The sequence below is a fragment of the Haliotis asinina genome, chromosome 13 (assembly GCF_037392515.1).
Source record: "Haliotis asinina isolate JCU_RB_2024 chromosome 13, JCU_Hal_asi_v2, whole genome shotgun sequence".
In the NCBI taxonomy this organism is placed as follows: domain Eukaryota; kingdom Metazoa; phylum Mollusca; class Gastropoda; order Lepetellida; family Haliotidae; genus Haliotis; species Haliotis asinina.
The window spans coordinates 53,493,884-53,638,062 of record NC_090292.1 but is presented as its reverse complement, the minus strand read 5'-3'; the positions used below and the strand labels follow the sequence as shown (position 1 = coordinate 53,638,062).

At 40.4% G+C, this 144,179-nt stretch overlaps 3 protein-coding genes and 1 long non-coding RNA gene across 7 annotated transcripts in view; 2 read left to right on the top strand and 2 right to left on the bottom strand.

The window, feature by feature from the left end:
* Positions 1 to 56,219: 56,219 nt before the first annotated feature.
* LOC137259989 (serine/threonine-protein phosphatase 6 regulatory ankyrin repeat subunit B-like) lies at positions 56,220 to 81,067 on the bottom strand. Of its 2 annotated transcripts, none has more exons than XM_067797667.1 (10): positions 80,993 to 81,067; positions 70,945 to 71,000; positions 69,767 to 70,048; positions 68,441 to 68,579; positions 67,703 to 67,756; positions 67,447 to 67,460; positions 65,758 to 65,781; positions 65,176 to 65,244; positions 64,622 to 64,681; positions 56,220 to 64,066 (listed from the first exon to the last, which is right to left on the bottom strand). In XM_067797667.1, the coding sequence occupies exons 2-10, from the start codon at positions 70,988 to 70,990 to the stop codon at positions 59,568 to 59,570; spliced, it is 5,187 nt and encodes a 1,728-aa protein (XP_067653768.1). In that variant the 5' UTR covers positions 70,991 to 71,000; positions 80,993 to 81,067; the 3' UTR covers positions 56,220 to 59,567. The 2 variants fall into 2 exon arrangements, with proteins under 2 accessions (XP_067653768.1, XP_067653767.1); XM_067797666.1 differs by lacking the exon at positions 80,993 to 81,067 and adding an exon at positions 77,777 to 77,889.
* A 6,342-nt stretch (positions 81,068 to 87,409) lies between these two features.
* Positions 87,410 to 89,638, top strand: LOC137259911 (uncharacterized). The gene is made up of 3 exons (XR_010954716.1): positions 87,410 to 87,541; positions 87,915 to 87,974; positions 89,627 to 89,638. It is a non-coding gene; the product is annotated as an uncharacterized lncRNA (long non-coding RNA).
* A 10,931-nt stretch (positions 89,639 to 100,569) lies between these two features.
* Positions 100,570 to 118,870, top strand: LOC137259901 (serine/threonine-protein phosphatase 6 regulatory ankyrin repeat subunit B-like). Of its 3 annotated transcripts, none has more exons than XM_067797547.1 (9): positions 100,576 to 100,630; positions 103,011 to 103,087; positions 106,656 to 106,940; positions 107,998 to 108,133; positions 108,666 to 108,707; positions 109,096 to 109,109; positions 110,106 to 110,141; positions 110,451 to 110,483; positions 110,905 to 118,870. In XM_067797547.1, exons 2-9 carry the CDS (start codon positions 103,015 to 103,017, stop codon positions 114,795 to 114,797), a joined length of 4,512 nt encoding a protein of 1,503 aa, XP_067653648.1. In that variant the 5' UTR covers positions 100,576 to 100,630; positions 103,011 to 103,014; the 3' UTR covers positions 114,798 to 118,870. The 3 variants fall into 3 exon arrangements, with proteins under 3 accessions (XP_067653649.1, XP_067653648.1, XP_067653647.1); XM_067797546.1 differs by having other exon boundaries at positions 107,992 to 108,133; XM_067797548.1 differs by lacking the exons at positions 109,096 to 109,109; positions 110,106 to 110,141 and having other exon boundaries at positions 100,570 to 100,630; positions 107,992 to 108,133; positions 108,666 to 108,761.
* Positions 118,871 to 125,539: 6,669 nt separating this feature from the next.
* The window catches only part of LOC137259698 (serine/threonine-protein phosphatase 6 regulatory ankyrin repeat subunit B-like), a 19,095-nt gene continuing 455 nt past the window's right edge, over positions 125,540 to 144,179 (bottom strand). The window contains exons 2-9 of the mRNA XM_067797290.1: positions 141,381 to 141,442; positions 133,180 to 133,464; positions 132,705 to 132,829; positions 132,460 to 132,524; positions 131,857 to 131,870; positions 130,607 to 130,645; positions 130,410 to 130,457; positions 125,540 to 130,122 (exon numbers count right to left, since the gene is read on the bottom strand). Of these exons, the coding sequence (XP_067653391.1) occupies positions 125,540 to 130,122; positions 130,410 to 130,457; positions 130,607 to 130,645; positions 131,857 to 131,870; positions 132,460 to 132,524; positions 132,705 to 132,829; positions 133,180 to 133,464; positions 141,381 to 141,432 (5,211 nt within the window). The 5' untranslated portion in view covers positions 141,433 to 141,442. The remainder of the gene's footprint in view (positions 130,123 to 130,409; positions 130,458 to 130,606; positions 130,646 to 131,856; positions 131,871 to 132,459; positions 132,525 to 132,704; positions 132,830 to 133,179; positions 133,465 to 141,380; positions 141,443 to 144,179) is intronic.

Below are 144,179 nucleotides of genomic sequence, written 5' to 3'. Positions count from 1 at the left end.
AGTCCTGGGTTCGCCTTAGTGTCATGGGTATTCACATTTTAGGATCATCCAATCCTGTCGCAGTTCCATACCTGGGCAGGGACGCTTTCACCACTCTATACGTACTCGCAATTTTATAAGTGCACGCACCATTCTCTGCATTTACAAATTCCTTACTATGATTTACTGTCACATGCTCGTATCCCATCTCATTCAAGTTGTGGCATTCCTAGTAACCCACTACCTTATTTGGAACATTCGACACGTGCGTCTGCATTTGACCAATCAGAGAAAAGGAACGCCATGAGGATATCCCTTTGATTACTAACGATTGGATAGATGTTTTGCAGCATTACTAAAATTCGCGTTGAAAACTCTCGTCTTTTTTACACGAAGCTGTAAATTAAACTTTTGCCAGTAAACACGAAAATGACCTAAAGTCGTCTAAAATGCCTCCTAACGGAGATCAGCCCGCTCTCGCGTGCTTTTCTTTCATATATGCTTTTCTTTCATTTGGGACAGGGACCCGTAAACTGCAGGTGTCTTGCTAGGCCAAGAATCAAATGTACAGTACGTCCCCAGTGGAGTGATCTACCTTCAATTGTTGGCAGTCTAGAGCCTGTTGTATAATTGTAGTCTCATGTATGGTTAAAATGTTTTAAATTCAATTCATTGTGTTAAATGTCAATGTGCGATTATCTTGTTGTTTTATTGTCATTCGTTGACAGTTCTTTTTAAATATAATTTACTTTTAATAATTATTGATCTACACTTAGTCACGGTTCAGTCACGATATGGCACCCGTGGCGAGCCACCTCCTCGTGGTGGGTGCTGGGTAACGCAAAGAGCTCGCCGACACCCCCGTTGTGGACCCGGGGGGATATTTGGTCCACCAACCCGTTTGCCGTGGGTTGCGTCCCGTGTCGGTGGAGGACGGTAGTCTGGTGGTTGAGGGCAGCAGGAGTCTGGAACCGCGCTCCTATTGCTCAACACACCACTTCGGCCCTTACTTCACCTAGACGGGTGGTAGAATGGGCCCGATTCTATCAATCGGCTGGTCACGCCAAGCCCTGTGCATGGTGACTGCATTTTGCACATTTTAACTATTATTGGGTATTGGCCGTTTCTATGTCAAATATATACACTATTTATTGATTGAACTGCCTAGAGTCCTATGCCAGAAGGCGGTGGCTCATGGGCCAACCTGGCACTATTGACCTCCAGGTTCAAATTGTCATCAAATAAATGTAGGGTCTGAACCAACCTGACTTTTATTCTGTTTGGCAATATTTGCTACCTGTGTTGATATTGCTTGAGTATAACATCCTTGTAGCCCTAGTGTTTGTCGTTGGTTTCCACTACAGCACTGTCCTCGTTGACACTCGATGGCGGGTGGGGAGCAGGGATGTCGAATGTTTACCTTCAACATGGCTTCCCCACAAATCACTGGTTCTCGGTACTCAACTAAAAGACGTCAATATAGACAATATTTCGTCTGATGATGATGAAAGTTCTGTTATAAAGGTAGAGTCATGGCCACGATTTCTGGTTGTGGAAGGTGCTAAGGGTCTCCCGCTTAAGATAAACCCTTTTGTTGTCTCTAAGGCTGTGGAAGGAATATGTGGCACTGTGCAAAATATTACTCGTCTCCGTTCTGGCTCTTTGTTGATTGAATGTGCTAAAAGGCAGCAGTCTCTAAATTTGCTCAAAGCAACCCATTTAGCTGATACTGAGATTGTTGTATCTGTCCACGAGACATTAAATTCGTGTCGAGGCATTGTTCGAGATCGTTCAAAATGTTTATCTGACATGTCAGAAGAGGAGATTGTGGCAGAACTCAAGACTCAAGGGGTGACATCCGTGAAACGTTTCACTAGAAAGGTTAATGACAGGGTTGTCCCTACTACCACCTATCTGTTTACTTTTGCGCTATCCAAACTACCCAAATCCATCAAAGCTGGATATCTTAACATCGGTGTGGATACATATATCCCAAATCCACTCCGTTGTTTTAAATGTCAGCATTTTGGTCATGGGGCAAGTTCTTGTAACAACTCCCCAATTTGTTCCCGCTGCAGTGGAAATCACGAGAACACTGATTGTACAAATGCCATGAAATGTGCAAACTGTAGTGGTGAGCATATGTCTTACTCTAAGCAATGTCCAGTGTTTGAAAAAGAATCTAGGATTATTAAAATCAAATATTCAAACAACATTTCTTTCTCTGAGGCCAAAAAATTAGTTGCCGACCAGACACAAAACAACAATTTAACAAAACCATATTCTGCCGCAGTTTCTTCTTCTATCCAAAAAGTGGATAGTATGTGCCAGACAGCCATTAGCTGGGTCACCGATCAGCAAACACTCCTCTACTCGGTCAGTGCAGTAACTTCAACAACTGACACGCAGACTGATGTACCATCTACCCCCCAGTCTCAAACAGTTGATCGTAGACCAGAATCTGTGCCAGAACCCCATACTGGGGAAAAAACTGAACCAAACAAAACTGTCTTTTCCAAAGCAGAAAGAAAACAACATAAAAGAAAAGAAGCAAAAGCTCTTAACCACCTTGACGTATCTTTGAACGATTCTGTCTCTGGATATGGAAACCTCTCCATTACAGTGCAGAGGACCTTCCCCTCATTCACGATCTCCTGTTAAACCACCATGACTTCCTCCACCTGTTTATTACAATGGAATGTTAGAGGACTTCGGAACAATTATAATGACCTCCAGCTATTAATCCAGGATTACAAACCATCAGCTTTTTGTTTACAAGAAACCTTCCTCAAGACAACTGATACATTAAATTTAAGACAGTACGACTCGTACCATTACTTTTCACCTGCAGGTGACAAAGCAACCGGAGGTGCTTCTGTTCTGGTACGACAGGGGGTAATTCACAGTCCAGTCTCTCTGAACACCCCTCTCCAAGCTGTTGCAGTACGTTTGACACTGAATATTGTTTTCACCTTGTGTTCTTTGTATATCCCACCGTCCTATTCTCTTCACCAGTCTGATCTTCAGGCACTTTACGACCAACTTCCCAAACCCTGTGTAATAATGGGTGATTTGAACGGTCATAACCCACTTTGGGGCGGTAATGACACTAATGCAAAAGGAAAATTACTTGAAGATTTTTTCTCAAATAACAATTTATGCCTTTTTAATGATGGTACTAAAACCTATCTACACCCTGGAACTGGCTCGTATTCCTGCTTGGACCTATCAGCTGTTGATTCCAATTTACTAAATGAATTCGAATGGTCAGTTCATGATGACCTCTGTGGTAGCGATCATTTTCCTACTGTATTAAAGTCAATTACACCATCTGATGTTCCTCCGTCTTCGAGATGGAATTTTGCTAAAGCAGACTGGGCTCGCTATGAAACTCTTTGTTCAGAAAAGCTAACACCAGATGTTTTCATTGATGTTCCCGACTCTATACAGCTCTTTTCCGATAGGCTTCACAAAATAGCTGATGAATGTATTCCGAAATCCTCTATCATTCCCCACATACGTAAACCTTGGTTTACTGCAGACTGCAAACAAGCTAGGAAGGCACGGAAGAAGGCTAAGCAATATTTCCGTCGTCATCCAGTGGTCCATAATTTGAATAAATTTAAAATACTCAATGCAAAAGCCCGGCGTACTTTTAAGCAAAACAAGCGCCAATCATGGCGAAATTATGTCTCGAAGATAAATTCACGAACGCCAATGTCAAAGGTATGGAACATGATCCAGAAAATTAAAGGTAAGGGTAGCAAATCAAGCATACACCATCTCAAATGCGGAGATGAACTGCTGACGGATAAATCTGATATCGCAAATAAACTGGGTGAAACACTTGCGAAACATTCTTCCTCAGCTAACTATATTCCTCAATTTCAAACATACCAGAAACAGCAGGAAAAGAGAATTCTCAATTTTCATTCAGATAATGGGGAAGATTATAACGAAATATTTTCTATTCATGAGCTTCATACTGCTCTTGACCAATCCCATAATACTGCTACAGGAACTGATGGTATACATTATCAACTCCTAAAACACTTACCAGAATCCTGTTTAGAGACACTATTGAATATTTTCGATGACATTTGGACATCAGGTAAATTTCCTCCATCCTGGCGTGATGCCATAGTTATACCTATTCCCAAACCTGGACGTGACCATACCGATCCATCAAATTATAGGCCCATTTCTTTGACTAGCTGTGTTTGCAAAACCATGGAACGCATGGTCAATAACAGATTAACTTGGTACCTGGAATCTAATAATTTAGTCACAAATATCCAATGTGGATTTCGTAAAAATCGCAGTACCGTTGACCATTTAGTTCGACTGGAGTCATTTGTCAAGAATGCCTTTATCAGCAAGCAGCATGCAGTGTCGATCTTTTTCGATTTAGAAAAGGCTTATGATACCACCTGGAAGCACGGCATCTTAAAAGACTTACATGACTTTGGTTTACGGGGCCGTATGCCTCAGTTTATATCACAGTTTTTAACTGACAGGCAGTTTCAAGTCCGTGTGGATTCTACACTATCTGATCATTACCATCAGGATCAGGGTGTCCCACAAGGTAGTATTTTGTCTGTCACTTTATTTAGTATCAAGATCAATAGTTTAGCTAAAGTTTTAAATGATTCAGTTGATGGTTCACTTTTTGTGGATGATTTTAATATTTCTTGTCGTGGGAAAAATATGCATACTATTGAACGGCAATTGCAACTGTGCTTAAACAAAATAAACAAATGGTGTCTTGAAAACGGCTTTAAATTTTCTCAGTCAAAAACCAATTGTATACATTTCTGTCGCAAATATAAACCACACAAGGACCCAGAACTCTTCTTAAATGGCACTCCCATCAAAGTTGTCAAGGAGGCCAAGTTCTTAGGTCTGATTTTCGACTCACATTTAACTTTTCTGCCGCATATCAAATCCCTCAAAACTAAATGCCTGAAGGCACTCGATTTATTGAAGGTCGTGTCCAATTCAAAGTGGGGAGGTGATCAAGCTACCCTTCTACATCTATATAGATCACTTATCCGCTCGAAGCTTGATTATGGCTCAATTGTATATGGTGGAGCCTGCAAGAGCAACTTAAAATTATTAGATTCCGTCCATCATCAAGGTCTAAGACTTTGTCTTGGCTCCTTTCGTACATCACCCGTTGACAGCCTGTATGTCGAGGCTCATGAACCATCTCTTGAGCAGCGCCGTATAAAATTAGCCTTACAGTATATAACAAAACTACATTCCAATGAGTCAAACCCTGCATATAACTGTGTTTTCAATCCTCTGTATGAGGATTTATACAATAAGAAATCTCTTGTTCCACCTCTTGGTTTAAGAATAAAACCGTTTATTTCTGCTGCCGGCATTGACCTGGCTACTATAGCTCCTTCCCACCTTCTTTCTTCTCCTCCTTGGCAGTTGGTTAGGCCACAAGTGGACCTAACATTGACCACCTTTAAAAAATCAGACACTAATGAACTACAATATAAACAGGAATTTAATCAATTACATACTAAATATAAGGCATATAAATCCTTGTTTACAGATGGGTCCAAGGACGGTGGCGCAGTGGCTTGTGCCACTGTCACTGGATCCAGAACAATATCTTCTAGATTGCCAGATAACAGCTCTATTTTTACTGCTGAAGCTAACGCCATCTTAATGGCTCTTAAGTATATTAAAAGACACTATAAACATAATTAGTATATAATCTATTCAGATTCTCTTTCTTGCCTTCAGGCTCTTCAAAATATTTGTTGCAAACATCCACTTTTAATTGAAATTATTGAATTGCATAATGATCTTGCTACTGGCCAATACGACATCGTCTTTTGTTGGTTACCCAGCCATGTAGGCATTTTCGGGAACACAATGGCTGATCGTGCTGCCAAGGCAGCTCTCAACAAATCCGTGACACCACTTCTTATTCCATACACTGATTATAAAGCTTCCATTAGATGTTATATCCATGATCTGCTGCAGAAGAAGTGGGACACCCAAGTGGGCATTAATAAATTACATGCAATAAAACCTTCTATTGGTTATACCTATTTGGGTTGCCAGTCACGATTTGAAGAGGTCATCATGCGGCGATGTCGTATTGGCCATACGAGATATACACATGAATATTTATTGAAAGGTGAGGATCCTCCATTTTGTATCCCTTGTGATGAAATAATCACAGTCAAGCATGTCTTGCTTGACTGTGTCGAATATTCCATCACAAGGGATAAATATTTCAAATCACCAACTATGAAAGATCTTTTTAGTAACATAAGTTCTCGTTTAATTTTTGCATTTTTAAAAGAATTGGATTTGCTAACGGATTTGTAAATAGATAAATATTTTATGATCGGAAGTGTAAATTGATAACAAAGATTGTTAGTGGCTGTATCCTCGAGGGGTAGTGTAAAATTATTGTCCTCCTGAGAGGGTACGTAAGCCCACAAACATTCCAAGTAAATTCAAACTCTCTGCTATTTTAATCTTAATATATGTGTCCTTTTAAATGCATGGCTAGACGTGCCTAAATTGCTAACAACTGAGGGGATGGTGTAAATCCAGCTAGGAACCATGCAGGTAGCTAAAGTAATGTAAGTCCCCATGGCCTCTAGAGTGGTGATCTATAGTCCATTTTTATGTTGTATTGTCCTCTATAATTAAACTGTTTTATAACTCCTTACTAGTCTTAGATGGATATCTGTGATATATACTAGTGGTTTTACTGTTCTTCGTTAACAGGGTTTTAGTTTCTTATATTCTTTCATTCCACAATGTCATTCTTACTTGTTCCCGTCACGGTATGGCTGCAATATTGCCGATGTGACGATAAAATTTAACTCACTCACTCACTCAGTCACGATATGGCGGAAATACTGCTACAGTGACTTTAAATTTTACATTTTAAGTCACTTCATTAAAAAGGTCGCACGTTATGCGATATAAATAAGTGGTAAGTTCAAATGTGACTGGTATCCTACAACCTGCAACTGTGTGTGCTCACGTCACAGTTTGAGTATTTCATATTGCACAGCACCCATCACTAATTCTCAATTTTGTTCATAACAGCTTGCCACACAGTTGAGCTGCCTGCTGGCAGTTATATCCAGGGTTCTGACACATGGTGCTCCTACAGGCTGTGCACTGAAGTCACTTTAAAGCTGCATGTGCTATGAGCCTGGCACACACCATGCAGTCAGTGGCAGCTGTCTGACTAATTTCACTAAGGACAGGTTAGTTAGTTGTGGCACGCAAAGACTTTCTAGCAAATGGCGGAATAAAATCATTGAATAGCATCCCAATGGTCGTGTTATAGACCTGCAATACTTCTTTATGGCGTTTGAGTGACTTGACTGGCTTGGCGTCTTCGCGTCTCAAGAATTACAAAAACTCAGATTTCAGATCCTGTTGGGCACAGAGGTTTCAGGACCATGCGTCTTATCTATGTTGTGTACACATATCCCAATTTGATTTATTTCATTATTTGTCATTCTCATTTGAACACACACGGACTATAAACTGTATGTGATATTTAGAAAAATTGACTAAAAAAAGTGATTACATTTTCCCTTGCGCGACTAAACACTTCATGGGTAATAAAGATGTGTGAGAAATCAATGGTCAGTTACCAGGTCGAGGGTCAGGTAATCCAGACACTGATTTGTTTCTAGGTTAGACGACAACACTACAATCTCTGAGGATGATAAGATCGTATATATATATATGTGTGTGTGTGTGTATGTGTATCTCTATATACACACACACACACACACACACACACACACACACACACACACACACACACACACACACACACACACATATATATATATATGCCTGTAATGTCTAGGTGACAACAAACCGTCTGGATTGTTGTGCAGTCAGAATTTTCAAATCCGAGCCTTTTGTTCCAATACATGTTATTACTGTCCTTTTGTGTTGTGTCACCTTTGACTTGACTGGAGGACTTACCGCAGTAGGGACACTTGCCCATCCCTTTTCATCGTGAGACGTAATTGTTACGTAATCGGAGCAATTCACCAGGTCTTACGGGTATAACCGGAAAGACATGGCGACTATTACGCAAGGCCTACTCATCAGTGAAAGCATATGAGACATTTACACGTTGTGAACTGAACAGCTTTCCAAACAAACAAGAAGTAGGTCAGGGACGCGTTCCCTCAGCCTGGCTGTTTACTGCGTAACTGGATAGCTGTGGGTAGGGTCTGAAACTACCATGGGTTCATTATTCAGGACAACACGATTGTTAGTGGCGCCACCTGCACTTGTCTAAAATGAGAGTAAGAGCTATATATTAGTGTTCTCATAATCTCAAGGTGATATTGTGTGTCCTAAAGTATTGTGTGGTGAAATTAAACTACCTCACCAAACATCGGTTACCTATGCGGGCGTGCGTGTAGTGGTACATCCATGGAGTGGACCCAACGTGTTTCTGAGAAGCTGAGGAAAACGTAAACAATAACCATGGACTTTACTTTTAGGAGATAAACATCATGTGTTGGCCAATTTCCGGGTGTTATTGAGTATTTGAAGCACGGGAATGCATTTGGAACCGACGGTGTCATGTGTTGGCCAATTTCCGGGTGATATTGAGTATTTGAAGCACGGGAATGCATTTGGAACCGACGGCGTCAGCCGGAAATTGGCCAACACATGATGTTTATCTCCTAATTAGACACTTTTTTGCTGCTTATAAATCTTATGTTTGTTATACAATGTTAAGAATTTCAGTGACAACTATACGATATGATAAATCTGAAATATGGGTCTAATGTTATTCTTTGGGTCCTGTGGATTTCAGTGGGTTAAACAGAAATCTGAAACTTACAGGTCCCAATGTCCCGTTACTTTGAAACACCGTTCATGAACACTGGGTGTCTATCATGGTAATGTTGGGGTATTGTCATGTATGTATCACAGGGTAGGGTGTAGTCATACAAGGGTTGAAATATCTTTAAAATTGTTAATGTACTCCAGTACAATGACAAATATAAAATCACTTGCCATAATTCAAATGAAATATTCCCGTGCTTCAAATACTCAATAATACCCGGAAATTGGTCAACACATGATGTTTATCGACATTGTAAACACAAAAGTAAACCAAAGGGGTTTTAGTGTCTGCACTCGTTTACATCGAATACGGACATAGCAGTGAAGTGTCATCAGCTGGCCGTTTCAGCTGGTTCCCATGGTAGCATCTGGAGTTGCTCATTTGTGACGTCATTCTAACTTTACGTCACAATATGATTTGAATGACGTCACCGCTGTTGATGACAAAACAAAACAATTTTTTACGTGTCAATGCGCGGTGAATAGTCTTTCAGTTTCCGGGAATCTAATACCATTTAATCATGTTTTTCAACCAATCAGATTACAGAACACAGTAACTTTTGGTTTACAATGGAGGGTTAAATCCGAAGTCTGCTGTACGTGTATTGCGACGCGCAAAATTGCCCTACACACTATACTGCTGCAACACCTGGGTTCAACTATCACCAAAAGAGCATGAAATGCTGGAAATACCCAAAAGGTCCAAGGTCTAACCAAGAAAACCCCAAATGAACTTGTGCTGGACAGCCTAAACCTTATCAGTTTAAAATCCCATATTGACTTTCAATCTCTACTTCTTATGGGCAAACTCTGTGGAATAAGTTACTGCTATTATTATTAACATGTATTTATCGGCAGACTTGCTCAATTTAAATGTGAGCCTGCGAGTGCTAAAGGATTTTTCTATTCACCGGGCTTAAAAAAAGATCAGACTGGTTGCAAAAATGCAATTTATTCAGTGACGTTTCTGAATATGTTGTTAATGACAATAAACAGTAAATCTACTCAGTAAATCTACGTGGAAAAGCACTGTGATGGAGAAAGTGCACTACACGGATCTGTCCCTCCATACCAGCTGTATGATGAGGCGAATGGACCTATCAAGATGTGTCTCTATCAGATTTCCCGAACATAATAAACTGTGACTGTTATATCAACTTTAATCACGTAAATTTAAACAGCTCCCTCGTATTGTCTCACTTACATCAAAAAGGCTTCAATCGAACGAATGCTGTTGTGGTACTGTTGCTTATGACATCATTAAGCATGTATTCATGTCTTGCCGTATGAATATCTATCTGCTTAAGGTTAGTGTGTAAGTCATATTGCTCTGTGTTCATCCAAGCGTGTAAGGTATTTAAAGTGTAAGTTGATCTAGTTTCCATGTCAGTATCGCATGTGGTTATCGTCAGACGGGTTGTTGACTTTTACATTTGGATCCTGATCATGGTGATCTGGACTGTGGTTCGTGGGTAAAGGTTGGTATTTTCTAGTCTTGTATATATTTATTGTGGTTTGCAATTTGTGTTCCATAGTTGGAGGTTACATTGGCTATTGTTTATAATATTGTTAATATCTCAGCATTCAGTTTTTTATGTGTAGATAGTTAATGTTTGTAATGTTAGCTCAAATTATAGTGAGGTATGCTATTGCATTGTAACTCGCATTAGAGAGTTATCATACAGTTGTTTAGTTTGTGTGTATAGATCAGGTTAGATTTAGGTTTGATTCACAGTACAGTGAGTTGTGTAATTGTTATGTTACATACTTACCTATATCATAGTATCACACATAGTGATTAGTTTCTATTTCACTTAAGTATAATATGTAGCATTAATCTTACTTTTCATATACCTGGTATGTTAAAACATAGTAAAATTGCCGTTAGTATCCTCGTCCTTACAATACATGAGTGCTTGAGTGGATGAATGTGCGCATGGGTGTGGTTAGATGTGGTTGTTTGTATTTTTACTGTAGTTGCTAGTTTAAGTTTTTGCTATGCATATTATTACCTGCACATGGCATTTATTCACCCTACAGATAACGTGGACAGGATGATGTAGATTTGTCACGTAGGCAGTAGTACAGGTGTCACCAACCTGGTATGTTTTCATTGTTTAAATAACTTATTTCTGTGCATTAATATGTCTTCCATAAGTGTAATGTTTACATTATTCGAGTCGTGTGACCTAATTAATGTATTATAACGGTACTAATCACATAATGTTTTAACTTACCTTACCATAGGTCTCTCTTCGCTAGAAGAGATCAGACAGTAGTTGATCCCTAGATGGCTACCTCATGTAATCCACGAATGTAGTCACGGAAGTGACATAATATCCCCGCTTGCGCAAGCGCGACCAATCCCAAAATCAATTTTACTTCTAGCGTTCGTCTGTTCGGACGTGTTTTGATTTGCTTTGTTACCTACTTTTGTGGTTTCAATAAAGCTGTTTCCAGATAGTGTAACTGGGATGAATTCTGACATTTTATATTGTGTACATAATTTATAACTAATCATTTTAATTACATTTCAGTGTTTTGTGGTCTGACAGACGACCTCTTTGTACATTATATTCAATAAAATTAGTTGTCAGTTCAGCTTTATCATGTTGAAGACTTATCTGTTCAGTTCTGTGTCACTGGGCTGGTTCATTGTGTTTTCAAGGGTTTATAGGTCAGTCTACTTTTATGTCATTGTCTTTGGTTGTTTCAACAATAGTCCAAGCTCAGCTTCTCAGCTGATTGGTTTAATTCAAATATACTTCTCAACGCCATGTTCTTACTAACCAGTTGCACACCACTGTTATGCACATGAGGACATGGACTTTAGAAATTGAATAATAATTTAATAATAATTTCACATTTGTAATTGTTATGCACATGACAAAGTAAACTGTAATATAAATAAATAAATAAATAAATATGAATAATATAGACATACATATGTTCAAGACAAATCCAATGTAAATACTTACACAGTGTGCTGTTTTACCTGTATGAATGAATGTATGGTTGGTTTACCTGTATGTTTTCTCAATGTACTGGCTTATGGTTCTTGATTCTAAATGCTTTGTTTGGTGTAAGATTGATATATTTCATCATTTCTTTATCTTGTTTGTAATCTCTTAATGGTGGTTTCAAGTATGTATATATGTGTTGGCACAATGATGTTATATTTTATGCATTGTCTCATGGACAATACATCTGATCGGTGTGTGTTATTTTATGTAGGGCCTTACATGTGTTGGCTGGCTGTTCGGCTGTTGGGTGCTTTAACACGCTTCTGTGTCACCCACAGGGTAGGTTTCTTTATCTATAGTCTGTGTCACGATATGTCGCATGAAATGTCACTTGTGGCAGTAATGATTGTAAATAGGTAATTTTGTTGCGAGAGATTATACATTGTACTTTATTTACTTCAGTCTTTATAACGTCATATGCTATTTAGACATGACTATGCCTTACCAGATCAGATGTATATAGCTGTATGTAGGGGGTCACGTGTTTTAATGTATATATTGTATATATACATTGCGTAATTATTGTATTTACAGAGTGTCTTCTTCTTCCCCTACCTCTTCTATAACAAAATAAATCACAATGGTAGACCTCATCCCCAGCAGCCTGTGGTTTGTGATCGTGAGGGATAACACCACTGTTTAATGGCTGCAGTAGTAGGTATGGTTTGTATCCCTGAGGCAGAGCTCTCTCGTAGTCGTCTTCGGTGCTCACGGTCCCCACGACGCCCTTTGGTTGAGGACTCTCGCTCTACTACCACGGGTGGCACGGCGCATGTGTGTGTTTACATTACGTTTTTGTGAATATGTAGTAAATGTGTAGTAAATATGTAGTAAACATGTTTTACCATGTTTGAGGCTAAATCATCTTTATTACATTTATGTAATAAATACATCCACCTCCTCACACCCCAGTGGCTTTGTGGTCTTGTCCGCATCCTAACGCTACTACAGGAGCATGAGATGCATATGAAGCAAGCAAAGCATTTCAGTATCTTAAAACGCCCATTATGAGCAGAATGAAAGGTGATTTGAGTTTCAGTGAGTGAGTGAGTGAGTTAACATTTGACGTCACATCGGCAGTATCTCAGCCATATCGTGACGAGAACATTTAATTCTGAAACGAAATATATGCCTATTATAAAACCTGTCAACGAAGGGCAGTAAAACAACTAGAATATCACAGAGTAGACAATAAAACTAGTAACTATACCTAAAACAATTTATCTACAGACGACAATACAACATAAAAATGGGCTATAGATTGCTAACAACTGAAGGTAGATCACCATACTAGGGACCATGGGGACTTACAGTACCTTTGCTACCTGCATGGACCCTAGCTGGATTTACATCATCCCCTCAGGAGTCAGCAATTCGGGAAATCTAGCCATTCAGTAAAAAGACACTTATTCTACAATTAAAAACATGAAAAGTTTGAATTTACTTGAATGTTTGTGGACTTACGTACCCTCTCAGGAGGACAACAGTTTTACAATACTTCAACCCCCTTTGAGGCTACAGCCATTTGAGTTTCAAACCACATTGCAAACAAACATTATATGGTTATACTGAGCTATATAATAGGACCACAACAAGTATCTGAAGCTAAAGGATGGCAGATTATGGGAATGAGGGATGCCGGCCTGTCACACCGTAACATTGCACGGAGATTGGACACCATTTTAGCTCTGTAAGCAGCACTGTCAAGATGCATCAACATAGGAGTGAGTGAGTGAGTGAGTATTTAACGTCACATCGGCAGTATTGCAGCCATATCGTGACGAGAACATTTTTGAAAAAGGGAATTGATGTATATGGTTAAAAACCTGTCGAGAAAGGGCACTAAAACAACTAGAATATCACAATAAGAAAAACAACTAGCGTGAAGAGTTAAAACTATTTTCACTATTCATACAATACAATAAAAAAAAAGGCTATAGATCATCAACAACTGAAGGTAGGTCACCATACTAGGGGCCATGGGGACTTGCTACCTGCATGGTCCCTAGGTGGATTTACACCATCCCCTCAGCTGCTGGCGATTGTATGCAAGATTAGAAATGCAAGTTAAAATGACAGAAATAGTACGGCTACGAAAAATGGAAGTTTCAATTTGACTTCAAATGTTTTGGGACTTAAGTACCCTTTAAGGAGGACAATAATTTTATGGTACTTCAACCCCCTTCGAGGATGCAGCCACTAACACTCTAAGTTACTAATTGAACTTCCAATCATAAAATACTTATTTATTTACAAGTTAGACACCAAATCTAATTCTTTTAAAACTGCAAAAATTACATGAGAGCTTACGTTACTAAAAAGCTCCTTCATAGTTCTTGATTTGAAATAATTGTCCCTTGTCATGGAATATTGAACACAGTCAAGTAAGACATGCTTGACCGTGATTATTTCATCACAAGGGGTGCAGAACAGAGGATCCTCGCCTTTCAAAAGATATTCATGCGTATAACAATACGACACCATCGTATAATGACCTCTTCATATCTGGACTGACAACCCAAGGAGGTGTAACCGACATATGGTTTTATTGCATGTAATTTATTAATACCTACTTGGGAGTCCCACTTCTTTTGCATCAGATCACGGTTGTAAGATTGAATGGTAGCTTTGTAATCAGTGGAGGGAATAAGAAGTGGTCTCACAGATTTGTTGAGTGCTGCTTCAGCAGCAAGATCAGCCAAAGTGTTACCAACATGACTGGGTAACCAACAGAAGGCGATGTCGTATTGGTCAGTCGCAAGATCATTATAAAGTTCAATAACTTCTATTAAAAATGGATGTTTACACGATATGTTTTTAATAGAAAAGAGAAAGAAAGAGAGTCAGAAAAGATTATGTATTGTTTATGCTTAGGGTGTCTTAATATGCATTTGCTTCTGTAGTAAAAATAGAACTGTTGTCTGGTATTCTAGAAGATATTGTTCTCGATCCAGTGACAGTGGCACTAGCTACTGCACCACCGTCCTTGGAACCATCTGTAAATACGGGTTTGTAATTGTTATATTTAGTTTTTAATTGATTATATTCTTGTTTATACTGTAATTCATTCGTTTCTGACTTTATAAATGAGGTTAATGATAAGTCGACTTGTGGCCTAACCAATTGCCAAGGAGGAGAAGAACGAAGACGGGAAGGAGCTATGTTTTCCAGCTCATGCCAGCCGAAGAAAGAAAGGGTTTAATTCTGTTCCCTAGAGGTGGAACCGGAAAAGAATTCCTGTTGTAGAAATCTTCATAAAGGGGACTGAAGACACAATTAAATGCTGGTTTAGTTTCATTAGAATATAATTTGGTAATATATTGTGAAGACAACTTTAAACGTCGTTGTGAAAGTGATGGTTCATCGGCCTCAACATATAGACTGCCAACAGGAGAAGTTCTGAAGGACCCTAGACAAGGTCTTAGACCTTGGTGATGGACTGAATCTAACAGTTTGAGGTTGCTTTTGCAGGTTCCACCATACACAATAGAACCGTAATCAAGTTTCGAGCAAACCAGTGATTGATAGAGGTGTAGTAGGGTAGCTTGACCCCCTCCTCACTTAAAATTGGAAACAACTTTAATAGATCCAGTGCCTTCAAGCATTTATTCTTTCCGTATTTAATGTCTGCAAGAAAAATTAAATGGGAGTCAAATATTATACCCAAGAACTTGGCCTCCTTGACAACTTCGGTGGGAGTGCCATTTAAAAACAGTTCTGGGTCCTTATGTTCCTTATATTTTCTACAGAAGTGTAGACAATTAGTTTTGAATGGAGAAAGTTTAAATCCATTTTCGAGACACCGTTGATTTATTTTGTTTAAACACAAAATGCATTTGTCGTTCGATAGTGTGCATATTTTTACCCCGACATGAAAGTAGTGCCATACGCTTTTCGAGACATCTAGAAGAGAATATGCAAACCTTTTAAGGTACGTACGGTGATCCTCATTGAAAAACAGTGCTCAACTGCGGCATAATATCGATGTTACCAAGTCAACTTATATGCACCAAAACTGTTCGCACTTGCACATAAGGCACCTCGTTTGGCTTGATGTCACAATCGTCTGAATTGAAACTTGGCATCATGGATACGGATCCATTGGTCTGATGAGAGCCGCTTTTTTTGCACGTCACAGATGGTCGGTCAAGGGTTTTAATACTTCTTCTGATTAACACAGAAGGTAAACTATCTTGTAGGAAAAGCTAATCTTTGATCAGTACAACTAAAGTGATTGAAATAATAGGTATAGCACGAATTTAAAATGTAAAACGCACATGTGAGTCGCTCGCTGAATGAGAGGGGCTCTATTATTCCCACCTATATGCGGCTCTTGTTGTGACAAGCTAATTAATTTGCCGTATATATGCATCTCTCGGCCTTAATGAGTTAATGGCATCAGGAATGTCACTAAAACACCCAGGTTTAAGTTTTGTAGCACACAGTGTTTCACATAAATCCCAGTTAACCTGTATTTTTAATATTCCGCCTTGGTGATGGATGAACATCAGATGGAGTCACAGATATAGTATAGTAGGAAAATGGTCACTTCCACAGAGGTCATCGTGGACTGACCATTCGAATTCATTTAGTAGTTCTGAATTTGTGACTGACAAGTCGAGAGCAGAATAGATTCCTGTACCAGGATTATGTACTTGATTATGGGTCCAACATGTATGGTGGAGCCAGTAAAACCTAAACCTATTAGATTCAGTTAATCATCAAGGTCTGCGAATTTGTGTTCGGTCCCTCAGAATTTCTCCTGTTGACAGTCTGTATGCCGTGGCCAATAAGCTTTCATTCACCAACGCCGAATAAAACTATCTTTACAATAAAATACAAAATTATCCTCTAAAGAGACTAATCCTCTATTTACCTGTGGCTTTAATCCTCTTTAAGAAGACATGTATAACAAATTTCACATTCTCGTCTTCGACCTCAATGTAGTGAATTCAATGCGCACAAAGGTGAAAGATTTATACCGCCAGCATCATCTTGCTGTTGTGGCCCTAACTATGAAGACCTAATCTTAACGATGTATGTGTGTGTGTGTGTGTGTGTGTGCGCGCGCACACGCCAGTGAGTTTTATTTGGAAACCAAAACTGTTCCACAGTTGCGAGCAAAGAAGAACTTTTAATTCCATTGCACTCATTTATGAATTGAACAGTTAGATTTGATACCAAATAATATGTCTGTATGGCTAAGGTCTTTTGACAATGAAGGACGTTATTTCTCGTGTTTGCAATATATTCCCGTTGTACATTCATCATGGCATGTCTACTCTTCCTTCCACTTTATTCCGCAGAGGAATGTGTATAAACTTATGCATTTTTATCAGTACGGTTCCTTTCATTGGAAATATTTTTGTTTAAATCAAATAATGCACAGAATTTTCGACCGTATGTCCACACGAACACGAGGGACTGTCAATGATGCGTCTATCAAACCTATCAGCATTCAGATCACAACGGAGCCTGAGATGAGAATGGATAATTTGGCATATTCTTAATCCATAGTCTTTTTAAAGAAAAAAGTTGTTTTGTTTCACCTTAATATTGTGTTTTTGAATCTGGATAAAGTATGAATATTTTTTTTTAATTTCAGAACTTAGGAAATGCCATAATGTTATTGTATCAGGTAGACATTATGTGGCAGATATCGTCGTTCTACATTCAAAAGATCGTGCTGGTAACCTCCCAAAACTTGGACAACCGTATCTTAGATGGCTTAAGACAACAGCATGTCTGGTTCAGAGCACATCCTCAAGCTGATACCTGTTTCCTTCATAATGGATCTGTTCAGTAGTCTCAGTTATGCAAGGCTATGTTCTTTGAGCATATTTATTATAAGTTCGCCAGAGATAAAAATAACCCAAATAGTTAATGCCATGTATATCAAGCACTGCGTTTCCACAAAATTTCCTTTAAATATAATATTTGTTTCTTTACATCAGCATTTATCACGGACATAACGTGCCATACTTAAGGGTCATTGTCTTGACCACTGGCCATGTACATCCTTAGCACATCCTTAGCACATTAAGGATGCAGCACCAAGGATACCCGGATGATATACTCCAGCAGAAAAATTAAAAGCTTAATTCCACCAGACTGGCCCATGAGCCACAGCCTTCTGGCATACGACTCTAAGGAAATTTCAGAACAACATATTTCAAAATCAAGGTGTTTTAAAAAATAAAGCCAAGACCAAAGTTACACCATGATTGATTGCACGATGCCATTTTGCAACATATGTCATATATGGGATTTCACTTCCTCGGTGAAGTACAACTTCTAGTACTTTTTTGGTTGAGTCCCATCCGGGATTCGAACCCGCACCCTCAGAGTCAGGCACCTAATCACCAGCACACAGAGTCAGCCGCCTAACCCACTCAGCCACCGCGACTTCCACAAAAAATGAAAGTCGGACAACTGGTAGTTTAGCCTTTGTGTACCCCTCTGATAAGTGTGAAGTGGCACGGCTCCCACGGCCGAAAGCTATGATTGATTACACAGGGCCTCAACGCAGGACAAACGGGTTGGTGTGCAGCCTGCCCTCCCTCTCTCAGCCAGGATCCAGCATGTGTAGCCTGCCCTCCCTCTCTCAGCCAGGATCCAGCATGTCCTCCCTGTCTGAAGCAAGGTCCAGCATGTGTAGCCCGTCCCCTGTCAGCCAGGATCCATCATGTGTAGCTCGCCCTCCCTGTCTGAACCAGGGTTCAGAATGTGTAGCCCACCCTCCTTGTCTGAACCACTGCCCAACATGTGTAGCACCCCCCTTCCCCCTCCCCTGCCTGAACCATGGTCCATGGTCCTCCCTATATGTAGTCCGCCCTCCCTGTCTTAACAAGGATCCCGCATGTGTAGCTCGCCCTTCCTGTCTGAGCCAGGATCCAGCACGTGCTGTCCGCCCTCCCTCTCTGGACCAAGGTCCAGCATGTGTAGTTCGCCCTCCCTGTCTGGACCAAGGTCCAGCATGTGTAGTCCGCCCTCCCTGTCTGGACCAGGGTCAAGGATGTATAGCCCGCTCTCCCAGTCTCAGCCAGGATCCAGCATGTGTCTCCCGTCCCAGCAGCAGTATCATAAGGGTCGCCAGACACCAGTTTCGGTTGATTCAGGCGATGTTGATTGGCTGAACCAAGTCACGTGATCACCGCCAGGTGCGCTCGTCAAAAGCGAGGAGGGATTGAAAAGTGTTTGTCTTTTTTTTAATGCAGAAAACCGTTTCATCTGAAAACATATAATGGACGGTGATGAATTCATGAATGCATAGAGTGCTACCCTGAATAGACAAGCAGCCCGCGTTGAATTGAGCACGTTTGATAACTCACATGTTTTCCAGCCCTTTCAAACATCCAGCGCTCGTCAGAGCGAACGTCTTTTTTACCCACCCTTTACAGAGAATTTTTCAGCTCTGTCCTGACTCGGAAAGTAGATGTTTAAACGCGATGACATGCAAGTTTTTCCTGTTAAATGTATCCAGGTTCAGTTTTACTTCAGGACTGCAGTCAGAATATGATGTTTTAAAAACAAATGGTTCGAAATACACATGGATGAAGCAAATCTACAAATCTGATGAAAATAACACCATTAAAAGTCACATCATTTGGGAAGAGAGAGCACCGAAAGTAACGTGGACGCCGGGAATCTGCTTTTTTAAACAATTCTGCCGTGCCCTGTTGCGACAGAGAACCGATTTAGGAAATTTAGGACTTCCACCTCTTCATTTCAAAATGCATGTCCTATATACCCCAGTCCAAACGTACATTTTGAAAATAACTAAATCCAGCTGTACAGTTGTAGACAGTATCACATTTTGGAAAGCGTGATCACACTGAAAACCATAGTTTACAATGTACATTCAGTTCTCTATGCAAAACACGGGCGTCTTTGTGTGTATTGTGTGCAACCCTGTATAGACAGACAGTATCCGTCGGCTCAGTATGAATTGAGTGCGCTTGACTCAAGAGCCTTCAATGTCGTTATTCCGTACCGCAAAGGCTCAAGGTAAACGCGCGTCCTCGGTCGTTGATAAACTTTATGTAGATGGAAAATTACCAAACCCGCCTGTGCTTCCCCCCTATCGTGCCCCTCCATGTTCAAACCGGATGTTTACTTGCGGTGTAGCGATGGCAAGGTAGAAACGACACGTGCCAGGACGGGCGAACTCACACGGGGTAGCTTTCGAATCACCCAGGGATATCAACGGAACAACTGATAAAGCGGTATGTCATAACCACGTTTCATCTCATGTTTTTAGCTATGAACTCTCGTTCGAGAACAGTCCAAGTGAACTTGATAGCGGCGACTCAAGTACTATGAATCCGGGCACCCGTGGCGAGCCACCTCCTCGTGGTGGGTGCTGGGTAACGCCAAGAGCTCGCCGACACCCCCGTAGTGGACCCGGGGGGATATTTGGTCCACCAACCCGTTTGCCGTGGGTTGCGTCCCTGTGTCGGCGGAGGAGGGGATCCTGGTGGTTGAGGGCAATAGGGGCTTGCAACCATGTTCCTGTTGCTCAATACACCACTTTGGCCCTTACTTCGCCTAGACGGGTGGTTGAATTGGCCCGGTTCAACCAATCGGCTGGTCATGCCAAGCCCTGTGCATCGACTTTATGGTTAAATTTGCACACTGTGATTTAGAATTGTTTCAAATTTGATCTTGGCGCCCTTGGTTTAAATAATATTATTTAACTATAATTTTGTTACATGAACTTTGCCTAGAGTCTTATGCCCAGAGGGCGGTGGCTCATGGGCCAATCTTGTGGTGCATATGGTATCCTTGGTGCCGCCTGTTGGAGGCCCACAGGCATTAGGCATCGTCCTTGTTGACACTCCGTGGTGAGTGGGGAGTCAGGAGGATGAAACACAAATCTATTACCATGGTAAATCAAAACCCCCAAAAGCAAAAACGTTATCACATTGATGATACTGATGATGAGGATGATATCATTACCAGACTCTGTTACTCTGAACTTAAAACATGGCCTCGATTCATTGTGGGTGAAACAAGTGAGAAACAGTTAACATCTTGTTCTCCCTTTCTGCTAGAGAAAGCAATTCAAGGAATTGCTGGGACTGTCAAGAATGTTACCAAAACTCGATCTGGTTCAATTCTCATAGAATGTCTAAAGAGAGAGCAAGCGGCCAATCTTCTGGAAGCAAAATCATTCGCAAATATCTCTGTAAAATGCTATGCTCACAAATCTTTAAATTTTAGCAAGGGAATCATCCGAGGCAGAGATAAGAGTCTTGCTGATCTGTCAACCGATCACATTGTTAGTCAGTTGCGTATGCAAGGAGTGGTCGAGGCTAAGCGATTCAGCTTTAAAAAGGATGGAATATATGTACCCACAAATACTTACTTGCTTACGTTTGATGTACCCAGTTTACCTCAATCAATTAAAGTGGGATGCTTCTCTATGAAAATTGACTTGTATGTTCCAAATCCACTGAGATGTTTTCACTGTCAGAAGTTTGGCCATGGGCAGAACACTTGTAAGAATCAACCTTCTTGTTCACGCTGTGCTGGTAAAGATCACGACAGCAGCACATGTTCGTCTGAAATCAAATGTGTAAATTGTTCTGGATCTCACATGTCGTCTTCTAAAGAATATCCGGTATATCAGTTTGAAATGAGTGTCCAACGTATTAAAACTGAAATGAAAATAAGCTTTTCAGAAGCAAGGAAGTTGGCAACTTCAGCTACACCATCTAATAACACTGTGTACTGACAGGTAAGTCAACATATGCAGAGGTGATGAGACCTTCCACTAAATCTATTGATTGCCAAACAGACCTGACTTGACTGACAGCTCAGACACCTATGAGTATTCTTCCTCATGACAAACGTCACAATCCTCGGAAACTCAAACTACACCGGTTAACAAAAAGAAGAAAATGTAGATTACATTAAGAAGCAAAATACAAGTGACCGTCTTCCTAAAGGACAAAGAGGCCCTGTGTCACTTTTAAACAGATTTGATCTTTTAGATGACGTGGAGGTGTCACCTCCTATGACAACCCGCTCTCGGAGCCATTCTCCTAAGAAAAAGGGTCGTGAACTTTCACCGATAACACATCCTAAATGACGGATACACTAAAACAATGGAATTGCAGAGGACTTAGGAAGAATTATAATGAGATTCTTCTATTGTTACAGGACTTTAAACCTTCAGCATTGTGTCTCCAGGAGACGTATCTTAAACATACTGATGTTTTTAACTTAAGACAATATAGTTGTTATCATTCATTTTCTCCCCATGGGGACAAAGCTACTGGAGGATCTATTATCCTGGTCAGACAGGACATGATTCATAGTGCCGTTCCACTGAATACTAATCTTCAAGCTGTTGCTATTCGGCTGACCTTGCATATATTGCTCTTACTTTGTGCTCATTGTATGTACCACCTTCATCAGTTCTTCGTCAAACTGACTTTCAAAGTTTGTATGATCAGCTCCCAAAGCCCTGCATCATTATGGGCGACTTAAATGGGCACAACCCTCTATGGGGTAGTACAACTACAAACAACAAAGGGAAGGTAACTGAAGATTTTATTTCCGATAGTAATTTATGTGTTTTTAATGATTATTCCAACACTTACTTGCATCCAGCCACTGGAACGTATTCTGCACTTGATCTAACCCTCGCAGAGTCGAACATTCTCCATGAATTTGAATGGTCTGTACATGATGACCTTTGCGGAAGCAATCACTTCCCTACGCTCCTGAAATCTATAACACCAGGTGACAATCCACCTTCATCCCGGTGGAATTTCACTAAGGCAAATTGGCCTCTAAATGAACAATTATGTTCCTGATCACTTCAGTAATGTACCAGATCCCATCTTGATGTTCTCAACACAACTGAATGAAATTGCTGATCAAACCATTCCTAAGTCCTCTGCAACTCCTCATATTCGTAAACCATGGTTTACTGACGAATGCAAACAGGCAAGGAAACATAGGAAGAAAGCAGAAAAATATTTTCGCAGACATCCTACTGTTCATAACTTCAACAATGTTAAAATTACTAGTGCTAAGGCACGACGTACGTATAAGCAAAACAAGCGCCAAACTATGTTTCAAAAATTAATTCACGTACACCCATGTCTAAGGTGTGGAACATGGTTCAGCGAATAAAAGGCAAAGGTTCAAAATCTGCAGTTCATCATCTTAAAGATGGTGACAAATTAGTAACAAATAAAGCTGACATTGCAAATAAAATTGGCGAAACTCTTGCCAAAAACTCAGCATCAGCAAATTATGTTCCTGAGTTTAAGAGGTATCAGAAACACCAGGAAAAGGCAAAAGTTAATTTCGATTCCAATAATGGTGAAGACTATAATGAAGTGTTTTCGTTACATGAGCTCCACACGGCTCTTGATCAAGCTCATGATACTGCAGCAGGTGATGACAATATTCGTTACCAGCTATTGAAACACTTGCCTGAACCATGTCTGGTCACACTTTTGGATATATTTGACAAAATATGGACGTCTGGAATTTTTCCTCCTTCGTGGCGTAATGCCATTGTAGTGCCAACACCAAAACCTGGCCAGGATCACACGGATCCATCCAATTACAGACCGATATCTTTAACCAGCTGCGTCTGTAAAACATGGACGTAATGGTAAATAACAGATTATTTTGGTATTTGGAAACTAATAACCTCATTACAAATATTCAATGTGGTTTTCGGAAGAATAGAAGTACTACTGATCATTTAGTACGTGTAGAATCATTTTCAAAAGTGCTATTATCACCAAACAACACGCAGTATCTATATTTTATTATCTTGAGAAAGCATACGATACTACGTGGAAGCATGGCATTTTAAAGGCTTTATATGATTTTGGTTTGCGAGGTCGTTTGCCTCTCTTTATATCACAGTTTTTAACCGACAGGCAATTTCAATTCCAAGTGGGTTCAACCCTGACTGCTCATTATAAACAGGATCAGGGTGTCCCACAAGGCAGCATTTTGTCGGTCACGCTATTAAGTATTAAAATAAATAGTCTTTCAAAGGTTTTAAGTGATTCAATTGATGCATCATTATTTGTGAATGATTTTAATATTTCTTGCCGTGGAAAACATATGCGAACTATTGAGAGACAGATACAAATTTGTCTAAACAAAATTCATAAAAGGCGTCTGGAAAACGGGTTTACATTCTCTAAAACTAAAACCAATTGTATACATTTTTGAACCATCTTTAAAACTTCGCCGTATCAAATTGTCTTTACAATATATCACAAAGTTATATTCTAATGAATCCAATCCTGCTCGTAACTGCGTTTTTAATCCTCTGTATGAGGATTTGTATAATAACAAACCTTCACTTGTTCCACCTCTTGGGATAGGAATTCAGCAAGTCATTACTGCTGCTGGCATTGAGCTGAAGAATATTTCTCCTTCCCGGCTTTTTTCGTCTCCCCCTTAGCAATTGGTGAGGCCTCACGTTGACCTAACACTGACAATGTGTAAAGAATCAGATACTAATGAATTACAATATAATCAAGAATTTATTCAGTTAAAACATAAATATAATACATACAAATCTTTATTTACAAATGGGTCCAAGGATGGTGGCGCAGTAGCTTGTGCCACGGTCATTGGATCAAGCACAATCTCTTCTAGAATACCCAATGATAGCTCTATTTTTACAGCAGAAGCAAACGCAATACTAACAGCCCCTAGATATATTCAAAGACATCCTAAATATAAAAACTATATAATCTTTTCTGACTCTCTTTCTTGCCTCCAGGCAATTAAAAACATATCTTGTAAACATCCAATTTTAATAGAAATTATGGAGTTATATAATGATCTTGCTACTGGCCAATACGACATCGTCTTTTGTTGGTTACCCAGCCACGTTGGTATTTCTGGCAACACAATGGCTGACCTTGCTGCTAAGGCAGCACTCAACAAATCTTTGACACCACTACTGATTCCATACTCAGATTATAAAGCTACAATTAGATCTTATATACGCGATCTGATGCAGAAGACGTGGGACACTCAAGTGGGTATTAATAAATTACATGAAATAAAACCCTATATTGGTTAGACCTACTTACGTTGTCCGTCCAGATTTGAAGAGGTTGTTATGCGACGATGTCGTATTGGCCATACTAGATACACTCACGAATATATACTTGAAGGTGAGGATCCTCCGTTTTGAATCCCTTGTGATGAAGGTCAAGCATATCTTGCATGACTGTATTGATTTTGCCATCACAAGGGAGAAATACTGTAATGTCAAAACAATGAAGGATCTTTTTAATGTTAATTATCATTTAATCATTGAATTTTTAAAGGAGTGAGTGAGTGAGTTAATATTTAACGTCACATCGGCAATATCTCAGCCATATCGTGACGAAAACATTTAAAACTAAAATGAAATGTATGTCTATTATAAAATCTGTCAGCAAAGGACAGTAAAACAACTAGGATATCACAGATTAGAATATAAAACTAGTAACTATACCTCAAACAATTTATCTATACAGGATAATACAATGTAAAAATAGGCTATAGATTGCTAACAACTGAAGGTAGATCACCATACTAGGGACCATGGGGACTTACAGTACTTTTGCTACCTGCATGGACCCTACCATGATTTACATCATTCCCTCAGCCGTCAGCAATTTGTGAAATCTAGCCATACAATAAAAAGACACTTATTCTACGATTAAAAAGATGGAAATTTAGAATTTACTTTCACTGTTCGTGGACTTACGTACCCTATCAGGAGGACAATAATTTTACAATACTTCAACCCCCTTTGAGGGTGCAACCACTAACAATTCTAGTTACAAATCTAAACAACCAATAATTAAAATACATCTATTTATAGAACATGTTATTCAAACTTCAACCAAAAAATCAATTTCTTTTAAAAAACCTACAATTAAATGAGAATTAAGGTTTGTAAAAAGATCCTTTACAGTTTTGACATTGAAATATTTATCCCTTGTGATGGAGAATTCAACACAGTCCAGCAGAATATGCTTGACCGTGACTTTCTCATCACAAGGGATACAAAATGGAGGATCCTCATCTTTTAAAAGATATGAATGAGTATATCTAGTATGGCCAATACGATATCGTCTTAAAATACCCTCTTCAAATCTGGACTGACAACCCAAGTAGGTGTAACCAATATACGGTTTTATTTCGTGTAATTTATTTATACCTACTTGGGTGTTCCACTTCTTCTGCATCAGATCACGGATGTAACTTCTAATGCTAGCTTTGTACTCAGTGTATGGAATAAGAAGTGGTGTCACAGATTTGTTGAGTGCTGCCTTAGCAACAAGATCAGCCGATGTGTTACCGGAAATAGCTACGTTGCTGGGTAACCAACAGAATACGATGTCGTATTGGCCAGTAGCAAGATTATTATACAATTCAATAATTTCAATTAAAAGTGGATGTTTACAAGAACTATTTTTAATCGCCTGAAGGCAAAAAAGAGAGTCTGAATAGATTATATATTGTTTACGTTTAGGGTGTCTTTGCATATATTTAAAAGCTGTTAATATGGCGTTAGCTTCTGCAGTAAAAATAGAGCTGTTATCTGGAATTTTAGAAGATATTGTTCTGGTTCCAATGACAGTGGCACTAGCTACTGCACCACCGTCCTTGGATCCATCTGTAAACAAGGGTTTGTAATTGCTATATTTATGTTTCAATTGATGATATTCTTGTTTATATTGTAAATCATTTTGTTGATTTTTTAAATGATGTTAATGTTAGGTCAACTTGTGGCCTAACCAACTGCCAAGGAGGAGGAGAAAGAAGACGGGAAGGCGATATACTTTCCAGCTCTATACCAGCTGAAGAAATAAATGGTTTAATTCTGTGCCCTAGAGGTGGTACAAGAGAAGCCTTTTTGTTATACAAATCCTCATAAAGCGGATTGAACACACAGTTATAGGCAGGGTTAGATTCATTAGAATATAATTTAGTAATGTATTGTAAAGACAATTTTATACGACGTTGAGTAAGAGATGGTTCATTGGCCTCAACGTAGAGACTATCAATAGGTGAAGTTCTGAAAGACCCAAGACAAAGTCTTAAGCCTTGATGGTGGAGAGAGTCAAGAAGTTTAAGGTTGCTTTTGCAGGCTCCACCATATACGATGGAGCCATAATCGAGTTTCAAACGCATGAGTGATCGATATAGATGTAAGGGGGTTGCTTGATCCCCTCCCCACTTTGAGTTAGAAACAACTTTCAACAAGTCAAGAGCCTTCAGGCATTTAGTTTTAAGGGACTTAATATGAGGCAGAAATGTTAAGTGGGAGTCAAAGATTAGGCCCAAGAACTTGGCATCCTTTACAACTTTGATGGGAGTGCCATCTAGAGATAGTTCAGGGTCTTTATGTGGCTTATATTTTCTGCAAAAATGTAGACAATTAGTTTTGGATTTAGAAAATTTAAAGCCGTTTTCAAGACACCATTTATTTATTTTGTTTAAACACAACTGCAGTTGCCGTTCAATAGTATGCATGTTTTTCCCACGACAAGAAATATTAAAATCATCCACAAATAACGATCCATCAATTCAATTTAAAACTTTTCATACACTATTTATTTTTATGCTAAAAAGTGTGACCGACAAAATACTGCCTTGTGGAACACCCTGATCCTGATTGTAATGATCAGACAGAGTAGAACCCACTCGAACTTGAAACTGTCTATCATTTATAAAGTTGGCTATAAATTGAGGTAAACGACCTCGCAAGCCAAAGTCATGTAAATCTCTTAAAATGCCATATTTCCAGGTTGTGTCATATGCTTTTTCGAGATCAAAAAAGATAGACACAGCATGTTGTTTATTAATTAGTGCATTTTAAAAAATGATTCTAAACGCACTAAGTGATCGACAGTACTTCTGTTTTTGCGGAAACCACACTGTATATCAGTTATAAGGTTATTTGTTTCCAAGTATCAAACTAGTCGATTATTTATCATGCGTTCCATGGTCTTGCAAACACAGCTTGTTAATGAAATCGGACGATAATTGGATGGATCCGTATGATCACGTCCAGGTTTAGGTATTGGTACTACTATGGCGTCACGCCATGAAGGAGGAAAGTTACCCGATGTCCGAATACCATCAAAAATATTTAGGAGAGTTTCCAAACAGGATTCTGGTAAATGTTTCAGGAGTTGATAATGTATGTTGTCAGCTCCTGTAGCAGTGTCATGAGCTTGATCAAGTGCAGTATGGAGTTCAGGAATAGAAAACGTTTCATTATAATTTTCCCCATTCTCGGAATTGAAATTAATAATTTTATTTTCTTGTTGTCTTTGATATTGCTGGAATTTTGGTACATAATTTGAAGAGGACGAATGTTTAGCAAGGGTTTCACCCAGTTTATTAGCAATATCTGATTTATCAGTAAGCAATTGATCTCCGTGTTTAAGATGATGGACAGTAGATTTAGTACCTTTATCTTTGATTTTCTGGATCATGTTCCATACCTTGGACATGGGTGTCCCAGAATTTACTTTGGATACATAATTTGGCCAAGATTGGCGTTTGTTCTGTTTAAAAGTGCGCCGTGCTTTAGCATTTAAAATCTTAAATTTATTTAAATTATGCACCATGGGATGGCGACGGAAATAATGTTCTGCTTTTTTCCTTGCCTTCCTAGCTTGTTTGCAGTCATCGTAGAAACCATGGTTTTCTTGTGTGTGGAACTACAGAGGACTTTGGTATACACTCATCAGCTATGGAATTGAGTTCATCAGAAAAGCATTTAATAGCATCGGGAACGTCAACAAAACGTTCAGGTGTAAGTTTTTCAGCAGACAGTGTTTCATATAAAGCCCAGTTAGCCTTTTTAAAATTTCGTCTTGATGATGGAGGAACATCGGATGGAGTTACAGCTTTTAGTACAGTAGGAAAATGGTCGCTTCCACATAGGTCATCGTGGACTGACCATTCAAATTCATTTAGTAGTTCTGAATTTGTCAATGACAAGTCAAGAGCAGAATAGGTCCCTGTCCCAGGGTGTAAATATGTGTTGGAACCATCATTATAAATACATAAATCATTGTCAGAAAAAGTCCTCCAACAACTTACCTTTAGTGTTTATATTTACACTACCCCAGAGTGGGTTGTGCCCATTTAAAACTCCCATTATAATACAGGGCTTCGGGAGTTGGTCATAGAGAGCTTGAAGATCAGTTTTGGCAAACGTCGAAGACGGCGAAATATAGAGCGAGCATAGCGTAAACGCTACATGTAAAGTAATTCTCACAGCAACAGTCTGCATATTAGTATTAAGTGATACAGGGCTTTGAATAACGTTTTGTCTGACTAGAACGGATGACCCGCCAGTGGCTCTATCACCCGGAGGTGAAAAACAATGATATGCATTAAAATGACGAAGGTCAAATGTATCTGTTTGTTTTAAATAGTATTACGTCTCTTGGAGACATATCACTGAAGGTGTAAAATCTTGGACTAATAGCTGTAATTCATGTAAATTAGTCCTCAATCTTCTGCAGTTCCACTGTACAATATTATTTGAATAAACTATCTTTTGGGGGTATTTATTGGGGATCTACCCCGCACTCTTTTGGAGGGTGACAAGATATGTGCCCTGGGATGGATGTGATCCGATACATCCACTTCCTCAAGTGATCCATACTTTGTTAAACAATTTGATTTTATTATCTGACCCCTGTGGTGCTCGATTTGATTTTGAAGGTCCTGGCCTTGTCTTCAATTTCGATTTTACAGTTTGTATATGATTTCTATCAGACTGTGAAGGAGTTGTAGTCGAAGGAGATATAGTCTTTTGCATAGACTGAGCTGTATCTGTCTGAGTAGACTGTTCCGAGATAGGCTGTGAAAGATCAGGTGAGACAGACTGAGGAATATCTGAATGTACCCATGTTAGGTCAGTCTGACATGAGCTTGACGAAATTAGTACTGGCGTAATTGTTCCTTTTGATAAAGTTTCAGATGTTTTTGTGACAGAGGCGTAAGTTTCATTGTGTTCAGTAGATTGTACAATCTTTCTTGCTTCAGCAAAATTGACGTTCCTGGAGAATTTGACTTTGTTAATTTCCTTTTGCCTTTTCCAGATGGGACATTCTTTCGAAAAGGATGAATGATTTCCTGAACAGTTTGCACATTTTTTGTGAATACTGTCACAATCTTCGGTTACATGTGTATTCTCAGCACAGTGATCACATGTAACAGACAATGTGCAAGTATTAACACCATGTCCATACTTTTGACACTTAAAGCAGCGCCGCACCCATGGCGAGCCACCTCCTCGTGGTGGGTGCTGGGTAACGCCAAGGGCTCGCCGACAACCCCGTAGTGGACCCGGGGGGATATTTGAATAGTTGTAGCTCAGGGCTTGGTGTGACCAGCCGATTGATAGAACTGGGCCAGTTCTACCACCCGTCTCAAAATTTATGAAACTGGTAATTTGATTTTTCATGCTTGGCTCTTTGGAGATTGTAATTTGAAATTCATCATTTTATATATGTTTTTGCCTAGAGTCGTATGCCCAGAAGGCGGTGGCTCATGGGCCAATCTGGGGGAAATATTAATCCTTTGATTTTTCTACTGGAATATATCATCCGGGTATCCTTGGTGCTGCAAGCTGGAGGCCCGCTTGTTTTTAGCATTGTCCTTGTGATACTCCGTGGTGGGTGGGGAGCTCGGATGATGAACCGTTTAAAACCAACTATGGCTTACGAAACCCCCATTAAAAAAGCATAACGTCCACTAGACCCCGATGAAGATGATAATGAACACAGACCGACCCAATCAATTGACTACTGGCCACGCTTTATAGTGGTCGAGACTCATGATAAGACACCACTAAAGTTGAACCCATTTGCAGTATCGAAGGCTATTCAAGGCATTGCGAGTGATGTCAAAAATGTTAGACGCTTGCGTTCAGGAGCTCTTCTCATTGAATGTAGTAAACGACAGCAAGCTACAAACCTGATGACAACTGAAATGTTGGTAGGAATTCCCGTATCAGTCTCAGCTCACAGGACGCTCAACACTAGAAAAGGCATAATTCGAGATCGTGATCAGTTGTTTGCAGACATGACGGAATTAGATATTGGGACAGAGATGAAAGATCAAGGTGTCATGCATGTCAAAAGGTTTACAACCCGGAAAAATAAAGAAACTGTTCCAACAAACACATATTTGTTTTCTTTTTCCTCGCCAACTGCTACAAAATCTGTGAAAGCTGGATACTGTAACATCGCTGTTGATACCTATGTTCCTAACCCATTAAGGTGTTTTAAATGCCAACAATTTGGACATGGAGAGAATAGTTGTACATTGTCTGTCATGTGTGCTCACTGTGGTGAGCAGACACATACAACAGAAGATTGTACCAACAACTTTAAGAAATGCGTTAACTGCGCCGGAAGTCACTCGTCTTTCTCAAAAGACTGTCCAGTTTGGAAGCGGAACATCGGAATCACCAAAATCAAATATACTCAAAACATTAGCTTTGCAGATGCAAAAAAACTTGTCCAAAGATCAGACTTATCAGAAACTTATGCTTCTGTTACCAGAACATCGCCTTCGCCAACCGTGAATGTAATCAAGTCTTCTGTTTGCTGTCAAACCAACTTAACATGGATTAATACTGACACTCCTCAGACTCTGCTACCTGAATCATCCACTCAAACGGCAGACGTACTTCCTGAGCCATGGGTGTTCAGGATGTACCTTGTACACAGGAGAAATTATCTCAGACAAATGCAAAACGGACGTCTCAATCCAATGTGAAAGAAACTGAAAAAAACAAGCTTAAATCTAGATGTGAATCTTCACAAAAGGGTAAAAGTGGAAGAGCCTCAAAAGGGTCTAGTAACAAAATCCATCTTTTTAATAAGTTCAGATCCTTAGAAGATATGGATGTTTCCGAAAACGTCCATTCTAGGGCACATAGCTTGTCGCCCTCCAAAAGAGTGCGGGGTAGATCCCCAATAAATCCCCCCAAAAGATAGTTTATTCAAATGATATTGTACAGTGGAACTGCAGAGGAGTGAGGACTAACTTACATGAATTACAGCTATAAGCCCAGGATTTTACACCTTCAGCGATATGTCTCCAAGAGACATATTTAAAACAAACAGATACATTTGACCTTCGTCATTTTAATGCATATCATTCTTTTTCACCTCCGGGTGATAGGGCCACTGGCGGATCATCCATTCTAGTCAGACAAAACGTTATTCAAAGCCCTGTTTCACTTAATACTAATATGCAGACTGTTGCTGTGAGAATTACTTTACATGTAGCGTTTACGCTATGCTCTCTTTATATTTCGCCGTCTTCGACGTTTGCCAAAACTGATCTTGAAGCTCTATATGATCAGCTCCCGAAGCACTGTATTATAATGGGAGACTTAAATGGGCACAATCCACTCTGGGGTAGTGTAACTACAAACACTAAAGGTAAATTGTTGGAGGAGTTTTGTTCTGACAATGATTTATGTATTTATAATGATGGTTCCAAGACATATTTACACCCCGGTACAGGGACTTATTCTGCTCTTGACTTGTCACTCACAAATTCAGAACTACTAAATGAATTTGAATGGTCAGTCCACGATGACCTCTGTGGAAGTGACCATTTTCCTACTGTACTAAAAATCTGTAACTCCAACTGATGTTCCTTCATCATCAAGGCGAAATTTTAAAAAGGCTAACTGGGCTTTATATGAAACACTGTGTGCTGAAAAACTTAAACCTGAACGTTTTATTGACGTTCCCGATGCTATTAAATGCTTTTCGGATGAACTGAATTCCATAGCTGATGAGTGTATACCAAATTCCTCTGCAGTTCCCCATATTCGAAAACCATGGTTCAACGATGAGTGTAAACAAGCTAGGAAGGCAAGGAAAAAAGCAGAACATTATTTCCGTCGCCATCCTATGGTGCATAATTTAAATAGATTTAAGATTTTAAATGCTAAAGCACGGCGTACTTATAAACACAACAAACGCCAATCTTGGCAAAATTATGTATCTAAAATAAATTCTGGGACACCCATGTCCAAGGTACGGAACATGGTCCAGAAAATAAAAGGTAAAGGTACTAAATCTACAGTCCATCATCTTAAACATGGAGATCAATTGCTTACTGATAAATCAGATATTGCTAATAAACTGGGTGAAACCCTCGCTAAACATTCGTCCTCTTCAAATTATGTACCAAAATTCCAGCAATATCTAAAACAAGAAGAAAAGAAAACTATTAATTTAAATTCCGATAATGGGGAAGATTATAATGAAACGTTTTCTATTCCTGAACTCCATACTGCACTTGATCAAGCTCATGATACTGCTACAGGAACTGATAAAATACATTATCAACTCCTGAAACATTTACCAGAATCCTGTCAAGAAACTCTCCTAAATATTTTTGATGGTATTTGGACATCGGGTAACTTTCCTCCTTCATGGCGTGACGCCATAGTAGTACCAATACCTAAACCTGGACGTGATCATACGGATCCATCCAATTATCGTCCGATTTCATTAACAAGCTGTGTTTGCAAGACCATGGAACGCATGATAAATAATCGACTAGTTTGGTACTTGGAAACTAATAACCTTATAACTGATATACAGTGTGGTTTCCGCAAAAACAGAAGTACTGTCGATCACTTAGTGCGTTTAGAATCATTTGTTAGAAATGCACTAATTAATAAACAACATGCTGTGTCTATCTTTTTTGATCTCGAAAAAGCATATGACACAACCTGGAAATATGGTATTTTAAGAGATTTACATGACTTTGGCTTGCGAGGTCGTTTACCTCAATTTATAGCCACCTTTTTAAATGATAGACAGTTTCAAGTTCGAGTGGGTTCTACCCTGTCTGATCATTACAATCAGGATCAGGGTGTTCCACAAGGCAGTATTCTGTCTGTCACACTTTTTAGCATAAAGATAAATAGTTTATCAAAAGTTTTAAATGATTCAATAGATGGATCGTTATTTGTGGATGATTTTAATATTTCTTGTCGTGGGAAAAACATGCATACTATTGAACGGCAACTGCAGTTGTGTTTAAACAAAATAAATAAATGGTGTCTTGAAAACGGCTTTAAATTTTCTAAATCCAAAACTAATTGTCTACATTTTTGCAGAAAATATAAGCCACATAAAGACCCTGAACTATCTCTAGATGGCACTCCCATCAAAGTTGTAAAGGATGCCAAGTTCCTGGGCCTAATCTTTGACTCCCACTTAACATTTCTACCTCATATTAAATCCCTTAAAACTAAATGCCTGAAGGCTCTTGACTTGTTGAAAGTTATTTCTAACTCAAAGTGGGGAGGGGATCAAGCAACCCCCTTACATCTATATCGATCACTCGTGCGTTCAAAACTTGATTATGGCTCCATCGTATATGGTGGAGCCTGCAAAAGCAATCTTAAACTTCTTGACTCCGTCCACCATCAAGGCTTAAGACTTTGTCTTGGGTCTTTCAGAACGTCACCCATTGATAATCTCTACGTTGAGGCCGATGAACCATCTCTTACTCAACGTCGTATAAAACTGTCTTTACAATATATTACTAAATTATATTCTAATGAATCTAACCCTGCCTTTAACTGTGTGTTCAATCCCCTTTATGAGGATTTGTATAACAAAAAATCTTCTCTTGTTCCACCTCTTGGGCACAGAATTAAACCATTTATTTCTTCTGCCGGTATTGAGCTGGAAGGTATATCACCTTCCCGTCTTCTTTCTTCTCCTCCTTGGCAATTGGTTAGGCCACAAGTTGACCTAACATTAACTACATTTAAAAAATCAGAAACTAATGACTTACGATATAAACAAGAATATCATCAATTAAAACATAAATATAGCAATTACAAACCTTTATTTACAGATGGATCCAAGGACGGTGGCACAGTGACTTGTGCCACTGTCATTGGATCCAGAACAATATCTTCTAGATTACCCGATAATAGTTCTATTTTTACAGCTGAAGCTAACGCCACATTAACAGCTCTTAAATATATTCAAAGACACCCTAAACGTAAACAATATATAATCTATTCAGACTCTCTTTTTTGCCTTCAGGCGATTAAAAATATTTCTTGTAAACATCCACTTTTAATAGAAATTATTGAATTGTATAATACTTTTGCTACTGGCCAATACGACATCGTCTTCTGTTGGTTACCCAGCCACGTGGGCATTTCTGGTAACGCAATGGCCGATCTTGCTGCCAAGGCGGCACTCAACAAATCTGTGACACCGCTTCTTATTCCCTACAGTGATTACAAAGCCACCATTAGATCTTATATCCGTGATCTGATGCAGAACAAGTGGGACACCCAAGTGGGTATAAATAAATTACATGAGATAAAGCGTTACATTGGTTATACCCACTTGGGTTGTCAGTCCAGATTTGAAGAGGTTGTTTTAAGACGATGTCGTATTGGCCACACTAGATATACTCATTCATACCTATTGAAAGGTGAGGATCCTCCGTTTTGCATCCCTTGTGATGAGAGAACCACGGTCAAGCATATCCTGCTTGGCTGTGTTGAATTCTCCATCATAAGGGACAAATATTTCAATGTAAAAACAATTAAGGACCTTTTTAGCACCGTATGTTCTCATTTAATTCTTGGCTTTTTAAAAGAAATTGATTTCATCACTGAATTTTGATGATTATATTCTGTACATAGCTGCATTTTAATTCATGGTAGTTTAGATTAGTAACTTGAATTGTTAGTGGCTGTACCCTCAAAGGGGGTTGAAGTACCGTAAAATTATTGTCCTCCTGAGAGGGTACGTAAGTCCCTACACATTTCCTGTACGTTTAGACTTCCAGTGTTTTTAATCGTAGCATATGTGTATTTTTAATATTTGGCTAGATGGGACTAAATTGCTAACAGCTGACGGGATGATGTAAATCCAACTAGGGTCAATGCAGGTAGCAAAGGTACTGTAAGTCCCCATGGCCCCTAGTATGGTGATCTACCTTCAGTTGTTGGCAATCTATAGCCGGATTTTATGTTGTATTGTCCGAATAGTGATATTAGTTTTATCTTTCCACGCTAGTTTTAATTTAAATTGTGATATTCTAGTTGTTTTACTGTCCTTCGCCGACAGATTTTATAATATACATATAATCCTTTTCTTTGTTAAATGTTCTCGTCACAATATGGCTGAAATATTGCCGATTTGACGTTAAATATTAACTCACTCACTCACTTAAAGCAGCGCAGAGGATTTGGAATATATATGTCAACATTGAGATTGCAGTAACCTGCTTTTATTGACTTTGGAGGTGTTGGAGCTGAAAATGAAAACAGATATGTGTTGGTTTGGACAGTCTGATTATTTCTCCGTGTTGTGAAACGTTTGACGAAAGATATTCCTTGATCTTTCATCTCGGACATTATATCGAGTTCAGTCATGTCTGCTAGAAGACGCTCACGGTCTCGAACTATACCTTTGCTTGTATTCAGTGTTCTGTGGGCAGAAACTACTACCGGGACTCCGACAAACATATCAGTTGATAACAGGTTGGTAGCTTGTTGTTTTCTGCTACATTGAATCAGCAGTGAACCTGATCGCAAACGTTTGATATATTTCACCTCACCTGCAATGCGAGAGATGCCTTTTGAAATGGTAAAGGGATTTAATTTCAAAGGAGTCTTGTCAAGTGTCTCAATAATCAAAAAACGTGGCCAGTGATTAATTTGTACAGAGGGTCGATGCTGTTCGTCATTTTCCAATTGACGTTTGGTTTTTTTTGTTAGGATTTTGGTAATCCATGATTAGTGGTATATTGGTTGGTCATCCGAGCTCCCCACCCACCACGGAGCATCACAAGAACAGTGTTAAAGCAAGCGGGCCTCCAGCTTGCAGCACCAAGGATACCCGGATGATAATTAAATTATACTCCAGCAGAAGAATCAAAAAAATAATAATTCCACCAGATTGGCCCATGAGCCACCGCCTTCTGGCATAGGACTCTAGGCAAAGTTCAGAACAACATATTTCAAATTACAAATATTTTACACAATAAAGCCAAGACCAAAGTACACCAATTCCAAATGATATTTGTGCAATGATAAATACAAGTATAATCCATGCACAGGGCTTGGCATGACCAGCCGATTGGTCGAACCGGGCCCATTCGACCACCCCTCTAGGCGAAGTCAGGGCCAAAGTGGTGTATTGAGCAACAGGAACACGGTTGCAAGCTCCTATTGCCCTCAACCACCAGGATCCCTTCCTCCACCGACACAGGGCTGCAACCCACGGCAAACGGGTTGGTGGACCAAATATCCCCCCGGGTCCACTACGGGGGTGTCGGCGAACTCTTAGCGTTACCAGCACCCACCACGAGGAGGTGGCTCGCCACGGGTGCCATTTTCAAAGGAAACAGAATTATTAGATAAATTTTGAATAATATGTTTTGTTAATAGAAACTTGATATTTTAGCCATGGTGGTAAGAGTTGTCAACTGCGATTGTTAGTGGCTGTGTCCTCAAAGGGGGTTAAAGTAGCGTAAAATTATTGTCCCCCTGAGAGGACACGTAAGTCCCCAAACTTTCAAAGTGAAATCTAAACTGACCAATTGTATAAACGTAATATTTTTTGTCATTTTAAATTTTGGCTACATTTTCTTACAGTCACCAACGGCTGAGGGGACGGTGTAAATCCAGCTAGGGTCCATGCAGGTAGCAAAAGTAACGTAAGTCCCCATGGTCCCTAGTATGGTGATGTACCTTCAGTTGTTTGCGATCTACAGCCCGTATTTTATACTGTATTGTCCAAATAGTGGTATTTGTTTTAACTCTCCACACTAGTTTTAAGTGTAGCTGTGATATTCTAGTTGTTTTACTGTCCTTTGACGACAGCTGTTTATAATGTATACATATTTCATTTCATTATCAAAATGTTCTCGTCACGATATGGCTGAAATGTTGCCGATGTGACGTTAAATATTAACTCACTCACTCACTCACTCACTCACTCACTCACTCACTCACTCACTCACTCACTCACTCACTCACTCACTCACTCACTCACTCACTCACTCACTCACTCACTCACTCACTCACTCACTCACTCACTCACTCACTCACTCACTCACTCACTCACTCACTCACTCACTCACTCACTCACTCACTCACTATGAATCCGACCCGTCGCACCCTAGAACTACCACGTTGGTGGCATGATGGAGAGTCTTGTCCACTGGGTACACAAACTAATATTTCTTGCGAAACTGTTCCATCTGAAAATGAGCACTCACAATTATTGATTAATAAACCAGGTCAAATTAGCGTTCTAAGTGTAAACGTTTGTGGACTGAGAAATAGACTTAATGTTCCAGAATTTTTGGAATTTGTAAATAATTTTAACTTCGTTGCTCTTCAAGAAACTAAAACATATGTACTTGATGATATTGAAATTGATGGCTACAAACTATTTTTGAAGCACAGAGCCCTGGGTGAGAAACGCTCAGGGGGTATTGGTCTAGCAGTTAAAGACTGTTTCTCCAAATATGTCTCTTTAGCGGATTTTGATTCAGAATATATTCTATGTTTTAACATATCCAAGGTAGCTTTTAACAGACGATATTATGATTGGCGTCGTGTACCTCCCCCCTGAAGGATCCAAGTACGCCACTACTGACATGTTCGATCAGTTAGAACGTGCACTGTTATACATGTATTCTCAATCTGAAATTGCCATTCTTACTGGCGACTCTAATACCCATACTGGAACATTGTGTGATTCTTTAAGTTTAGATAAACATTTGTTAGAAGAGTTAAATATAGACACTGATGAAATGTCACATGACTTAGATCCTGAAATTGTTTTAGAAGAGCTTCGCATCCCGCTAAAGCGATACTCGTACGACAGAAATAAAATTAATAATTACGGACATAAATTGATTGATATCTGCAAAAATTTCAATTTGTTCATATGTAACGGTACAATGGAGAAAGATGCAAAGTTAGGGAAAGTTACTTGTAAAATCACAAGCACTGTTGATTATGCCATATGTTCTAATAGATGTTTACCATATATTAGGAGCTTTGAAACTGTTGATTTTTCCCCTCTCTAATCAGATGTACACTGTCCTATAGCATTCTCGTTATCAAACATGAATAGGAGATTGCATACTAAGGCATCTAAATCATTTAATGATAAACCTGTAATTATATCGATGAAACCAAAAGGATATGACTCTTCAAAAAAGGACCAATACAGGAGCAATATTGATATTACCCAAATAGACGAGATAAGCATATTATTAAGTGAAGTGGCTGCTGACAATACGAAGGTAAATGAATTAGTAAACAAAGCAACCGTGGTTTTCTCAGATGTTTTCACAAACGCAGCGAGGAATACTTCTCGTCCACCTAATTATACTTGTAATTATAGGAAATGTAACAAAAAGAATGTATTCAGAAACGTAAACACTACCGTAAAGCTAGAAAGAAATATCGAAAACATAGGAATGATGCAAATCATATCTACTACCGCCATGCAGCTAAGGAATATTAAAAAAAATGAACAAACATATGAATAGATACAAGTGTAAACTAGCCACCGAAAATCGAAATAAACAGAAGAAGCACCCAAGGGAATACTGGAAATTACTGCATAAACGGAAACAGACTCATAATCATTCTTCCCCTAGTATCAAGGAATCATATGAATACTTGAAGAACATTAACGCACAAGGGTGTAATGATATAGTCTCTGAACATATTACTGTTACGGATGTACACATAAACTGCTCAACTCTTAACGTTGCCATAACACAGAAGGAAATCTCCGATGTAGTCTCACAACTAAAATGAAACAAAGCATCAGACGAAGATCTTATAGAAAATGATTTCATGATTGACTCCATAGACTTATTTCTCCCATTCCTGGAAAATCTTTGTCATGTTGTATTGGACGCAGGAGAAGTTCCAGAATCATGGTTAGTTGGAGTCATCAAACCCATCTACAAAGGTAAAGGTGACTCACGTGATCCGAGTTCATATAGACCGATTACTATCTTAAGTTGTCTTAGAAAGCGTTTTACTAGCATACGTAACGGTAGATTATCCTGATTCTTAGATACAAATTCTTTATTATCACTTTGTCAAGCCGGATTTCGTAAAGGCTACTCTACGGTCGAAAATATGTTTGTTCTAAACTCAGTCATTGAATTTCTAAAGCATAATAAAGTACAAGCTGCACTGTGCTTTCATTGACTTTTCTGAAGCATTCGATAATGTCTGGAGAGTTGGTCTTTGGTCGAAAATGGTTTCTTATGGTATTCAGGGAAAGTTATTTTACATTAGTTCAAAATATGTAGTCTAACATCAAATCAAGTATGGAATTTAACTAGAAAAAATCGGCATCTTTTCCAAGTTTCTCGGGGGTCCGACAGGGAGAAAATCTCTCTCCTTTATTGTTCCCTATTTTGATAAATGACCTAAAATTATGGTTAAAAACATTTGATTGTAATGGCGTTGATATATCCATTAATAACTATTATATGAATATAATCTACATACAGCTTCTGGTACTTTTATATGCAGATGACACCGTACTATTTGCTACCTCAGCAGCGTCCCTGCAAAGGTCCCTGGACCAGTTTGATGGGTATTTCCTGATGTGGAGACTGACTATAGATAGTGATAAAACTAAAGTTGTTATTTTTAGAAGTGGGAAGTGTGCAGTAAATAAGCTATCGTTTCATTATGGCACAAATGAAATTGAAACAGTAGATAATTATAACTACCTGGGGTTTAATTTTTACAAAAGTAGAAAGGTCTCCTTCGGTATTAATGTACTAGCTACACAGGCAAAAATATGTATGTTTTTGTTGTTGAAAATGGCAAGAAATAATGACTTACCCCTTGACTGTGTACTTAAATCGTTTGACATAATGATTTTACCTATCATGTTGTATGGCTCTGAATTTTGGGGCCATGGTAAAATTGATATACTTGAAACCGTACATATAAAATTTTTAAAACTGGCCTCGGGTCTCAGAATGTCTACACGAAATTACTTTTTATATGGTGAATTCGGAAGATGTCCTATCAGTATCCGTGTATCAAAAAGAATTATTGGTTATTGGCATAAACTTGCTACGACCATGTCCCAATCCAAATTATCGCAGGTAATCTATAACACTAGATAGTGTAGTAACTAATCATTCCCATCCTTGGCTTAAATTTGTTGAAAATAGCTTATAAAGGAAATGAGCTCTAAGGGACAATATTATACATATGTTAAAACTCTACCCTCATTTGAAGCCTTTCTATTTTTACCCAAACATATTTATTTTCCATTATTAAACTTCAGAACTTCCAATCATAGGCTACCAATTGAAACCGGGCGCTGGAGTAAAATTCCAAGAGAAAATAGAACCTGTAAATTATATGACTCTCCAGCAATTGCAGATGAGTTTCACTACATTTTTCGCTGTCCTGCCTTTAACGAATCTAGAAAAAAAAATAATACCAACCAAATTATTGAAACACTCAAGGAATGCACTCATCCCTGTAAAGGTAAATCCATGTAAAATAACGTAATAATAAAACATAATAAAACACAATTTACAAGATGACAGTACTGTTTAGATGTATTGGCATGAACGGAATGTTCTGTGTGGTGTGTGTCGATATCTAAGAATCATAGTGTCTATATACTATGCCAAAAAACTGACAAAGCAAGCAATTCATTCAAATCATTTATTGATTCCAGTCAATCGGTTCAATACAAAGCTGTGATATACGAATAGACCGAAGGGTTCACACTGGAACATGAAAGTCAACAGTACAGTCATTCTATATACACTGGGTGCTGTTTCAAGGCGTGAGTGTTTAAACAGCAAGTCCATGTTTTGAAACACATTTGAATATTCCCTATTCTGTTATAAGGTTGAATGGTTATCTATAGTCTACGCTTTATCCATTGTCTTTAACGATTTCCGCCCTGGGGGTCCCAGTCTCACAACTCCTCTCACGTACAGGGAAATTCGGCTTTTCTCATCGTTAAAATGCCTCAGTTCATTAGGTGTGTTTACAATCTGAATTAAACTAGACGTGCGGCGATGACTCGGCATTCTCTTCTGACTGTTAGACTGATATAATAATAACAGGTATTTATATCCTCTAACATTCTCCTCCGCGTCACCCTCCACATCATCACCGTCTGATTCAATGTCACGTTCTACTACCGGTATATGTATCAAAGGCAGGATCGCTTTCAGGAGGAGTTTGAATATATTTTTGAGAACGGATTGCTCCCTGGAAGGATTCATATCTCCTAGGCTGTATAGCGTGTTTTCAAAGAGAGGTGCCTCTATAAAGTACTTGGTATATCCCACCGCAAAGATGAGAGCATTACGCAGTAGATCTTCCCATCTCAGTTTCATTCGTGTCTCTTGCTTTCGTGCCTGTCGCTTGGACTGTTTCCTCTGCAGTTTCATCTTGTCCTGAAACATGTCGCACACCTGGTTCAAGATGCGCTGTAAGCCTACAATTTGCCACTCCTCGGCTTCCATATCAGTGAATTCTGGTTTGACGGCAAGAAGAGAAGAGGCTAGGTCATCATAGTCACTATCATTGTCATCACTCTCGAGTTTAGTGTGCTTTCTCTTGGGTTGAAGGCTATTGTTTGATATGTGGCTGTAGATCGGGCAAAATCTTCGAGTAAAAAGTTTGATTCGCTGTTTATCTTTGGAGGAATGAAACAATAATGAATGACATAATGTGCGTTCAAAGCAATGTCTTTCGATTCTCTACCTGTAGGAAAGAGGTTTTGTACCAAGAGAAAGATCAACACATTCTTGTGATGGGAGTTTGAGTAAACAGCCGCGAAATACGCTTGCCGTGATTTACTTCGGCCAGGAAATCGTCCAATACTAATACATTCCGCTGGCCAACATCAAAGTAGTCCTCGTCCAAGATATAGTAAGGAATTCCTTTTACAAAGGTCACCTGAGGCGGCTGTTCGTTGATATAAGAACTGCCATTGAGCATAACACCAAATAATGCGGGCAGGTTGGGGTTAGATCTCGCCATGTTGGAACACGTGAGAGGTGAACAAAGACTTCCCACAGCCACTGGGTCCGACTACGAGAAAATTGGAGGGAATAAGGAACCTGAACTGTTCATGCTGCTTGTCCTCTTCGCGAGGAGGAGGAGGGCTACTCTCTTGAGGACAATGTGGGTGTCTCTCTTGAGGAGGGTGTGTCTCTTGTGGGGGAGGAGGGGAAGGAGGAATCTGTCTGTCTTCAGGAGGGTCACTACCTACAGCAGTAGTGTCGTCGGTATCTACAGGAGGAGGAGATGGAGGAATGTGTCTGTCTTCAGGAGGGTCACTACCTACAGGAGTGGTGTCGCCGGTATGTACAGGAGGTGGTACGTTTGGCGCTTGCATCTGCTTCCAGTTCCTCCGCAGATTATTGTTTCGTGTGAACCTCTTCCCACAGTTCAGACAGGTAGTCACTCCCATCATGACAAGTGTTCACATTACAGGGGTTCAAGCTTTCTTTTATATGGCTGACGTTTCAAGTCAACTTCCGCTCATTTCAAAGCAGCTTTGACATATCTCTGACATATACCGTATTTTCAGGGGTTAGAGTGTTTTCTTCTGTCTCTTCTGGGTTGTCAATGTTTTTATTTTAGATGTTACCTGTCTTCTGCATCGACTTCGTGGGTGCTTCTGGTTTCTTTCTCTTCTGTAATTTTCTTAACGTGGTCCTCCTGAATATGTCTCTAGGGTCAAGTGTAATCTCTGACGCTTTCACATGACGTTATTCACATTAAATCCGTTTGCTGGTGGGAGTTAAACTGTTTGTCAGGCTACACTACTGTAGAGTTTCTACTGTCTTACAGGTGCATTAGGGGAACGTGGAAGACACTCTTTTCTTCACAGCACACTTGTGGCTGATATATGTGTATCATGTAAGTGTATGATATGTCTATTTTAATTTGGCCTTAAATACACATATGTACATAATCCGACGGGCAGCAGGCCAGAACATACATCACACAGGTAAGACATCTTAAACTGAACAGTAAGAAGTCTCAAAAGACGTTAGCGCAACGGATCACTGAAGCCTAAGGAGAGAGAGTTGGAGGGTATGCTGACATTTATGGGATAAACATCATGTGTTGGCCAATTTCCGGGTGTTATTGAGTATTTGAAGCACGGGAATGCATTTGGAACCGATTGCGTCAGCCCTGTTGATGACTCAACAAAACAATTGTTTGCGAGGTCAATACGCAGTGAATAGTCTTGCAGTTTCCGGGAATGTAATACCATTTGATCATGTTTCTCAACCAATCAGATTACAGAACACAGTGACTTTTGGCTTACAATCATGGATACTTGAAAAGGAGTTCAGAGAAATGGTTTATTCACAAACACTTGTTTATTTCCAAGGAGGCTTTTGGGTGGCCGGCTGGGTTGAGAGGATGAGGAGACAATTGTAAACATGAAACACGTTCCTTACCACTAAGATGTCTTATAGATTGCTTCCAACTCTTTCCTAACAAACCTACATTCGTGGTGTTGCAGTAATCTGTTTTCTAAGTGATACAGTTATGTTCCAAACCATCTATACTGAAAACACCACGCCCTGAAGTAAAACAGTATACTTATTTTAGCTGACACGCTTAAAGTCAAACCTTGCAGTCTATTTGACATAAGGTTACATGTAAAAGGAAAAGCTAGCTTGAAATATCACATAAACATCGGGTTCTTTCGGTTACGAGCTTCCGGTGACAAGTTTAATACAGCTCCAGCACATCAATGCGCCGCGAGCTATGCGACTCATAAAATACTATAGACGACTTCCTAGTCTCTCGATGTGACAGCCGTTTTACGATTGCCAAACATGGTAAATGTGTTTTTTTATTATGGCTGCAACCACCGAAGTGGTCGCAAATCTTGTAGTTTTTTACAGATTTCCGAAGGAAAAGAGAAGTTTATGTGGATGTTTGTCAAGGTAATTTACCTAAGAGTTTACCTAAGTAAGTGACATGTATCGATATGTGTTCAAAATACGTCCATCACTATCTGGTCGTTGTTGTTAGTGTATAAATTATACCCTCCCTCTCACAATATAGCTAGGCCAAATACTAGTGAAGTCCTTGTCTTTTAGGATATCTCAGGAGGAGTAAAAGTGTTATCCAGTTATTACTGGTGTCAACGTGTTAAAATTCATTTTTCAAATTATTTCAATCGTCAATTTTTTTACTATAAAATGGCACTTTTGTAAATACAGCTAGAAAGTCACCGGCCTGTAACAGCAAATACGCTCAACATCAGCCGAAGCCGGAAAGCTTACGTAATAAATTACTTCATAGGCCAGTGACGCTACTTTCGACACCTGTCACGCAGGTAGTCTCACAACGGCTCTTGTCGAGAAGCTAAGTCAACCATCACATTATGTAACCTCAAACAATTTGCGGCAGACCACAATAATTCAGAACTATCGTCCCGCAACGAAGTGTGGTGAGAATCACGCTGGATAAAACGCAATGTTAAGTAAAGGCCGGACTAAGAGTGCCCAAACTAGTTTGCAACATTGATTAGTCTCTCCAAATTGTAAACACGTAGCTATCCTCAAAAGAAAGCAATAGTTTCCCATTGTTGCTAGACACCTTTGTCGGCAAAAGTCAGGATCCTTTAAAACGAGACACGTTCAGGTAGAGGACACTTCCATCTCTGCTTCAACTGAATATGTTGTTCTCGTTTTGAAGGTAAGTCTACTTTACATTTCTATATTTTAGTTAACTGCAGCTTTGTAACTTTAAGTTGAAGCGTTTAAGACCATAAGATTCACCATATAACGTACTCCTGCCTAATTATAAGTACCTAGTATAATGTCTACCGGGTTGCTGCACACTCGCCGTAATTCAGTAGCTACAGTCAAGTGAGATTGTGGGATAGTAATCAACACGACCAACTAAACGTTTACAATCTGTAGACTAGACGGTAGACTAGTCAGTAGCATAGTTAATCCTTGCGCTTCCGTTCAGCTAAATCAGTAGTTTCCAAGTAAAATGTAATTTGGTATTCTAGCGAAATCTACACTTATTGTGATTGTAAACATTATGCAATAACAACCTAATGTCTCAAATGTTCAGCTAAATCAGTAGTTTCCAAGTAAAATGTAATTTGGTATTCTAGCGAAATCTACACTTATTGTGATTGTAAACATTATGCAATAACAACCTAATGTCTCAAATGTTCAGCTAAGCCAGTAGTTTCCAAGTAAAATGTAAGTTGGTATTCTAGCGAAATCTACACTTATTGTGATTGTAAACATTATGCAATAACAACCTAATGTCTCAAATGTTCAGCTAAGTCAGTAGTTTCCAAGTAAAATGTAAGTTGGTATTCTAGCGAAATCTACACTTATTGTGATTGTAAACAGTATGTAATAACAACCTAATGTCTCAAGTGTTCAGCAAGCTAGCAGCCGAACAAGTGAAACGTTACGTTGTGATTGAACTCTTCTAACCGTAAAAATCAATCATTCATGTCACCTAATTATTTAAGTTGGAATGTATTGTTTTCTATAGAATAACCTTGTGGTCTAGTATATTCCATTATGTAATATTATGTATAACTTTCACATACAAATTATGTATTGAGTTAGGAATCAAGTGAACTGAATGGTAGCGCCACTTGAAATACAGAAGCAGTCAAGTTCATACCATATTCAACCAAATATAAGTAACGTTCACCAGTATCTCAAATACGTCCACTATTATAAAAGCTTTATCCTTACATTCTACCATAGGCTGTGGAAGTCTAATATTTATTGAGTGATTGGAAAGTGAATTAGACATTTGTCATGTTTAATTACCAACCGTGGCTCATGTCTGCTACTTTGAATTGTCATATATGTGTGTCCAGCCGTGTATACTATTGTAATGTTTGTATAGAAGGTTATAAGAGCGCATGAATAACAAATGTATTAGTATAAGTTCATTAACTGGATACCTACAAGTACCATGTACCTTATATGCAGTGCAAGCGTTATGATGTTTATAACTGATAGTAGATTGTTATGAATAAAGTTCCATCTCTGCTTCAAGTGAATGTTTTGAAGGCTAACTCCCTCGACATCCAATATTCCCAGGGGTCAACTAACGGGTAATAAGTACGCCGTTAGTATGACACCTCGCAGTAATTCTTGATGGTATGGAACTAGCAACAGAATGAATCAGGATGCTAAAAACAAGCAAGGTTTACCCCACTGTTGAAACAGTGTTCACATGCACATAGGACCACTGCATGATTTAACCACATGGACGGTGACAAGCACAGTGTATGAATTTTTGTGCGTGTGTGTGACAGTGAGTGTGTGTGTGTAATGAAATGACATCATTCGCCATTTATTGGTGTTTATAAATAAAACCCAACACTATCAAAAGTGTCTCAAGTCTTGGGTCTGTTTGTAATGTCTATTAAATATAAGTATTGCTGCAAAGCTATACACTGAGTCCATTTAATGTTTCAGAATGGTGATAAAAGTAACAACCCTACCCTCTTTCCATGAGGGCAAGGTTTTCCAGTATGAGGACCTGATACCCAAAAGGTGTGTGCTTACTGGGAAACAAAAGAAAAGAGTTCCTTTTCTTCAGCTGTGTTCAGTACAGATTCCTCATTTCATGCTGCTTTTACAACATATCGTTTACTTCAAACACATAATTGTAGAAACAAATAGTGGATAAAATAACGGATGACCAACATTTTTTTTATTTACAATGAGCAACTGCTTCTATATAGCAATATACACTATAACAAAATTAAAGTAGCTTCTTCACTACACAGCAGAGAAGCCTGTTATGTTTTGCAAAGACATGGTTTAAATTAGATCCGTGTGTACTTAATTATGTTAATATCTGTACACCGCTTAACAACAGTGTTAGAATCTATACTAAAATGTTATGCATGTTTATAAATTACCATATAGTTTAGTACTTCAACTTCTATATGACTCTCGGTGAAATTGAACTTAGTAGGAAGCATATAATACACATTCTGTGAAAAATGGTAGAGGCTTATCAATGTCTTCTGGTGACTGAGTTACTTCAAGAATTAGAAAAGGGCCACAAAATAGAAAACAGGGTAGCTTTGTGTTCTATGTAAAATAGTCACTTTTGTAAAGGTTAATCTATAAACAAACCTGTACCAAAAACCTTAATAAATATGAATATTAAAACAAACTAAAATCAATCTGTTACAGATGCTGGTGTATACCACTATTCCTTGTGACATCTTTGTCATTCTGTTTGACACCATGGACAGATTTGGTATAAACTACTATGCCAACTGAAAGCCAAGTCACATTACTTGAATCAGCTCCTGCTCACGCTCATGAATTTGACACTTAACAGCAAAGACTTAGACCTTGCACAGCGGTTTAATGTTGGCAGAGCCAATATGTTCATCATCAGTTTCAGGTGTAGCAAATAGTTAGGTATAGTCTCCTTGCCAACAGATTTGAAGCTGACGATTTAATAGTTGCAGACAAGGGTTTTACAATACATGGCATGCTGCCGAGGGGAGTTGATGGAAATACACCACCATTCATTTCAGGAAAATCCCAATTTACCAAGGAGGAGGGACAAATTGGTCACAAGGTGGCAAGACCCGTATACACGTAGAAAGAGCAAATGAACGCATCAAAAACTTTGATATATTAAACCATGTGCCAGCAACATAGAGGCAAATCTCAACCAATTTATTTCAGTGTGCTTTGCACTCATAAATCTTCATGTTCCTCTACTGAAGCAAGTAGCTAAAATCATGTGAAAGCAGACAAAGTTTTGAACAGTAGAATGTGAATATATGTGTACCTTTATCTCCAAGCTACTAATGCAATTATATGTGGCACCTCTTCTCACGTCTTCTATAAAGATAACCCAAGTTTCTTTCAGAAACAATGTGAACAGACACGTGAAAACAGTTGTACACATCCCGGTTGTCACAGTGCTGATCTAAGATCTGCTATGTTTGAGATAACCGAATCTTGACATTAATTCCAACAACATAAGAACCACGATCCTTACCTTACACGAAAGTCTTAAGTCTAAATGTAGCACTATGCACCTTGTGATCATGATCATTTCTCAATGTGTTGACCATAAATAGCTACAACTTACTAACATCCAGTCTCAGGACTGTACAGTGTGAGTCACCAGTAATAAAAATGATGAAAGTATATTTAGCAGTAACCTGGCATACGCTTGCCAGAATGACAGAAGTAGCTATGGATGTAGCTGCACACACACCACACACCACACACCACACACCACACACCACACACCACCACACACACACACACACACACACACACACACACACACACACACACACACACACACACACACACACACAACCCATCAAACCTTTTAACTCACTTGTGTAAATTAAACACTTACTTCACTTTTTGCCTAATAAAACATACTGTTTAAAAGTACGTGAACAACCACCTTCCATTCCCTTCTCGCCTTGGCGAGCACACCTGGCGGTGAACAGGTGACTTGGTGTAGCCAGTCAACATCAAATCCGCCTGGATCAACTGGATCAAACCAAAACTGGTGTCTGGCGACTCTTGTAATAGTACTCTCAGCCAGCATGTGTAACCCGCCCTCACTGTCTCAGCCAGGGTTAAGCATGTGTAGCCCGCCCTCCCTGTCTCAGCCAGGGTCAAGCATGTGTAGCCCGCCCTCCCTGTCTCAGCCAGGGTCAAGCATGTGTAGCCCGCCCTCCCTGTCTCAGCCAGGGTCAAGCATGTGTAGCCCGCCCTCCCTGTCTCAGCCAGGGTCAAGCATGTGTAGCCCGCCCTCCCTGTCTCAGCCAGGGTCGGCACCCATGAAGAGCCACCTCCTCGTGGTGGGTGCTGGGTAACGCTAAGTGCTCTTCTCCCGTGTGGACCCGGGACAGAATGTGTCCACAGCACCCCATTGCTTGTCGTAAGAGGCGACTAAATTGGGCAACCTGTTTGCCGTAGGTTGCGTCCCGTGTCGGTGGAGGACGGGATCCTGGTGGTTGAGGGCAGATGGGCTTTTAACTGCGTTTCATTTGCCCAACACACCACTTCGGCCCTTACTTCACCTAGACGGGTGGTTGAATGGGCCCGATTCAACCAATCGGCTGGTCATGCCAAGCCCTGTGCATGGATTATACACAAAAGCACAGAATTTTTATTTGGAATTGTTGAACTTATGGTCTTGGCACCCTTATTCTTGGAACAATATTTGACTTGACTTTGATATGTTTATCGTGAACTTTGCCTAGAGTCCTATGCCAGAAGGCGGTGGCTCATGGGCCAATCTGGTAGAATCATTAATCTCTTAATTTTTCTGCTGGAGTATATCACCTGGGTATCCTTGGTGCTGCAAGCTGGAGATCCGCTTGTTTTTAGCATTGTCCTTGTGATACTCCGTGGAGGGTGGGGAGCTCGGGTGATGAACAAATATGTCTTAAACATGGAATACCAAACACCCCCCAAAAAAACCAAAACGTCCACTCGATGATGTTGGAGAACAGCGACAAGGTTCTACTGATCATTGGCCACGATTTTTGATAATGGAAACTCCGGATAAGACTCCCTTAAAACTTAATCCTTTTGCGGTTTCTAAAGGTATCAACGGAATAGCTGGAGAGGTACAAAACACCAAACACTTGCGTTCAGGATCCATTCTAATTGAATGTAGCAGAAAACAGCAGGCTATCAACCTTTTATCTACGGATATGTTCGTTGGAGTTCCTGTTATAGTCTCTGCCCATAGAACACTAAATACCAGCAAGGGTATAATCAGAGACAGGGATCGACTGTTGGCTGCTATGTCTGAGTTAGACATTGCTTCTGAAATGAAAGATCAGGGAGTAATATTTGTCAAGCGTTTTACTACCCGCAGAAACAATGAAACCATTCAGACAAATACCTACCTCTTTGCTTTCTCTTCACCGAATCCTCCAAAGTCAGTCAAGGTTGGTTACAGCAATATGTCCGTTGACATCTATATCCCAAATCCTTTGAGATGTTTTAGATGTCAAAAATATGGACACGGTGTTAACAACTGTACAAAACCAATAACATGTGGTCACTGCAGTGAAACTAGCCATGTTACAGAAGACTGTACTAGTAACATAAAGAAGTGCACAAACTGTACAGGAAATCATTCTTCCTTTTCAAAAGACTGCCCAATTTGGAAAAAACAAATGGAAATTACTAAAATCAAATTTACCCAAAATATTAGCTTTGTAGATGCCAAAAAGATCGTTGAATCAACAGCACCAAGTGGTTCATATGCATCAGTTGCCAGGACATCTTCGGACACAAACCCACAGGTAAACACCTTATCAGTACCCACCTCTTCAATACATTGTCAGACCGACTTGACATGGGTTAAAACCAACACACCTCAGCCACTCACACCTGAACAGTCTACTCAGACTGAGAACTCTGGCAATAACTTGGTTATCCAGCCAGACATTCCATCACAGTCTTCTAATCAAGATTCTTCATCCGGGGAACACTCATTATCTCAGTCCAACCAACAAACTCGAACTAAAGTCAATTCTAAAAACACTGTTCAAAGTATTCATAAACCAAGAACAGAATCATTGAAAAATAGTGGCAGACCTCAAAAGGGTTCAGAAAATCCAATCAAGATATATAACAAATACGGTTCACTAGAGGACATGGAAGTGTCCGAAAACTCCTGTCCCAGGACACATAGCTTGTCGCCCTCGAAGAAAGTGAGGGGCAGATCCCCCATCATTCCACCTAAAAGATAAGTCAACCTGCTACTATCGTACAGTGGAAATGTAGAGGTCTTAGGACTAATTTTAATGAATTACAGCTATTAGTCCAGGATCTAACACCATCAGTTTTTTGTCTACAAGAAACGTATCTGAAACAGACGGACATTTTTACTTTGCGCCAGTTTACAGCCTATCATTGTTTTTCCCCTCTAGGTGACAGGGCCACTGGAGGATCTTCTATACTTGTACGGAGGGATGTTATTCACAGTCCCGTTATACTAACAACTTCGCTCCAAGCTGTGGCAGTACGACTTACATCGGTGTTGCATTTACATTATGCTCTCTCTATATTCCACCTTCATCTGCACTTCAACAGACTGATCTTCAATCACTCTATGATCAACTCCCGAAGCCATGCGTTATTATGGGTGATCTCAATGGTCACACCCCACTTTGGGGCAGCACTAACACTAGCACTAAAGGCAAAATACTTGAAGATTTTATTTCCAGTAATGATCTGTGCATATTTAATAATGACTCAAGTACATATCTGCATCCTGCAAGTGGCACTTATTCTTCTCTGGATCTGTCTCTTGCAGATTCTATTTTACTGAATGAATTTGATTGGTCTGTTCATAATGACCTTTGTGGACTATTCTCTCAGAACTAACTCCATCTGCTTCTCCATCACATACAAGATGGAACTTTTCGAAGGCTGACTGGCCTTTATTCCAAACTATTTGTAAATCGAAACTGCGACCTGGCTGTTTCAGTGATATAACCGATCCCATTCAAACCTTTGCTGACATTTTAAATGAAATAGCTGATAAGTGTATACCTAAGTCCTCTACGACTCCACATGTACGAAAGCCATGGTTTAATACAGATTGTAGACAAGCTAGAAAAGAAAAGCGAGAAAAAAGGCAGAACATTATTTCCGTCGTCACCCAACTGTCCACAACTTGAATAAATTTAAAATACTCAATGCGAAGGCACGTCGCACCTTCAAACAAAATAAAAGACAATCTTGGAGGAACTATGTGTCCAAACTTAATTCACGTACACCAATATCAAAGGTATGGAACATGGTTCAAAGAATTAAAGGTAAAGGTTCAAAAGCTGCTGTTCACCATCTTAAAGATGGGGATAATTTAATTACTGGCACATCTGAAATTGCAAATAAAATTGGCGAAACTCTTGCCAAGAATTCATCGTCGGCGAATTATGTCCCTGAGTTTCAGAGATATCAGAAACCACAGGAAAAGATAAAGCTTAATTTCGATTCACATAACGGCGAAGATTACAATGAAGTGTTTTCTTTACATGAGCTCCATACGGCTCTTGAGCCAGCTCATGACACTGCAACAGGTGATGATAATATACATTACCAGCTACTAAAACACTTACCTGAATCATGTTTGATGACACTTTTGGATCTATTTGACCAAATATGGACGTCTGGAAAATTTCCTCCTTCATGGAGAAATGCCATTGTAGTTCCAATACCAAAACCTGGTAAGCATCATACAGATCCGTCGAATTATAGACCAATATCGTTAACTAGCTGTGTTTGCAAAACCATGGAACGTATGGTGAATAATAGACTTGTTTGGTATCTTGAAACCAATAACCTTATCACAAATATTCAATGTGGTTTCAGAAAAAATCATAGTACCATTGATCATCTGGTACGTTTAGAATCCTTCGTTAAAAATGATATAGTCAACAAACAACATGCTGTATCAATTTTCTTTGATCTTGAAAAGGCTTATGATACAACCTGGAAGCATGGCATTTTGAAGGATCTGCATGATTTTGGTTTGAGAGGCCGTTTGCCTCTTTTTATATCACAATTTTTAAAAGACAGGCAATTTCAAGTCCGTGTGGGTTCAACACTGTCTGATCATTATAATCAGGACCAGGGTGTTCCCCAGGACAGTATTTTGTCGGTAACCTTATTTAGCATTAAGATCAATAGTTTATCCAAGGTTTTAAATGATTCAATTGATGGATCGCTTTTTGTGGATGATTTTAATATTTCCTGCTGTGGTAAAAATATGCATACTATTGAACGGCAATTACAGTTGTGTTTAAATAAAATAAATAAATGGTGTCTTGAAAACGGTTTCAAATTCTCAAAGTCGAAAACTAACTGTCTACACTTTTGTAGGAAATATAAACCGCATAAAGACCCTGAACTATATTTAAGTGGCACTCCCATTAAAGTTGTAAAGGAGGCCAAGTTCTTGGGCCTAGTTTTCGATTCCCATTTAACCTTTTTGCCGCATATTAAATCCCTAAAAGCCAAATGCCTGAAAGCACTCGATCTGTTGAAAGTTGTTTGCAACTCAAAGTGGGGAGGGGATCAAGCTACCCTCCTACAACTATATCGATCACTGGTCCGTTCAAAACTTGATTATGGCTCCATCGTATATGGTGGAGCCTGCAAAAGCAACCTGCAACTATTAGATTCTGTCCACCATCAAGGTCTAAGACTTTGCCTTGGGTCTTTCCGAACTTCACCTATTGAAAGTCTTTACGTTGAGGCTGATGAACCATCTCTAATACAACGTCGTATAAAATTATCCTTACAATACATGACTAAATTATATTTTAATGAATCTGACCCTGCATATACCTGTGTGTTCAATCCACTTTATGAGGATTTGTACGACAAGAAGTCTTCTCTTGTTCCACCTCTAGGGCACAGAATTAAACCCTTTCTTTCTTCGGCCGGCATTGGGCTGGAAAACATAGCTCCCTCCCGTCTTCTTTCTTCCCTCCTTGGCAATTGGTTAGGCCACAAGTTGACCTAACATTGACTTCATTTAAAAAATCAGAAACTAATGAACTACAATATAAACAAGAATATAATCAATTAAAAACTAAATATAGCAATTACAAACCCTTATATACAGATGGTTCCATGGACGGTGGTGCAGTGGCTTGTGCCACTGTCATTGGATCCAGAACAATATCTTCTAGACTACCAGATAACAGCTCTATTTTTACAGCTGAAGCAAACGCCATACTAACGGCTCTTAAATATATTCAAAGACACCCTAAACGTAAACAATATATAATCTATTCCGACTCTATTTCTTGCCTTCAGGCTATTAAAAATTTGTCGTGCAAACATCCACTTTTAATTGAAATTATTGAAATGTATAATGATCTTGCAACTGGCCAATACGACATCGTCTGTGACTCCACTTCTTATTCCATACAGTGATTATAAAAGTGCAATTAGATCTTATGTCCGTGATTTGATGCAGAAGAAGTGGGACACCCAAGTGGGTATCAATAAATTACATGAAATAAAACCTTACATTGGTTATACCCACTTGGGTTGTCAGTCCAGATTTGAAGAGGTCATTTTGCGACGATGTCGTATTGGTCATACAAGGTTTACCCATGCATACCTGTTGAAGGGTGAAGATCCACCATTTTGCATCCCTTGTGATGAGAGAACCACGGTCAAGCATATCCTGCTTGACTGTGTTGAATTCTCCATCATAAGGGATAAATATTTCAATGTAAAAACACTTTCGGATCTTTTTAACACAGTCAATACTCATTTAATTATTGGATTTTTAAGGGAAATTGATTTCCTTGTTGAATTATAATTGATATGTTCTGTAGATAGTTGTATTTTAATGGTTGGTAGTATATATAAGGGACATTGATCATTAGTGGCTGTACCCTCAACGGGGGTTGAAGTATTGTAAAATAATTGTCCTCCTGAGAGGGTACGTAAGTCCCAAAATTTTCAAAGTCAATTTATACTTTCCAGGACTTTTAAGTGTAATCTTTGTGTTATTTTAATTTTGGCTAAAATTTCTTACAATTGCCAGCGGCTGAGGGGATGGTGTAAATCCAACTAGGGACCATGCAGGTAGCAAAGGTACTATAAGTCCCCATGGTCCCTAGTATGGTGTTCTACCTTCTGTTGTTGGCGATCTATAGCCTGTTTTTATATTGTATTGTCCATATAACGATATCAGTTTTACCTTTCCACACTAGTCTTAATGCTAATTGTGATATTCTAGTTTTTTTACTGTCCTTCGTTGACAGGTTTTATAATGGACACAATAGTCGTTTTCATTGATGAATGTTCTCGTCACGATATGGCTGAAATAGTGCCGATGTGACGTTAAATCGTAACTCACTCACTCACTCACTCACTCAGCCAGGGTCAAGCATGTGAAACCCGCCCTCCCTGTCTCAGCCAGGGTCAAGCATGTGTAACCCGCCCTCCCTGTCTCAGCCAGGGTCAAGTATGTGTAACTCGCCCTCCGTGTCTCAGCCAGGACCCAACATGTGTAGCCTGCCCTCCCTTTCTCAACCAGGGCACAACTTGTGTTGCCTGTCGTGATCTTGGGGGATATGTGATCAGCCAGAAGTGATATGTAACCTGGGGTCTTGGGTAGGACTGAAAACAGTGCGGTGTCCGAATCTACATTTGGATCTACTATTCTACACAGACGATCCTATAACACAAAAACTACTACAGAAAAACACTCAATCACTTTTACAAATTGTTTAATAGTGCATATAGTAGCAATATACATCAAGGAAGCCATGAGGCGACAGTACAGTATCACCACAACATACAATGAAACAGGTTAGAGTGAGTGAGTGAGTTAATATTTAGCGTCACAACGGCAATATTGCAACCATATCTTGACGAGAACAGTTTCATATATATCAATATCAAAATTAATAAATTAAGAACGTAAAATCCTGCTATCGAAGGACAGTATAATTACTCTATTATCACAGATATGAACTGAAACCTAGCATGTGAAACAAAACAGCGTAATTAAAGAAGACAATACAATATAAATATCGGCTATAGATCGCCAACAACAGAAGGTAGATCGCCATACTAGGGACCATGGGGACTTACAGTACCTTTGCTACCTGCGAGAACCATGGCTGGATTTACATCATCCCTTCAGCTGCTGGCGATTGTGGGAATTTTTTTTTGAATGTTAGCCAAGAAAAAACAGGTGAAAAAACAGTTCTTAATGGAAAGTAAGGTCTCAGGTGAAAATTATCGTTACCAGACATTTAGGTGAATACCAGTGGACACCACACTTACATAAGTGTGTTAATTCATAAAGTGCACACTTCGATTCACGATGGAAAAATGGCAGTTCAGTTTAGTGATCGTGTTTGAAAACAAGTAACCACTTGCGAAACATTATGTTTTTATTTATCTATCTTATAGTGCGTTAATGTTTATCGTCTGTCCGATATTTATTGCTGAACACCTATACTATTTTCTAGAAAGCACCATTATGCTGAGAACATTCGAAATAAGGCTATGAAGAGTTCAAAACCTGTGCAAGAGATGTGATCACTTGCCAGACACAGTAGTCTTACAGTCTATTACATCTTGCATACATGTACTGTTCACAGGACAGTGTGGTTAGATGGTGGAGTCTTTACTGAAGGCGCCGTAAAACTATCCTATTTCACTCTTGATGGTGTTTGTTATAGTTTTGTAATAAACCTTTCACTGGATATGGAAACATCATTCAGACTGCAAATACTTACAAAGAACACTGTGGATACTTTTCTTTATAGACACTTTATGTCTCTCCCGCATAGAGACCAACACTAATCCTTCATACCTTCCACCAGTGACTGTTGTTTTCCAACAACACAAAGACAGAAACAATATATTCATAAATCATAAAAACGTTAGTTGTAAGTCACTTAATAAGTGTGATCACATGCTTGGCGCGGTAGTTTTATGGTAGTATACCAGTCTGAATAAATATTGTTCAATGGTCGACACAGGTGGTATTTGTTGTGGATGTTCATAAGGTACGGTAACCATTTTAAGAAAGCACCAATTTTTTATATCAGTAATAAAATGTTAATTATCCTGATCACTGGCAATTTGTACACATATAACATCTCCTGCATAAAATACTCATCACAAATGCCATTCATTAATACCTTTAACTCTTCAACAACACAGTGACAACATACTATTCAGTTTGTCTGGAAAGCGAGGTATATTTGATGGAGATGACAATCTCTGTAACCTCTGTGACAAACAAGTCCATTTAAACTGAAAAAAGCTTCTAGACTTACCTCCTTTACGGCTTTAGTATTGCTACTGTAGAGAAAATAATGTTCTTTCAGGAACAGCGAAACATTGTTTTCGAAATGGAACGTATCCGGGCGACTTGAGGGAAAATCACAAGTATACATCGAAATCTACTTCAAAACAAAAACAAGTTTACAACATTTCAAGACAATCGTTGCAACATGTTTTAGAAGCAATAGAAGAGTGACAATAACTTTCAGCTTTGCACTAGGCTAACACCGACAACCAGATTCAGACCTCTGTGGCAAGACGGTTCTTTGATCATAAGTGAGTTTCAGCATGGGAAAATATCAGCTGAATAGGTCCTCAGAACATGAACAAAACAAAACCTCCAGACGCCGGATGCTGAGTCGACCAAGACACAAAGATCCGGGGAGCACCAGTCACGTTCATAGTCACATTAATCAATTCCAGTATGTGGCTGGGGCGATTTTAATTTAATGTTTTAATGTTTTAATTTAATTTTTCATTTGTTTAACAGTAGAACATCATCCAAAAAGAAACATTTGGTCTCCTTTTCCTCTTTGGAAAACATGATTTAGCAGAGTTAACATGATGATGTATATCACCTTCTGTTTCCAGTCACAGCAACACGTCTCTTGGCACAAATATACAGTCACTAACATGACTTGTAGTTGTAGTATTTATATGACATGAATATTACATGAAATACCTTTCCACGTGAAAAATAATCCCTTAGATCATTTTATTTCATCGTGCTGACTTAAAGAATAATGGTAGGTTAAAATTTAACTCATAACAATAGCACATACATTTTATCTAATAAGGACGTAATGTTGGATCCTTAACACATTGTATATACACAATGTATATTTTCAGACTAAAGGTACTGGAGTCTAAGCATGCATACCAAACAACAGGGAAATATACGCCACAGATATTATAAACATACTAAAATATACAAAGTGGAAATGTAAAACCAGGATTAAACCATGCATGCCTACCACAACATGGCTCTTCCGTCCATGTTTATACAACCAACATTTGATGTTCACTATGATAGCCATATTCAGTGAATATTTATAACGCACACGTTCAACGCATAAATGTTCTTCAATATATCAACAATATATCTTCTCTATAATTAGATGTGTAAGAGTCAGACTTCTTCAGCTGTAGGTGTTCAAGTCAAATACGTGCCTCATTTACTAAATACTTTCAAGCACTTCTATTTGCCTCTTTTGTCAGTTATTCTTGGAACAGCAAGACTTTCTTGGACTTTCTGCTTCTTTGTCCCTTCAAGCACTGACGTCTTTAAATGTAGAGCTTCAAGGAAAATACTTTCCTCGAGTACCTAAACCTCCCTAAGTGTGTACCTTCAAAGAAAATTATTGCCTCTTTACCACAGACTTTGTCACCTGCAGTCCTTCAAGCTAAGTAATTGCCCAATTTGCTCCACCTTTCTTCATGTTCAGTCCTCAAGTCATGTTCTTGTACCCTTTACCAAAGACTTCTGTAGCCGTACACCTTCTGAGTCAAGTACCTGCCTCCTTATCCCACGATTTGTTTTCAAATGTAGACCTTCAAATTAAGGACTAGTCTCGTGTACCAAAGACCTTTGTAACTGCAGGCCTTCTTGTAAAGTACTTGCCCCTCTCAGAAATATTTGTTTTCAAATGCAAACCTTCAAGGCAAGTACTTGTGCCATTTACCGAGGAATTTATTGGTTCATTCCATGGAGTCAGTTTCTTGACTTTCTCTACCTGTTTCCATCTCCGTCTCCTGAGTTTAAGCTCTGTCTGGCTTGTACATAGTCAGATGGTATACGTCACACCTCACTATTGACCTCATTATGTCATCCAGTGGCTTTACATTCCTCTCTGACTCTCCACCTGACATAAGTGTTTCTATGATTCGTCTGCAGTTCACTTTAAGGGCAATGTTTAAGGCGTCATCTCCTGTGCTGTCAACCACTGACAGATCTGCGCCTCTACCTCTCAGGTAGTCAAACACGGCAACTTTACCATATAACACTGCTGTCATGATGCAAGTTAAACCACCGTTGTCTTGAGTGTCTATATTGAACTTGTCTGAGATATGTTTCACAATGTCAAGGTGACCGAATTTGCATGCAAAATGTAGAAGAGTGAGTCCATCCTTGTCCACTAGAGTATGGTCTGCACCCCGAGACATCAGGAACTTCATCACACTCATATGTCCTCCAACAACTGCTCTCATTAGAGGAGTGGAACCATTCTTTCCCCTTGTGTTGATGCCAAAGCCGTCAATGACCTTCCTAACAATGGCTTTGTTCCCACCTTGACAAGCTGCGTGAAGAACAGTATCATTCTGTGGAGTAGTCAAAGATGGAATACCCCCATGTGATGCAATCACATCATAAGCATCCATCTTTCCACTGAGAGCTGCCATCATTATTGGAGTCCATCCGTCCTCTCCCGGACTGTTGATGTCAAACCGTGGCAGGAGATACTTTATGATGGGGGTGTTTCCTCCCTGACATGCAAGATGCAGTAAATTGTTTCTGGAGCGATCCAGCAGCTCCATCTCAACGCTTTGTGACACAAGGAGGCTGAACACATTCTTCTGTCCTGCCCACGCTGCATGCATAACTGGTGTGCAGCCATTCCGCCCTTTAGCATTTATGTCCATCATCTTCAGAAGATACTTTACAATGGCTGTGTCTCCGCCTTGGCATGCAAAATGTAGGACATTATCATTGTAGTCATCTGTTAGATTCAGCTCAGCTTCCTTTGACACTAGCAAATGAAAAACATTTGGTTTGCCTGCCAAAGCTGCCTCCATTATTGCTGTTCTGTTGTTGAATCCCCGGTGATTGATATCACTCTGCTGTAAGAGGTATTCTGCCATCGAAGTGTTTCCACCACGACAAGCTAAATGAAATATGGTCGAGTTGTAATCATCAGCCACTGACATGTCAGCTTGCTTAGAGACAAGGTCAAACACATTCTTCACTCCATTCAGAGCTGCGTACATGACAGCCGTCCTACCATTCTGTCCGCGAGCGTTGACGTCAAACAAAGGAAGCAGATGCATAATGATGGACCTGTTTCCTCCCTGACATGCGAGGTGAAGCATATTGTTACCCTGGTCGTCAGTAAGAGTGAGATCTGCTTGCTGTGAAACAAGCATGTTGAACAGATGCCTGTTTCCAAAAGAAGATGCCATCATCACAGGTGTCAAACCCTCCTTTCCCCTTGTGTTGACGTCAAGCATTTGAAGAACGCACTGAACGATCATCATCTCTCCTCCCTTACAAGCTGAGTGAAGGACAGTGTCTCTGTAGTCATCGATAACTTCCACATCGGCGTTCTTTGAGACCAGAAAATCGAAAACACTTTTATTACTGGCAGAAGCTGCTTTCATAATTGCTGTTCTCCCGCTGTCTTCCAAAGTGTTGATATCAGCATGTAGAAGTAATTGTTCCACTATTGATTTGTTTCCACCCAGACAAGCTAAATGAAACACGGAGTTGTTCTGATAATCTTTCAGCGATGTATCAGCTCCCTTTAAGACAAGCAGATCAAACACACTCTTTACTCCGTTGATAGCTGCATACATCACAACCGTCCTGCCATCCTGTCCACGGCTGTTGATGTCAAACAGTGGAAGCAGGTGCTCTATGATCGACTTGTTTCCACACTGACATGCGAGGTGAAGTATGTTGTTACCGTGGTCGTCAATCAGAGTCAGGTCTATTTCTTTTGAAACAAGCAAACTGAAAACATCAAGCTTTCCAAATCGAGCTGCTACCATAACTGGTGACCAGCCATTTAATCCCCTCACATTAAGGTTAACTGTTGTCAGCAAATGTTCAAGAATGGCTACATTCCCTCCCTCACATGCAGAATGTAAGACAGTGTTATTGAAGTCATCAGTCAGTTTACGATCAGCCTTTTGTGACACAAGAAATTTGAACACATGTATATGACCTGACTCAGCAGCTTTCATAAGTGCAGTCCTCCCCAGGTAATCAGAACTGTCGACTTCAGAATTTGACAAGAGACATTCCACAATGGATAGGTTCCCGCCTATACAGGCTAGTTGGAAAACTGAGTTGCCGTAGTCATCCTTCAAGGATACATCACCCCCCTCAGACACCAGCAGGTCAAACACGTCCTTCGACCCACTGGCAACAGCATACATAACTGGCGTCCATCCTTTATTTCCACGACTGTTGACGTCATACATTGTCAGTACGTGTTTCACAATAGAGGCATGTCCACCATGACAAGCCAGGTGAAGGATATTGTTGTTGTTGTCATCTTTCGGGTATAGAGTAGCCTTAACTTTATCTAACTGGTCAAATGCATGTTTTGCTCCATTGGCAGCTGCCTTCATTAGGGGTGTCCAACCGTGATTTCCTTGAATATCAGAGTCTATCTGTTTCAGTAGAATGTCGGGTATGTCATCAGACAGGCTGGCTAAATGGAGCAGATTGTTGTTGTCATCGTCTGTCAATGACGTGTTTGCATTCTTTGACACGAGAAGGTCGAACATATCCATCCTTCCTGAGAACAGAACACACATCACAGGCGTCATGCCGTTTTTCCCTTGACTGTTTATGTCTGTTGATGATAACAACGAATTAACAACGGCTTCGCTTGCATACAAACATGCCAGATGAAGAACAGTGTTGTTGTTGCTATCCCGTAAGGTTAAATCGCCCTGTTTGACTAGATAATCAAAGAGATCATTCTTGCCGGAGACAATTGAATACATAATCGGTGTCAAGTCATCCATTCCCCGGCTGTTGACATGCCAAGCAGTATTTTTCTTCAGCTTCCGTTCAACATATTTGACAAGTGAAACATTTCCATATTGACAAGCCAAATGTAACAGGTCATTGTTCGCGGCATCACACAGTGTGACATCAGTCTTATGATTCAAAAGGAGTTTCATACTATCCATCTGTCCTCCAGTAACTGCGAACATAACTGGCGTCCAGCCATTCACAGCACGTCTGTTGATGTCACAGTGGTGGACGAGTCGTTCTATGAAGCTGTTGTTCCCGAGGAAACAGGCATAGTGGAGAATTCCATGCTTAGTTTCACACGACATAGTGCCTTCATTTCCAAGCATTTGATACACTTTGTCTGCAACTTCTTCCCTTTTCCAGATGGGATGCATGATGTAGCTGCTGAAAGTGCCATCAGCAACAGCTTCAGCCAGTCTGGCGGTAATGACGTCACTGTGAGCACCTGGGAAATATATGACAGTCTCTTCTCCAGGTACAGTGTCATGCTGTTGATCACGTACATGCTCACAGATGAACTTTAAACTACAGTTGTGAAGAAACACCTCTGGTTTAGTATCCAATATGGCAGACAGGCACATGTCAATTATTAGAGGGTGGGAACATGAGACAAGAGCTAACACATTCTTCGGATGTGTGTCTTGTATTTTGTTGTCATATCCACTGTGGAGTTTTCCTTTATTCTGTTCCCCTTCACATAGTGACCTCAACAGGTACTCTACTGACTGATCGTCAAGGTGATTTATGTTCTTATGCAGTTCCTGTTTTAGATGAAATTTAGGCATTTCAAAGAACGATTCTTTGTGTTTTTGAAAGGCATCATATCTTGAAAAAAGTTTGCATGCCAGAGGAAAACCAATCAGCTCCTTGTAGGCAATAATTATGTTCACATCTACCTCAGTTTTACAGTCGTAATGACTTTTGTGTTTCAGCCATATGGCCTTTTTCTCTTCAGGGCTCTGCAACTTGGCCAAGTCCACAACTGAGGACTTTTGAAACAATATAGGTTCTTTGAGTTTTAGAATTGCATGTTCAAGGTTTTTAGAATCTGTGGTGAATATGATGTACAAGTTCGGACGATCGTTTCTTCTTTGTTCGGTTCCTGGTGTCTGCTGAAGGATTTTGTATCTTCTTTCCAGCTTGGTTTTCCAGGGTTCAAGATGTCCATGGAGCTGATACAGAACTTGTCTCAGGCGATGCACATCCATGGATGGCCCAACGTTCTGAAATATGTCATCGAATATGACACAGACGTATTTGCCCTTACACAGACAATCAGCCAACTGGAAAGTACCAGCATCCTCTGCCAGTACCACTTCATATCCCTGCTTCCTGTATTCAGCTCCCAGCATCAGGGCCATGGAGGTTTTACCTGCTCCTGGGGCACCGCTTATTGTCACGTGACCAGAAGCTTCCAACTTTTCTTTAACCTTTCGGAAACCCTTAGTTTCGACGAACAGGTCGCTGATATCTTTCTCCCTGGATGGCAGATCTTTTTAGATGTGAAAAAAGAAAACAAAACAGAATTAGTAAATATACCTCATATATAAGAAATGTCCCACTAAATCATACATTCTTGTTGAAATGATGCGTCTTTGTCGTACCATTATTTTCTGAGAACCATCATTTGTTACAATATAGTAATTGGTTTAGTTGTGAAATGCCGCCTTACTGAACCACAGTGTAGTTGAAGGAAAACATTCGTTCCCCTACCAAAGTGGCAATGTCTAAGATCTACTGTCTCAAATTGCCGTATATGTATTTTGTTACAGTAAATGTGTCAAATCAGCAAAAGTGAAGAGATCCTGGAATATTCAGGAAATTTACACATTTCCTGATTTGAGATCCTGACTTTTTCACACATCTCCTGCATATTGAATGGGTCAATACTAATTATTAAAAGCCAGCCACAAAACATACAAGCCAAACCAAAGCAATGACCATCTTAAGAGCCTGGTCATTCCTAAAGGCAGGGGGCTGTAGAACGTCTTCACTGTGACATCAAGGATACGTTAGATGCCTGGTTAACGAATGACACACACTATACCTCTCGGCTGCTTGTCCAAGTCGGGAACATTCTTGTTTGTGTCATCGTTTCCTGGTGATTCTGTCAAAATATACGTCACTTCTGAGTCATACAAACCTCAACGTTGGTTCTATAAGTAGCAGTCACATGTTCAGATTTCAACAAATGAAGCGAAGGAGAGACGAAGACATTATTTTCACTTGAAACTGCATTATAAGTTGTTCACTGGACCAGTGACCAATATTTATCTATTTCTTTTTTTTTCGTAAATATCGCTAGATGTTGCAGACGACAAAGGAAAACAAATAGATTTAGAGTTTCCCTTCCACTGATTTGCAAACTCGGTAATTACTGCACATTATACGTTATTCCGTGTTATTACAGAAAAAGAATTACTACCACGAAGTTCCAAATAAGTTCAACATTCCCAACGGGGTAAATTAAAAATTATAGAAGAACACTCCGCCAATCAGAAAACCACATTTTTGTACGAAGCAAGATCAATATTTGGATATACATTCAAAATAAAACATCTCCCAACAGACGTGTGAACAACAGCAGGTCACTGCACTCACCAAACTGGTCTGCTTGAGGCTTTTCCGCTTGCGGCTCCTTCACTTCAGGCTGCTTTTCTATCAAGGGAACTGAAACACGTTATATGATGATTAGACCTGGTTTATCAGACACATATACTAAACAATAACAAACTAATTAGTTCTACATCCTTGTTGATCTCTACATTGTTACTGCATTTATATTACCTTCATCTTCTGTTAAACATGAACTAGTCACAAAATATGGCAAAACAGCTCGGATGAGAAACGATCTAAATTAATGGGTCATCACGATATGGCAGAGATATTGCCGATGTGACGTTAGATATTAACTCACTCACTCACAATTAATGGGACCAAGTCTATAGTTGAGTTGTCGTCATCTGAAGCTGGTGGAGAAGCTTCAACTTAGGACAGTATAGTCCTGCACAATGTAGCCCTAAGTTATTGCTCAGACTTTAAGAAGGAAACATTGTTTGTATTTGATTTTATTGTATTTTAAGCTTGCAGTAAAGAGTTTCTACAATAATATAGAATTATCACTTTACTCGACATATTAATTTTATCCATGATAACATGGTCTGAAGTCTCGCGTACACTTACCTGTATCGTGAGGCTTGAAGGGCGCTGAAACATATCAAACAAATTGGCAAAATGAACAGCTCTTAAAATTACTTGACCTTTGCATCTTAAATACATTAAATACATCAGCAATTACGCAGATCGATGTCCATGCTGTTGGTCACTGGATTGTCTAGTCCAGAATCGATTATTTACAGTTCGCAGCCATATAGCTGGAATATTGCTGAGAGTGGCGTAAAACTAAACTCACTCACTGGTGTTCTCGTTGTCATGACGATGTCGTCCCACACCTGTCGTGTGCCGACCTTTCACATTCGACATGACGTGACATTGCTGTACTATTGCTGAGTGCGGCGTAAAACTAAATTCACTCTCTCATTACTCGTGAGACAACAGTGATTGTCTGGGGATGAAACGTTCGCTTTACTGCCACACGGTGATGGACAACTAACCATCACTTTCGACATTATGAAATAGTGTGAATGGCAGGTTATGTTTAGGAAGGTAAGACCCGAGACCGAAGAGTAGGGAGAAGCAACCGAAGATAAGTGCTTTGTTATATATGTAAACCGTCGGTGATAGATAATTAGATGGTCATGTAATGAAGCTACAGAGCAGTCACTGAAGCGCTAGTAAATTCACTGTAAATTCAGTAGGCCAAACTATAAACAGATACTAGTAATTAACTTGGCGTATTTGTCGGCCCGATGGCCGGCCGAGTGGTGGAGTATCCGATGAATAATTTAGCAGATACGGTGCCATTCCTGCTTGGGAAAAAGTTTGAACTCTCAACTTGATCTATGACGATATTTTTCAGCTGATTTCAAACACTCAGAGCATCTGAATTTGAACGTTTATGTTGATATGGAGTTAGGAAAAAGGAAAACCTGGGAGGAGGCTTTACAAAAAAAAATAAAAAAAGGAGATAGGTCCTTCTTAGAGAAAATAAAACCTGTGGGCAAACAAAAACCTCCAGTGCGATTTTTCTGGGAAAATACGTCATATCCAATATGTAGTGAGAAGCACCCTTAGAGTTTATATTTCCAATCCAAGTGGCGACGATAGTATGTGTCTGTAGGTGCACTACGCCTGTAAACCAGAGTTACCTCCCATTGTCTGTATGTGAACGAGAATACATGAGCGCATGTATACACACACCACACTCTCATACCCACGTACACCCCACTCTCATACCCACGTACACCCCACGCACTCATACCCACGTATACCCCACGCACAGATACACACAAATGCATGTATTGCCAACAATACAATACACATATGCACTCCTACTGACACACACTATAACACACTCAATCTCACACACACATATGCACTCCTACTGACACACACTATAACACACTCAATCTCACACACATATGCACTCCTACTGACACACACTATAACACACTCAATCTCACACACATATGCACTCCTACTGACACACACTATAACACACTCAATCTCACACACATATGCACTCCTACTGACACACACTATAACACTCAATCTCACACACATATGCACTCCTACTGACACACACTATAACACACTCAATCTCACACACATATGTGCACGTAAATTACCTCTCTTTAAGACTGTCTCACTCACTCTCACTCTCTCACTCTCTCTCTCTCTCTCTCTCAGACAGACAGACAGTTGTGCCGCTAATAAGATCTTTATTTATCGGACATAGGTAGGTATACTTACCTGCCTCAGGAGTACTGCAAAGAAAACAAAACATTATTGTTACTACTGTATTTCATATCTAGTTGCTTGTTGTCCAGCTTAAGGTCAAATTACGGTTTACTCATGTAAGAACGCTGTATCATGTCCATGAAGACAATGGATGTGTATTTAGGTGTTTATCATTTATGTTTTTGTCACGCTGTTATGTCATCTACCCCTTGTGGTCTCCACGACGATCCAAGCAGGCCATTTATCATAGTTGACATGTTATATTTACCTGTACTCGTTGTAGGGATATCTTCTCTTCTTCTCTCTTCTTCTCCTCGATCTCCTAGAGGTGAATGAGAAATACCAGCATCAACACATTGTTTCATTGCATGAAACAAAGTGCAGACAATGTTTACTTAAAGAAATCCTTTCGACATTCTATGCATTTTGCACGAACGCAACATCCTCAGTCGAATAATATGTCATCTATAAGACATGCTGCTGAAACTAATCAGAGCATATAATCTGATAATGTTCACAATGACTGACTGAGCTGAGATGTGAAGTCACATCAGCAATGTGTCAGCCGTGTCCTGCCTAAATCACAAAGTAAATTTTAAAGCATTTGTTGAAAAAGGAGAGGACAACTAAACTATCCCAGATATAATTTAAACGGTTCAACTGTCGACGAATTTTCTACATCGTGATAAATACTTTCATCACCCACCCCTGGGAATCGTGGACGAATCACAAACGAAAATGTGAGCACAAAATTGCTCGTTAAATGTGCAGCTTTTAGTCCATTGTCATTTGTTTGTCTATATAATTATGATTTGAAATAAAATTTCAAATTATATAGCCCGATTTGCAGTCAGTCTTTAAATTGCAGAATGTGCAGGGCTTTAGGCGTGTAGTACACTGCTGAAGAGATTCACATTTAAAACGTGATTTTGCACATTGATTGTCACTGACATATTTTGAACATTGATTGAAACTGACATATTTATGGGGTAGAATATATACTCACAGTCTGAAGACCACCACAGCAAGAATCATAAAGACGATGATGATAATGAGGAACACAGGGACAAGGATCGCAGCAAGATTGTTGTCATCGGGGGCTGCCGTGGTTATAACCGCCGTGTTTGTAGCTGTCGTCGTTGTGACTTTCAAGATACGTATTAAAAAACAATAATAATAAACATCCACCATAAATCAAACCAAGAAAACACCCAAAAAACAACATCTATGTGCCAAATTGATATGACATAATCGCGTAATGTATGTATGTATGTATGTATGTATGTATGTATGTATGTATGTATGTATGTATGTATGTATGTATGTATGTATGTATGTATGTATGTATGTATGTATGTATGTATATGTATATGTATGTGTGTGTGTGTGTGTGTGTGTATATATATATATATTTGTAAGCATTCATTTTCGAATTCATCCTCAACAATCTGTACAACTAACGGGATTTCGGAATTTCTTGGCTGATGCATGTCATCGTGTTTCAGTTGCATAGCCTGGCGTTCATGATTTTGATCAGGTGATTATCTGATCCGGCTACGGCTATTTAATATATCATTTGAATACTAAAGTGCTAGATGCAAAAAAATTCATTCCGCTGTGCGTGTATTGTTGGCGAAAGCTAGCAGGTCAAACTTTGGTTTATAAGGTATACTACCACACTTCAGGCACTGTCTGTAGGAGAAGAGCGGGGGCAGGTAATTGTAAGATATAATCAGTTTTGCCTTTGCCTTTAATATGTGTGATCATCATTAAGTCCCTCTTGCCTACAGATATCCATTAAGCTCTTTACCGCCCTAATAAATGTCATATATACTGAATATCTTCCAAGTGTCTACTGATGTCAATTATATGGACACGAGTTGTTAAAGGTACAACTATCACAGGCTTGCCGAATGTATGTTTGCCTTTATTAACGAATGTTGGTATAAATGATATCAGTAGACACGATGGTGAGATTCTATTTATCATAAAAAATCATTCCTCAGTAGTTTTCAGTGAAACATGTGCATTTTTCAAAACTGACCTACTTTTAGGACTTGCCGTGCAGCGATGTCGTCTCATTGTGACGTCATCAAGTTCGTGACGTCATAACATTGTCAGGGCATTGTACAATATCTACTGTCAAAATGATATCTCCCATGGAACACAGTTTTGGGTGATGAAAAGATATATATGAAATAGTGATATAAGACATCAATGTCATATATTTCAAACCACCTGTTAACCGATTATAACGATATTACGAAGTAAAAGCAATACAATGATCATTTAGATTATAAAAAACTGGGAATTGAATCAGTCAATATCACACCTATGACATCACAAAAGTCTCCCCTGTAGGTAGCAATACATCCATACGTGCAGATGCCATTTTGACGATTACAAGTGTTTTCCAAGCAGTTTTTGCTGCAGGCTTCGTCACAGAGATCGTCAAACCATCCTTTAACACAGCCCTCAGAACACCTCCCTGTCTCCTTCTGGCAGTGTTTCAGCTTCCGTTCTGGGTTTGTAACGCAGGTGGATGGACACTCTTTGTTGCAATTTTCTCCATACTTTCCCCATTCACAATTCTTTTGGCCGTTGGCCTCAAACACTGAAACAATGAAATGAAAAGTTAGCAACGCGTACAATCGGATTTACTTTGACGTAATACAATGGTGATCAAAGTCAAGAGGTAGCTTAACTAACGGGGATGTGCTTCAACGTCCGAAAGAAAGTTTAAAAAGTGACTGAATGGACTACATATTAATTACTTGTTGCCATGTAACGGATTGCTCGGTTTGTTGTTTGAAGATATGCCGCTACATGGCGTTGTTACTCAGTCCACTGGTCAAAAGCATGAGCATCGAAATACGATGGGATACGATGACAAGTGTCAACCAAGTCAGCGAGCTTGGCATCCTGATCCCAACAGCATGGTTTGCGGAAGACTAGTTCTACCCCCATTTTCACGGGAGCAATATATCGGAAGTTTGTCAACTGATATGGGCTTAATCCAATTCCGGATCCGAACCCACACTGTGAGAGTGGGATACCTAATCCCATGTCAGCGATGTAACCCACAGCCACAGCGGTCAGGGAGAGGCGGAGATCTCTTAGTCTAGATCACGTTCTTTGCGCATCTCACTGTCACGTGTTAAAGGGTACGGGGTTACATTAGAATTGTCAGGTAGGAAGTCATCAAATGATACATGTATTTCATTTGGGATTACGTTTTTTGAGCAAAGAAATTTTTTTATCACATCTGGGATTCCAGCCAGCACCTCACAGAGTCAAGCACCCAACCACCAACACACCGTCAGCGATCTAACTCACTCTGCCACTAATGTTTCCACAATGTGGGTTCCACAATCTAGATGTTGGACAATCATTCTAAATTGAGTGACGTATAATAAGTAGGAAGACTGTTGTTGGTTACCTTGACGACAGATACTTTCATTTCATGATTTCGGTTTCACTTTTGAGACCCTCACATAACTGTATACTTACTAAGTGCCAACAAGGAGAGTATCTGAGCGGCTCGAAATGCGACCATGTTGCAGGACCTGAAACACAAATAACACTCTGTATAACTATGAAAGGTGCCTGAAACACAAACATATTGTATTACCATTTGTCTATGTACGTTATACGTTTACGGATTTACTCGCGCTATAACGAGGCGACTTATCTCACAGGCACATATTTGAATTGTTGCGTGGGTCTATTATACTGCTGTCTTTTATATTTGCTTCACAGTTGTTTTACGATTAGTGAGTAAACAACAGATGTTCTTAGGCGTCCGAAACCACATAATATACTAGCCACATAAAGAAACTGTGCTTTGTCAAAATGTCAAATATTATCCCAGTTGATCAGTACGATTACAATGTCAAAGGTACATATAAGTAAAAGACGAAACCAATGACTTCACGAAACGTGACACGTGCATGCATGTTGGATACATGTCACTGATCTGTGAGTTTAAATCCTTATGTGTGTAGACAGGTTTGATAAATTTAGATTTTAATTGTTGGTTTGCAGTTTCTTTATGTGCTTATACAGAAGCAGAAAAGTGAAGATTATTTCATATGTGTCATATGTTGTCCATCTTGACGACATAATAAATTACATACATAAAAGTACGACATTCGGAAAATAAGGGTTGAGTTGAGTTGAGCTTCGCGTCGAATCGGCATTATCTCTGTCATATGGCGAAGAGACTAACAGGGGTTCCAGGCCACACAAATAGCTAGAACGAGGCAATACAGACACATTTAGTTGCCGTTGGAGCTGCAAACACACAGTGTGCTGATTTACGCACTTGATATAACGCATCAAGTTTGAAATAACACATCTCAAGTCTCAATTCAAATAGGAAGATATAATCACAGAGCATGAATGCTGTACTGAATTAGACGCAGAAACAAATTAAGTCCAAGCTGGTTTGTTGAGACATTTGGCATTTTTTCTCCGGACAAAAGAAGAATTGTAAATACTTGAATCTCCGTTCAACTACCTCCTGTACACACATAACCACACACACACACACACACACACACACATACACACACACACACACACACACATCTATAGATAGATAAGCGCGTCCACAGGGACCCGGAAAAAGTCCAAAAACATGTTGTTAAAAAATCGATCAGGTGATAGGAAGTAATCACTGAGTCTGCAACTATCGATGTCAGGGTATCATTTGATTACTCTAACATTGGGATGATCATGACATATGATATTACTGCTCGATCAACAATAATATTTAAGTGTCTGGAATCCCAGTTTGTAGTCCTATTCTCGAAACTGTCCTAGCTACGACAGATCCTAACTAGTTAGGACAGGAGTTATGACATCCTACTGTTAAGACCCTTTCTCGAAACGATCTTATCCTTGTCCTAAGTTGAGTAACAGATCCTAGCTAGGATAGCGAGCTCTTCGGTAGGTGAGATAGATAAAAACCTTCAAGTTCACCTAAATATTATCTATAATTCATTGCATGAAAAACACATATGTAAGGGCAGCTACGATTACAAGACAAATGGTGAGACTAGAAATAGAAGTAAAAGGTTTGAAAGTAGTGAAATTCAACTTTTAGTGGACTTACTTGATCTAGAAGAAATTGTAATGAACTATATTTACATTTAAAAAATCATACCTTGTACCTCATACCCTTGGAAAAATAGAATGAACTTGTACTTGAATAGATCTTAAAAACGTGCAAAAAATAGTCTCATTTGATTCTCTTAATGATTATCATGACTTGAACTTTCATTTTGCATCATCTCACAAAGTGCAAATTCACTTAGGAAATAAACAGAAGTTACTTCCCTTATCGAGTTAGCCTTGTCATTGACATTTCAGAGGTTGTAATTCTAAAGAATATGTGTATTGTAACAAGTAAGTCTTATTCACAACTGATAAAATGATGACATCAACTCAAAAAATCGTCTGAACTCATAACACTGCGTGCTGTTGTAATTAAGCTTTTACAATTTCAAAATTGGTGAGCAAACAAGTACTACACCATGTTGATTTCCACTAAGATGGACTTAGGACAAGTCAGAACCTGTCCTAGTATTTGTCCCAAATTAGGATATCCTAACGTTAGGATACTTTTCGAGAATAAGGTAGGACACCTATCCTAGACCGTAGGATCAAAGTTAGGATATCTTAGGGCTAGGATCCTTTCGAAAATAGGGGCGTAAGAGTGCGAGTTCCGGGATCCCCAAATACAGGACTCCGGTAAATTTCTGAAACAACAATGTTCCCCTGCACATTACCAACCCTCAGAAAATCCATCTAAAGACGTCTTTCAGTCTGAAGAATATCCCGCATTTAATTTACTGACCTCTCGTTTTATAAAGTAATGGGGAACTGGTCTTTGCGTACATTAGACATTTGTTTTTTCAAATCCGGGATAAAATGGTTTAACTGAAAATACGTTAATCCGTGCTTTATGAAATGCATATATGGAAAGTACACCCACTTGCCTCAGGAAAAAGATTCCGGATGTAGGACAGTGGCATAAAGGTGTGTATAAATGAGTGAGGCAGTTAACATTTAACGTCACATCGGCAATATTTCAGCCATATAGTGACGAGACTTATTATATATTATACATAATGGCGAATGGTAAAACATCTGTCAACGTAGGACAGTAAATCAACTAGATTATCAAAGATAGATATGTAAAACTAGTCATTAAATCTAAAACAGTTTAACTATAAAGGACCACACAATATAGAAACGGGTTAAACCTAGCAGAATCCGTCTTTTTTTTAAAAAAACAAAAACAAAAAGCGTCAACGGAGAGAACAGAGTTGGCCTTATTGTTCACAGTTCTTAAAGGCCATTGACGAGAGTGCGCATTTTGTGTTATAAGACAGCAACAGATTTTAAAATGACAATGTCACGAAGAGAATGAGTGATTTTAGCTTTGCCGCTTTTAGCAATATTCCAGCCATATTATGGTGGTGAACACTAGAAATGGGGAATCGGGCCCGGGTGTGTGTCGTCACGAGCGAAACGCTATGACCACAAGACGATCCAATCGAAATTGGATGTCAAGCACAGTGTTTCTGATCGACATTGACAAATACTCACATGATATCTGCAGTGAAGCGATAGATGATTACATATTTGTCACTTCAGGCCATTTTAGAGAAAATATCACAGTTTCTGATCGTGTGTGGTTTCCACAACTGCACTGCTTATATCAACTCTTTAGAAAAACAGGGATTTCCTCTGTTACTTCACCCATTGCTCATTGATGAGCTATTTTTAGCGTCACACCAGCCTCGCGAGACTTTCCTTAACCAATCAGAAGCTCTTATCGGTTTCCTGTCTCCTGGCACGGACAGACAATTAGCTTCTGAAAACATATAATTCTACGTCACAAAAAACAACGGTATATACGAACTGGAAATTACACAGAGAACTATTCGTCAGGGGCTCCTTTCACAAAGCAGCCTTTACTAATGTTAACCCAAACTCCCATTCTTTAACATTGCACGAAGGTTGGTTACCTGAGTCTGCAACCTTAAAGTACCTTTAAAGAATGGGAGTCAAGGTTAACCTTAGTAAAAGTTGCTTTCTGAAAGGAACCCCGGATCTCTCGTTTCCCTTTCCCGATTTTCTGTTAGTGTTTTTTTCGCTTTTCATACATACAAACACACTAACGTTTATATAGCGAAATCAAGCCCAACTGCTCCAACTTGATTACACGATGCCATTTAGAAAGTGGTCAAATGCAACATATGTCATATTTGTCTAGACTACCAGTTGTCCGACTTTAATTTTTGTGGAAGTCGCGGTGGCTGAGCGGGCTAGGCGGCTGACTTTGTGTGCTGGCGATTAGGTGCCTGACTCTGAGAGTGCGGGTTCGAATCCCGGATGGGACTCAACCGAAAAAAAGTACTAGAATTTGTACTTTACTAAGAAAGTGAAATCCCAAATATGACATATGTTGCTTCAACTTGTTTTTCCCTCGATCACTGGATGATGGATCAATTTCAACTGCGCGTCGGAACACACCACTCTTGCTGCCACTAGGCGCACCGAGCTCATGTGGCTTTCACATTTTAAGGAGGTATACATTTACAGCTGGGTGATCTGGGACACATCATCACAGTCCAAGTTCATTGCATTTTGATGGCTTGATTCAAGGGTGCTTTTAAGTGCACATGGTTGTGTACTGCACACTAGGTTTTGTGGCAACACAGAGACAGTCTGTTGGTTGGATCCAAGGATTTTAACTGTTCACACGTGGACTCGATCCCGACACCTCAAAATCGCTGTAGCACTCGCCTGGCGGTTTGCCAGCTCGCCACCGCGTCCCCAATAACGTGTATCTATGAAATCAGTATTTTTCTTTCTGCATGGTATAATTGGTAGTGAGCGTTGCCATGGCTCTTAAAGGCAAACAAAGATAGATCAATATCTCTACTGTCTATGTACACATCCGCCTTTTTCACACTGTCTCGCTGTTCAGTTCATTATGTGATCACGAAAATGTCCAACGACCAAGGCTTGGGTCGGATAGATTTTTTCTAACCGGCTGCCCGAAGTAGCATTACCAGTCGTTACTCATGTTCCAGCTGTTAGACTTTCTTCTTTATCTGGGGCATTGGGGTAGCCTAGTAGTTAAAGCGTTCGCTTGTCACGCCAAAGACGCGGGTTCCATTCTCCACATGGGTGCAATATGTGAAGCCCGTTTCTGGCAACATCCGCTATGTTATTGCTGGAAAATTGCTAAAAGTGGCGTGCAACCTAACTCACTCGCTTCTTCTTGTAAATGGGAAACTCCAAGGTACCCTCTACTACACAAAAGATGTTACTAAATAATTGTCGCCTAAATTTCTCTGTCTGATGTTCATTGGTGGTTGAATCGAAATTGGTCAGTAATGTTCTTTCTTGTCTTTGCCAGCAGGTCGGTTGATTTGTGACAGACTTCGACTGGCTGAGGGGGAAGCATTCCTGCGTAACTTCAACAGTACTTTCACACAAGTCCTTTTGGAGGGCAATAGTGCAGTGGTAAGGCGTCTGCCTATAACGCTGAAGGTCTGGGTTCGATCCACGGTGGATCCGAGGCTGAGGCACATAGGTTCGAGTCAAGTGGTGGACACATTTTCGAAGTATCCCTGGACAAGATACATACATCCATATTGTCTCAGTTCACCTAGTTGTAACATGGGTACCCGTGAGGATGTGCTGGCAACGTTTCATTGCGCTTAACTGGCAGCATGGGTATGTGATCCACAGGGACATGAGAAAGCATCGACAGAACGAGAGTGTCCTGTGACCGGGGATAGCAATGTAGGTAGAGCCATGAGCAGGCAGTGTGCCTGGATACGAGGGCCATATAGGTGGAGTATTACCATTACAATTATTAATACTTTATGGATATAGAATGAGTGAGTGAGTTTAGTTTTACGCCACACTCAACAATAGTACAGCTATATGGCGGCGGTCTGTAAATAATCGAGTCTGGACCAGACAATCCAGTGATCAACAACATGAGCATCGATCTGCGCAATTGGGAACCGATGACATGTGCCAACCAAGTCAGCAAGCCTGACCACCCGATCCCGTTAGTCGCCTCTTACGACAAGCATAGTCGCCTTTTATGGCAAGCATGGGTTGCTGAAGGCCTATTCTACCCCGGGATATAGAATGGAAGATTGTCTCATTCTCACATTTTATGACTGACGAAATTATGTATCGTGTTATGATGGCAAATCATTTCGGTACTGTGAATTTCAATGCACTAGACTAACATGTAGTCTCTGAAATGTAAATATGAAAAAAAACTGTACACAAAAATAAATATTCATAAAATATAATGAAAAAGTGATCTGAGTATTTTTTCAGTTTGATAAGATACGGTAATCAAAGGTTTCCACATATTCTATGTCACAGTTTCTTGTACATATTTGTTTCAGGGCCGATGTGCCAGAACAGTCTTCATCAGAAGCTAGTGATGTGGATCACTGGATTGTCTGGTCGAGACTGCTTTATTACAGACCACAGCAATATTGCCGGATTGAATTCGGCGTTAAAGAAACGAAACAAAGCATTGCTTCAGACTGTCACACGTGAACAGTCACTTGACGAAACGGGTCCTGGTGGTTTATTCTGGGCCCGTGTAGTGAACATTATACCCGACCCTTGTACTTTGGTAACCAGCCCTACAGCTAACCCTAGATGTCTATTCAAAATACTATACCTATTGAAGTGTTTAGGATTTCGCTTGCCCCCCAGGGCTTGTGAAGTGTAGTATATTTTGTCAGCGTTCCGTGAACAAAGAAAATGTATTTCTATGGGTTGGATGACTCACACACTTATAACTCTGAAGGTTTGATTACATTGGCGGTAAACACAATCTGACTTCAGTGTTTGTGGTCAGTGTGACAACAGATGATGAATGGGTTATACTTTCATTGGAGGAGAGAGTCATCGGTATACCACTACATACATCTCGACGTTATGAAAGCAAAGCGACAGTCAGTATTTACACACACACATGCCAAGACGGTCGTGTTTGTTAGTGTTTTTTGAGACAAAGAAAATATACTCAATCCGAGACTGTCTGAAAAGATATACTCAGTCTGAGGCTCTCTAGGCAAAGAAATATACTCGGTTTGAGACTGTCTAGACAAAGAAGATATACTCAGCGTGAGGCTGTCTAGACAAAGAAAATATACTCGGTTTGAGACTGGCGATACAAAAAAGATATACTCAGTCTGAGACTGCCGAGATAAAGAAAATATACTCAGTATGAAACTGTCTAGACAAAGAAGATATACTCAGTGTATATATCGTAAGTACTTACGATGCTGCCACTGTCAAGGTGACATTCCTGGTCCCGATTTTAGACGTTTAGATGCGGATGTAATGTCCTGTCACAACTCTGACTGCAGGGTTTGTGCATGGGCACATCCGCCGCTAAGTGGGTCAACGCATGTGGTTATGACGACTGTAGTTGCTGATAGCCGCCCTGTTCCACTGAGTTATCGGTGGATCAATGATCCAAGCGTGAACCACCAGATGCTGAACTATTTATAGACCGCCATCATTTGCAGGAAGTTATTAATTGATTTGCTTGTGTTTGGTGTGTTTGTTATGCAACTGAAGCATTAACAGCGGAAAGTAGGCCGAAGCACAGACAAGTGTAAGCAGACACTAAAATACTGATTCCAGAACAGAAGCATATGGAGGCATAAATATGATACCCATATAGGGATTAGGAAATAAAAATATCAATATTGATCGATCGTCATATCAGGAAAAAACTCATTACCGTATACAGATCGGTTGAGGATTGAAAAAGAAACGCCTTCTCGCAGCTGAAAGGTTGCACGTCGACAAGAAAATCATTCTTTAACGTTCTTAGGAGCCAATCTTGAATTCAGCACTTCAAGGATCGTTAACGAGATCTGAGTCACTGGTAATGTTGACTTTTAGTACCCATGGTAGCAGATAAGCCCTCATGGAATCAGTGATCTGATTGAAAACGAGTCCTATACGACGTCAAAATGTCCAAATGTCGTTGTCACTATGCGAGAGGTAAAGAACACGTCCGAAAGCACAAGCATTGGAGACATCGAAACGTCAAACGGTCACAAACGACGTCAAGTAACGTTATGGTGATCTCACGTCAGGGACGACACAAGCACCTCGTACACATCTTATATGAAGTGTAAAGCCATTTATAATATTTATACGTCATTTTAACGACATTATATTGACGTACACAATTACGTCAAAGACCACTTTGATCTGTAAATACTCGATTCTTGACCTGACATCCCAGTTATCAACACCATAAACATTGAACGCCGCATGATGGGGTATGATGGCCGAACAAGTCATCGAGCCTGACAATCCGACGACGTCAGTCGCCGCTTGCGACAAGGATGCTACTGACGTTCAACGCTAACCCGGATCTTCGCGGGTACTCTGGACAGGCGTTGGCATATCTTGAGGTGCTGTAACCAGCGTCATGTCGATTATCAACGTGTGGCACAAGACCAATGTGGGACGACATCGTCATGACAGCGAGAACACCAGTGAGTGAGTTTAGTTTTACACCGCACTCAGCAATATTCCAGCTACATGGCGGCGACCTGTAAATAATCGAGTCTGGATCAGATAATCTAGTGATCAACAGCATAAGCATCGATCTGTGCAATTAGGAACCGATGATATGTGTCAACCACGTCAGCGAGCCTGACCACCCGATCTCGTTAGTCGCCTCTTACGACAAGCATAGTCGCCTTTTATGGTAAGCATGGGTGGCTGAAAACCTATTCTATCCCGGGACCTTCACGGGTCGCGAGAACACACGTATATGCTTAGTGTATGGTTATAATACTGACCAAGAAAAATCGTTTTGAGTAGAATATGTTTTTGCCCATGTGCACGTGAAATGATATACAGTATGGGACGAATGCCATAACGGCCAACTATGTAGAATCACACGGAATCCACGCAGTTCTTTGTTTTGTGACGAAAACGTCCAGGCAACCCTGCACGTGTAAAATATCACGTGACCATAATGTTATTTGCCTAACCATCAACGATTTGCTGATAATTATTGAAGTACCCGTTAACAGTTCTTGAGAGATAAGCCATTCTAATACCACGCCTTACAAATGGTGAACGTAAACGTGCATTTTTACATGTGACCGATGCACGTGAAATGATATGCAATATACGGCCACCCTGAGGACACGTGTCCATCAAACGGGTTAGGTGAGGACGAGAGCATATACATGTACAGGTATGAGTGAGTGAGTGAGTTAAAATGTATCGTCACATGGGTAATATTTCACCCATATAGTGACCATACCAATCAACATTATACACATTAGAAAATGATAAATAGTAAACATCTGTCAAAAAGGGACAGTTAAACAACTATCGATATGCATGTAAACTAGCAGTTGATTCTAAAACAGTTTAACTATACGATACAGGACAATACAATATATAAACGGGCTATAGATCGCTAACAACTGGTGCACTTAAAAACAACAAACTACCGCAGAGAATTCATTCAGCTGATGAAGGAGTGATCGAATTAAGCTAACAGCTAGTCTCTGAAATGAGCTTACAGAAAAAAATAGTTTACAGTAGAAGATAAAATACAATGAAAATGAGCCCTGAGACTTCATTCCCTGAAGCTGTCGGAATCTAGACATTATATATTTCCTAGACTTTCGAGTGCTTTCTTAGATACATTCGCTTCAGTGTTTGTATGACAGACCAGGAGTACGTATATACTCCGAAACGCTGAGTTCCTAATAATAATGATGAATAAAATTCATAAAATACTCCTCCTTTTTAACATCATACAACAAATATTTCATGTGGCAAGTGTCACATGATCCTAGCGACATATAAACAGCTCCATCTCAAATTCTGTTGTGTCAGTTTTCGGATATCGCATTAGGCTGTCTCATCTACATGGAAACTCCAGGCGCTTATTTTCCCTTAGCCACAGGATGTCAGTATCAGCGGCACAACGGGGTTTTTTTCAATCTCAACTCCTTGAGAATCATACAATCCTTGTAGCCTACTAGACGCAGCAAATTAATCTGATGTTCCCATCCTGACTAGGTACACATTTAGAGCTGGGGGACAGGGACACATGGTTTCAGTACTTTGTCCAAGTTTTACTGCACGCTTGGTAGATTTTTACCCGTATTCATGGGGTCACCATTTGGTTATATAACAACGGATTCGTGCGTTCTTTTAAATGCACAGGGTTGTGAACTGCACACTAATTTCTGTGACAACAATGGAAAAGTCTGCACATAAATCTGACTCATAATTTTTTTACACCCGGTGAAAGGTAAACTCGATCCCTGTACCGTATGCTCGGTGGAGCACCAACCTGGTGCCTTAACCAGCACGCCAACCATATCAAACACGCCCACTAAGCCCCATCCAACAAACCCCTAACGTGCACAGAATATGAGACCACAGCTGTGATTAGTGGCTCACAAATTGCTAAGACCAAAACGGCTGTAGAAATACTAATTACCTCGATTCAGTCCAGTCGTAAATTGAAAGTAGCAGTTCTCATATCCACTCCGAACACCTTCAAGAAGAGACACACACAACTTGTTCCACGCAAAGGTGTAACAGCCTTCCAACGTCAACTGTGCTCTACTTTGTGCCAGTACAACACGCTATGAATCAAGTCGACATGGGACAAAGGTAGTCACGGGCAATACTGCGATCAGGTCCCCTAAATCATACCGATCACATTGAAAGTCAATAAAACCCGTCCCATGTCATGCCGATCGCAGTGTTTACAGTCGTCCAGGAGATTAACAGCTGTGCAGAAAATCCACACGTCTGGAGAGGATTTTTCAAGAGTGTTTACATTTATATCGCCTACTGAAGCACGAGCTACTGCGTGAAGGCCTTACAGGCAATTTTCAGAGGACTTCGTGGAGCCTGCACTTAGTTTTGGAGCATTACGTCAGTCTTAATCACAAGTTAACCCACCAACGACAAATTAACCCACCAAAGATAAATTAAGATAAGACAAATGAACTCACCAAAGACATGTCAGCAACGTCTGTCAGTGTAAAGGTGGAACAGTCTCCAACTTGTTTTGGTATTGTGAACATTTGCAGGCCTTTTGGAGACATTTTCAAGAATTATTGAATGATAAATGCCAGCATGCCCACAACATGAATTGGACCTGAATGTGATGGGTTTGATTTTTACTCATAGTTTTATGTATATTAGACATTATTTACAAACGAAAAAAAAAATATTATTTGAAACGAAAATATCATTCAGTAAAACTGAACAGGATACGATTTATAACATTTGTGTGCAAATTCTATATGACTTTCTGAATTCTTTCATGTTGTTCCCTAATGAAGACAGATATAGGCTGAAAGTACTTGAACATAACAAACTGACTGTAATTATTTGAAAGTTTCAAGTGTGATAAGTGATTGTGTTGTGGTGTCTTGTCTTGTTGTTTTGTACTTTGTTAGAAAACAAATCCTGTTTTCTGTTGTCAAATAGTTTTATTTCAAACCCCAGCTATTCTGCCTTTTACTGTAACAGGGGAAACAGGAAGTGATTGTCAATTTAAAAACAAAAAACAAAACAAAAAAAAAACAAAAACAAAAACGCAACATCTCAGGGTTGCATTGGTAAACAGTGACAAAGATGAAAGTATACATTTGTGTTTGGCGATTATGCATGTCGTAAGAGGCGACTAACGGGATCGGGTGGTCGGGATCAGGTAGTCAGGCTCGCTGACTTGATTGTCACATGTCATCGGTTCACAGATCGACGTTCAGCTGTTCACACTTGATTGTCTGGTGGAGACCCGATATTTACTGACCACCGCCATATAGCTCGAATATTGCTGGGTGTCGCGTAAAACTAAACTCACTCACTCAACATAGAAATGTGTAAGGGACTATCTCAAAAACACAAGGACGTTTTAACCTACTCAGACACATTAAAGTCTGTTTCCATTGTGCAATTGTTACTATAGCGCTCTGCGGACAGGCTGACCTCCCACGACGCTGTGTCATGTGTTCGTTCCTTGTGTTAATGCATCAGCTTTTCTCATCCACTCCGTTAGGTCCTGTTTAATATATTGGTTTATAGTCAAGGTGCATGCTTGCATGTTCCTGGTGACCTGATTCGTTTGTTGTTTTAAGATGCATTCAGCAATATTCCAACTATATGACGGCGCTCACAATCCAGTGATCAACAGCATGGTCATTTACTTAATTGTGATACGATGACGTGTCAATCACGTGGGCGAGTCTGTCAACCCGTTCCTGCTAAATGACTTACACGACAAGCATGCCTGGGTTGCTGAAAAAAAATCCTAACACAGATCTTTATTTGTACGAAAATAAATGTTTCGACTCAGAACCGGAAGAAAAACTTCCCCTTCACGTGGTCAATTGATAGGTTAGATTGTTTTTTGTTGTTGTTGTTTAACGTCCACTAAAATACTCCAATTATATAGCGACGGTCTGTAAAGAGTCGAGACTGGACCAAGCAATCCAGTGATCAATATCATGAGCATCTACTCGGGCAGCTGGGATACGATGACATGTGAAATTGACAGGATGTGTGTGTACAGAGATACGCTTCACCGTTGAATTCTTCCATAATGAGGTTATCTTTTCGCCGAATTCAGCAATATTCAAGCAATCTCAAAGCGGGAGAAGCCGGAAATGTGCTTCACACACTGTAACCATGTAGGGAATGGAACTCGGGTTTTGGGCGTGACGAGCGAACGCTTTAACCACTAGGCTATTCCATCGCCAGAATTCAATGACTGAGCAAGTCAAAACTTCGGTAACAATCTTCCTACATACGCAGCTATAAATAGAATACCCCTCGCTACTGCAGCTCACACGTTAATATAATCGATTTATTTGATAACATTGCATTCAGCTGTATCCTAATTTTCCTTCCTCAACCCTGCACCTGGTAACTCCGAGCAAAAGGTTGTCTTGCTCCAACAAGCCCCGACCTCTTTCTCCACATATCGTGATCACATATTCCCGAGACGAGCGTATTCCCTGAGAATACAACGTGGGCGAGCTTATTATCTGTAGGGGTTACAGGCAGTTCTGATATTCAGAGATTGACGTATTTATCAAATGTAACTCTTACTACAACCTGAACTAAACAATGAATGTTAATTAGATCGTGAATATTAATTAGCAGTGTCAACACAACATATATCGATCGTCTTTCTCTTCTGTTTGTCGACTGCCAGATACCCTCTACCCCTGCGTGTTGAAACTTCTCTTTTCAAGGAATCGCTTGTATCAATGGGAGGCGTTCCGTCCAATGAACAATTGTAGGTTGAAACGACCCGGACAGCTGTCCTGAATAGAGTATTAAATCACGTCCTGAATATGCTTCATTGTGTATAGTTAATTGTTTAAAGATAGGCGAATTCCGGAATATAGAGCACTAGAAGCAGTGTTGTGTTATCGCAATGTGCTTTGCCACGCTTTGAATACTGTGTATATTTATATCTATATGTTACCGCCATACGACAATGGCTGTTATTGGACTCCATATTAACTCGCTATACAATCGATCCAACATGGGTACACTGCGAGTTAAAAGTGGCGTAAAGTCATGTATTATGTACACCCACTCACTCACTCACTCACTCGTGCACTCACTCACCCACCCACCCTTTCACTCACTCACTCACTCCAGTCTCAATAACTCTCACACAGCCTCACTTAGCTCGAGTACTTTTGATTGCATGGTCAGCAAGCAATTAACCAGACTTTCAGTTCTCGTGTTAATGTGTAGGCTTGCATTCACACAGGAAATATGTATCGCATTGTTGCCAAACAAACAAAGACCTGGTATAACCCCACATATCCACTTTCAGTGTCCGTGTATTTGTTGTTCTTTTTGTGTGGCCATACTTTGTTGATCAAAACTTTCGAGAAATGAAACTTTTCGGTAACAAACACGAACCTGATACTGAAGCAAAATGCATAACAGCATGCATCTCCGCTAATCTCTAAAACCTCGATATGCATGCATGTTTGTCCCTGCATTGCAGCACTCGGCATGGGTCAAACTAGAAGTTAGCTACAATAACTAACTATAATCATTTCTCTGACTTTACATTACCTTCAGTGAGTGTGCTCCCCTACATTCAGTGACAAATCTGTACCCCTAGCCACAACCCTGAGTCGCTAGATACAGTCACACCCAAGTGCCCTAGATAAAGCCACAAACATGTGCCCTTAGATAGAGTCACAGCCCTGTGTCAGTAGATACATTCACAGTCATGTGCCCCAAGGTACAGTCACAAACCTCTGCCACTAGATACAGTCACAAACATGTATCCCTACATAATCACTACCATGTACCCCTCGATAGTCACAACCTCGTGCCCCAAGATACAGTCACAAACCTGTACCCTTAGATACAGTTACCACCCTATTCCCCTAGATACTGTTACCTCCCTATTCCCCTAGATACAGTCACAACCCAGTGCCACTAGATACAGTCACAAATCTGTATCCCTACATAATCACTACCATGTGCCCCTAGATAGTCACAAACCTGTACCCCTAGATACAGTCACGCCCCTATTCCCCTACATAAGGTCATAACCCTGCGCAGTTAGATACAGGTGCAACCCTGTACTGCCAGATACTGTAACAACCATGGTAATTATGAGTGAGCTCAATTTTACGCCGCTTTTACCAAAATTCCACAAATGTCACGACGGCGGACACACTACCACGGGCTTCACCTATTGTACCCATGTGGGGAATCCAGCCCAGGTATTCGTCGTGACGAGCGAACGGTTTAACCACTAGTCTTCCCCCCGCCCCAGATAGAGTAGCAACCACGTGTCCCCGGACACAAAGCACTAGATACAGTGAGAGTCATGTGCCAACATACATCGACAATCCAGTGCCCTCAGACAGTGCGGCAACCAACTGATCCCAGATACAGTGACAACACTGCCCTGACGGACAGTGACCGCGTACCCTCAGATGACAACCCTGTGCTCCAAGATAGTGACAACCATTTGCTCCTTGATGTGTACAGTCACGACACTGTGCCTTAGATACAGTGGAAACCATGTGTTCAAGATAGGGGAACCTGAACTTTGAAGTCTGGTAGGAAGAAAATCCATTGAGCATCATTTCACGTTATCACTACACGCAAACACTATGCATGGGAAACACGTGCACAACGTGGGAGCCTCCTACACGTGCATGGGGTGTCAATATAAATCTTGACGTTGATGAGTCACTGTAGACCATATCCCAATAATTTTCCAGCATCTTTGAAAGAAAATTGTAAACCTGAAATTTCCATGTCATACTCTACTCATCTAACAAGGGGGATAACTGAACAAACAGCTTTGCTTTGAATGAAATCCATGTGCTGATGCATTCTCAAAACATCCACTGTTATTGTATCAACATTGATTCAATCCCATATATCTCCCAATTGTGACAATTGTACATTGAAAATACAGTGCCCCTACGTTTCTGAGGAGTATATAATGACAACACCGTGTCGACCTAGTGATCCTAGATTCAGCAACAACCCTTTACCCGTAGATACAGTGATAACCCTGTGCCTTGGACACAGCAGTAACCCCTGCGTCTGGATACCCCGACAATCCTGCACCCAAGGTACAGACAAAAACCTGGTGCCCATAGGTACAATTACAAACCGGTGCCTATAGATACAGAGACAATTATGTGCCCTAGATACATTGCCAACCATATGCACCACGACGGAATGACAACCGTGTGTCTGTTGACATAGTGACAACACTAGTACTGTCCCATATGCTTATTGGCACAGAGATAACCAAGTGCCTCTAGATACAGTCACAACCAAGTGACCCTGTACCCCTAAATACAGTGATAACACCTAGGTACATCGACAACCTTGTTCACTTGGATCTCCCAGCCGATTTTTGGTAATCTACAGAATAGACATAAGTTGTCAACAGGTGTCGAGGGGACTCTACCCATGGTCCCCAAGAGAACAGTGAACAACGTGTTTATCATAACGAACACCTCAATGCTAATTTTGAACTGTTTGAAGGATGCGTATTGGATCGTACACTTCAACCTGTGTGAATCAAACGGTTCGAATCTTGCATCTTGCTGTTGTCTCCAGTAGGTGTTATCTTAGTAAAGTCGCCGCGGTGTAATTCTCCATCCTGATATTCACAGGGACCACATTTGAATGTTTTGTCAACATTGATTTACTCGACAGGGAGAGAAATGTATTCGTAACCATCGCTAGATGTGGCGAACGACACAAGAAAACCAGATTACCTTCCGTCAATTTCCATTCGCAAAGCATCGGTAATTCCGGTGAATCATGCGTCATTTAATGTTGAAAGGAGTAACTACCACAAAGTACCGAATGAGTTGCTATTGGCAACAGGGTACATCGAAAATAATAGCAGAGCGCTCAGCCAATCGACATTTATGTGTGACGTAAGATAAAGATGCACATGTACAGCCCAGAACACCTGAATACAGCGCCTACTTTAAACACCTAGATAATGTGAGAACCCAGCACACACTGCCATCCTAACAAACCACTACGCCTTCAAACGAAAGCGATAACCCAATGCATAACTGGAAGTTAAATCTCTACCGTATTCGTGAAACTGTCAGCACTGTTGCACTTAGCTGCCGTTTGGGGATTGTGCCAACCTCACTGGTAAACTATTTGCAGAAATATTTGCCATAACCCAATCCAGATAAACTTCTTCTAAGTGATAAAGTACTTTTCTTCAGATTGTTGCTTCGAACAAAAAATAATATGATGCTAAAATTATGTAGTATGCGGTTTCGGTATATGAAATATGTCCTTTACACGTGACGGTTGAACATTTCATCTTCCTGATGAAGCGGACGATTAATTTGGATGTGAAGGGTCTTGGATGTATAGCGTGTTGTTACTGTTCAAGGTGTTAGTTGTAGACGGCCCTATTGAGCATATGTGATAAGTCTTGCTCCGAGTCTTCACCATAGACCATCACGAGGATTCAACGTAGGCGTCCGTCTAGAAAGTAAGTGTCTGCAATTGTAAGATCCGATAAATTATTTATCCTTTGACTTTCACTTTGTGCAGTTCATTGACGTTTAATCCTTCACAGCAGAGTGTCAAGGTTTTGTAAATATTGAAGCTCATAATTTATATGAACTATGTTTTGTTAATTTTGAAAATATGAATACATTATGCACAATATGCAGCGTATTCACTGTCCGCCATTATTATATTCTGTGCTTCCTGAGAAGTATACATTTGAAGGCACCTAAGCTGGCTAGTCCTACTCCTCTATGTCTTTATGTGGTTGCCACGATCTTGATCTGCTCTTATATTTTGTATGTTTTACCAAAATGTTTAAAATCATATCACTTAATTCTTTAATTCTATTTTAGTGTACAGAATGATTGCACAGTTGATAATATGGACAACATGCTTGGAAGTGGCTACAGAAGGTAATACATTGCAGTAATACTAGTTTATTATATAAGTGAGTGAGTGAGTTTAGTTTTATGCCGCACTCAGCAACATTCCAGTTATATCACGACGGTCTGTAAGTAATCGAGTCTGGATCAGACAATCCAGTGATCAACAGCATAAACATCGATTAGGGCAATTGGGAACCGATGACATGTGCCAACCAAGTCAGCGAGTCTGACCACCCGATCCCGTTAGTCGCCTAGCATAGTCGCCTTTCATGGTAAGCTTGGGTTGCTAAAGGCCTATTCTACCCCGAGACCTTCACGGGTGAGTTTACTGTTTAATATCCATATCTTGGTCAAAATATCTGAGAACAAGCCATTGTAGTATCCAAGAAAGTGGCATTAGAAATGTGTGGAGGATGAAATTCAAAACTCGTTCACTTATAACACGATATTGACTGGCTAGGTAGTGTCATTTAACGTCTTAGAGAGGCAGAGCCGTAGGTTCGAACCCCATACTTTCTGCATTATTCTTAAAAATGTGTCGAAACGAGATTAGAACTAAATTAATAATTATCTCCTATAGATCTACATGTACTGCCTGTTCACTTGTCCGATAAAATAGTATTGCTGCCGCGTGATTTTAAACGATAACAACCGTTTCCGGCCTGTTCTCGTACTTGAATCTTGCTTAAAAATAACATTGTATGAGTTTATTTGTGTATGAATTTAGTCGATGTGTCATGTTCTCATTAAGATATCTCCACAGACTTGTTGACAGTGCAAGATAATGCATGCGGATCCACAAAGCGTTCCTAACTCTACGACCTGTCGTAACTCTACGACCTGTCGTAACTCTACGACTTGTCGTAACTGTACGACCTGTCGTAACTCTACGAAGGTTTTGTGGTTCGGGGCCCAGACATATAACCAGACAACATACCTTTCAAAACCGGGCAGTGTCTTGATTGCTCTAACGAACGGCCTCCACCCTGCCGGGTGATGTTCAGATACTTATTGCCACTCACTTGTCATACTTTTTTGAGTGCCATAAAAGGCGACTAACGTAGCCGGGATCAGGGGCTCAGGCCCGCTGACTTGGTTGTCACATGTCATCGTTCCCAACTGCGCAGATCATGCTCATGCTGTCGATCACTGGATTATCTTATCCACGCTCGATTATTTACACACCGCCCCCATATATAAATGGACTATAGGTGAGTGAGGCTTAAAGCGAAACTCACTCACTCGCTCACTTTTTTTGAGTGGCCCACGAGAATATTGGTATATATCGATAGTGAAAATAAAGGTACATGGGTTTTGTCACATCTTTCAAAATCATACAGGATCGTTTCTTCATGAAAATATTGCTAACATTTTTAGCAACAGCCACCAGTCTGTGTCAGGTGATGTGAAGGTATCAAAGGCTCACATAACTGATTTGCCCTAACTTCTTTAAGTGGCATTTTGAAGTTGGTGTAAGGAACAACGGGGAGAACTTTATGTATATACAACCTCTTTTTAACGGTGTCAGTAGCTACGACGAACGGCACTGATATAATAAGGAAGAAGTTGCATATCCAGAGAACATACCGCGTTGTCCATTTATCATAGCTGAGCCAGTTCTTGGTTTGTTCATTTTCACTCAGGAAACAATAATATAATATCCTCACAATTACTTTCAGCCGTCCCATGCCATTACACCCATCACTGTTCAGACTGTGACAGAGAGACAGGGGACTGCCTCACTGACTGTAACACTGGGTATTATGATAGACAGTGTAGGTCTAACTGCAGCAACAACTGTAGGAATAACATGTGTGTTCTCTCAGAACATGGTAATGGTAACTGCACGGATGGATGTGTAACAGGTTATTATGGCATGGGCTGCAACATACCATGTGACAGTCCCGGGGGTGGTTGTACGCCATGTCCAGGTGGTTGTGATGGAGGATATTGTCAGCTGGGCTCATCCTGTGTGTCTGGATGTGTAGACTCCCACTACGGGACTGGCTGTGCAGGTGGTAGGTACAACTTGGTTACTCATTTATAGTAAAGACTATAGCATATACACTGAAGGGCGAAATGACATTCCTACAGCCTGAGTTCCTGGTATTTGCCCATTATTGCATATGAATAACATACTGAAAAGTTTGTCGTGAACAGCTGCTATGCTAACCCTCACCACCCCCATCCCCACCCCGAACATACACGCATACGCAAGATCGCACGCGCGCATATACACGACCATAATAAACATAAAAACAAACAAACAAACAAAAAAAACCCCACAACCCCGTCCCACTCACTCCTACAACACAAAGCCTGATGTAATGTTCATTAGTATGCCTATGGACACGTGCCCTCGTGCAATGTGAAGGACACGTAGATCACTCATAAAGAGCATTCACTTCCACGTACGTGTTCTTCGTCAGATGTATCATCTGCTCCTCAGATTTCGCCTTTGGGCTGAGTGGTTTGCTTGGATATCTCGGTCACACACGTCGACAAACTGCTCTCATAGATACACATTCGTTACAAGATATGACACAGACATGTGTCGGAATTACCTAGGTTGAATTAATTCGTCTCGGATCGTTACGTTCTATAACGTTATTGTTTTCATGAAAACGTTACCGTCAGTGCCTAAAGGTGTTTCTTTGGATCTGGAATCGACGAGGTATGAGACTGAAGGATACCATCTGGTGCTGGTCCCGAGACTTGGCATGTCGATCATGTTCTGAAACGATAACTATGGGAGTTTTTGTAAGACTGAGGGTCTGGTTCCCAGGCCTTTTAAAATGAATATTGCTGTTCATTTTTCTCCAATATGACATCCTTTAAAAAATTGTCGTGCAGTTCGACCAGCACCTGCTTGGTTGCGTTTCCTTTAAAACTTTCTTCCCTGGTTCCAACCATTCACTAAATTTCTTTAACCAACACACTCTTTCTATGGTTCGAGTCATTCACTAGATTACTGTATTTATCACACTCTTTCTTTGGTTCATTCCAAAGTCATTCACTTGATTACTTCATGTATCACACTCTTCCTCTGGTTCAATCTAAGAGTCATTCGGTAGATTACTTCACATATGACCCGCTTTCTCTGGTTCAATTCAAGAGTCATTCACCAGATTACTTTAACACACTCTTTCTCTGGTTCAGTCCAAGAGTCGTTCACTAGATTGCTTCATATATCACACTCTTTCTCTGGTTAACACACTGTTTCTTTGGTTCAATCCAAGGGTCATTCACTGGATTACTTCATCCATCACACTATTCCTCTGGGTCAGTCCAAGGGTTATTCACTAGATTACGTTAACACACTCTTTCTGGTGAGTACAATTAATTTTAGACATTTTCAAAGTTTCATAATAACATTGTCTTTGTCAGGAAATGCTGACGTTGGACTTTATGTTGGACTGTCCTGGGCAGTGGTCAGCATAATCATCCTCTTTCACCTGTACTGGAAGTATGGTCGACGTTTTAGGAAGAACAAGTGAGTGATCGTACGAGCGTGTATGCGTGTGTGCGTGTGTGCGTGTGTGCGTGCGTCAACAGTAACAATCGAGAAGTAATCTAACAATTACATCGAAATTTGCTTGTACCCAATGCCTTGAAATTCGAAGTCTTTTTTTGTGATTTTAAAGTGGTGACAAGTGAATTTATAGCCAATTACCCCTCTTACTAATACTGCAAATACTCGTATTGTTGGATTCTAAGTTCAGTGTAAACGAAATATTTTGGTCTTTCTTTGAAGTGCCACGCAGTCAAAGGACACGTTCAACAACGTCGCCAAGATGGACGACGCTCCCGTTAATGAACTGGAATGGTACACTGACATACCACTGACGTCCACGGTCAAAGCTTATGAATCTTCTGGTCGGAAATGTCGGGATGGAGGTGTAGCGGTAGACGTTTACGACGTTGCCGACGAAGGAAAACGGGGATTTCCTGCTGTTATCGACAACATATACTCGAAATTATCACATCCTTAGAAACAGATTATTTTAGAAAGGTCTTTCGATGTATATTATGTAACATGTGGTTTGACCTATTGTCCATTGAAGTGAAGGGACGGTCGGTGTTTTGATCTCATCTCTCTGATCTCACCCAGAGTCGGTTTTTCTCACATACCTAGAACATTGCTGAATGAGGCGTTAAACAACAAAACCAGCAATTCAGCGTTCGTACGTTCGTGCGTGCGTGCGTGGGACCGAGCATAACAAAATACACGGACACTGAAAGTATATATATGAGTTAAACCATATCTTTCGTTGTCACTCAACAATGCATGAAATATTTCCTGACTGCATGGAAGCATAAACATTTACACAGAAATACGAGAACTGAAAGTTTGGTTTATAACAATGTCTCCCTCAATGAAAACTAGTCCGGCCAAATCAGCACGTGACCATTCGCAAACATCACGAGGATGACACGTGAGTTTGTTTGAGTGAGTGAGTCGGTTTGGTTTTACACCGCTTTAAACAATAAACCATCCACATCATTGCCGGGAAACCAAAAGCATTCACACACTTCTCGTTTGGGGATTGGAGCCCGGGGTTGCCTGAATGACGACCGAGCGCTTGAACAATTAAACAGCTAAGGAATACACGTATGATCATCAGACACGTGCATCGTTTACATATGGTCTTATGTGTATAAATATCCTTCTGAGATCTAGATCAATGTATGCAGACCACACTTGTATGTTTACCAATTGCTTTTGTGCAGTTCTCCCCTCTCCATCATGCTAGCAAATGGCACATTCGAAATAAATGTTATACTAAATGCTACTTATTGTTGTCGTTTGGATTATAGTTGTTTTTATTTTTCGTCAATAACATGATATATGCTCAAGATCGTGAGAAATCAAAGCTAACTGTCCGGCTTCATCACAAGCATGTGTTCATGAATCACTTTCCATCAGTTAATACCCATGATTTGGGCGAAATCCATTTACTGGAATAATTCGTCATGATGAAGCTGTGCTTCAGTATAGGACATAGTTACTGTATGCTTTCTTTTCAGTGAAATGGAGAAGATCCGACATTTTCCATAATAAATGTAGACCAATTACTCTCAGTTACCGATTTGAATGTGCTGACTTTTCCCATATGAGACATGACGATGTTCCTACTCTATGTGAACGTTTCTAGCTACTTGATATTTGCAAAAGAAATGAAACTGCACCCCCCCCCAAAAAAAAAATAAAAAAATACTGGTTTGTATTTCAGACATCGGTTTATACCCTTGAACGTGCTACGTGAGGGATACTTTAGTGATTTTCAACATCACTTTTATTATTGACAGTCTATTGAAAAACAATATTTTCTAGCCACGAACAACTGGAATATTGCCGATGTGGCATTAACCAATATTCACTCGCTCACACTTTCCACATCCACAAGAAACATCTGGTAAGCTGAATCTATGAGGGTGATATTAATTACTGTAGAGTCCCCTTACCGACAAACAGATTTCTGCCAAGAATGGTGGACTGGCATGATTCCACATGAGTAGAAGGCTTCTTCGTGGTAATGTGGCCGATCCCTCACAGCAGAATGGCGTCTTTGATAATGAAAATGATAATGATAATTATGGCGGTCTCTCATCATGCCCGATATCCATACACACATGTTTTCAGATGGTATAACCCATTCTGCCTGTGAGGCGCTAGGAGGTTAACAGAACCCACTCCCTGTGTTAATGGATGTTAACAGTCGCATGATAACTTCCACCTAGTATCCACTCACTGCTCCTTTATCTGAGCAAAGATTTAACTGATTCACTAGGTTGCGTTATTTTCGTGAAATTATTTTGTTCATTTTACAAACAATGGGGGCAAGTTTGAAACTGGCGGCCATTTTGAAAGCCAGATGGTATGATGTCACTATATTTAGAATTCCTGTGAGATGAGCTTTCATTTGATATATCACATGGCATAATTGCTGACAAAATATCAGCTTGCATGACCATTTTAATTTTGATTTTGGCGGCCCTCGTGAAAGTGGCAGCCATGTTGTTTGATTCAGTATTTATGCAGCAGCAACTGTAATAACCGTGTCTGGATGATTGAATCCAGTGATTGACATCATGAGCACCCATGGTCCATAAGCCGAAACAGGGAAGCAGACCACGTTCCGTTAGTCCTGTGCCATGTGTGGGTTGATGTAGTCTGTCTCACAGTCGCTGTACAAGGTTATTTTCCCTTCCACCCACTTCTGTCTACAATGCGAAAATGTAAATGAAGTCAAGTCTAGACGATCCACATGTTCTTGCGCTGATACAAAGGTTTTTCACCTTTTTGGTCCTAGTATAAGGAAACAGCCACACAGAATTTGTATCGGAGAAAATCACAAAATTAAAATGTCTATGCCAGTTCAACCTTCGCTCCTTTTGTTCAGAGATCATGATCTGTGATGGAACTCTACCAATCCATTGCATGCAAAGTTCCTCTATCAGTCATAACCAGCCATAGGTTTTCTAAACTCCTTCGTTTGTTTTTAGAAACAAGAAAACCAAGCCGACCCCGTCACCGAGAGTGCATTACCTGCGCGTCCCTGTGCTCAGTGCCATATCCATTCGCGGTATTTTTTCCAAAACACGATAAACAGTGGACAATGGGATGGGTGGTCTGCTTGAAATCACTTTAGCTGGTCTGATGTCCTTGTTTAAATACCTAAGATCAACGTCCTCTATTTTAAATCGTCCATACTGAGCACCACTGAAAATGTCGTCTGCTAGCAAGTATGCAAAGGGGGAGAACACTTTACAAACTAATGAAACAGGACTAACGGTGTTGTCTGTCTTGTATGAAACTCGATACTTAATGGCTAGTTGAAGATGTTTATGCTGGAAATGCCACTAAACACATTCCTAAAATTCTCAATAATTTCTGGTCATACTATTCTATCCCAAATAGTTTGTGATTTTGACGGAAATTAAACGACAAAATTATTTATGTTCTTGCTTCCGTCTAAATGTGAACACCACTGTGACAAATACGTTTTGTGGTAGATCTGCTGGACACATATATAAACACCGAGGTCGCAGCCTACAGATATAGTGAGTGAGTGAGTTTAGTGCCACGCCGCACTCAGCAATATCCCAGCTATATGGTGGAGGTCTGTAAACAATCGAGACTGGACCAAACAATCCAGTGATCAACAACATGAGCATCGATCTGGCAACTGTGAACCGACGACATGTGTCAACCAAGTCAACGAGCTTGACCACCCGATCCCGTTAGTCGCCTCTTACGACACGCATAGTCGCCTTTTATGGCAAGCATGTGTTGCAGAATGCCTATTCTACCCCGGGACCTTCACGGGTCCGCAGGCCACTGGTATAATAATACTGCAGTGGTAATATGAGGTGACATGAACAGCACTCTAGTAAGACACAATTTAGAGCGTGACAACAGGGTCTAATAAATAAACCTGTAATCAGCTATCGAATGGCTGTACAACATACCTCTATATCCATAATCCACCCCAGCAAGAGTAGATCCTATGCATGGGCTCTCAGCTTCTGAATCTCCCAACTCACTGAGAACCTGAGAATATATATATATATAGAGAGAGAGAGAGATAGATAGATAGATAGATAGATAGATATATAGATAGATAGATAGATAGATAGACTCTGAATGGTTGAACCAACCATTATATAAGTGTAGCACCTGATGCTGGAAATATGTTAAAGCCATGTTTAGTAATTATATTTGTGTCATTTGTGTATATTTGCAGAAACGAGATATCCGGAAAGTGTTCCTGTTTGATATGATTCACATTCCAATAGAATAAGCGCACATATATTACCAGTTTGTAGTCGTATCGCGTATATTGGGACAGACTGTCCCATAAAAGGAAGTACAAAGAGTTGTTAGTCAACTGCTAGATGACTGTGCAGGGATGGACGAGTGGACTGAAATGAACATGTCATCATCAACCTCCAAGCCAGGGCTCTAGGAAGGTATGTCACTTCAATGCAACTTGTGGTCGTTATTATGATATTTGTTGTTGTTCGACATTACATTGTTAGGAAGAGAAGGGTCTGTTTGAATAGGAGTTACCGTGTTGCAGAAAACTACACCTGAGTGTTAATTTGTTAGTAGGCTTTGAAAACGCTAGTAAGCATAACATGTCCTCATACATATCTCACCTATATCACTCAGACACACTCACTCAGACGCACTCACTCACTCATTCACTCTCTCTCTCTCTCTCTCTCTCTCGCACACACACACACAAACGGGGACAACTCTCTCATGTTATATATATTCCTAACCCTAACCCTGACCCTGATAATTTAGAATATGCCTAAAGTGGCGGTAGTGGTTGTAGTAGTATCTATCTATCTATCTATCTATCTATCTATCTATCTATCTATCTATCTATCTATCTATCTTCTGTGGGATGGCTTATTGGCTCATTCTGTGATAATAGTAATGATGCTGGGTTGACTAAAGAAGGCCCACATCTCTGTCCCTCATGACTTGATTCTGAAGTCTGTGTTGTATTTTATTGATCTTCCTGAGTGACTATTTCATTTACTCAAGTCTTTAATGAGTTGCTGGTCGGCTCAACTTGAGATGTACTCGCAAGGACAGATGCAGACTTCGAAATCTCTTTCAATCAGAAGGAGAATATTCTTTTAGTTCCTTGCTTTTGTGTTTGTCTTTAATCTTCTGAGTTTTCTGCTCAAAAGAGAGAAGGGTTACCACCCCGGACCTCCTCGGAACAGGTCCCTCACACCTCTTACTCATCTTATTTACATGGGTGGCTCGAACTCCAATTTGAAAGAACAGGTTCTGTTCTTGTCGAGTCCTTTTTGAACAACATTCAGATTCGACAAATGCAATCCTCTTCATTTGAAACGTGTAACTAAAAGTAACTAATGATGGATCAGTAGATTTACAAGGAAGATGACTTAATGGGCGTCTTGTGGAAAATCAGGCTTACACCCATTTTGGATTGCAAGTAGGAGGCAGGCTCCAGTCTGCCCAGATTCAAGATAAACTTTTGGCAGAGTATAAGTCTCGCTTTAAAAAATGTGGAGCTAAGCGTTATGCCCGTAAAATGTCAAAGCCACCAATATGTTTTATATGTGCGAGCCCTTTCCTATTCCTTCGGAGAGATTGATTGGAACAAACAGGCATTTAGAGTCTTGACCGTCTGACCAGGAGGATCAAAGCTCCCCTGCCTCGTTCCTCTTCTTCATGACAGAATTCTTCTGTGTACTTTTGCACATGTTTATTTATCGGATGATCCTCTCATGGTGCATGTACGATGAAAACAAAGATCTCGTCATCTATTTTACGCGTGCCAAGGTTAGTGGACAGAAACTGAAATGTGAGGCTGGTTTTGTTAATGCACTGCTGGATGGTACAGCGATGGGAGTAAATCAAGTGAAGTACTTCACCAAATCTGCAAGTCGGTATTTTGTGGAGAGGCTTTCTGAGAAGCAATTGCTTCATGTGTACATGCATTGTGTGGCACAGAACTGCAATCCAACCGACTCCTTCGCATGGATGAAGTCGGCTGGTCTCAAATATGAAGCTGAGGGAAGAGAAGTACCATGTACTGTCTGGATTGCGTGGAGAGGGAACAAGGCCTTGAGCTGATGATTAGCCTGACAGTGCCAGGATTACTCGAATCCTGTCTTCTGCACATTCATATTGATCTGTAAAGCATAATGAAACAAGAATAAATGCATATGTCGGTGACCATTCCACGCAGGAATTCAATGACTGTTAGAGCGAAGTACTCTTAAGCAATATTCCAGAAATATAACAGAGCGGACATCAGGAATGGGCTTCACGCATTTTACCCATCTAAAGAATCTAGTCGGGGCCTTTGGAGTGACGAGGTAATTCTCTAACCACTAGTATGCCCGATAGCATCTAGAAACTTAGTAACTTGGTGCAAAACACATGGGTAAATAAATGTGTATTGTATAAAGGCACTGGATGAAATATATCTATATGTGGTGTAAAGACACGGGTAAATAGATGCATTTTGTATAGAGACATCCACAAAAAAACGACATTGGGGTAAATAAAAACCTTAGGTATCGAGTCACAGACGTGAGCAGATGTCATAGATGTAGAGGCATATGGGAAAGTGAGTAAATAGATACCTTTGGTGCTGATATACAGGGGTAAATAGATACCTTTGGTGCTGATATACAAGGGTAAATAGATACCTTTGGTGCTGATACACAGGGGTAAATAGATACCTTTGGTGCTGATATACAGGGGTAAATAGATACCTTTCGTCCTGATATACAGGGGTAAATAGCTATATTTGTTGTAGAGGCACATGGATAAATCGATGCAGAGACACAGGAGTAAATAGGTTTGTTTGATGTAAAGAGGCATGGGTAAATAGATACCTTTGGTATAAAGACACATATGTAAATAGATACCTTTGGTGCAGAGAGACATGGGTAAATAGATACCTTTGGTGCAGAGAGACATGGGTAAATAGACACATTTGCTGTATAGACAAATGGATAAATAGATACATTTGGTATAAAGACACATATGTAAATAGATACCTTTGGTGCAGAGAGACATGGGTAAATAGATACCTTTGGTGCAGAGAGACATGGGTAAATAGACACATTTGCTGTATAGACAAATGGATAAATAGATACATTTGGTGTAGAGATACAGGGGTAAATAGATACGTTTGGTATAGCGACACAGATTTAATAGACTCATTTTTGCAGAGACATATGGATAAACAGTGATACAGGGAAAACAGATACCTTTGGTACAGGGACACGGGGATAAATCGATGTCTTTGATATAGACACATGTTTATTAGATTTATTGGGTTAGAGGTCCTAGTTGGGGAGGGTGTGGGCGACAAAAAGGGACTGTGGTGGAGGGACACTGGGGATAAGAAGACTCCAACAGTTGAAACACACAGAGATGCACCAAGAAAACAAAGGACGATGATATGGAGATATAACTCGAATGCAGAGATGGTCAGTTGGGGAATACAGGAGAAATCGAGCCCTGTAGCTGAAGTTATGTACAGGAATGCACCATTTAGATAGTGGTTGCTAGCAGCATAGGGATTCATCGGAGAGAATAGGGACGCATATTGTGAAAACAGAGACTGTTAGCATTGGGATGCACCACTGAAATATAAGATGTTAGCATAGGGATGAATAATTGCAATACCGGTTGTCAAGGTACGAATGTGAGAACAATATAACAACATAGATCTATTACCAAAAAGATGAAAACTACATGATTCACACATAGTACCCATGTTGGGACTTGAAACTGGGTCTTCAGGATGACGAGCAAACGGTTTGACCACTAAACTACCCCACCGACCTTAAGCGCCAGTGAAACAGAGGTTGTTGGTGTTGAGGTGCACCGAGGAAACAGGCTTTAGTTGTGACACACGGCCAGGTCTTAAGCATGCATTGATACAGTATTTGGACAAAGTGTGTATATATGGGATGGTAGTATCTGTACGCGCATGGTAAATAAATAGTACATTGCAGATACGTGAAGTGTGTTCACGTCGTTAATTCAAGAATTATCAAGTTTTATCATCCAAAACTGCGTTCCACTGGAGACATCGCTTGTGTGAGATCAGACGAAATTTCTTAGGAGATTTGGCTTTGACTGTAGATTTTGCACAATGCCCTGACAATGTTATGACGTCATGAACTTGATGGCGTCACAATGCTATGACATCATTGCACTGCAAATCTAATGTCAGTGCTGTGTTCAGAGATGTACATTTTTCACTGAAAAATAATGAATGATTTTGAATGATAAACAGAATCTCAACCTGGTGTCTACTGATACCAATTCTATCAACACTCGTTGATAAAAGTGAAAATATCCTCGGCAAGCCTCGAGTATTGGGTACTTTATCAACTCGGCAAGCCTCGAGTATTAGGTACTTTATCAACTCGGCATGCCTCGGGTATTAGGTACTTTATCAACTCGGCATGCCTCGGGTATTAGGTACTTTATCAACTCATGTTGATATATTTGATATCAGTACATACTTGGTTGAGAGTCTCTGTGTAGGTTTTCCCTCTTTTACACAATGGATATAGTCCATAAAGTAATATCATATTGCATAAACAGGCGGCTCGTAGATGCAATTATAGACAAGGAAGAAGCACTTCATCACATGTCAACAAGTAATCATGCATTATCTAAAGGGTAGATTTCCTTATATCGGAGACAGTGATTTGAGATATGATTAAATCCAAATGATCTGACAAACTCAGAAACAAACTTTCGGGGATATTGTTTTCTGTGTAATTTTCTTCTTCACATGAAGACATGAATACTTGACAGAAAGGGTATACAGGCTGTTCTGTGTTGATATATGCTAAACATAGTATTTTCGTACATCTGGTGTTATGAGAGGGTATAGCCTATCCTGTTTTGCTATATAGTACATATAGTATAAATGTACATCTTGGTATTATGCGAGGCTATAAAATCTGTTCTGTGGTGCCATATATTAAACATAGTGTTAATGTACATCTGGGGTGTTACGGGAGGGTGTACAGCCTGGTCGGGGTTGCTATCTATTACATGCGCAGTAAAGAGGTCACTGATACGCAGTCACATGACAGTGTGTACTAGGTTCAGGTTATATACATTCATGTCGGAGCCTATATTCCCCGCTCTGTCGGTAAGTAGTTAGCGTCAATCGCCTTCATGTAGCTGTGTTCGAATAGACTCTTTGAGTCAGAAAACCTGCAGGTATCAATGTTTAACGATTATAGACAATCCCACTTGAGGTGGTGTGTGTGCTGAAATACACAATATGTACGAGATCGCTTTATAATATCCAGGTATTACAGGGAAGGGAAGTGGGACATATATATGTCAATGGAGCTTTTACGTAATCACGAGACATGTCCATACACATGACGAAAGTTGTGTCCATTCTATCTATATGAACAATAGTTTGTCAATTGTTACAAATAGTTCTGAGGCAGATATTTGGGAATACTGACTGATAATCACATTCAAACAACAAACCAAATCTTTGATACTGTGAGAACAAAGCTCAACATAAAGATTACGATGCGGCTCAATTAACAGCATGATCTCACATACACTCTATCTCAATGTTACGGGGGTTTGCCGGGAATATATGTCACCCGGCGTTTCTCTAGTGTGTGTAGCCATGCATTGAGCTTGGTTTTTCTCCCGAGTCTTGAATCGTGTGTGACAGTGTCTCAGTTTAAGGTAGGTCGATGTCACTGAGATAACAGTTTAAATACAGCTCATGTTAACTGTTGCACAGGTCTTTTGAAACAATAGAGGATGTGACATAAAGATAATCGCGAAGCGTTACCGATAGTGAAGATGTTTTGTCCATTCTGGCTCTGAGCGTTTGTTTTTAAATATCTATGAAAAAGCGAGTGACTTAAGTTTGAAACCGCTCTCAGCAATATTCCAGCTATATGACGGCGGTCTGTAAATAATCGATTTGGGACCAGACAGTCCAGTGATCAACAGCGTGAGCATCGATCTACGCAATTGGGAACCGATGACATGTGTCAACCAGGTCAGCAAGCCTGACCACCTAATCCCGTAAGTCTCCTCTTACGAAAGCATAGTCGCCTGTTATGGCAAGCTTGGTTTGCTGACGGTCTATTCTAACCCGGACCTTCACGGTTCCTATACAAAGTGGTTAGGACAGACTGAGAAAAGAGAATTGAAAAGCGTACTAAACATGAACTGTTGTCAAAGACTGACTCCGAAACACAACGTCATTAAATGAGGTGAGATGTAACATATATGATGTTTGGTGTATATGTATACTGCATGATGCATAGAGTGAGATAGCGAGGGTAGTTTACGCCGCTTTATAAAATACACCAACAACATATGGGGACACCAGAATTGAGTGAGTGAGTGAGTTTAATTTTACACCGTTTTTTAGCAATATTCTAGCAATATCACGGCGGGGGACACCAGAAAATGGGCTTCACACATTGTACCCATGTGGGGAATCGAACCCGGGTCTTCGTGACGAGCGAACGCTTTAACCCTTGGGCTACGCCACCGCCTCTATGATGGACAAACCCTAGATATATTCCAGGCGTTGTCTATTACACGGAAACATACTGCTGATAAATTCAAATAATGTCCTGTTGACATATTACACGACTATATCAATATTAAACACATGGCTTCTGTATGTCGGAGCTCCTTGGGGTGTTTGGTGGGGGTTGTCGTTGGGTTAGGCAGATGGCGTTGTTCACGACCAATGTCCGTATGTGGATATAAATATCAGTTTGTAATTCCTCTATGCGCAGTTTCAGCTGGTATTGCCTCTTCTTGAGACGGTATGCGAATATGAAAATATGAATCAGGTTCATTTTAAACATTAGCAAGTATTATGAAAGCCACAAGGTGTATTTTATATACATGTAGTTGAGTGAAACACAATTACAGATCTTTGTGCGTGTGTGGATGGTGTCTATATTATTGTCAACATGTTCATATAGTGCAACGACAGGGGATTTGCTCAACATTAAGGCGAAACAATATGTTGAGAGAGACGAAGGTACAGTTGAGTTGAAACTTATCCAGTTGCTTACACAAGACATGACAAACAAGTATACATGAACGGGGTGAGCGGAGTTTCAGTCCAGCTCGCGGTTGTCCCTACAGAGATAGTCGGAATACCAGACTCAACGCAGTAGATGTGACCATACATCAAGTTCAAATTGTGATCTCTGCACTTTGGCAAATGTGACATGCCTCTTGTTAAATGAGTGTATCCGGGGTTTATACTGAAGTACAGTGGCACTGTTAACATTGTCTACTGTACTTACTCTATCCATTATGCTGGTGTCGTACAATGGCTGAACTATTTATTTCGTTACAATGTGTATCACAAATCGGTTACTCATAAGTTTGGCTATGACTTCTTGTTTGTAAATGATGATGCAATGATGATGATGATGATGTTGTTGTGACGTAAAATCATAACTCGTTCACTATTGTTTGAAAAGAGAGATCTGTGTTTCTGTACCTCTGTTTGTTGTTTACAGAAGGATGAGGCATGAAAAGAATGCGGTAGTCTTGCCAGCAACAACAATGTGGCTCGGGGCAGTTCTCATCCTTCTGTGTGAGTTTATTCATCGAATAAAATCTACGTGAAGTATTCTTTAACTGTTACATAATTCAACATGAAAACATATTTGGATGGGGGTATCTCTCACAAAATCGCCGACTTTGGTTATGTAAAAGTTGTCTTTTATCTGTACACATTGAAAACAAATGTGCTTGTACACAGTGGTCTTACAAACGCATATACCTCCTACAAAATTAATCATAGTTACTAATAAATTAAAACTACACTTTAAACTTCCTTAACATAAGTGCATGGATGCTAGTGATGATTAAAAGTGTGCTTACGTTCCGGGTAATAACCATAACTCTCCACACCACATGCTACTCACCATCATTCACCCGCCACCCATATAACACCACCCACCATCATTTACCCACCACGCGCGACCCTCACCCCACCACACACCACCTTCCATCCACCACCATTCGCCCTCCCCACACCGCCTTCCATCCACCCCCATCCGCCTCCCACCAACCACCCTCCACCCAACACCATCCACCTTCCACACAAAGCCAGCAACCCTCCACCAAGCACACACCACCCTCCACACACCACCATCCGCCCTCTACAGACCACACCCTCGATCCACCAGCATCCGCCCTATACACACCACCCTCAACCCACCACCAACTGCCCACCACCCTCAAGCATCCAATCACTACACCACCCTCCACACACCACACACCACACACCACACACCACACACCACACACCACACACCACACACCACACACCACACACTACCCTCAACCCTCCACCCTCCACCCACCACCGTCAATCCATTCCCCATCCCCCTCCACCCACCGTGCTTCACCCTCCACCCACCAGCGTGCACACTTGAAACTCCAGTTTTATTCTTAATACACAACATTTTACTAATCTTACTTTGCAACAAAAATATTAATTTTTACAGCAATAACAATTTTGCACACAACATTTACAACTACTAAACCAAAACTCTAAAACTCCAAACTCCGACTCACAATGACACGTTACAACACATAAAGAGAAACGTTGAGGCGAACATTGCGTGAGTTTGTGACATTTAGGTTCACGCAGCCGTTTGGCCATATGGCAGTTGAACACGCTTTTGCCGTCTCCTCACATGATGTCAAATTGGGGCCGTCATAGTCATGTGTTGAAAGAAATTACCGCTAGCAAGATTATTCTCATGGTACGTACTAGTTATGTCACCCTAACAAGCCATACAATCTTCAACATCGCCACGAATCATACCCAGTGTTTACGTGGGTGTTCATCGACAAATACTAAGGCTTAGAGCAAACAACAGGGTTCTGTTTTGTTTGTGTGGCGTCTATGTTTGATTTTTCAAAGTTTCTGTCTAGGGCCTCTGTGTACATTTCCGCAGTGTGTTTTCGTTTTGTTTATACGGTAGGCTAGACGGGTAGACAAAACAAGCCAAGCATAGACGCTAAGCAGTAAGCTTAGATTCTATAATTGTTTTCATTCTAGGGCTTTAAAAAACATGGATTTGAAGCCCCCACACATGTTCCCTAAACTGATCGCAACAAGTGGGCTTCGCTTTCTTCTGGGTGCATGTATTTCAATATCACGATTACTTTGCTATCAATACCTCCAGATAAAATCTCCATGGTCACATGTTGTGGTGGTATAAATACACCCTCTTTGAGGACACTGGTGATGGCGGAGATGAGAAGAGTCTTATGATTGCTGACACGTCCTTGAAGCGTGACATGACAGAGGAAACGAAAACCATTGTTCGCCTAACAGATTGTGTGCGGCTGTTTGTGACTTGGCGTAACACTTGTAAACACATGACGGGTTGTTTAGATGGCCGGGATTTCAGTGCTCTATTCCGCAGTGATTGTGAGGCTCAGCATGTAACAAACCGATTAGTCGCTCAACCAGCCCACTTAACTCTGCGTACAGTGTATGGTTGCAGGTTTGCTTTTGGTTTAGATTAAAAGTCCGGAAATTATAATCATCCTGCCGGGCACATTAGTCATGTTGGGCATAGAGCTAACATACGTTTCAGACTGATCTGTCTATCTATGAAAATGTCAGGGTCATTTCAGGGGAAGTTGAATGTTGGCCTGAGAGAATTACTTTCAGTTTATTCAAATAATTGTCTGCGTGCTTGGACAGCTGGAACATTATCTGTGTGTAGAAGTACTGATCTGACACTTCTGACACTTCTAAATGCCTTCAAAGACTTGACTTTGCGTAGAAGTACAGATCTCAAGCATCACACACTGTGTGTAGATGACAGAAATAACACATCAGGCACTATGTGTAGAAGTAAAGGTCTAACATATCAAACACTATGTGTAGCACTACATGTATTCAGGTCTGACATATGCAACACGGAGTGTAGAAGTATGTCAGACACTGTGTAGATGGACAGATCGTACGTATAAGCCAATACGCGCAGAATTACACATCTAAAGCATCTTACAATCTACATGTGCAGATCTGACTCATCAGACACTGTATGCAGAACTACACATCTCACGTATCAGACACTGTGTAAAAGTGCAGATCTGATACACCAGACACTGTATGCAGAACTACACATCTCACGCATCAGACACTGTGTAGAAGTGCAGATCTGATACATTAGACACTGTATGCAGAACTACTCATCTCACGCATCAGACACTGTGCAGAAGTGCAGATGTGATACATCAGACACTGTATGCAGAACTACTCATCTCACGCATCAGACACTGTGTAGAAGTGCAGATCTGATGTATCAGACACTGTCTATGAGTACAAACCTGACACATCAAACACTACAGAGAACTACACATCTCACGCATCAGACACTGTGTAAAGTGCAGATCTAATACATCAGACACTGTGGAGAAGTTCAGATCTGCCATATTAGACACTGTGTAGAAGTTCAGATCTCACACGTCAGGCACTGATGTTAAGTCATATCGGTAACATTTCAGCCATATAGTGATTAAACATCTGGCAGCTGAGAACAGTAAAACAACTACATTATCACAGATACAAATTTAAGACTAGTAATTGCCTCTAAAACAGTTCAACTATTGAATACTATAGGATATAAAATAGATTAAAGATCACCAACAACTGAAGGCAGATCACCATACTAGGGACTATGGGGACTTACAGTACCTTTACTACCTACACGGCCCCCAGTTGGACTTAAACCATCCCTTCTGTCACTGGCGATTGTAGGGAGATTCAGCCATACTTGATAACAAAACAAAACAAAACAAAAATACTACGTATAAATAAAGTGGTAACTTGAAGTTGAAAGTTTTGGGACTCTTGTTATGACAATAGTTTCACGATGTCTGTAGAAGTACAGATCTAGCACATCGGATATGGAGGTAAGATTTTCACTTTGTATTTCTATTTTACGGGTTTACAATTTGGCAGGCATAATGCCGTTAAAATTCGTTAAAATTAACACATAGCTTTCATAGTCACAATATGGCTCAAATACTGCCGATGAGAATATAAAATTGAAGTAACTCATATCAATTATTTCACAGGATAAACTTTGACTTGTAAGATTAAATTCGTTTTTGTCTTGATTGAATTCCAGCATCCCACGTGAGTGGACAGACAAACTGTGAGTGGGGCAAGTATGGGGAAAACTGCGAGAAAGCTTGTCCTGAACATTGTATTGTCAACGAAGAAAGAAACCTCCAGCACTGCCACAAGATCACGGGGAAGTGTTCCGAGGGCTGTATGCATGGCTGGCATGGCAACCAGTGCAATCATGCTTGTAGCAGCCACTGTAGCAGGAACATATGCAACCAACAGAATGGTCTCTGTGCCTTTGGCTGTGATGGCAGCTACACAGGAGATTTCTGCAACATCACAACAAGTAGGAATACATGATTCTAGCACCTGCATGGGTTGAGTCCCATACGTTATTCGAACCCGTATTGCCATAATTGGGCAAGTAACTCCAGCACACAATTTTCGCCATTTAACCCACTCAGCCACCGTGTCTTCCACAAAATAAAAAACGGAATTCGCGTACCTCTCTAATAAATATAAAATCGCAGGCCTCTCTCGGCCGAAATCTTCGAATACCCAATGCCATTTAGAAAGCAGTTAAATTTTATTTGAAATTACATGTTCCCAGTAAAGGGTTAGTACGTTTGTTGGGTTTATTCCAATCCCTGATTCGAACCTACTTTGTAAGAGTTAGGCACCTGGGGCCGAATTCACGAAATTTATTAGCCAACCAGAACGGTCATCTAAGCCACCTAGCCACCAAGGCTTCCAAGGGTGATACTTTGTCTAAAGTGTAATGTCATCGGAGCCAGGAAAGAAAGAACTGCTCCTACAGGTTAGCGATGGAATATATATGAGTGTGGTTTCATGTCCCCATTAGCAATATTCCGAAAATGGGTTTCACATGCTGCACCCTTGTCGGGGCATCGAACATGAGGCTTCAGCTCGACGAGGGGAACACTTCAAGCACTCACTTGACCTTATACATTTCTACATCGAGATTTTTCGTTATTTTAACTATCCATGTATTTTTAAAAACACCTTTAAGTCGATTATTTCTTTTGTGCATATTTGTACGGTTTAACATAAGTGGTCCACTCAAGAAACGCTTAATTGAAATAGCGAAAAATATCGGTAAAAAACATATATGTTTGTTATATAGAACAAGTATATATGGATGACAACTTCTTTAATTGAAGGGCACAACGCTTCGATACAGATTCTTGAATCGTTTTCAAGTCTGAATGATGGTAATCCCGGGCTGAAAACGATACAGTGCTATGGAATTAAAGAGGTTGTCATCCATATATACTAGTTTTACCTGACTCCCAACTTCTAAATGTACCATTGGAACAAGTAACATGTTTGTGATAGTTTCACAAATACGTATATTTATTTACTTTATTCGCTTTAAGCAACAGTGGTAACCACCCACGCAACGTCACAAACAACAGAGGCGGCAGCATCAAAGCCAGCGACGGATGTTGTTGTGATCGTCATCCCTGTCGTCGTCATCATACTCTGTCTGGTCATAGTGTCTGTCGTGGTCTGCATAGTGTAAGTGTACAGTTGTAATTACTCATTCAAGATACCCTGTCTTGTCATAGTGTCTGTGGTGGTCTGCATGGTGTAAGTGTACAGTTGTAACTACTCATCCAAGATACCCTGTCGGGTCAGAGTGTCTGTGGTGGTCTGCAGTCTGATTGTTCACATGAACTATGATGAATGATGAATGAGTAGTTGTGACACACACACACACACACACACACACACACACACACACACACACACACACACACACTTTTCGCCATTTAACAAACACGCACACACGCACGCACGTGCACACACACGTATACACACACACACACACACACACACGTATACATATACACACATATATGAGTATTTATACATATGTACATCCTCAGTTCCAAGGACGTGGTGCCGTCCGTGTTGGCATTGCGTAAAAACATTATTCTGCAGAACATAAGATCAAAAACAAAAATGTATACCTTTAAACATTCACATATATACATGTGCCGTTGAAGATTGAATTTTAAACGTTTCTGAAAAATTCGATTCTTTGCAGACTAAGGCGGAGACGGAGAAGAAAAGCCAACATTGAGAGCAGGTAAAAGCAGACTTACTTATAGCTGATGCCAAAGACGAGTAACGTACCCCGCACGTTTTCACTGTCTGACATGGCGGGGTGAATGAGCTTAATAGTAACGTCATATCAACAATCTTCGGCCATATCGTGAGAAAAAGAATTGAAGCATTAATCCGAAATACACCTATGCGATAAAGAAATCTGTCGTCGAAAGGCTGTAAACCTCCAGAGTATCACAGATTTAGTTTTAAAGCAGGGTGTGATAACACAATGTATCAATACAGAACACAGCACATTACATTTCCTTACAACTTGCAACATTTAGGCAACATTGGGGCAATTTTAACAAGTTTCCCAGTATGCAGAGAGATATCATCTATCTAGTGACTATCACCTTCTGTACTTGCAGGTTTCAAGAAGACAGTGAGTATTCTGATGGAGTAGACTGGGTATACACAGTTCCTGTTTTCTGAAATACTATTTACGTCTCTCTAAGATTGCTTTCATTGTAAGTGGTTTTTCTTTCAATTGATGTCAGACAAAAATGAGTGACATTATTTAGTGAGTAAATGAAATTGTTATCTCATTAAAACTGCAGTAATATCACGGCTGAGGACACCTGAAATTGACTCACCAGCATCGAGAGTTTATCTGAGCATGAATCAGGATGGGAATATAGGTTGGGACTGGGTTTTCTTCTTCAAAGCCGTCTATGTAGATTTCAGTAAGAATTGGGAAGAGAGGCCTATGGGATCCCATGGATCTGTCTAGAAAGGTAAAGTAGGTAGACGTTATGCAGGATTTAGTATCCTACAGAACTCTTCCAATTATGTACTACTTGTTATTCTACATGTTATCATACAAAAGCGAAATGTTTCCCGGGCATCGGCGCGTCACTTTTATTTGTGCACGTAACAATGTTTTATTGCCATTTCAAAAAGAATTTTGACTTGGCACCATCCCGTTCATCTGTTTAGCCATTATAAGAATGAGTGTCTGTAAGAACGAGTGAGGCTGAATCTACTACTTATTGACACACTCTAAACTTCCTAAACTGTATTTCTGATTGGAGAAAAATGTGTTCCTCCCTCGTCATCTTTTTCCCATAAGAAAATAAAAGAAAGTTCTCCTGGACTGGTTACCTATGAGAAAAAGAAATGTGCCCGAGATATTTTATTTTCTTTATGCAGCTTTACATGCTGTTGTCAATTTTAATCCGCCGTTTGTCACAACATACCATGTATATAAGTTTCTCACCATTTAGTTGTCGGCACTCTCTGCTTGATAAGGATGTAAGATTCTACATCGATACGGCGCCGCTTAACGCAATAAAAAAGAAGTTGTAATCGATAAAGTTGTATGTTTCATTTATAACATAGTGAAGGAAGTTTTTTCTAATATTGTGTTCTTGACTTTCAGTTCCTTTGATGGAAAAGTCGGGAATAGACGCTGCCGGTGAGTGCAAAGTATTATCAGATTCTGTGTAATTCCATACTTCTCTTTAACGTACATCACCCCCATGATTCCTGTATATTGTTTAATCAAGCAGCATATGAGTTCTCTAATTCCCTTGCAAGTGACTTCCCGGTAAACAGTTAATAATCTTCATTGATATTCTGTGCCATAAGGTACACTTGGGAAGAATAAATCACAAAATAAACACATGCATGAAGTATGACCGTTCTGTACTCATAGATTTACACCCTGAAATGTTTATAGAGACTTTTGATATCTCTGCTAATATGTCTTATCTTTTTTTAACAGAACCAGAGGGCGGTGTGCCTCAACAAGAACTAGGTACACATACTGAGAACTAATGCTATGATTGGCGCAAGTTTTGTGCAACAAAGATATGCCTCAGCCAAGTGCAAAAGAGAGAGAGAGGGAAAGAGAGAGAGAGAGGAAGGGAGAAAGAGAGAGAAAGAGAGATGGGAGAGAGAAAGAGTGAGAAAGAGAGAGAAAGAGGGAGAAAAAGAAAGAAAGATGGGAGAGGGAGAAAGAGAGAGAAAGGGGGAGAAAAAGAGAAGGATGGGAGAAAGAGAAAGAGGGAGAAAGAGGGAGAAAGGGAGAGAAAGAGGAGAAAAGAGAGAAAGATGGGAGAAAGAGAGAGAAAGAGGGAGAAAAGGAGAGAAAGATGGGAAATACAGATAGCGACACATGCCGTGCATTTACTTTTGACTTGTCCCAACTGAACATACTTTGTTTTTTTAATGTGCAGATCCACTTGGTCAAAAGATAAACAATACACGAACATTGTTTGTTGAGACTGAGAGCTTCAAGAAAGGCAGAGACATATTGGAGACGTTCCATCATGTGACAATCAGTGGAGCTCCTGGAGAAGGTAAAACATCCATGGCCCTGATGCTCGGAGCTGAATACAGGAAGCAGGGGTATGAACTGATACTGGTGGAGGATCTTGATAAAGTACGACTGTCTGATTGGCAGGACGATGGCAAGCACGTATGTCTGATATTTGATGACATATTTCAGATGGCCGGGCCATATTTGGATGTGCCTCGTCTTACACATCTTCTGTATGAGCTCCATGTGCACATAACACATTGTAAGGACAGGCCTGAAAGAAGATACGAGAGTTACCATCAGGAGTCTTGGGAGGACAGAAGGAGAGACAATGAGTCAAATTTTTATCTCATATTCACGTCAGACTCCACCACCCTAGGACGTGCCATGTCACAACTTGAAGGCCAGACATTCCAGTTTTTCAGCAACTGTACAACAGCCGACCTGACCAAGACAGAATCGTTGTCCTACACAGAGGACGAGAAGAACAAAATATGGCTGAAACACAAATCCCATTACAAATACAAACTAAAAGTGGATGAGATGAAACTTACTGCAGGTGATAGACAGGGTATTGGATTTCCACTAGTATGCAAACTCCTATCCAGTTATGCTGGTTTTCAAGAACAAGAACATGCAAAAAACTTCTTGGAAAAACCTCTATCCACTCTCAAACTGGAACTTAAAGAGGTTATCAGTCGACAGGATGATCGGTCAGCTGCCCTTATCCTGGTGCTCCTGTGTGACGGGCAGATGAATATTAGTCAGCTAGAGTCAGAAACCGACTCAGCCCTAGAGACTCACTTCGAGGCAGTTCGGAACCTTGTGCCATCATCAACCAACCAGGGTGTAGTTGAAACTATCAGAAGTCTTTGTGGCTCTTTGTTGACTGAAGGAAACACAATAACATTTTCCCATTCTGTGATATTTGATATCTGTGCTTCTGTTTTATACGGCATTGAACCTGAGTTTGTTCGTAGACATTTCAGCATTACGTTCCTCATGGAACATGTGCAAAATGAACAAGCTGATATTATCCCTATCAATGAACACATGCTAGTCCTTCATTTCTCAGAGGCTTACAGTGGAACACTGGTTCACAGGATAGTTGATTTTCTTGTAAAGGGTGGAGCTTTAAACAAATACATTATGCATCCTATTTGGAAAAGAACAGAAATAGCTGACAGATTATCTCAAATAATGAAAGATACAGATTCTCTGTCTAATAATGCCAAGTACGATATCTTGTGTTACGCCTGCTTCACTTGGAACAAATCCGTTATGGAAAAACTTCTTCCCCACTGTGACATAAATAGTCCTGGTTTGAATGGGTGGACGGCTGTTATGTATGCAGTTTTCTCTGGACAGAAGGATAGAATAAAATATCTCATGAGTAAAAACGGTGACACAACAGTCAGTCAGGTCGTCAAAAACAGCTTGCTGCATGTAGCCAGTGAGTACGGGACAGCTTCAGTTGTAAAATACCTACTGAATAAACTCAAATGTGATATCTACAGTCGAGAAGCAGAAGGCTGGACACCGGTCACACGTGCAGTGTTGGCTGGGAAGAAGGATGTATTGAATTTTTTTCTGAAACACAAAGATTTACCAACTTTCATCATCAAAAGGGCGCTTCATCTGGCATGTGAGTGGGGGAAACTTTCTCTCCTGGAAACACTGAAGGATATTAATTCTCCTGATAAACATGGCCAAACACCCATAATGTGTGCGGTATCTTCAGGACAGAAGGAGATATTCGACCATCTCGTGTCACGAAAGGCTGACATGAAACTGAGAGACAATGACAACAACAGTCTCCTTCATTTGGCATGTCAGCCAGACGATACATCAATTCTACAGACTCTCCTTCAGCGTATTGACATCAACACACCAGGTCTACATGGATGGACGCCAGTGATGAGGGCAGCTGTGAATGGAAGAAGCGATATGTATGATCTGCTCGTAAAAGGGAATGTAGATCTGAAACTGACTGACGACTATGGTAACAGTCTTCTTCACCTGGCTTGCCACGGCGGAAATGTCGCCATTGTGAACACCCTGCTACCACACTTTGACATCAACAGTCGTGGAGGTAATGGGTGGACGCCAGTCATGTTTGCGGCTGTCAATGGACACGAGATTGTGTTCAACTTGCTGGTGTCCAAAGGGACTGATCTCTCTCTAAAGGATGACTACAACAACTCTGTATTCCATTTAGGATGTCTGGGGGGAAATATAGCCATAGTGAAGTATCTACTGCCGAAGACTGATTTGAACAGTCAGGGACACCTTCGGAGAACAGGTGTAATGAAGGCTGCTTGGGCAGGCAATACTGATGTTTTCAAATTTCTTGTGTTAAAAAATGCTGATGTCAAACAACTTGATGACAAAAACGATACAATACTTCACCTAGCTAGTAAGGGTGGTAGTTGTTCCATTGTGGACTATTTGACAGGGGAAGGGTTTGACATTAATTGTCGTGGACGAAATGACTCGACAGCGGTAATGAATGCAGCATGGTCTGGAAAGAAAGAAGTTTTTCATCTTCTTTCTTCAAAGCAGGATTCAATGCCTGTGTACAATGCCTACGGTGACACAGTACTTCACTTGGCGTGTGAAGGAGGAAATATTTCCATTGTACAATCACTACTGTCATCACTTGATGTCAACATTCGGGGCAAGAATGGCCGGACTCCAGTAATGGCTGCAGCACTGGCTGGAAGGAATGAAGTGTTCGACTTTCTGGTGTCAAAGAATGCTGACCTGAAACTGATTGATAACCGTAGCAACAACATTCTCCATCTTGCATGCCGGGGAGGAAATGCATTAGTTATTGAGTATCTCCTGCCACAGTTTGACATAACAGTTCCCGGAGAAGATGGATTTACACCATTAATGATGGCAGCTCTCAGTGGAAAGAAGGAGGCGTATGATCTGTTTACAACAACAGAGGCGGCTAAATCATTGAAGGATGTTCTTCATGCTGCTTGCGAAGGGGGCAGTCTAGCAGTTGTGAAGGACCTGGCTGACAAGTTTGACTTGAACTGCAGAGGAATGAATGGTCAAACTCCTTTAATGAAGGCAGTCTGTGGCGGCCATATTGCTGTCTACAAATACTTGGTATCACGTGGTGCAGAAAGTACACTAATGGACACGGCCGGACAAACTCTTCTACATATTGCTAGTCGCCATGGACAGCTGGCAGTGATGAAACACATCATTGATGGTTTTGATGTGAACACAACGGACAGCATGGGCTTGACTCCTGCTATGACGGCAGTACTGCATGGAAAAGCTGCAGTTCTGAAATATCTGAAAGATAAAGAGACAGATCTGTCTTTAGTTGACAACACGGGAGACGATGCCCCCACTCTCGCCCTTAAATGTCGGAACAAACAAATCCTAAAACAACTAGGCAGAAAATATGATAAGAAAGTGACACCATGGAGTGACTTAATGAAGTCTCTGGTAAGAGGAGAGCTAATGCTCCTGAAGACTTACCGTCAAAAGAGTCCAGATCTTGTCCAGAAAGACCAAGCTGGGGACACATTACTCCATCTCGCATGTCGTGGAGGCAACACTCAATGTGTGGAGTATCTGCTCCCATCCTATGACATCGATGTCCAAGGTCGGTATAACTGGACACCAGTGATGATGGCGGCTGCTTGTGGACATGCTGATGTCTTCCAACTACTGGTGGATCACAAGGCAGGTCTCTTTCATGTCTCAGACAGGGGAGAGGACATCCTCACTCTAGCTCGCCGGGCGAACAATACAGAAATTATCACATACTTGGAGAAGCCCGAGTGATTTGTAAGCAAACTACGGACGGAGCCAGTATAAGCGGACAGAGAGTGTAACCTCACAACGGTGACTGTATTGTCTCAGACACAGAAGAGGATGTTCCCACTAAGTTTTAAAATTTGCTCAGGGAATAACAAAGACGTTATCACGTACTTGAAAGAAAATGAGGGAAATGAAAGTATGGAAGTTCTATCTTTCAAATACGAATAATGAGCAAAGTACAACTTATATAACTCGGGGCAGGACGGGAGGTGAGAGACGTAAAGCGTAAAATATTCTCCTGAGTAACAAACACTGAGTACTTTTGTAGAATATGAAAAGCCCAGATACACACTTTCACTTTCCTAATTAGGTTTGCTGAAATTGTACATAGAAGCGACACAACTGTACAGGTGTGGGTATATGGCATAAATATACGCACATGTTTCAGCCGTATCAAAGCGGTGCGATGTTCTGTACCTCCTTCAAAACTAAACCAAACATCAACAACTGTGGAAAGTATAAGTTGGCGAGTACAAAGCACTTTTGCAGAATTCTTCAAAAACATACCCACCTCTTTCTCTTAAAATGAAAGCATAGAACTTCTGATAAATCATCAGTGTAAATAAAAGTCTTGCCAATACGGACGGAGCGGATAGTGACGGGCATGAAACGTAAATGGACGCAAAGTACTTTTAGAGGAATATTTTGCTCAATGTCACTAAAACAATTAATAATTATTGTCCTGAAAAACATCGTTTTCAAATAGACCTTACATTTAAGGATTGGGAAAGGTGACTTTCAGCTCCTGTAGGAAGGTTTGTTCATGCTTAAGACTGAAAACGTCCTCTGATTTGCGGGAGTAAACACACTGTCGTTCACAGTGGCTGGCGTGGACACAGACTGACCGGATGTATGCCACAATGTCGCCATTATCAGTGACCCATGTGTTGAGTAGCAAGTGTTCATCCATCAGTCATTATACAAAACTCAAATTGTCGACCAATATTTCAATCAATCCATCCGCATCATGAATACAGATAAGCAAGATGAATGATGTACAGATAAACAAGATGAATGTCGCGTGCTTGTAATGCAATTGTGAATCATGTTCTTGAATATTTGCTTTAATTTGGTACCCCATGTATTTGTGGACTACATGTATATACCATGAGAGTGAAGGGTTTTAGTTTTAAGCCGCTTATAGCAACATTCTGTCAATATCAAGGAAGGGGACACCAGAAATGGTTATCACACATAGTACCCACGTGTGGAATCGAACCCAGATCTTCTGCGTGACGAGCACTTTATCCATTTGACTTCCCCACTGCACGATGTGTGTTAGACACCTCACTACAGAGGTCCATGTCTGTTATGTCATCAGTTATGCATTATGTTAAATTTGATATAATGTTACGTACTGAATGCTTGCATATACCTGTTATGATGAAGTTTTACTTACTTTCCTTCCTTGTATAATATATATACAATATATGTTTATGTCTACGTTTATGTGTACAGAGTTGCGAGTTGTTAGTGTCGATAATGGTTTGCTGCATCAAAGCTGTTGATCTCGAGATGCCGTTATTTGCAGCTCTTTTATGCGCCAGTTGTCATGTAATCAAGCATTTATTAAGTATGGTATATATATATATCTCCTGTTCAGATTCTCTTTCGTGGCTTCAGGCTATTAAAAACTTATCGTGTAAACATCCCTTTTAATAGAAATTATTGAACTCTAGTATAATAATCTTGCTACTGGCCAGTACGACATCGTCTTTTGTTGGTTAGCCAAGGGTACGTAAGACTCTCCAATTCAAAGTCAGTTTAACTCTACCATACCTTAATGGTAGTATATTTGTTATTTTAATATTGGCTTAAACTCGCCAGCAGCTGAAGTGATAGCGTAAATCCAGCTAGGGACCATACAGGTAGCAAAAGTACTAAAAGTCCCCATGGTCCCTAGTGTGGTAATCTACCTTCAGTTGTTGGTGATCTATAGCCGATGTTTTATATCGTATTGTCTTCTTCAATTACAATGCTGTATTGTTTCATGCTAGTTTTATGTTTATATCTGAAATATTTTAGGATCTTCACTGTCCATCACGGACAGGTTTTACTCATCAACATTTTTTTCATTTTTATCATATGAATTATAGCCGATGTGACGTTTAATATTAACTCACTCACTCAAAATTAATGTTAGACTTGAAGATCCGTGAAAATTCGTGTTGATCTTCAGTAACCAATGCGTGCCGTACGAGGCGACTAATGGGATCGGGTGGTCAGACGCGCTGTTGAGACATGCCATCAGTTGCGTAGATCGAAGTTCATGCTGTTAATCACTCGTCTGTCTGGCCCAAGCTGTATTATTTAAAGACTGTTGCCATGTAGGTGGAATACTGAGTGCGGTGTTAAAGAACAAGCAGCCAATCAAGCATTCATGACATACAGAACATGTTTTTGTGTACTTCTTAGCCGCCTTAAAATTAAGGAAATGAGAGGTAACGCCAAGGTAGGTTGCCAAGATCGTCAGATATCTAGAAACTCACCTGACAGAACAAAAATGTGTGTGCAGGTGTGTATATTCATGCATTTCACAGTATGAAATAGCTAGTGTAATGCACAGTTTTCACATATTCACAGCGAAGTCATATTTGCAATGTTGACTGTATGGCTAATTTTATCAGTCAGCAGCTCAGAGTCATGTATTTATCATTAAAGTTAACAAAAAGTGGCTAATGAAAATAGGTTTGGCTGAAGTGTCAGGTACAGTAACGCAATGAGATTTTAACGAATGTATTGTGCTGGTCAAGCTTTCAAAAACTTTGCAAGCTGGCTGAGTGAAACCTCGAAGATGCTGCTTTGTAATTGCTGTATCACATCATCCATTATAACATTAGTGGTGTTGATATGACGAATAACGTAGTGGGACCTTCTTGGGACTATTGAAACTAATTTGTACAGTCAAACAGTTAGACTGTTATGTGTCAAACATAAATGCTTATTCTTTTACGCTCCTTAAACCTCGACACATCTCCACCTACTTAACGTCAACATATCTCTACTTACATAACGTCAGATAATTCTTCTCTTAGGTTCCTTAAACCATGATGCATCTCTACTTATGTAACAATCCGATAATTACTCTCTTCGGTTCCTTAAACCTCGACACATCTCTACTTAGGTAAAGTCAGATACTTTTTTCTTAGGCTCCTTAGACTTCGACAAAACAGAAGTACAACAAACACATCAGAATCTTCATTTCACAAACTGAATTTGGTATCGAACATGTAAGGAACTACGAGGTGCCAGGAAAAACATTTACATGTATATAATTGGTTGTTTCCTGTACGCACCCCCTGTGTGACACGTTATTTGCATCATGTTGCCTTGTGACGTACCACGTGGAGTAATCAGTGTGACCATAGCCAAAGAGTCTTAAGCCAATCCATCTCTAGATATTGTGTGTTTCGTAGTGATGTTATAGATATATGAATTATTAATGACTATTCCTCCGAGATCAGAAGCTGCCATTCCAATCACCGTCAAGGTACCCTGCATCTCCACCACTTATCTTATTGTTCCAACATGAACGGGGATGTAGCTTCGTGTTTATGTCATGTTCAGAGTCCAACTGCCGATCTTCGTCGGACCTCCCGGGATATCCCTCACGGGTCATCAGCTGATCAGTGTCAATATCATCAAAGATGAAAGTCAACTCGTCGCTGAGTATTTTGTTCATATTGGCTAGTGTCACTTACACCACTTGTCACCAGTATTACGCAGCTTTAGTAAAGCCATAACTCCACGAAGGTGTCTCTTTGACATTTCTAGTCGATTGTTGGACTATGTCGGAAATCTTGCCGATACGATGTTATGTTTTATTTTAGTTTTTTAATAAAACAGCTGTTTTGTAAACATTGCAGTGTACCCGATTAGAATCATTTTGCTCACATTGCTTTGTAGTGCACAGATAAAATTGCGAACAATGAGTCTATTACTTTTTGTGCATGTGAAAGGGCAAAATAACATTTGAACAAGTACATGAAATAACGTACTACATCTTGAAACTATTCTGCAATAAATTCAATTTTCTCTTTCAAGCATTTTTTAAACTGATTCACTGACAGCAGGTCAACGCTGCCTACTGAGGGAAGGTAGATATGTGCTCATGTGTGGTAATATCGAGCTCTTGTCCCGTCATAAATTGAATTGTTCATTCAATTCCATGTGGTGTTTACTCAAGGATACACCAACCTGGTCTACCTGCTGCAGTCGGGTAACATCATGTCAATGGTGCTTTTGGAACATCTCAGATTTGTTCTTTTATTATGAAAACAGTTCAGTAACACTGGTAGAGATTTCAATGTTTGAATGTCTTGCATGCCAAGGTCACGTCGAAAGTTCAGCCATATATGAGATGTTGTTTTATCATACAAGGAGTAACTTTCTGGGCAATATAAACCCCACTGATAATTTCGGTATCCGTTGGAGTCATATACGCATATCGATGCAAAATAGTGAGGTCATATGCAAATTTTAGGGATTACTTCCATAGTGTAAACAAACATGGCGTCACGCCAATCTGTCGGCGATCGTGTCCGGATTGACGGCCGTGGTTACGGTCCCGTCAGTGCTTTCATCCACAAACAAATTCATGTAATGATACATTGTGTGGATTACGAAGCGAAAATACAAATTCGTGGCCTTATCACTTATTTCAAAGGCCTACGACATATCCCGACTACCCCGACTAGTACCGATTCATTATAAACGACGCTGTTCTTCTCAACCGGCCGGTACTCACTTATATTTTGCTAATCTACGTAGTATCTACGGTAAAGAGGTAGACGGGGAGGAGAATGTACACTTACATAAGAATGCCGATAATGCTGCGATTGATCACCCTTACGATTTCACCCAGTACTGCCATACGATGCTCGCAGAAAAAGTAATGTAAGGCTTATGATATCGAAGATTGCCGATTACTCGCAAAGATTACCGATCGAAGCCAAGTAAAGTACGTATCATTGGCGAGTGTGGCACGTAAAATCGGCCTTCAAACTACAAAATGGTCCCGATTCCGGACTATAAAAGCTCACGATGACTGCCGATTCTTATTATCGGGCAATTGGGATTTCACTTTCTTAGTAAAGTACGGCCGTGGGAGCATGTTCAACAATGCACTGATATGGATGTACGGTCAGTCTCTGTGATTTATGCCGAGTCGGCAGTCAACAGTCGTTCATGAGATTACATGGCAAGGACAAAGTCCGCTCACGTTCAACAGTGGACTGATATAGTGAGTCTGTGTGTTGTATGCAGAGCATGAGACGCCAGTCAGCAGTCCTTGAGAGGTTATGAAAGGTTATGGTTAAACATGCTGACGACGTGTGCAGAATGTAGTTATCCACAGACGATGACTTATTGCCAGTTCCTTCACTCCGTAAAACGTTTTTCCGTTCACAGCTTATTCTTTTCTCTAGACCTTTCCCACGTTCTTTCTGAACGAAAGGACTCCAAATGGTTATATGTGTCATGAGCAAAGAGTTCATTAAACAGGCACCCTGGATAAGGTGGTTAACACGCTATAAATGTCGAAGTTCCACCCTTGAGCAATTTGGCTCGAAGTTCGGCCACCACTGCCTATTTGGAGTTGTGTCCCTTGAAGTGACCAATCAGATTTCTCTCTTTGGTGAACCATGATTATCGAATGTGTAGTAAGGCTAATTGGTTGACACATGTCAACGTCACCCAGGTGTGTAGATCGACGCTCACTGATGCCTCAATAAGCTGGCACACTACTGAGTGGGCTAGCCGACAAACTAGAGAAGCAACAGTCAAAAGAAGATGCGAACTCATCATGAAGGACTTATCCGTTGATATTGTTTATATTTTACGAACGTTTCACGATGTCCCTTCATAGTGACCCGAGGGCTCTAATTTCTTGAATGGACAGTGTTTACTGATTGATGCCGCATTCAGCAACATTCCATGTTTATGTAAGCGGTCTGTACATAACCAGTGAGTGAGTGAGTGAGCACTCTGCAATATTCGGCGGTGTAGAAACAATCGAGCCAGGATGAGCATCGATCTGCGCAAATGGGAACCAATGACATGTGCCAACCAACCAAGTCAGTCAGTCTGACAACCCGATCTTGTTACTCGAATCTTATGACAAGTATAGTCGCCTTTTATGGCAAGCATAGTTTTCTTTTGACTTATTCTACCCCAGACCTTCACGGGTCTGTAAATAAACAGAGATAGTGTGAAGGACATTTAATCTCCATTTGCATTTAGTGTTTTTATTTGGAAAGTTGGTTGAGTTTATTACGTAAAACTATTTTGGAACTGTGAGAGCGCCCCTTTTATCAACAAAGTGGACTGTCAAAAGACAGAATTCTAACATGTGATGTGAAGGTGAATAATAAAGTATAAATAATCGATTTCATTACTTAAAACACACTTTCACAGAGCTAATCTTGTCATGCAACCATAGACGTTGGTTTGTAAAAAATGATTTAGATGACAAAGGAACACGTCCGTGTGAAACAGGCCTGTCAACAGCGGCTTCACTGTCTGTGAGTATCTTCCTGGTGAATCTTACATCATGACAGCTACAAGGAAATACATCCTACCTGGTTCATTATATCATATTTTACCCCCCCCCCCCCCCCCAAACACACACACACACACACACACTTTTCCATTTCTAGATACACTAATACAATAATTTGGTAAATCTCTTGTTAACTGAATGCGTAAAAATCGGCCAAGATATGTACTTCGTGCGAATATTAGACTTTATATTTTAATTAGGCCCATGTACAATCACGGTCGGTGACACATAAAGGCGTCTGCATTATATAAATTAACACATCAACATACGTCTTTGCAAATTGACCTGACAAGTTATGTCTTCATTCTACAAATTGACGTAGCAACATATATCTGCTCTGTACACATTCACTTAGCAAACGAGGTCTACACTGTATACATTAAACAGATCCACTTAGCAGCAGAGGTCAGCGTTATACACATTCACTTAGCAACAGAGGTCTGCATATAATATTCACTTAGTAACATAGGTCTGCATCATACACATTCGCTTAGCAACAGAAATCTGCATTATACACATTCACTTAGCAACAAAGATCTGCATTATACACATTCACTTAGCAACGGAAGTCTGCATTGCGCATCACTATAACATATGTCTACATTGAACACGTTCCTATAGCTATATAAGCTTGTATTATACACATTCACTTAGCAACGGAAGTCTGCATTATACACAATCACCTAGCAACAGAGGTCTGCATTATACACATTCACTTGGCAAAGATAGGTGTGCATTATACACATTCACTTAGCAACATAGGTCTGCATCATACACATTCGCTTAGCAACAGAGATCTGCATTATACACATTCGCTTAGCAACAGAGATCTGCATTATACACATTCACTTAGCAACGGAAGTCTGCATTATACACAATCACCTAGCAACAGAGGTCTGCATTATGCACATTCACTTAGCAACAGAGGTCTGCATTATACACATTCACTTAGCAACAGAGGTCTGCATCATACACATTCGCTTAGCAACAGAGGTCTGCATCATACACATTCGCTTAGCAACAGAGGTCTGCATTATACACATTCGCTTAGCAACAGAGGTCTGCATCATACACATTCGCTTAGCAACAGAAGTCTGCATTATACACATTCACTTAGCAACAGAGATCTGCATTATACACATTCACTTAGCAACATAGGTCTGCATTATACACATTCGCTTAGCAACAGAAGTCTGCATTATACACATTCGCTTAGCAACAGAAGTCTGCATTATACACATTCACTTAGCAACATAGGCCTGCATTATACATATTCACTTAGCAACAGAGGCCTGCATTATACACATTCACTTAGTGACATATTCCTGCATTATACACATTACATTGGCAAAATAGGTCTGCATTACGCATTACTATAACATATGCCTACATTGAAACATTGCCTACATTCCTATATCGATGTTAGCTTGTATTGTACATATGCCCATATCAATATATGCCAGTACTGTACACATTCTCACAATAAGCTGATTGTTTATACATAACTGATCACCTACAGTCACAGGGAAGGTGTTCAACCACATCACGACTAGGTAAGTCATGGCACTGAAAATACCTTCTGTGAGCGTCAGGTAGACACTGCTTTGATGGGAAACACATCACTGTTTATAGACAACTTCCTTACTGCAAAAGATACGATGTTTCAGTGCAGTTGCTAACACGGAACTGGAGTAGTTGTATATTGAATTTGCAAAACATCTGTCATGTTTCTATTTTAATAAAACATCTCCTTTGAATGCAGTCATGTATTATGTGTCGTATTTTCATTGTTTCCTTGAAATAAAGGATATTCCAGGCACACGATTGTTCTATTTAATTGTACAAGGATCAGGCAGACAGACGATTAACATCAAAGACCAGTTTATAGTCGCCAGTTACCACAGGCATCACATTTTGTAGCTTAAAACCTTTTCTTATGTAAATATCATTGACTCTTTTTCAACTTTGTGTTGTAAAAAATATTTGTTGACTGAGAATTACATTGTTTTCATCTGACTGGGTATTATTATACCATAAATTTCTAAACAAAATGATTGTGGACAACAATTCACAAAGAATCAGTTTGTCCTGAGAAATGTAAATACACCACAGTGCATCTGTCTGTGTCAAAACCATCACCAATGGTGATTCCCAAACTCACACGTCCGTACTCATGCGGAATATAATGGACGCAAAACACACATCTGTTGCTCTTTTGTTTGTAGTTTTTCTTTTGACACAACTGAATTCTCAGAACTGCCTGCTCTATGCATCAACACAAGGCATGTTTCTGATTGTGTCAACAATGTCACTATTGTGGCTTCTCCGAGCAACACTGCGGATATTTTCTCCATTGTCTGAAACCAGAGAGAGATCTGCCTTGTAATCCACAAGTAGCTGGAAGACATCAACATGTCCACAAGCAGCCGCCATCATCACCGGTGTCCAGTTATACCGACCTCTCACATTGATGTCATATGATGGGAGTAGAAATTTTACACACTGTATGTTGCCTCCGCGACAGGCCAGGTGGAGTAAAGTGTCTCCAGTCGGATCTTTTTGTTTCAATTCAGGACTCTTTGATCTGTACATTTGTATACATATGGAAATTAATTAAGCAACACCAAATTCAAAGACACATAAAAACTTAACAAAGTCTAACGAAGTAATTTTGATGATTGATTATTCAATTTTGATGTATTGACATACAGCATGAGCTTTTCATGGGTTGATATGACGCGCGTGAAGCTTGCACAGCGCACGTGCATTGCTTTAACCTCAACTTTCGAAAAATGCACTTTTTCCCTGGGGTGTTTACAAGCGCAGGTTGTCGATTGCATTCGGTTTTTCATTCATTTCAATGTCATGGCACGTAGGAAATTATCAGAGGCCACTCGTTGGCAAATAATCGGCATGAGGAATGCTGGTATGTCTCTAAGACAAATCGGGACTCAAATCGGACGACATCATTCCATAATTTCAAAACTTTTGAAAAAATACCGGGCCACTAATGAAGTTAAAGACCTGCCTAGACCAGGAAGACCCAGGAAGACCACAGTCCGGGAGGACAGAGCTTTACTGAGACTTGTACGGCGCAGGTCCTTCGACTCGAGCTCTCGGTTGAGACAGGAGTGGCTTCCAGGGAGACCCATCTCGAACAGGACTGTTCGGAATCGTCTGAAAGCTGCAGGATACCGGGCAAGGAGGCCAATCAAGCGACCCAGACTGTCTCCAGCCCATAAGGCAGCCCGACTGGCCTGGTGTAATGACCGTTTGCACTGGAACATTGCCTCTTGGAGGAAGGTCCATTTCTCAGATGAGAGCCGGTTCTTGCTGCACATGGTGGACGGTCGTACTCGGGTCTGGAGGCAGAGGAACACAGCAATGGCTCCACGGAACATCCAGGAGACTGTGGCCTTTGGGGGAGGTTCCGTTATGGTATGGGGGTGCATTTCCATGAACTGCAAGTTGGATATCATTACCATCCGTGGCAACCTTAACGGTGTTCGTTACCAACAGGAGGTTCTTGACAGGGCTGTGGTACCTCATTTTGAGAACCATCCTCTGGCAACGAGACCCATATTTATGGACGACAATGCTAGACCTCACAGGGCGCATGCTGTAAATGATTTTTTGCGGCAAAATGCAATTGACAGAATTCCATGGCCTGCCATGAGCCCTGACCTCAACCCCATTGAACATTTGTGGGACTTTATTGGCCGTCGTGTGAGGCAGAGAGACCCACCAGTCCATAATCTCAACGAATTGACGGCTGCCCTGCATGAGGAGTGGAACAGGATCCCCCAGAATCAGATCCGGAGACTCATCCAAGGAATGAGGAGGCGTCTGGAATCGGTGGTGCGTGCGCAGGGAGGACACACTAGATATTGATGAAAGTCGGTGTGCAGACTCTCAGATGACTGTTCTTTCTTTCCATGTGACATTTGTGTTAATACACCTGACAACAACGTCTGTGGATGAATAGTAAATTGTGTCCATTTTTTCATGAATTTAAGACAGTTTTAAGAATTTGGATTTCGTTGCAATAAAGCAAAGTCTTGATACTTTTTCCCTTTAAGTTGTTTGTCAGAGATCGTCTGTTGAATAAAAAAGTGTCAAACTATATCAACCCGGCATATTTTGATTGTCAGAACACTTCAAAGTTGCTCCAATAGAAAAAATTGGGGTGTTGCTTGATTAATTTCCAGGTGTATAGATAATCGGTCTCCTTTTTTACCAGTGACCTCATCAATTCATTCCACGGTACGATATTCCTCTCTGACTCCACGTTCGGTTGAAGTGTTTCTATGATTTGTCTGCAGCCTACTTTGGTTGCAAGACTAAAGGCGTCATCTCCTGTGTTGTCAACTAGAGATATATCCGCGCCTTTTCTTTTCAAATAGTCAAATATTTCCACTTTTCCATACAATATTGATGTCATAATGTATGTTAAGCCAGCCTTGTCTTTAGTGTTTATATTGAACATGTCTGAGATATGTTTCACAATGTCAAGGTGACCGAACCTGCACGCAAGATGTAGAAGAGTGAGTCCATCCTTGTCCACTAGAGTATGGTCAGCACCCCGGGACATCAGGAACTTCATCACACTCAAACGCCCTCCAACAACTGCTCTCATTAGAGGAGTGGAACCATTCTTTCCCCTTGTGTTGATGCCAAAGCTGTCAATGACCTTCCTAACAATGGCTTTGTTCCCACCTTGACAAGCTGCGTGAAGAACAGTATCATTCTGTGGAGTAGTCAAAGATGAAATACCCCCATTTTTCAAAATCAGATCATAAGCATCCATCTTTCCACTGAGAGCTGCCATCATTATTGGCGTCCATCCATCCTCCCCAGGGTCGTTGATGGCAAACTCGGTTAGGAGGTGCTCTATAATGAATCTATTACCACCTTGGCAAGCAAAATGCAGTAGATTGTTTGTGTAGTGATCAAGCAGTTTACTGCTGGCCTTTTCTGAAAGAAGTAGGTTGAACACATTCTTGTTTCCAGCCCTGGCCGCATGCATTATTGGTGTAAGGCCGTTCTGTCCTCTAATATTGACATCAATATGTTTGAGAAGATATCTCACTATGGTAGTGTTTCCTCCTTGACATGCTAAATGCAGAGCGTTATCCTTGTGGCCACCAGTCTGTATTGGGTCAGCTTTCCAGGACGTAAGCAGGTCAATGGCACTTGTTCCGAAGCTGCTGCGGTCATTCTTTACTTTAGCCCCCTTTGAAACAAGCAGGGAAAACACATCCTTTCGTCCACCAACAGCTGCATACATCAAAGGTGTCCTGCCATCTTGTCCACGACCATTTATGTCAAACTCTTGAAGCATGCGCTGGAAGATTGTTATATTTCCACCCTGACATGCAAGGTGAAGCATGTTGTTACAGTGGTTGTCAGTCACAGTGAAATCCACTTCTTTTTCAAGAAGCAGGTTGAAAGGTTCTAACATCCCAAATTGAGCTGCAACCATCACCGGGGTCCAACCATGTCTTCCGGGGTTGTTGATGCCTATATCAAATGGCAATGAAAGCAGATGATCCACGATGAACCTGTTTCCACCCTGACATGCATGGTGAAGTAAGTTGTTCCTGTAGTCGTCAGTGAGAGTAAGATCTGCTTGCTTTGAAACAAGTAGGTTGAAAATATTTCTGTTTCCCCAATCAGCTGCAAGCATGATTGGTGTGATTCCATTTATTCCCTGGGCATTGATGTCAAAATTGTGAAGAATATTTTGAACAATCGTCTTCTCTCCTCCCCCACATGCAAAATGTAGAACACTGTCTCTGTGGACATCAGTTATGAACAGGTCGGCGTTTTTTGACAGAAGGAAGTTGAAGGCACTCTTATTTCCAGCACTAGCGGCCTTCATTATTGCTGTCCTCGCATTATCGTCCAAACTATTGATATCAAAATCCGGTAGGAGTCTTTCCACAATTGTCATATTTCCACCAAGACAAGCGAAATCAAAAACTGAATTGTTGTCTCCATCCTTCAGTGACATATCAGCCCCCTTTGACACAAGCAAGTAAAACACTTCGCTCAATCCATTCAGAACTGCATACATCAAAGGCGTCCTTCCATTCTCTCCACGGCTGTTTATGTCAAACTTTGGGATAAGATCCTCCACGATCAACTTATTGCCACCCTGACATGCGAGGTGAAGTAGATTGTTACCATCATCGCCAGTCAGGGTGAGATCTGCGTCCCTTGAAGCAAGGAGTTTGAAAGGTTTTAACTTTCCACAGCGAACTGCTGTCATGATTGGTGACCAGCCATTTGCCCCTGTAACATTCTGGTCAATTCTTGTCAGTAAATATTCTACAATCGTCCGATTTCCCCCCGCACATGCATAATGTAAGACAGTGTCACTGTATTCGTCCGACATTTTAAGATCAGCTTCTTTCATAACTGCAGTTCTGCCATGGTTGTCCCTGCTATTGATGTCAGATTTTGGCAAGAGACATTCCACAATGGAAAGGTTCCCACCTACACAAGCTAACTGAAAGACAGAGTTGCTGTAGTCATCCTTCAAGGATACATCAGCTCCCTCAGACAAAAGCAGGTCAAACACGTCCTTCGATCCACTGGCAGCAGCATACATAACTGGCGTCCATCCTTTATTTCCACGACTGTTGACGTCACACATTGTCAGTACGTGTTTCACAATAGAGACATGTCCACCATGACAAGCCAGGTGAAGGAGATTGTTGTTGTTGTCGTCTTTCAGGTAAATATCAGCTTTTACTTTATCTAACTGGTCAAATGCATGCTTTGCTCCATTGACAGCTGCTTTCATTAGGGGTGTCCAACCGTGATTTCCTTGAATATCACAGTCTATCTCTTTCAGTAGAATGTCGGGTATGTCATCAGACAGGCAGGCTAAATGAAGCAGACGGTTGTTGTCGTCGTCTGTCAAATTCATGGATGCATTTTGTGATAACAAGAGATCGAACACATCCATCCTCCCTGACAAGAGAGCACACATCACAGGCGCCATGCCGTTTTTCCCTTGACAGTTTATGTCTATAGATGGTAACAACGAATTAACAATGGCTTTACTTGCATACAAACATGCCAAATGAAGAGCAGTGTTTTTGTTGCTATCTTTTAATGTTAAGTCAGTTTTCTTTTTTTGGACAAGATAGTCCAAGACATCAGTCTTTCCAAAGAAAACTGCACACATAACTGGTGTCCAGTCATTCATTCCTCGGCAATTGATATGCCAGGCCGCACTCTTTTGTAGCAGCCTTTTCACATGTTTCACTGCCACAATGTCTCTATGTTGACAGGCCAAATGGAATAAGTCATTATCAGAGGCATCACATAAAGTGATGTCAGCTTTGTGCTTCACAAGGAGATCCAAACTATCCATCTGTCCTCCAGTAACTGCGAACATAACTGCTGTCCAACCATTCACAGCACGTCTGTTGATGTCACAGTGGGGAACGAGTCGTTCTATGAAGCTGTTGTTCCCGAGGAAACAGGCATAGTGGAGAATTCCATGCTTAGTATCAAACGACATAGTGCCTTCATCTCCAAGCATTTGATACACTCTGTTTGCAACTTCGTCCCTTTTCCAGATGGGATACATGATGTAGCTGCTGAAAGTGCCATCAGCAACAGCTTCAGCCAGTCTGGCAGTAATGACGTCACTGTGAGCACCTGGGAAATATATGACAGTCTCTTCTCCAGGTAGAGTGTCATGCTGCTGATCACGTACATGCTCACAGATGAACTTTAAACTACAGTTGTGAAGGAACAACTCTGGTTTAGTATCCAATATGGCAGACATGCACATGTCAATTATTAGAGGGTGGGAACATGAGACAAGGTCTAAGACAACTTTGAGGTGCATGTCTTCCATTTTGTTGTCAGATTCAGTCTGGAGTTTTGGCTTCCTGTGTTTGGGTTTTTGTTCATTCCCACAAAGTGATGTCAACAGACGTTTCAATGACGTGTCATCTAGTTGACTTATATTCATATCAAGTTCACGTTTAAGGTGGTAAACAGGCATTTCAAAAAACGATTCTTTGAGTTTCTGAAAGGTCACATGGCTAGAGTAAAGTTTGCAAGTCATCGGAAATCCTATTATCTCTTTGCACGAAATACTTTTGCCCACGTCGACATCCTTTCGACATTTGAAATGACTTTTGTGTTTCAGCCATATGGCCTTCTTCTCTTTATCTGTCAATTTGTTCAAGTCAATAATCGACATGTTTTGGAAAAATATAGGGTCTATAAATTTTGACTTTGCGCAAAGAAGCTTTTTGGTATTTGTTGTGAATATGAAATACAGATCTGGGTGGTCGTTACTTCTACGTTCAGCTCCTGGCGACCGCTGCAGATTGTTGTATCTTCTTTCCAGTTTGCTTTTCCAGGGTTCAAGGTGTCCATGGAGCTGATACAGAACTTGTCTCAGGCGATGTACATCCATGGATGGCCCAACGTCCTGAAATATGTCATCAAATATGACACAGACGGCTTTGTCCTTACACAGACAATTAGACAACTGGAAAGTACCAGCATCCTCTGCCAGTACCACTTCATACCCCTGTGTCCTGTATTCAGCTCCCAGCATCAGGGCCATGGATGTTTTACCTGCTCCTGGGGCACCGCTTATTGTCACGTGGCCAAACTTTTCTAGCATCTCTTTCACCTTTTTGAAACTATCGGTTTCAAAGAAGACGTCACTGGTGTTCTTCAGCTGGTAGGGCAAATCTGTTCAAATAAAAACAAACATCTGAAGCAAATCGGTGGCAGCTCACCAAATTCACGATTGGGATCGGTGAGAAATTATTCGAATCACCATCGTGCATTTTTCCTAAAGATTTACCTCTGAGTTCGATTTTAACAAAACAAATAGAAAATTGAAGGATTAGATTTACTGATGAACTAATGTAAACATCAGACACTAGAATACAGAATATGCGAAGATGAGTAAATTGTATAACAATAGGAAAATCTATCTCACTAAAACATATCGCAAAAGAGAATTCAGTATGTACCTGTTTGTAGCGTAAGGGTGGTGGGTGTATCCTGGTCCTCTGTCGAAGCTGCCAAGATAATATGAACTATGGAGTAACAGAACATATTAAAGAGTGTTAAAATTCAACACAGAATTCCAGAGTAAAACACTTACTTCGCCAATTTACGAGTCAAAGCCAAAAAAACGGGTAATATTTGGGTCTAATAGGTAACTTACTGCACTGAGGGGTTTCGGGCTGCTTCTCAACCAACGAAGCTGAAATTTAGAGTCAAATTAAAAATATTTAACAAATATGCAGTTATAGGTTTTAATAAATGATAATTTATATGTCTCAGCTTACATGTACATTGACATCCTAGAGATCTCCAGGGTATACGTTCAGATAAAGTTCCAACATACCCTGTAGGTATCTACGGCTCGCTCCGATGAATTTATTACCTCCCTTGGCGGGCTTTTTTCATCCAGTCAGGTGTCTACGCTGGGACGTTGAGCGTACCAATCCTAACTCACGTTCGATTTTTAAATTATCTAACCGATAAAACTTGGCAACACAAACAATATAAAGGTTCACTGAAACGGGTAGGAGGAGTTCTTGATTACACAATTTCATCTAAAAAGTGGTCAAATGCAACATATGTCATATTTGGGACTACAGTGTTTTAGCAAAGTACGAAATCTAGTACTTTTTGGTTAAGCCCATCCAGGATTTGAATCCGCACCCCGAGAGTCAAACACCTAATCGCCAACACAGAAAGTCAGCCGCCGAAGTAGTTCTTGCATATACATTTTTACGGTTTTGGACCTGTCAGTTTGTCTGCATTATTTCCCCAATATCAGAGTCACACAGCGAACAAACCTTCGCTATCTTTGTTGACACTGGCAAGCTCGGCTGTAACGGTGCCTTAGCTGTTTGGCTACTGGAAGAATGCGGAGTCAGCAAAGGGAGGTAATAAAATCAGCGGTCTGAGCCGTAGATGCATCCAGAGTATCGTGGAGATTTATCGGAAAGTACAGGAGATGTCGAGGATGGTACATGGCTGTAACACTTGCTTCGCTTATAATGACGTCATTTCAGCTTAAGAAACACGTGGAGCTTGTGCAAAAAAATAATCCATCTCGAGTAAATTGAAATTGCTATAATTTGAATAATTATGGATATAACGATCTTCAAGAAACACTAAATAACACAAAGACAAACTACAGGACCTTGAATTCCAATGGAAGGTGAAAAGATAAACCCACACACTAAAAACCAACCAAGTCGTTGAATCAATATTGAGTGTTGACTTGAAAGATAATTCTGTAGATATTTGTTGTATTATATCCGAGACATCAGGTCTAATCGTCATGCTTGGTAATGCTTTAAATATTTGTCACATTCCAGCCATTTATGTGCTCACATGCAACGTTAGGTCGAATCGTTGTGCTAACGATATGGTATTTGGTTTTGAACAAGACATACTTACCAGCTTCATCAGAACTGCAAAGGAAAATATGCAATGTACAACGTATGTAATAAGGAGTGTTATTGGTGCACCACAATAGGAGATAAACATCATGTGTTGGCTGATTTCCGGGTGTTAGTGAGTATTTGAAGCACGGGAATGCATTTGGAACCGCCGAAACTTGGCCAACACATGATGTTTGTCGACATTGTAAACAAAAAGGAAAACCAAAGGGTTTCACTGTCTGCAGTGAAAAGAGTACAGCAGTGAAGTGTCATCAGCTGGCCGTTTCAGCTTGTTCCCATGGCAGCATCTGGAGTTGCTCATTTGTTACGTCATTCTCACTTCATGTCACAATATCATTTGAATGACATCACCACTGTTAACAAAACAACTGTTTGCGATGTTTCTACGTGACAATACGCATCGAACAGTCTCGTAGTTTCCGCGAATCAATTACCATTTGATCATGTTTTTCAACCAATCAGATTACAAAACACAGTGACCTTTGGTTTACAATAACGCACAACAAGCTTCGCCTTCGTGTTTTGGTTGTTCTGAAAATTTCAACGAGTAAGTTTCCGAAGATGCACGGTCAAGTGTGTAGAGAGAGTCGGTCCTCACCTTGCATACCTTGTAGGCGTTGGTCTTGATTTGCGCTTCCTTCTGCAAAAGTCAACACAGAAATACTGACACAAGAATTTTACAAGTTATGCCTTCACATCTACACAGAATTGGCATGTGTCATGTTTCCCAATATGTGACAGGCAACAAATATATCATAAACTGCCAGTTTATCTATTTAATTCAAACTCATATACTATATAATTATCTAGTAGACTATGTACTTACAATCGGAATATAAATACAACAATGACGATAAAGACGATGATGACGACAAGGAATACTGGGACAAGGATAGCAGCAAGATTCGTCGGCTGTGCTGTGTTCGAGTCAGATGGTGCTTCCTTGGATATCTCGAGAACAACTGATGCTGCTTTTCATGAACAAGAAATATATTCATTATTCAGACAGCAGTAGCTTACGTGTTTCTATAAAAGGAAACCCGGTTTATGAAATGAAAAATCACAACACAGGCATACTAAGAATAAACTGCATTGGCTTCGGGTGCAGCAATCTTTTACACATTAAGCTATGTTGTTACACTGTTATGCGATTACCTCCCCTACACACCGTACAGGATCAGCAAAGACTTTCCTCAGCGGTAGCATTTTGTGGACAGCCACCAAAATACGATCTATATATTTACACACAATGCATATGCAATACGGAGTTTATTCAGGTCTGTATCAACCATAGCGAAATCATAAGTCTTGTTAAAACCTTTTCGTTTGTTGCAAAATTCTCCCGTATAGTTCCCGCTGCATCCAAAGGTGCAGATGCCATTTTGACGATTGCATATGTTTCTCAAGCAATTCTTGCTGCAGGCTTTGTCACAGAGATCTTCATACCAGCCGGGAACACAGCCCTCAGAGCACCTCCCTGTCTCCTTCTGACAGTGTATCTGCTTCTTTACTGTGTTGGTGATGCAGGTGGAGGGACAGTCTTTGTTACAGTTTTCTCCATACTTTCCCCAGTCACAACTGTTTTGGCCGTTGGCCTCAAATACTGAAACAATGAAATGAAATGTTACCAACGCGTCATATCGGATATACTGTGACGTAATTGGTATTTATAGTTTACGCACCTTTATTCCAATATACAATAGTCATCAAACTCTAGAGGAAGCTTCACTCATAGAGATGTGCTTCCAGGTCCGAAAGAAAGAAAAGTGATTGAATAGACTACATATTAATTACTTGTTGCCATGTATCGGATTGGTCGTTTTGTTTGTTTGAAACCGCTCAGTATGCCGCTACATGGCGTTGTTATTCAATCCAGTGGTCAAAAGCATGAGCATCGAAGTACTACTTTCCCCAGTCATAGCTGGTTTGACAATGCAAGGATAATACTGAAATTTTGAAATGAAAAAGGAACTGGGTCAAACAACATTACAATGTCGTAACATGTATGTTGTGTTCATGAGGCAAAAGTTTCAGCACTACCATGCGATGGTAATTAAAAGCGGGTTCGTTTGGTGTGACTAAATTCAACTAAATGTAAATGCTTGCTTCGCAAAACGGAATCGCATTGTGCAACTTAATTCAACTCAATGTCATCGAATTCACAAAAAGGATTCGCACGGTGCCTGCTTCGTAGAAGGAATTGTAGGTGTACCCAAAAGTAACTAAATGTTTTGCCTACCAGAAAGAACTCGAATGGAGAAACTAAGTTCGGTTGAATCTATTGAAAAGATTCGCACGGTGTAAACTAATTCAACTAAATGTCGTCTGCTTCACAGACATCACTCCCACAGTGTGCTTTATTGAAAAGATTTGCAAGGTGTAACCTAATTCAACTCGATGTCGTCTGCTTCACGGAAGTCACTCCCACAGTGTAACCAACAGGTAAATGCTTGCCCCACAGAAAGGTCTGTGCAACTTAACAAGTCCCCAGTGAGCGCAGTACACGTACCTGCACCCATGCAGTGTATCACGGTGCTGATGGTTTCTGTGGATTGCAGCGGGCAAGATGTAACAATCAGAAATGGTAACATTATACTCACGGAAATGGAATGTGCGATATCTGATTATGATGTTCAGTGGATTCGTTACACGTCTGCATTGTTCAAGAGTTTGGTCCTGACCAAATGAAGAGTGAGTGAGTGAGTGAGTGTGTGAATGAATTTACTTTTACTCCGCACTCATTAATATTTCAGCTGTATGGCGACGGTCTGTAAATGATCTGGTCTGGACCAGACAATCCAGTGATCAACAGCATGAACATCGATCTGTGCAAATGGGCGAGTGAGTGAGTGAGTTAATATTTTACGTCACATCGGCAATATCTCAGCCATATCGTGACGAGAACAACTAATATCAAAATCAATTATATGTCTACTATAAAACCTGTCAACGACGGACAGTAAAACAACTAGAATATCACAAATGGAATTAAAACTAGCATGGAAAGTTAAAAATAACATCACCATTTGGACAATACACTATAAAATCAGGCTATAGATCGCCAACAACTGAAGGTAGATCACCATACTAGGACCATGGGAACTTACAGTACCTTTGCTACCTACATGGACCCTAGCTGGATTTACACCATCCCTTCGGCCGCTGGCGAGTGTACAATATGCTAGCCACAATTAAAACAACAGGAATACTACGATTAAAAACAGTGGTAGACTTAAATTTACTATCAATGTTTTTGGACTTACGTACCCTCTCAGGAGGACAATAATTTTACAATACTTCAACCCCCTCCGAGGGTACAGCCACTAACAATTCTAGTTACGAATTCAAACTACCAACTATTAAAATATATCTTTTTACAGAAACATATTACTCAAAATTCAGTCAAAAAATCAATTTCTTTTAAAAAACCAAGAATTAAATGATAACTAACGCTGCTAAAAAGATCCTTCATTGTTTTAACTGAAAAATACATATCCCTTGTGATGGAGAATTCAACACAGTCAAGCAGAATATGCTTGACTGTAACTCTCTCATCACAAGGGATACAAAATGGAGGATCCTCACCTTTTAACAGGTATGCATGGGTATATCTAGCGTGGCCAATACGACATCGTCGTAGAATAACCTCTTCAATTCTGGACTGACGACCCAAGTAGGTATAACCAATGTGAGGTTTTATCTCATGTAATTTATTCATACCCACTTGGGTGTCCCACTTCTTCTGCATCAGGTCACGGATATAACATCTAATGGTGGCTTTGTAATCACTGTAAGGAATGAGCAGTGGTGTCACAGATTTGTTGAGTGCTGCTTTAGCAGCAAGGTCAGCCAATGTGTTACCAGAGATCCCTACATGGCTAGGTAACCAGCAGAAGACGATGTCGTATTGGCCAGTAGCAAGATCATTATACAGTTCAATAATTTCTATTAAAAGTGGATGTTTACAAGAAATATTTTTAATAGCCTGAAGGCAAGAAAGAGAGTCGGAATAAATTATATGTTGTTTACGTTTCGGGTGTCTTTGAATATATTTAAGGGCTGTTAATATGGCGTTAGCCTCTGCGGTAAAAATAGAACTATGATCGGGTAATCTAGAAGATATTGTTCTGGATCCAATGACAGTGGCACAAGCCACAGCGTCACCGTCCTTGGACCCATCTGTAAATAAGGATTTATAATTGCTATATTTATGTTTCAATTGATTATATTCTTGTTTATACTGTAATTCATTCGTTTCTGATTTTTTAAGTGATGTTAATGTTAGGTCAACTTGTGGCCTAACCAACTGCCAAGGAGGAGAAGAAAGAAGACGGGAAGGAGCTATATTTTCCAGCTCAATGCTAGATGCTGCAAGAAATGGCTTAATTCTGAGCCCAAGAGGCGGAACAAGGGAAGACTTTTTGGTATACAAATCCTCGTAGAGAGGATTAAAGACACAATTAAATGCGGGATTAGACTCAATTGAAGCTAATTTTGTAATGTATTGTAAAGATAGTTTTATACGACGTAAGTTGAGAGAAGGCTCATCAGCTTCGACGTATAGACTGTCAATAGGAGAGGTTCTAAAAGAACCGAGACAAAGTCTTAGGCCTTGGTGGTGCACAGGATCAAGTAGTTTTAGGTTGCTTTGACAAGCTCCACCATATACGATGGAGCCGTAATCAAGTTTAGATCGGATCAGTGATCTATATAAGTGGAGAAGGGTAGACTGATCCCCTCCCCATTTTGAATTTGAAACAACCTTTAATAAATCGAGTGCCTTCAGACATTTGGCTTTCAGGGATTTAATATGCGGCAAGAAGGTCAAATGTGAGTCGAAAATAAGTCCCAAGAATTTAGCCTCCTTGACCACTTTGATTTGGGTACCACTGAGAAATAGTTCTGGGTCCTTATGGGGTTTGTATTTACGACAGAAGTGTATACAATTGGTTTTAGATTTAGAAAATTTGAAGCCGTTTTCAAGACACCATTTATCTATTTTGTTTAAACACAGCTGCAGTTGCCGTTCAATAGTATGCATATTTTTACCACGGCAAGAAATATTAAAATCATCCACAAATAAAAATCCATCGATTAAATCGTTTAAAACTTTAGATAGACTGTTGATCTTGATGCTAAAAAGAGTGACAGACAGAATACTGCCTTGTGGAACACCCTGATCCTGATTGTAATGATCAGACAGGGTAGAACCCACGCGGACTTGAAATTGCCTGTTATTTAAAAATTTGGCTATGAATTCAGGCAAACGACCTCGCAAACCGAAATCATGTAAATCTCTTAAAATACCATATTTCCAGGTTGTGTCATATGCTTTTTCGAGATCAAAAAAGATAGACACAGCATGTTGTTTATTAATTAGTGCATTTTTAACAAATGATTCTAAACGCACTAAGTGATCGACTGTACTTCTGTTTTTACGGAAACCACATTGTATATCTGTGATAAGATTATTAGTTTCCAAGTACCAAACAAGTCGATTATTTATCATGCGTTCCATGGTCTTGCAAACACAGCTAGTTAGTGAAATAGGTCGATAATTGGACGGATCCGTGTGATCACGTCCAGGTTTAGGTATTGGTACTACTATGGCGTCACGCCATGACGGAGGAAAGTTACCCGATGTCCAAATATCATCAAAAATATTTAGGAGAGTTTCTAGGCAGGATTCTGGTAAATGCTTCAGGAGTTGATAATGTATGTTATCAGCTCCTGTAGCAGTATCATGAGCTTGATCAAGAGCAGTATGGAGCTCATGAATAGAAAAAGTTTCATTATAATCTTCCCCATTAGCAGAATTGAAATTAATACTTTTCTTTTCTTGTTGTTTTTGATATTGCTGAAATTTAGGTGTATAATTCGAAGAGGAAGAGTGTTTAGCAAGGGTTTCACCCAGTTTATTAGCAATATCTGATTTATCAGTAAGCAATTGATCTCCATGTTTAAGATGATGGACAGTAGATTTAGTACCTTTACCTTTAATTTTAAGGACCATGTTCCACACCTTGGACATGGGTGTCCGAGAATTTATTTTAGATACATAATTTTGCCAAGATTGGCGTTTGTTCTGTTTAAAAGTACGCCGTGCTTTAGCATTTAAAATTTAAAATTTATTTAAATTATGCACCATAGGATGGCGACGGAAATAATGTTCAGCTTTTTTCCTTGCCTTCCTAGCTTGTTTGCACTCATCGTTGAACCATGGTTTTCTTATGTGTGGAAGTGCAGAGGACTTTGGTATACATTCATCAGCTATAGATTTTAGGTCATCAGAAAACCTTTTGATAGCGTCAGGAACATCAATAAAATATTCAGGTTGAAGCCTGGCAGCACACAACGTTTCATATAAAGGCCAGTCAGCCTTTTTAAATTTCCATCTTGATGATGGAGGAACATCAGATGGTGTTACAGATTTCAGTATAGTAGGAAAATGGTCACTTCCACAGAGGTCATTGTGGACTGACCATTCGAATTCATTTAGTAAGTTGGAGTCAGTTAATGACAAATCAAGAGCTGTATATGTTCCCGTGCCAGGATGTAAATATGTATTGGTACCATCATTATATATACATAAATTATTATTTGAAATGAAATCCTCCAGAAGCTAACCTTTAGTGTTCGTGATTACACCACCCCAAAGTGGGTTGTGCCCATTTAAATCACCCATGAGAATACATGGTTTGGGTAATTGATCGTAGAGAGTTTGTAGATCAGCCTGCATAAGAGTTGATGAAGGCGGAATGTACAGTGAACATAAAGTAAGCGTAATGTTCAAAGTCATTCGCACTGCAACAGCTTGAAGATTAGTTTTGAGTTTTACAGGACTGTGAATAACATCATGTCTTACAAGGATTGAAGATCCTCCACTGGCTCTATCACCAGGTGGGGAAAAGTGATGATATGCATTATATTGACGTAAGTTAAAAGTATTTGTCTGCTTTAGATACGTTTCTTGCAAGCAGAATGCTGATGGTGTAAAGTCTTGGACTAATAGGTGAAGCTGATTAAGATTAGTCGTTACGCCCCTTCAATTCCACTGAATAATATATGAAGAAACTATTTCTTTGGGGGATTTATTGGGGATCTACCCCTTGATATCCTAGAGGGTGACAAGCTATGTGCCCTACTTTGGATGTTTTCGGACACATCCATGTCTTCTAAGGATCCAAACTTATTAAAAAGTTTGATGGTGTCATTTGAACCTTTGGAGGTTCTGCTACTCTGACATTTTTGTATGTCATTTTTGGTTTTGATTTTATTTTTGGTAATATCTTTCCCATTATTTTGTGATTGAAGCTTAGGCATAGGCTGTGATGATGAGGACGATTGTTCTTGAGAAGATGACCGTGATTGAAATGGAGCAAGTGTTTTTGGAAGTGATTTAGCGGTCTGGGTCGACTGGCTGGGTGTGTATATTTCAGGTTTCTCTGTATCCACCCATGTCAGATCAGTTTGGCACTCCATTGACGAAGTGGATACAGTTGCTTTGTGACTGGCGGCAGAGGGTATTCTCGTAACTGAGGCATAAGAAGTGGTCTGATCTGTTGGGGAAAGAACAAGTTTCTTGGCATCAGCAAAACTAACATTTTGCGTGAACTTAGTTTTGTTTATTTCCATTTGTTGAATCCAGATGGGACATTGTTTCGAGAAAGATGAATGTGTCCCAGAGCAGTTTGCACATTTTTTAATGTTGTTATTGCAATCCTCAGTAACATGAGTTTTCTCACTGCAATGAGTGCATGTTACCGAGTTAGTACATGTAGTGACACCGTGTCCATACTTTTGACATTTGAAACATCTCAGTCGATTGGGGATATAGGTATCAACACTGAGATTGCAATATCCTGCTCTAACTGATTTTGGAATGGTTGGCGAAGAAAAATGGAAAAGATAAGTATTGGTAGGTTTTGTTTCAGAGTTCATTCGTGTTGTAAATCTTTTGACAAAAATCACTCCTTGCTCTTTCATTTCTACCGCTATATCAAGTTCTGACATATCAGAAAACAGTCGATCTCTGTCTCTGACAATCCCTTTGCTCGTATTCAGCGTCCTGTGAGCGGAAATTGAGACTGGAACTCCAACGAACAACTCGGTAGACATCAGGTTGGTGGATTGCTGTTTCCGATGACACTCTTTAAGGAGAGAGCCTGAACGTAATCGCCTGACATTTCTGACCTCACCCGCAATACCCTGTATACCTTTTGATACTGCAAAAGGATTTAATTTAATAGGTGATTTGTGAAGAGTTTCCATAACGAGAAATCGTGGCCAATATTCGATTGAGCTGGACGGTCGAGGGTCATTATCATCATCATAGTCAAGGTGACGTTTGTTTCTTTTTAGGGGGGTTGTGTAAGCCATGGGTAATTTAGTATGGTTCATCATCTGAGCTCCCCACCCACCACGGAGTATCACAAGGACAATGCTAAAAACAAGTGGGCCTCCGACTTGCAGCACCAAGGATACTCAGATGATATACTCTAGCGGAAGAATTATAAATAACTAATCCACCAGATTGGCCCATGAGCCACCGCCTTCTGGCATAAGACTCTAGGCAAAGTTTAAATACATATTAACATTTTTCCAATTCCAAATCATTGCAATGTAATAATAAGTCCAAGTCCGAAATCAAACAATTCCAAATACAATGTGTGCATTGACATGTAAACAGTCCATACACAGGGCTTGGCATGACCAGCCGATTGGTTGAACCGGGCCCATTCAACCTCCCGTCTAGGTGAAGTAAGGGTCGAAGGGGTGTGTTGAACAAAGGGAACGCGGTTACAGGTCCCCAGTGCTCTCAACCCCCAGACTCCCGTCCTCCACCGACACAGGGCCGCAACCCACGGCAAACGGGTTGGTGGACCAAATATCCCCCCGGGTCCACTACGGGGGTGTCGGCGAGCTCTTGGCGTTACCCAGCACCCACCACGAGGAGGTGGCTCGCCACGGGTGCCTGTGCAAATGGGAACCGATGACATGTGTCAACCAAGTCAACGAGCCTGACTACACGATCCTGTTAGTCGCCTCTTACGACAAGCATGAGTTGCTGTAGGCCTATTCTACTCCGGATTTTTACGGGTCTAACCAAAATAAGAACCTTCAGTACTAAGACAACGCATGTAGGATATGTTTCACATTTCATATTTTAAAATATAGCGCCTTTCAAGCAAACCATTGAATGGAGTTAACAGTGTGTATTGTTGGAACAAAACACATGTGATCGTGACAAGAGGTTATAAAGATTGATGCATGAAATGAAACAGGCAGTTGTTCATGAATCAGGTGTCCGTAAATATGAGGAAGAAGCGGCGTGTTATATCTGGGCGCTGGGCATTTATGTTAGTTGATGAAGTTCTGGACGCCCCATGACCACCTTCCGCACTCCCCCTCCCCCTCCCCACACCCAACACACACACACACACACACACACACACACCCACCATCCCGTACCCTGCCACCACCCCACCCTCCGACCCCCTCCGCGTTTTGAGCACTCACTGAATATTAGTAGAGTTTGGTAGAGTATCAGCATTGCTCGAGACACCTCCATCTCGTAGGTCCTGCAAATAGAAACAAACAGTCAGGGCCCCGTTTCACAAAGCTCTCGTAAGCCTAACATCTCGTAACTTTTCTCGTAACATTGATAGTACGAGGATACTTAAGAGATCATAAGCTTACGAGAGATTTCTGAAATGAGTTCCAGGATGATTGGGTTATTTTGTCCAGTATATAACAGCTATTCTCAGTATGGGTTATCATTCAACTTACATCATTATTTGACAAGGATGACGCAGAAAGGCCATAATCAGTATGTGGGGGCAGAGTGAATTCACACATTTCATCTCTGACATAATTCTTGCTATTAGTACAGCTTTTATATCTAGTTAAGTACTTTACTGCTCTATCTTGGGAACCGGCCTCTCTTGTGTCCCACTCTCTCTTGTGTACCACCCTCTCTTGTAGAGGACTCTTTCTTGTGTACCGACATCTCTTGCGTACCGACCTCACTTGTGTGCCAGCATCTCTTGTGTACCACCCGTTCTTAAGTACCACCCTCTCTTGTGTATCAGCCTTTGTTGGTACCACTGTCTCTTGTGTCTGGTACCAACCACTCTTGTGCACCTCCCTCTCTTGTGTACAACCCTCACTTGTGTCCCATCTTCACTTGTCTACCACCGTCACTTGTGTACCGCCCCCTCTTGTGTACCACCCTCACTTGTGTACCACCTTCTCTTGTGTACCACCCACTTTTGTGTACTACCCTCGCTTATGTACCACCCTCACATGTGTACCACCTTCTCTTGTGTACCGGTCTCTCTCGTGTGCCTCCCTCACCTGTGTACCACAGTCACTTGTGTACAACCCTCTCTTATGTACAACCCTCTCTTGCGTGCCACCCTCACTAGTGTGCAACTCTCTCTTTTGTGCTACTGTCTCATGTGTCCCACTCTGTCTCTTGGGTACCACTCTCTCTTGTCTACCGACATCTTTTGCGTACCGCCCTCACTTGTGTGCCAGCATCTCTTCTGTACCACCCATTCTTCTGTACTACCCTCTCTTGTGTACCAGAATGTCTTGGTGCCACTGTCTCTTGTGTACTGCCCTCACATTTGTAAAGACCTCTCGCGTACCACCCACTCTTGTGCACCTCCCTCTCTTGTGTACAACCCTCTCTTGTGTACCACCCTCACTTGTGTACCGCCCTCACTTGTGTACCGCCCTCTCTTGTGCACCACCCTCTCCTGTGTACAACCCTCTCTTGTGTGTCACCCTCTATTGTGTACCACCCTTACTTGTGTACCACAAGCTCTTGTGTACCACCCTCTCTTGTGTACCACCCTCTCTTGTGTACCACCCACTATTGCGTACCACCCTCTTTTGTGTACCACCCTCACTTGTCTACCACTTTCTCTTGTGTACCACCCTCACTAGTGTACCACCCTCTCTTGTGTGCTGTCCTCTTTTGTTTACCGCCATCGTTATGTCATTGTACTGATAGGCTTTGATGAAGTGTGAAAATAAATGTATATTATTTTAAATACACACACACACAGACAGGCACACACACACACAGAGGCACACACACACAAACACACACACACAGACACAGACACACACACACACAGACACACACAGAGACACACAGACACAGACACACACACACACACACACAGAGACACAGACACAGACACACACACATATAGATATATATGTTGTTCCATGCCTTACATCTATTATTTTCCGCTTGATTATGGACGGACAGACAGACGAGGCGCCGTCGACCATATCCCCCCGTATCACATGCGGAATCGTTGCACCGTGAGAGCGCACTTTCACGCTCAGAGGTGTTCGTGGGACTGCCTATTTCAATGTCAGAGAAATACAATCGTCTCATCTCATGCATGATCGACTGGCATGCACCGCTGTCGTCCAGTAACAATACAATCCAGCTGTTGCATATATATGTCCATCTATATTTCACAACTAGCTAGGTCACATCGACCTTAATGTGTCGATAAAATTTGTGCAACTGTAAGGTATGACATGTTCTAAACAGTTTTGCTATAAAGCCCAAGACGACTTATTGAAGTAGGAACATGGAGGCAAAGGTTACATTCCCAACAGTATGAAGGTACAGAGGTACAGAAACTGAAACAAGTCTATCTGAACACTGACACCACTGACATCAACTACGTACACGCACCTGTGTGTGTGTGTGCAACATATGCCTGCTTTGTTATTGAACAACACTGACACGAAACAGCTATCATTTATAGCTCCTTCCATTACACCTGCTCCTACCAGCTCCAGGGGCGAATACAGCTTTTGCGAAGGTTTGTGTGTGTGTGTGTGTGTGTGTGTGTGTGTGTGTGTGTGTGTGTGTGTGTGTGTGTGTGTGTGTGTGTGTGTGTGTGTGTGTGTGTGTGTGTGTGTGTGTGTGTGTGTGTCTGTGTCTGTGTCTGTGTGTGTGTTGGGGGGTGGGGGGTCACCCATGCATCACTCACCTCTGGGTCCGCGTACTCACCCCCATACCCTACCCCACTGTATGGCATTTTGCTGGGGGTGAATGCGGTGTATGCTCTTAACTCGAGTCGAGACAGGTTACAGTGGGATTTTGGTTACGTATTGCGTTTACAAGAAAAATAACAAAAGAAAAAAAACAACAAAAACCAAAACACACACACACACACACACACACACACACAAAACTACGTAGTTGTGAAATGGGTCTTTCATGCTACAGTTTGGAGAGTCACGTCTGCGGAATGCCTTACTCCGGTCTAAACGACGGTAGAC

Bases quoted from the DNA above. Each gene is read 5' to 3' on its own strand.
- LOC137259989 (XM_067797667.1), bottom strand. From the start codon at position 70,990: ATGGTCGCATTTCGAGCCGCTCAGATACTCTCCTTGTTGGCACTTA. The intron at 64,682-65,175 runs GTGAGTGCAGTG...ATATTTTGACAG, and splicing joins GCCTCAAGCAGACCAGTTTG to AATCACCAGGAAACGATGAC. The intron at 64,067-64,621 runs GTATAGTGTGTG...ACATCTAAAAAG, and splicing joins CTTGGACAAGCAGCCGAGAG to ATCTGCCATCCAGGGAGAAA.
- LOC137259901 (XM_067797546.1), top strand. From the start codon at position 103,015: ATGAGGCATGAAAAGAATGCGGTAGTCTTGCCAGCAACAACAATGTGG. The intron at 103,088-106,655 runs GTGAGTTTATTC...ATTGAATTCCAG, and splicing joins GGCAGTTCTCATCCTTCTGT to CATCCCACGTGAGTGGACAG. The intron at 110,484-110,904 runs GTACACATACTG...TTTAATGTGCAG, and splicing joins TGTGCCTCAACAAGAACTAG to ATCCACTTGGTCAAAAGATA.